This window comes from Ornithodoros turicata, chromosome 2, assembly GCF_037126465.1.
Source record: "Ornithodoros turicata isolate Travis chromosome 2, ASM3712646v1, whole genome shotgun sequence".
Taxonomy (NCBI): Eukaryota; Metazoa; Arthropoda; class Arachnida; order Ixodida; family Argasidae; genus Ornithodoros; species Ornithodoros turicata.
The window spans coordinates 138,945,241-139,089,419 of NC_088202.1; the positions used below are offsets into that span (position 1 = coordinate 138,945,241).

The 144,179-nt window shown below is 45.3% G+C and overlaps 3 protein-coding genes, 1 long non-coding RNA gene and 1 other non-coding gene across 5 annotated transcripts; 4 read left to right on the forward strand and 1 right to left on the reverse strand.

Annotated features, from left to right (window-relative positions):
* Positions 1-1,176: 1,176 nt before the first annotated feature.
* On the forward strand, positions 1,177-85,163 carry LOC135385077 (uncharacterized). Its single transcript, XM_064614253.1, has 41 exons — positions 1,177-1,364; positions 1,712-1,822; positions 5,576-5,603; positions 6,940-7,078; positions 12,916-13,006; positions 13,674-13,813; positions 14,964-15,034; positions 18,310-18,383; positions 19,813-19,910; positions 20,056-20,173; positions 20,265-20,415; positions 24,764-24,797; positions 27,572-27,614; positions 28,614-28,721; positions 28,799-28,900; positions 30,479-30,556; positions 30,634-30,743; positions 32,117-32,246; positions 36,534-36,746; positions 36,889-36,981; positions 42,813-42,865; positions 44,278-44,582; positions 45,521-45,555; positions 46,092-46,186; positions 46,565-46,742; positions 47,783-47,964; positions 49,771-50,602; positions 53,521-53,676; positions 55,113-55,234; positions 58,758-58,817; positions 61,609-61,693; positions 61,793-61,896; positions 63,040-63,139; positions 63,209-63,304; positions 68,223-68,328; positions 70,506-70,682; positions 71,745-72,031; positions 74,835-74,926; positions 82,183-82,330; positions 82,968-83,189; positions 84,897-85,163. The coding sequence occupies exons 2-41, from the start codon at positions 1,739-1,741 to the stop codon at positions 84,987-84,989; spliced, it is 5,433 nt and encodes a 1,810-aa protein (XP_064470323.1). The 5' UTR covers positions 1,177-1,364; positions 1,712-1,738; the 3' UTR covers positions 84,990-85,163.
* A 1,685-nt stretch (positions 85,164-86,848) lies between these two features.
* Positions 86,849-86,919, forward strand: Trnas-gga (transfer RNA serine (anticodon GGA)). Its single transcript has one exon. It is a non-coding gene; the product is annotated as a tRNA-Ser (tRNA).
* Positions 86,920-105,276: 18,357 nt separating this feature from the next.
* Positions 105,277-109,794, forward strand: LOC135386222 (uncharacterized). Its single transcript, XR_010420636.1, has 2 exons — positions 105,277-105,362; positions 105,444-109,794. It is a non-coding gene; the product is annotated as an uncharacterized LOC135386222 (long non-coding RNA).
* A 636-nt stretch (positions 109,795-110,430) lies between these two features.
* On the forward strand, positions 110,431-142,755 carry LOC135386221 (E3 ubiquitin-protein ligase RNF12-A-like). The gene is made up of 4 exons (XM_064616036.1): positions 110,431-110,615; positions 129,572-129,775; positions 138,467-138,685; positions 142,309-142,755. The coding sequence occupies exons 1-4, from the start codon at positions 110,508-110,510 to the stop codon at positions 142,387-142,389; spliced, it is 612 nt and encodes a 203-aa protein (XP_064472106.1). The 5' UTR covers positions 110,431-110,507; the 3' UTR covers positions 142,390-142,755.
* Positions 122,929-124,112, reverse strand: LOC135386455 (uncharacterized). Its single transcript, XM_064616360.1, has 3 exons — positions 123,850-124,112; positions 123,668-123,786; positions 122,929-123,239 (listed from the first exon to the last, which is right to left on the reverse strand). Exons 1-3 carry the CDS (start codon positions 123,999-124,001, stop codon positions 122,929-122,931), a joined length of 582 nt encoding a protein of 193 aa, XP_064472430.1. The 5' UTR covers positions 124,002-124,112.
* Positions 142,756-144,179: the final 1,424 nt, after the last annotated feature.

Genomic DNA, 144,179 nt, shown 5'->3' on the forward strand with positions numbered 1-144,179 from the left:
ATTGTCACAAAAAAGGCGTACGCCTCCCGTTTTCAACAAATCAGGGCAGATAACGATATCATTCGAGATGGTGGTTGGCTAGGAGCGTGCAGTTCATTTTTAAGAGTGCAAGATGAAATTTTCCAGAAGATTTGCCGGGAGACAACTCGCACGCGTCGATGATGGGTCGTAGACCGGAATCTCGCTTTTGTTCGTCCCTTAAACACATTTGTTCCGCTGTTGGCACAAATATGTCCTTAGAAGTCGGCCCAGGACACACGTTCTTCCAGGTCATCAGTCGTGCCGTTGACCACCTGTCACCTGTGTGATGCCGGCAGCGGCGAGCACTTTCACCAGCATCACCGTCTCAGTACTGTGTGTACTCTTTTGTCTCGTTCACTTTAACCTTTTGTAGTTTGCGACTGCAGCAGTGCAGTACGACCCAGCTGCCCAAGATCATTGCTCTTCTGAGAATATTTATGTCGATGCCAGTGTGCATCATGAGTCACCCTGAGAGTACACCTTGAACATGCGTTATCCATAACCACACAATGCACTTCAAGGTCAGATTAACGAGTGTCATATATCTCAGCAATATTCCCTCCATACAACCCGATAAACCTAAACGTGACATCACCGACGCACGCCGAAAGAGAATCAGGTGTCTCCTTCTTTCTCAGTACTCGGCGCAACAAACGCCGACACCTCTATCCTTTATCTCCACCACGACGTGATACCACACAGTCACACACACACACACAAAAAAAAAAAAATTATCTCCCTCTCTCTCTCTTTGCGTGCACAGCGCTCTCTCCTACGGCAGCGTCACTGATAAGCTGGCTGGTACGTTATCTACACGGTCTACATGGCTCGGTTGTATTGGTGCTCGAATCTCTCGTAGCTTTTTGTGTCTTATTGCAACTGCCATACAGATCGCCTGACCACCCGGAGAAAACACCGTACATGATTTACATATGCAATTCCGACAACAACGAAGTGAAACATCAACCAAGAGGTGAGAGCAAACACTATTTGAACAGCTTTTAGCGACTGCTGAAGTGGCTGAAGCACGTGAACACAACATGACATTAGAAATGTGTCCTTTTTGCACACTTGCACAGCAAGCAAGTTCAAATTTTTGTGCCTCTGCGCTTGGGGCATCGTTAGGGTATCGTCATCGCCATCAAGCTCATTGCTCGTGCGTGTGTGATCAGTCACAAACGGACCGTGCATTATAAGTTGATTGCGTTTCGAACTATTGGTACGAAAATAAGCGTTGTTGTTCGTGTTGCTTTACACTTTTTGCGAGTGGTCCGCATCATATTTCACACTCGTCAAGGAACAAAGGAGGTTGTCACACTAAAAGTAATCGCCTGGATGTCAGGGTTTGTACTCATTGTCAACATGTGTCCGTGCCGTTCAATTTGGTGCTTTGTTACATGTGGATGTTTCATGACCATTGGTTCGAAAAATTCATTCTTGAGATGTACGAGGTTATAGAAACCAAGTTAGCAAAAGCATGCCATCGTTTTAGTCTGGAGTGAACAAGTACGTGGAAGTGAGCATGGCGCATAGTTTCTGTTTGCGCTGTGGGGCAGTTTGATAGTGTCACGACATATCACTTTAGCTAAAGGATGTAATCCATCTTTTATTATGTGTGTTCGCATGACAATCTGCCCGTTCCGTATATTTCACTAAAGAATTTGAACGTATTCTCGACATACAATTACAGCTATTACAGCCCTCGGACGTGAGCAGTATGTGGTGCGGAGACTGGCGTAACCTTCCTCAGGAGACGCTTTGCCTCCTAAGAAAATCAGAAGAATGCAGGACATACCTGGAGGTACTGCTGTTTTTTTATTAAATACCATTATTGTTGAACAGTAACATTGAAGAACCCGCGATCCCCAACACAAAGACTCCAACCTCTTGGTCCTACATTTTCTGTACGACATTCAGTTCTGCTGCGGTCTCGGGAAGTAACTCAACTAAAAGTAATTGCAAAGTTACAGTGAGAGCAATAGTAACTATTTACTCTCCTCAGGGAGTAACACTACCAAGATATGTGTTTTTTGTATCCATAAACTATTTATTTGTTAGCTCAGCTCAATTGGTAGAGCCCTGGACCCGGTAATCCAGAAGATGTGGGTTCGAGCCCTACAGCTGGCTAACCTTTTCAGTGACTTTCATCGTTAATTATTATCGCGTGTATACTATGATTTCTGAAACCATTTCCTTTTTGTGTGCCACCTATTGCCCGAAGAGAAAAGTAAACTCTGAAAGAACATAGGTTCGACAGTGGATGCTGCTGTCAGCGGCTATCAACATGACGCTGGTGACTGTGTTGTTTTCGAAGCCCTTGATGTAACAGCAGAACACCACACGGCTATGGTAGTTACTGTTAGGTCTGATTTTCACCAGGTCCTAATAATTTTCGCCTGTTTCACAATCTTGGTTTTCCTGCAAGTTTAAAGTCCTGCTAAATATTCTTAGCGACAACAAAGAAGTGTAGTAAAATTCTGATTTGTAGCGAATAAGTTTTACTGAGTTGAACTAACCAACTGAGTGCATTTTATTGAAGCATTGTTTTTTGTTGTCACACCTTTGCTACATTTAATCTGCTGGACGTCGATTCCTCACTCATTCCAGGGCTGGGCAGGAATACTCAAAATTTGTATTATAATACAAATACATAATACTTGCAAAAAATGCTATTATAATACTAATACATTTTATTTTCAAGTATTATAATGCATAATACTATTACTTCTCTGTATTACTCAAGTGATACTAGTAATACTTTTGTGCCGTGGCAGGCAGTTATTAGAAAAGGAATCCCAGACATGTTTCTGAAGCCACCGGTCCGGTCACTGAAGTGACTAACTGACAGCTCTCAGGGCATTATATCGTGGGACGCAGGTGTGTGTGTCTATAATCCCCTTTTTTCTGCCTTACTTTCTGACGCACCGATGGGTATTATAATACGTAATGCAAATACTCTAAAGTATTACAGTAACGGTATTATAATACAATGTATTTGTAATACTGCCCAGCCCGGGACTCATTCGAACATCATTTTGTCATTCCACCCTTGTTCTCATCTTGCGAATGGCTGCACAATGCTCAACATTGAGTCAACCGAGGAAGGGTTTGATTCTGTGTGGGTACCGCAAAAGCACTGACAATTCCCAATATCCTGTCGAAGCCTCCAGTGTTCTGACCCAATTAAGCTCCATGGTACAACTGCATAGAATGTGCATTGCAAAACTAAAGTCCCACAAAATATTCCAAAAATGTCACGCACAGTGACGACAATGCAAGTATAGATTGATAGAATTATATTTTTCATCTACTCGGAAGTGCGGAAGAGCTCTAGAATAGAGGGTGTGTTTTCCGACAACTTCACGAGTACTGTTTTAGCACAGTGCTCCTTATAGCAGAGGTTCTCGAACGAAGTTCCGCTATGTCTCACTAGGGGCTCCGCGGCCGGTCGTCGAGCGTTACGGACAGCGCACGTTAACCATGTGGCTCGTGTTCGTACATACGCCATCGCGAGCACAGCTACAGGCGGGAAAGTTCCGCACTGAAGCCCTGCACTGGTCGACTTTTCCGGGCCCGACCCAGCCCCGGCGCATCGAAAAAAGGCCCGCCTGGGCCCAGGCCTTCCTCTTTTTATGCAGCCCAGCCCCGGGACTCTGCGAGCAAAGCCAGGCCTAATATTTCCAGCCGTAACTTACGGATTTCTAGAGCTTAACAGACACGTTTCTAAATGAATTTATGAGAGGACAAGGCCACAGACATACGACAGTTGGCGATTTCGCACAGTTATAGAACGAGACCAAATTAAATCCAGGACACACGGGGGCAAGCGCATTATTGTTACCAGAGTTCGGGGTCACTCGTTACTGTAACTAAGTTGAGAAACTAAGTTGTAGCTAAGTTGAGAAACTAAGTTGTAACTAAGTTGAGAAACTAAGTACCGAGTTAAGTTACCAAAAAAAAAGGAACTAAGTTCCTTTTTTTTTGGTAACTTCGCTCGGTACTTTTGCACCGTGTTAACTTTCAGGGGAACTCGTTTCTTTTTCATGTAACTTTGCCAAAGTTCCTAAGTTTGCTATGTTCCGAGTTACTTTTAGTTCGCTTTTCAATCGTGTCCATATTTTCTTGATTTCTCTCTGGTTCTTTCATGGCATTTTATCCCATAAAACGTGGTAATTAATCAGTGACAGTACTCTATTCAGGAAGTAAGAACTGCTGCCATCAAAATGGAGCTCAACCACTGTGCGCCCACAGGGAGTGAGACGCAAAGTGTTCAAATTGTTGGACATAAATGAAAACGACATAAGCGTGTTGCGCTCCTCCGCAGGCAACTCAAGGTCAAACTCAACTGCTCACGCGAGCAGCATCTGCGTAATGCTCTTTTGTGTCAGAAGCAACTTGGCTCATGCCAGGGAAAAATGTTGGGCTCGCTGTACACATTTCCTATACGAGTGTGTACGTTGTATTGCGGTGGCAGGAAGTCTCCCAAGTTTGTGCAAAGATGGCGGGGTAGTGTGAGTAACAGCGTAATAATGCGTCATTAAAACATTTTGTTGTAAATTTGCTGGGTACAAGCCTTTTGCATGGCATTAGACTTGCTCAGGACTAGATGATGTTTTCGTGGTTCACAGTGGTCATCGACGCCATCGAACACCTTGGAATTCGTAAATTCTGTTTGGATGGTTTTAGAAAACCCTGGAACTTTCCGGTCCTGGAACGGTCCTTAAAAACCATTGATTTTGCATCCTCTCGTTATTCACGTGGAGCTGCAGTGCAAATTCTGCTTATCCGGAGGTAGAACTGCCGTATTCCCCCACATCTGCTGGTATGTCGCATACAATCGGGGGGGGGAGACCAGTGTGCCGCAGAACCCATATTTTGTGGCATGCCGTAAAATCTGAGGTGAATTTCCTTTGGTGGTAACTGATAAAGTAGCGAGCACCACAGAATGTTGCTTCCAAAGGGGATTATCCCCAAGAATGGTTATGTGTGACTCATACCAACACGTTTGTACATCACTGGTTAAGGTAAATAGCCGCAGTGTCATTTCCATCTTTCAAGTTCAGTGCTAGCACAAGAAGCAATGGAGGTGGACTGCAGCGACAGCTCTCGTGATTTGGAAACTCAAAGCTGGACTCCGTCCTCTTTTGCGGCTTGCCGGCTGAAGCGGGGGAATACGATATAGTTTTGAAACCACAGGCAATTAGCGCTCATTCCAGTAGAAGGCAGTAGTGGGTACCAGAAGTACGAGAAGTGAATGGTGCACTCTGTTGTATTCATTAGCCTTCCTTTCAATACTGTGACTGGTAACATTTAGGAGTTCCCAATCACATTTGTAAACAGTCACAAAAAACAAGTTCTCCTTGTGTTCTGACGTGTGACAGCTGCAGACTGTAAATATTATAGTGGAATATTTGGTCATAACTCTGTTTTACAGCCCAGGTAACATGATCCTGGAACTTTTGTACCATGGTTTTGGTCTTGTTATGTCTGATGTTTGATGATGTTGCAGGGATGAGTGACAATGAATGTCTTTCTTTCTTTTCTTTTTTTGCAGGAGGCTCAGCATTATTTATATACACTTGGTAAACAATTTTTGCTCTTTTCTTTAATGGAGCTAGTTGGCATTTCGGCTATTAATGTTGCAAGAAGGGAAATGTTTTGTTGCTGAACCCAGTTTAGAAGCATGATCTGATGCAATTTCATTAAAATCTCATTAAAACCTCAATGTCATTGGATCAGGCCAATATGGCTTGGGTACCGTGGTGCCTCGCATGCTCATGCAAGTGTTATCAAATAAAGTTTTTATTGTACGTGGCTCTAAAAGCTGCAGCAGAACTCTGCAGCGACTACACTTAAAATGTGACATGTCTTAACTGTGTCTGTAATAACTAAATATTCAGAACTGCAAGCACACCTTGTGCATCACTGTCTTCAAACAGTTTATTTTCACCGCTGTTTGGGGCCTAGGTTGCTTGTGCTCCAAGAAAACTCCAATCATCATCATCATCATCTAAAAGCATATTTGAACAAAATGCAATATTTTTATTTCTATTGAATTGGTAACATCTTGGGGAAGTGTGCGGTGCGGTGCGGTGTATGCAGCTTTACTCACCACCCGTTGAAGGATGAAATTTAGAGGATTAAAGGTTACGAAGTTCAGCAGAGTAGATAACGATGTACTAGTTCTACAGGGTTAATCTAGCAAACGTTACACATTTCGATCGCATTGTAAAAATACAAGACTAGGTTTGGTCCACCCCAAACTTTGCAGAGTGATAGCCATTTACCTGAAGTTTCATTCGAATTTTTCTTAAGCGCTATGGTGATGCGGAAAGGAAATCAGAAATAAAGCAAAATCTCGCCCCATGCATTTTCAATGGCCTATCCCACAAGAAACACCGCCATTTTTTCTCGCGTCTGCTTCACATCACTTCACACAGGTAGCGTTGCCTACAATGATGTGACTTGCCGATTCTGATGTTATGCACCAATCCCCTTGTTCCAGTCTTGTTCCGCATGCTGGTGCCACCTGTGTGTGGTGAAATTAAAATGAAGCGCACGCAGCAGAAAATGGCGACTTTTGAGTGAGATAGGCCATAGAAAATGCGTAGAGTGAAATTTTGCTGGATTTTTAATTTATCTTCTACAGGACCATAATGCTCACAAAAAAAATTCCAACAAAACTTCAGACAAATGGCTACCGGTCTGCAAAGTTTGGTGTTGGATAAAACCCGTCTTCTATTTTTACGATGCGATCAAAATGTGTGACGTTTGCTGGACTAACCCTGTAGAGATTCATGACGCCTCCTTTTTCGTACCTGCCTGTAAGATTTAATGTGCTCCTTTCCTTTCCTTTGAACCTTTCTTCTTTATCCAAAAATGTGACACAAGCTGTGTAACACGTCCCTCCTGTATTAGGAAACGAGGAAGATGAAAACGACATGTCACGCATTGTCAGGGTGGCATGTCTCGAACCCTACCTTTTCGGCCACAGCTTTTTTAACAAGGAAACTGAGACCTGGGCACGATGCAGTGGGATTTACCATGCCACGATCAAGTACGTTGATTTTGATACTTTCTTATCATTAGAAGCGGGGTGTCGGAGCGAAACGAAAACAAAACGAAAACCGAAAAGAAAAACACGCTATTTTGGTGCGAACCGGAACAGAATCGAAACCGTATGCGTTTTTTTTTCACTCTGGACTGAAACCGAAAAAAATAATTTAACGGTTTTCGGTCCAAGAAAAAAAACTTTGCCGTTTTGGACTACGAATACAGTCAAACTCCTTTATAGCGAACACCTTTTTAACGAAAATACCACTCCAGCAAATTTTTTTTGTGGTCCCGCTGGAGCCCTATAGGTTCAATAATGGACATCCTTGTTAACGAAAATACCACTACAGCAAATTTTTTTTGCGGTCCCGCCGGAGCCCTATAGGTCCAATAATGGACATCCTTTTTAACGAAAATATCTTTACTGCGAATTTTTTTTTTGCTGTCCCCTGAGTTTCGTTGTAAAGGAGTTTGACTGTAGGCGAATGAGACTGACGTCGCGTGTCTGAAGTCATGTCACGGATACTTTACTTTACTTTACTTTACTTTACGAGAGCTAGGTTACGGTGGAATGTACGTCGATATACGAATGGACGTCATCCTTCCAATGGACATTCCACGTCGAGAAAGCCTATTTGAACAAACAGCCTTTCTTTGTTTCAGCATTGTTTCTCTTTCAAAGTTCTTAACTGGACCCAGGAGCTGCCAAACTTCTCAGCTGCCTATTAATATTAAATACAATGTATGCAGAATAAACGGTTTTACATTTTGCAACATTGATTTTCTTTGCTGGGATGCACATGCCCACTAGGGGTGGAACCGGTTAAAACCGGTATGAACCGTTATTTTTTTTGCTCCGGAGCAGAACCGGTGCAGAACCGCTTATGATAGAACCGGAACGAAAAACGTTTCGGTTCGACACCCTGATTAGAAGAGTCTTTCAGCAGTTAAGATATTACAGAATGCAGAACAGGAATCCCTCTTCAGTGAATGTTTTCCACCCCCATTTGGGTGCCTCATTGAGCAGTGGGAAGCGTCACCGGCGCTTTCGTTGATAGGGTGGTACCCTCTTTAGCTCAGGCCAGTCTCAGTGGGCAAATTGATAGCCGGTACTGAGGTTGCAGTTCCACGCCCTGGCGAGTCCATGATGCAAGTCCTCTGCAAGGGGGCATTAAGTAGAGGATGTCACGTGCATGTTACAGTGAAACCTCCCATAACGGATGCCTCTCCTACATCAGTGGTTCTCAAACTGGGTTCCGCGGAACACAGGGGTTCTGCGAGCTGCCTTCCCGGGTTCCGCGAGAAGGCTGCCGCCTCGGCCCCTATCCATTCACAGAACTTGAATTCCCCCGCCCAAGCTCGCTGGGCAGGCCAGAAGCGCGTGCACCGCGGCTGCGGAGTTCGTTCGCGGCCCCTTTCCGTTATTTATGGGCGCTTTGACCCGTTGACAGACCCCTTACTAGCCAAAGGAGTAGGCCTGGAACGTGCCAGCGAGAAGCTCTGTGACCTCTTCGTGGAGGCCTGATGTACGTGATATCTGATGTACTGCTCATGTTTAGGAACAGGGGTTCCCTCGTCCTTCTGGCTAGGTCCAAAGGGTTCCCCGGGCCAAAAAAGTTTGAGAACCACTGTCCTACATGAACACCCCCATACCCCAGACATTTGGCTCGCTTGTGCACGCTTTGCTGATCAAGCTGCTCTGGTGAGAGCATGGTCTTGGTATAATGATCCGTACTACTGGTGAAGTTCGGGGAGTTTGGACTGAGATTTTCTCCTCATGCTTGCAAATACACACACTGTGGAGTATACATAGGGTTCTTCGTTTTCGGGTTAAACCCGATTTTTTCAGTCCCCCCCCCCCCGAACAAGTTTTCAAGAATTCAGGTAAAACCCGATATCTACCCGAAATCCTTGCGGTCCTTCAACTTGTCGTTAGGTAAACCGTCGGGGGGAAAAGTGAATCATAATACAGTTGAACCTCTCAATAACGAACGTCCATTTAACGAAATCCTCCGTTTAACGAAAAATTTCCGTTGCACGAGCGCGTCCCCATAGACGCCAATGTATTTTTGAGCTCGATTTAACGAAATACGTTCGTTTGGTCACCTCTATTTAACGAAGTCCCCGGGCTCTCCTGCGCGTGTCTTTACCCCTTAACCACAAAGAAAAGGAGGAGAAACTTTCCTTCTCCGTCGGTTTTACGCGAGTTTTCGTTGGTTACTTCGGTTGTCACGTGCTGGGGGCGCGAACGTGCCGACGTGTGCTTCGTCTCTGCCAGTATCCGGTAATCGGTGCGTCGATGCTGTGCGCCACGACGGTGCGTCGCGCCAGCGCGAGGCTCTCTTCGCACCCGTTTTCGGACAAGAAAACACGCATTGCTGACATTTTTTGCTCACGCCTCGCGAAGTCTTATCTGCTTGTGTTGATGACGACGACAGTACGTTGTGGTTTTGTGCCTTTTCATTACTTTTTTTGTGTGTTCGCGCCGCTAATGCTGACGGTGGTAAAATGGGCATGATGCCGCTGCCGTTCAAGGTTCCATCGGTGCAGGCGTCTAAGCGACATGTACCCATTTCTCGTTCTTTTCGGCGGCGTACTATTGTTCTTTACGGACGTCATGAGTGAAAGTGAACCAAAGAAACTTCGATACGCGAGCGCGTAGGAAAAAGCAGTCGAGGTTCATCTGGAGTTACGAAGGTAATGAACGCTCAGAGCGACACTGTGCACAAATTACGTGTTACCTAGCATTATGTAATGAATAAAGCTTGATATTTTGTGCCCTTCTTACCTTAGTACCTGTTTCATGACAAATGACGTTTTGCGGAACGCGCGGCGCTGGTAGTGCGGCGGCCATCTTTGTTTAACTTGGCGTGTTCCATTTAACGAATATCTCGATTTAACGAAACAAAGAGTCAGCATTTACAAATTCGTTATATAGAGGTTCAACTGTATCAGCAAGGAGAGGATACAGCCTATCCTATTTGTCCTCCTTTTATAATCCCAACCCTGCAGGAGTCAAAGACTAGCTTTTTTGGAGCTGGGAAAAGTGTTTGAATACCACCGCAGTCATTCACTGCCAGAGTTCCGAACGGAAATATAAATATTCTTGTTTCTCGTCCCAGTGTCACAGCAGTGGCTTGTTTCATTAGCCTTTTGTTTCACCCGAAAATTCCCCGATGACACATCAAACAGAGATCGTAGCGCCCGATTTCAACCCCGAATTCTCGTGTGTAAGTAGCACCCGATTTTTCCCTCCCGAATTTGAAAAATCATAAAACCCGAAAACGGAGAACCCTAAGTATACATAGGGAGTGACTTTTTCGAGTTAAATACTTTTCTCAGATTCGGTGGGGGGGAGGATCGGGCAATACTTGAGAGGTCGACACGTTATACACGAGATGGCGCTAACACAATGTCCAATGCAGAGCCGTTTACGGGGAGAGTTTGGCCATTAGGAGGAGCCTAACTTAAAGCGCGTCATACGACGTCACGGCTGAACGACCTCCCTCGTCGTGCTCTATTGTTGTCCCGTCGTCAGCTGGTCGCCGACGGCATATTGATGCTCATCGTTGTTTACAATCCACGGAGAGAATCCACGTTGTTTACAATACACGTGCGAGCTTCTTGCTTCGAAAGCCTTTCGTCCTTGAACTCTTTCAGTTCGGCAACAAAGCCCCCCTTATCACTAGGGCGAGTGGGTCATAAGCCGGTTATTCCTGTAGATTACATTCAGCGCGACCACGAAGCTGTGGACCAGCTGGAGGACAGCATCAATATGGCGCGGACTAGACTGCTGATAAGCGGATTCCGCTCGGATTCAGGCTTTTTGGGCGGCGCAACGATGAATCTGACGTCAAAATAGGCTCCACCCATGAGGCGGCAAAAGATCAAAGAATGGCCAAACTCTCACTATAAATGGCTCTGGTCCAATGGCCGTTGGTTTAAATGACCGTTTAGGCTCCCCGTGTGACCCGGGTATAAGAAAGCATCTCTTGTGGGACATCCACCACTTGCACAAGAAATACCAGGCTAAGCTGAAGTACAAAGCAAAGGCCCGCGTTATTTGAAGTACAAAGTATTGCAGAAATTGACGTAGTAATAACCAGGCCGATGGGTGGCGCCACCGCTAGCTTCCAAATGTGACGCTGGGAAGGCGTGCCTATGACGTGGCCATTATAATTAGGGAGTGACTTTTTCGGGTTAAATGCCTTTCTCGGATTCAGGGGGTAAAAATGTGGCGCTATTTTTAAATCTGTGATTCGGGGATAAATCAGGCGGTAATTGTGCCTTCGGGCGTTTTTTCCTACTTTTTTTTTCTCTTTTCTTTTTTTGTGACCTACCAGCACTAATCACCAAAGGCGTAGACAGTTCCGACACACATGCGTATATTGCTGGGAACGTAAGCGACCCATTCTTACATGTGTTACACGTGGCGACCTTTGTTCGTCTTCAGTGGAAACGTCACTTGAGGATTTCGTAGCGAGTGGAATTCGGGGGAGAAATCGGGTTTAAACCGAATTCGTCGGAGGTCAGTTTTGTAGGGAATAACCGGGCGGAATGGGATTTAATCCGAAAACGTCACTCCGCAAGTGTACATCCTGGCCAAGGTATTTGATGTGCACGCTAGGTACTGCATCAAAATGCAAAAATAAATAAATAAAGGAATCAAACATAAATTGAACACAAATAAAATGGCAGCAAGATGAAAATAGTGTGATTTGTTGACCGAGCGCCGCCAGTAAGAAGTGATCACAGACTGATCTTTGCTGCATCGAGTACATACAGATAAAGATATTAAATGTGGAAATGATGAAATCTGCTACTGTGCCATGCCGGTTTCACTCTTGATACGTCTCTACGAATAAACTCTCCAGATGAGATACCATCTTTGATCTCAAAAAAAGTAAACCATCATCCTTTAGGGGGGAAAAAATGCTGTGTTTCGTTTCCATAGAAATTTGAGATACTCGATAATTTTGCTTGTCCTCGGCACTGTCAAATTGCTACTGTGCTGCGTTGACTATTTATTTATTTATTCGCAATGCTAACTACCATCGTGCAGTCAAAGCACGAGTAGTGGACATTACAAAACAACATAACGCTCTAAACAACACTGCAACTCTTGCAGTGAACGCACTGGCACAGCGCAACAGTGTCATGGAGCTGCTCCACGAGACGTAGGACGTTTTCAGAGCGAACAATCTCGTTTGGAACGCTGTTCCATTCTATAGCGGTCTCTGGAATGAAAGAAAACTTGTGTGCGTCAATAACTGGAGGTGGAACAAGCATGTGACGTCTGTGGCGGATGGCGGACTACAACTAAACCTCAAGCTTTCTGCAGTGGAAAAACTTACGTTTCTATTAAGTGGGATTTACAAATCTGCAGGATTCCACGGGTAATAGGAAACAAGCAAAAAAAAGAAGAAAAAAACAGCACATCATTGCACACGGTCTCAGCTCTCAGTTTTTCTCCGGGCGTTGCTGTCATTACATTTCCCTTTTCGTCTCGGCACATTCAGCCGCGTAAGTGCCACCAGCATTATCAGTGGTGTCCGGCAGGTCAGGCCGATTGGGTTGAACCAGCGAAAATGTTGCGGATCGATATAAATCCTCGCGTAATTCTGTGAGATATCAAATATTCAGCGGAAAAAAATCGGGATTCTGAGGGGAGCAGCAAATTCCGCAAGACATGGCCAGTTCCGTGAAATTTTGGGCATTCGCAGAAAGCTCTAGGGACTCTTAACTATGACTTTTAGATATGTTAAAAGCTTTGTGCTGCATAAGGTGCTGCGTTCCATGGTGGATGTTCACTTCATGGGTTTGTTTTACGGCACATTCCAGAGTTACGGAGAGCGAATTCAGCAGAGAAGTGAGAGAAATCGTCATAGTTTTGGACACGCTGGCTTATCACATCTCCCTATTGATCCAACTGGTAAGCGATGTGTGATAATAAAGTTAGCAGTTCCTCCTAGGGTTGCCACCAGGCCGGTATTGCACCGGCACGGCCGGTTATTTGCTGGCGCTGCCGGTTGTGCCAGTAGGAAGGTGATACCGGCAGCCTAGTGATACCGGTTGAACCAGCAGATACTGGTTGCCGGTATTTGTGGCTCAAGATCTTTCATGGGGCCTTTGGTAGGGTTTTCCCTTCAACATTTTACTACAACTTCAAGAAACCTGGAGCACAGACCCAACTCTGCAGCCACCACTCGTTTTCTTAGTTATTCATTATTATTATTATTCATTGTTTATTATCAGCGTTCTTGCCTGTTTATAGCAATTTCTAACATCGACGATCCAGCCACACACACAAACGTGTTTCCTCGTATTATCTCGAGCGAGCACGCGCGCGCTCTTTCTCTCTCTCTCTCTCTCTCTCTCCCCCTCTCTCCCTGTGCTCGTCCATACCTCACCCACTCTACTGCGAGTCTTTCCTCCTTTCCCTCTATTCCACCTCCTCTCCCTCGGCCGGTATTTTTCACTACGAAAAGGTGGCAACCCCAGTTCCTCCTTGTCTTCTATGACTTGTCCCACGCTCTCTCGAAATCTTCACTGACATCCCGTACGCGTTGTGTGAAACTGTTCTGGTTTACTTCATTCAGACCACTGCAACCAACATGACACAGCCCATATCCCATTTGAGTGAAGAACAGCAGGACCTGTTGACACTCTTTGATGAGCAGACATCTTATGCAAAAGCAGCATCCCTAGTCAAGCCATCCGACATCTATAGCATATTCAGGTATGGCCATTATTCATTTGCAGTTACTGTGGTGTGCACTTGCACAGGCAGCATGGGGTTGCGAGTCACGACCCCCATGTGAATGTGGCACGCTTGAACATAATAATAAGATAACTTGACTTGCATGTTATGCGACCGGTAGAAAGCAGTCCCGTATGAAAAATGTCATTTTGTTGTAGTTTCATTTCATTTCATTTCATTCATTAATCAATCCCAAAGGCCCAGAGGGCATTACATGGGAGAGTGGCAAAGGTGGCAACGGAAATAGCATATCAATACAATAGCAAATAGGCAATAAAAAGTACATAGTCTGAACAAGCAAGCAAACATATCAGAACAAACATCAGAACAACATATCGGAACAAACGAACAAAAAATGTGTGAATTAATGCAGTAACCGATATGCGACGTCAAGAATGAACATTATTACGAAACAAATGTGGACAGTGAACTGCGGAAGCGATCAGGGGGAAGGTGAGAGATGACATCGATGGGGAGGTTATTCCAGTCAACGCATGTCTTGGGAAAGAATGAGTTAGAAAACGCCGTCGTTCTGCAGCGGAAACGTGATTAGCAGTGACAATGGCGGTTTTACTTTTGCAACAATCTCCCCGTGCGTCCCGTTTCAAGCAGACTATGACTCCTTGCCGCGAAAAATCGCGGAGTCTTGAATTTGCTGCAGCAGAAAACCAGGGGCCTTACCTGTATTTAGAGCCTGAAGTTTTGGGGTTTGACCAGATTCTTCTCCGAACGTGCACCCGGAATTGAAGGTTCACCCTTTAGGGTGAAACCGGATTTTTACCCGGCAAATTCCCCTCACTGGGATGTCTGTAGGAATGCACAGTAACTTTCTTTTTTGGCAGCAAATGCAGTTACATCACCGTTTGTACCAAACCACTAAAGTTAGTTCGAGTAAATGAGCCCGATTTCTCCCCGAATTTAGCGTACCGGGAGTTTTTTTTACCCGAATTCGCACGAATTTAGTGCACACGTTTATTTACCCAATTTTTACCCCCCAAATTTAGAAGAAAAAAAATTTCCCGAAAACTTCAGGCTCTACCTATATTGCATTGTGTTGGGGGTTCTTTCGTCGCGATTTATTTGTTTACACGTCGTCAGTCACACGTGCACTGCTCCGCCTTTTAACTAGGAAGAAGCTGAGAGTCGCATCGCTGAGAGAAGAACAAGTTCTGGGCTGCTTCCTCATAGCTCTGAAAGCTGGTGAGTGACTGGATGTGGTTCCAGGGGGCGCAGGCCTTGTCGACGTAAGCCTGAATAGCCGGAATAATATTCACACGGTGTCTACCTGGAAAACGGAATTATCGGGCAATTTTGATGCGACTGGAAAAAGTTGGGATTGTCGGGGGAATTTGCCAAAAAGGCAGCTGAAGTCGAGGAAAATCGCGGACAAGTGCCGTCACGATGCACGGTGAACCGCGAGCGTTGATGGGTGGTTCAACGGCCACGTGGCAGCAACGTTGCTGCGAGTAGCAGCTCATCGATGCGACGAGCTCATCAGAGTCAGAAAAGTGGGGTCAGTCTTACTAGTTCCTCAGTAAATTATCTGTTTCATGAGGGATCCGTAACAAAATGTAGCAGTAGGCACCGAGTTCCTTTTTGTTTTTGGTCAGGGAATTCGCTTGAAATGGTCGGTCAAAAACCTAGGAATGTCGGGGAAGTTGAAGGCTACAGTTTAGTAGACACCCTGATTCAAATGGTTGGGACACCTAGTGTTAACAACAAGCTTTAGATGAGGATCTACCCGAGAGCTCGTCATTAGAGAGTTTAAGTAGACCGTTACGCAGCGAATGGAAGCAACGCTATTCTCCACGTGAGCAAGAGCGCGTGCGCGGGAACGGAAAAACAAAACAACGTGGCTGCCAGCAACACCTCGTCGACTGTGTCCAAAGTGAAGGCTACGAGACTGCACTTCAGTACGAGGGACTACATCTTCTAATAAGAAGCTGTATACCTTGTACCATTTGAAAACACAAACTTCTGGTCTCTGGATGCTGCCAACCAAGTCCGAGTGAGCATCAGCGTCCACCATAACGGCGGGCGATAGCGATGAACTGTGACCGGCAGTGAGTGTCCGTTGTCCTTTCGTTTGTTGGTGGAACAACAAATTGTGTTTCAAACGCAAAGAAAACAAGAACAGAACACAAAAACGTAGTTATATTAGGCAATTAGTTCAGAAACAGATGCCCAGACAACTTGGGAACGTTAGTTCATGTTATCGCCGTTGGATGGCAACACAGTTCTTACCGTACCGTTCGTAGTGTTGCCCGACGATCCGCTAAGACTCTCTTGCTATCCATTTGACGGTAGCAAACTGTGTACTCTGCGTTAACGTTCTGTGCGTTACGGAACGGTCTACTAAAACTCTCTATTGACGGGACTGTCGCATCCGGGAACGTGCGTACGGTACTGATATGGTAATGCTTGGCACCGCTTCGCAGTCTACCGGGCCAAATTTCTCTTCTGGAAACAGCCGATATGTTAAATAACGGAGTTTTAAAGATTTACACTGCCTCTGCAGCGTAAGGAAGCCCCAGCGATAGTAACATCATGGTTACGTCTACCGAGCGCACGAATAGGAGCGCAGCGCAAGCGATTATCTCGGAGTTGTTCTGCTTCGCATTGGTATCGCAGCATAATACCGTATTTACTCGACTCTCGTATAGGCCTTGCACTTTAAAAAAACAAAAAAAAAAGTGTTTTATTTAGGGGGTGCATCCAACATGTGGGTAAAACATTGAGACGCCACACTTGCTTTACTTAAGTCCCACCTGTATTCGAAGAAGGGCACTTTCAATGTCCGGAAGCTTACCAGGCTTCGGTCCCTGGAATGCCATGCTGCCCTTCTTTGCAGACACAATGCTCTCATTCTGTTTTACTAGCGTGTTCTATGAGAGGGTTAAGCGCCAACGGCATGAGACGCTTCGCGAGCGGCCGGGCATCGCGCTTTTCTCGGCAACAAAAGACGCTGGCAAAAAAACGCTTGGAGGAGCTCACCACGTGCAGCGTTTCTACAACGGTGGATGAATGCCGTCTCATGCGAACGTTTCCGTAATCTCTCAGGGAACTTGATAACAGTGATGGCCACTAACTACTTTTAGAGTAGTTTAACTATAACTACTAACTACTTTGCAATGGAGTAGTTTAACTAGTAGTTCAACTACTTTTCAGGGGAGGTACTTAAAACTACTGCTTTAACTACTGCAGTGTGTCTAAACTACATCTCTCACTACTTAACGTTGTCCATCAGCACCAATCCCATTCGATAGTGTTCTTAGACACCTAAATATGAATCACAAGCAGCGATAAAAGTGAAGCTTTGGTACACATGCACAGCACAATTGCTCTGCACCCCCGTTCTCATCATACAAGTAGCTCTCAAGGTAAAAGTCGGAAGCACAATCGTGCCGTGAAGCTTGCGGCAAAATCTGAAGTAGTTGGCGCCTGCAGTAACCTAACTACCGTAGTTAACTACTCGAAATAGTAGTTTAACTAGTAGTTGCACACTACATTTCTGCAAGTAGTTGATAACTACTTTTTAACTACAATCAGGTAGTTTAACTAGTAGTTTAACTACATGTAGTTAACTACTGGCCATCACTGCTTAAGCGTGGTACTATGTAAAGAGTCCTTGGTAAAAACGCAAACTTTCGCTTTCGAGTGTGGGTACGGACATCATCGGGTGGGACAGGGTATTATGATTAGGGCCTGACTTTTTCGGGTTTTATTTTTGGCCAGATTCGGGGGGTAAATATCGGGTGATATCTTTCATTTGAAAATTCGGGTGTATTCGGGTTAAATCCTGTTACAGCATATTCTGTCGTCAGGAATTCGGGTGTATTCGGGTGATTTTTTTTTGTTTAATAAAAATTTGTCTTAACATGGAACTAATGTTTAGCAATGTTATCTAACTTTATTTGAATGCACGCTTATGAGTGTGCCATGCGACCCAGATGTTTTCGGGTAGATTCGGGTTAAACCCGAATTTTACAGATTTCGTTCGGGGGGTAAATATCGGGCGGATACGGGTTTAACCCTAAAAAGTCAGGCCCTAATTATGATCGAATGGCAACATCTGAAGTTGAGGAGCAACTGGCCCAGGGACGGGGGACAAAACAGGAGAAATTTGCACAGACACACTCAACGACAGACTTGAGTCTGTATGCATGCATTTCTCCCGTTTTGTCCTCCATACCTTGTTGCGTTGTAAGTTGCACCCCAATTTTATTCCGACTGCCTCCTTTGAACGTTGTCTTCCGAGTGCTAGGCAATTTGAAGTTCCTCATTAATTAGAAGTCAAATGTGAGGCAAAGTAATTTTTTTTATTTCACTTCTAGGTATATAGAATTAATAGGAGTTGATTACCACTGTCACTACATTTCTGAGGCAGGACGACTTCAGCTAATGAAGTTTTGCCGATACTATTTACCTGTGCTGCAGTGCTGCTGATTTCCTTGCATATCTGTCTTTTCTTATAGCCCTTGCTCAGAGTAGTGGATCTCTAGGTGGTATGCTGTCCAACATACTGGAGGAACAGCGGAGAAATGATAAGGTACACTTCCCCCTGGAATTTTTGTGCCTCATTACAAACTGGTTCTGTGAGCTTTTCTCTGACAAGTGCTGAGCTATAAGTGGATGAATAGGGCCTGAAGTTTTAGGGTTAAACCTGTTTCTTCCCTGATTTTGCCTCTAACTGAAGGTTGCCTCTTTAGGGTGAAACTCAATTTTTTACCCGGCAAATTGCCCTCACTGAAATGTCTGCAGGAATGCACACTAGCTTGTACTGAATTACATCATCATTTTTACCAAACCAGTACAGTTCGCCAGTTTCTCGCCAAATTGAGCATACTGGGAACCTTTCCACCAGAATTCACATGGAGTTAGAGAGCATGTTGATTTCCTTGATTCTTACCCCCTGCATTAGGAAAAAAAATTCCCAAAAACTTGAAGCTCAGAGATCAGGCCATTAATATTTTCCTCAAAAACAGCTGTGCGCATAATATTTTATTCTGTACACTGCCATTCTTCTATCTAATTTTCCGAGCTTTCAGAGCTCTCAATTTGAAAAATTCCGAGACTGTTCATCAGAGTTTTCAGCTCTTCCGAAATTCTGATTTTCTCAGGGAAATAAAAAAGTCTGAAAAAGGAATGGCGCCGAAATGGCGCCTCCCCCCCAAAAAATTGTGTGTGCAGCTTCAAAAAAAGTTCTGTTAAAAAAAAACTGTAACAAAACCTTGTAAAGTATTTTTACCAGGAAATTTGTAAATGGGTTTTACTTGGCCACGTGGCATTGTTCCACAAGCACACTATGAGAAAGCGCGCACTCCGCTTCGTCACTGTCCCTATTCTGGTTGCGTTTCGTTCTGTGGCACCATGTTTTGACGCTGCAAGGATGGTGAAAAAACAATCAAGCTGGTGGCAGTGTGTTAACAAGTTCCCAAACACAGCTGCCAAAGCTGTGTTTATGTGTGAACTTATTTGAGAAGCAACATAGCCAAAATACCAAAGATTTCTTAGCTAACACAGCAGTAGATGAATAGAGCCTGAAGTTTTAGGGTTTTACCCGATTCTTCCCCGAATTGAAGGTTGCCTCTTTAGGGTGAAACCCGGTTTTTACCAGGCAAATTGCCCTCTCTGGGATGTCTGTAGGAATGCACCAACTTACTTGTTTGGCAGAAAAATGCAGTTCCATCACTGTTTGTACCCAACCGCTACAGTTAGTTTGAATAACTGAGCCAGATTTCTCCCCAATTTTAGCGTAATGGAAGTAATTTAGTGCACATGTTTATTCACCCGATTTTTACCCACCGAATTTAGAAAAAAATATTTCCCGAAAACTTCAGGCTCTATAGATGAAGCAAATAAATGCGAGGAGCCTTTTCATCCGCTGACATTCTTCTTTGAGAAACCAAGGATTGCTGTAATTCTAAGCAGGGTCCTACTGTAGGTACTTGTTCTTAGACATTTCTCTTTCCTTGTAGAGCGGGGAGGACAAACTAAAAAACTCTGGAAACCAGAAGTTCAAGGACAAAAAATACAAGGAGGCATACGACCTGTACACTGACGCCATTAGAAAAACGTAAGCGTCATTTTTTCTCGGTTCCTTTTAAAAGGGTCTTCTGACCATCCGAAGCAATAAATCTTTTTAAAATACGGTTGTCTGTGGCTGTACTATGTTTACGCGAAAAGTGGCAAACAATGCTCCATAACTTACCGTTTTGCAGAAGGTACAGCCACCTGCTGTACAGTAATAGGGCACAATGCTCCCTTCGGTTACAACGGTACCAGGAGGCTGAAATGGATGCACGTAGAACGATAATTTTATGTCCAAATTTTGAAAAGGTGAGGCTATGTTACATTTTCGGTAGTAACAAGTGGAACCTGCCGGAAACGTAAGTAGTTGTGCTTATATATTTGGTGTTGCCTCATGTAGGGTTATTACAAGATGGTACAAGTTTTTGATGGCCAGCTACAGCACACTCAAGCATTACAAGTGTTAGACTTTTACGGAAGGCGGTGCAACATTCTGAACCAAAACTTTAGCCATGAAATGCAAGACCTACAGAAGAGAATTACTGAAAATAGTAAGATTTGTTCCTTCAGTTTTCAACACTTTATGAGACACGGAAAAGTAGCAACAACACATAGGTAGGGCCTGACTTTTTCGGGTTTTATTTTTGGCCAAATTCGGGGGGTAAATATCGGGTGATATTTTTCATTTGAAAATTCGGGTGTATTCGGGTTAAATCCCGTTACGGCATATTCTGTCGTCAGGAATTCGGGTGTATTAGGGCGATTTTTTTTTGTTTAATAAAAATTTGTCTTAACATGGAACTAATGTTTAGCAATGTTATCAAACTTTATTTTAATGCACGCTTATGAGTGTGCCACGCGACCCGGATGTTTTCGGGTAGATTCGGGTTAAACCTGAATTTGACAGATTTTGTTCGGGGGGTAAATATCGGGCGGATACAGGTTTAACCCTAAAAAGTCAGGCCCTATACATAGGTTTCTTTGTTTTGAGGGCACAAACCCCTTGGAACTTTAGTCCTGTCAACGTAACGTTCGCTTGCAAAGGGATTGCTGACGTTGTTAGTCACCGTAAATTTACGTGACTTCTCAAGTTCAAATACTAGAAAGTTATTTGGGCCTAACTGAAGCAGGGTAGTGAGGATGCTCCAAATACAGTCAAACTCCTTTATAGCGAACACCTTTTTAACGAAAATACCACTGCAGCAAATTTTTTTGCGGTCCCGCTGGAGCCCTATAGGTCCAATAATGGACATCCTTTTTAACGAAAATACCTTTACTGCGAATTTTTTTTGCTGTCCCCCGAGTTTCGTTTGTAAAGGAGTTTGACTGTATTAACAACCCTGCGTGTAAAAATATTAGGGGTGTGTGTATCCGAATATTTGAAGTCTAATCGAATATCGAATCGAATGGGAGGGAAAAAAATTCTGAATACCAAATGGAATATAGAATATCCGTGCAAAATTTGTAATATGTGACTGTGACTCGCACTGAAAGTTTCTATTTTGGAGCCCATTGCTTTAGTGTAATTTTTCTGGCATTAACTGTCACAAGAGAGACATGCAATTTTTCTGCTAGAAGCCCGTACTCTTCAATTTTACGTGAGGGTGCTTGCTGCTTTTCGGGTGAGCCTACACTTACTGGAGTGGTTATCTTCGTTTCAACACTTTTTTCTCGGTCAGTGGCATCTTGGGGGCCATTTGTGAAACAAACTAATTGGCATCCTGCCTCAGCTTTGCCATGAACAGCCCTTAGTTTCTTTGCTCTTGCCCGAGCACATTGCACTGCTGAAATTTTAAACATAAGGGACATCTTTAAACCCTTTGTTGCCCATGGGAAGTGGGACGACACTTTCGACGCGTTGCATATATTTTTCTAGGCATCAGGCCCACAGAAACAAGGAACGAAAAAAAAGTTTGGTGTAAAATTGCCAGAAATGTGTTTTTTATTGGTGCCACATATGTTGCAACCAGGAACGGAGCGGCCCGCTTACAGTGCGATAAAACTATGCGCGATGAAATTTTTCGAAGCAGTTCAGTTCGCCTTCATCCATGCACAAATAAACGGCACATTTTTTGCAGAGGTTTGCAGAGGTGCAAATGCAAAACCTACTATTTTAGCGAATGATTTCACGTCGTGAAAACATAAAACAGGCTGTCAAGCGCGGCGACCTTGGCCCCCGCTGTGAAGGCGGCGAACGTGCAATACCTGGGTGCCACAAACGTGTATGCGGAACACAACTCGTGCAATACCCCACAAGATTTGGTCGCACAAAGGTGATATTTTACACTAGGTATCTTGGATCATTCTAAAAAAAGGGCATTGCATTCAGAAGTTACAGATTACAGCCAAACGCAAGTAATAATGCAAAATATGAAACGCTTACCGGTTTTGGCGCGCAGCCGTGGAAGCCATGTTTAAAACTCCCGGCCGGCTTGGCGCGCGGGCAAGTAGCGACATCCCACGCGGGAGGAAGAAAGCTTAGACATCCACGGTTGTGGCTGCTAGGATTTTGGGGTTCCTGTGCTGATTGTCTCTCCGAAAAACGAATTTAGAAAACATCCACAATAAGTAGCCTTGGGCAACAAAGGGTTAAGACACCTTTCTTGCTCGTGGGTTGCAGTCATTATCCAAAAGTTTTAGCTTGTGAAGGGCAACCTCACAGACATCAAATCAGACCCCCGTCGGCACCGCTAAACTGCATGTGGAAGGGGTGCCGCCCTTTCCAAAGACGATGTCTACAAAAAATAACTTGGGATAACGTTACCTTAAACTAAGCACCGTCCTGCCTGTGCTAATCCTGCAGCAAGGGCAATTTTGTAAAGCAGGCTTCACCTCATGCGTGAAGGCATCAGGTGAAGCCCACTTTCGGGATGCGACGTTCATATTCTCAGGGTTTCTCCCATTTGTACCTGATCCTAGTTTCCAATGGAAATGAAATAAAAGGCATACGTACAAAATATTCATGGAGTAGTCGAATATTCGAAACATCGAATATTGGATATTCGATTCGCGAATTGAATAGTTCGAACGTTCGATATTCGATTCGAAGAACTCTAATATTCGCTCACCCCTAAAAAAAATTCTCACAAATACTAGAAATAAATAAACAAGATACATGTGGGCTTTTGAAACCACTTGATCTGTGGCTGTCCATTCTGTGATGACGTCGGTTTGTAGTAGTAGTACTCTGTTTTATGTCTCGAAACCAGTTGGATGTTCTTTATTGTTAATCCTCTCCATTGCTAAAAAGAACCTTAAGCTTGTGTCGCTCCCCTGTTATGAGCTTGGAAAAAAAATAATAAAGCCCCATTTTGACTCTCCCATTTTTTAGGAATATAGGACCAAAAAAATGAAACCTACTGGTAATTAGGGGGCCGTGTCTTCAGTTTATTTTTTTGCTATGTTCACAGGCTGTTTTCCCGGGTTCATTATTTCCAAGAATTAGGATTTTGTCATTTACTTTTACGACAGAGTTCATCTCCAAAATTCGGAGGGGAAAGGGACAGATGTGAAACTACATACACTTGAAAACGGCATGAGAAGCTACCTTGAACAAAAAAAACAAAAAAGAAACTGATTTTTATGTGACAGAACTTGCATACATCACCGTCACAGTCGTCACTAGATGATGCAAAATTGGAACATTCCTTAACAGAATTAGCTTTCGATTGCATCCCACGTTAGTGTCCGTGCTGGAACAACTAGCTGTCCTTTCAACACTACAATCTGCATGTCATCTGTGTGTTCCTCTGTCCACTCTGAGGGGTAGGGGAAGCATGATTCGCTGAAAAAGGGAGAGGAAGACCCTAGGCGCTGGACATTTTTAAGTAGACTTGGGAAAGGGCTGGAATAGCCCCAAAATGCATTCTTGTCAAATTGCATCGCTAAATAGAGTACACTATTTAATGATTTGACCAGTAGTGTAATGGGTGTGGGGGGGGGGGGGGGGGGGCTCAGAGCCCCCCACCCCAGAGGCTATGCCACTGGATCTAATTACTTGCTGTGGAGGTGCGGCTGGGCATGAATGGAGTGACGTGGATTACACGGTTGCTTGTGCATTGTTATGTGAAAAAACTGCTAAACAATTGATTTAGTTTGGGAGAACCGCCCTTGTCAAAAGTAGAGATGCAAAATTTCCGGAAATTTTGAATCGCTAGAAAAGAAAACTGTTTCTTTCGGGGGGGTTTCCGAAAAATTTGAAATAATGGAAACAAATGTGGTTACTGCTGAGTCGAAAGATTGCCGGCCAAACCACGACGTACAGTGTGCTAGAAGCTTTAGTAGTGTTCATCCTCTAGGCATAAATGCAGAGCAGAGCATCCCATGAGACTGCTGTCTACTCAGCGATAGGTAATTAGAACAACCCGTCCACTCCGACCAGAACTCCGACATTATGTGAACGCGATGGCGATCGCCTGGAGCGGTCAGACGGAGCACTAAGTTGGTGGTTGTTGGCGGATTAGAGGGACCTAAGGCACTGTTGGCGGGTTGGAACGCATCAAAGGCACGAAAATTTACATTTTTGTATTTTATCGCCTGTAAATTTTGGGCTATTTTTCCGGAGACAAGGAAAAAACAAAATTTCCAGGTCTTTTTCCGGGGCTTTGCATCTCTGGTCAAAAGGGCTGGTAACCTACAACCTGCAATCTTGAAACAGACTATGGCTGTTCTTGCTGAGCTCCCTGTTACTGGAACACCCAAAAGTGCCCCCCTCTCTCTTTTTTTTTCTTTCTTTCTTTCTTTTGATAAATCTGAATGGTTTTATTTGTTTTTGAATTTTTCCGTATTAATTGGAACTCCCAGAACCATTCTCTCCCAGTAAATGTTGTAGTGTTTCATCGGAATTGATTTGTGTTCAAAGGGAAATGCTGTTTACATTTTGTTTGTATTGTGCTTCAGATGGAAAGTCCAAAAACGGCAAGATAGAAAACAGGTTAGTCTAATCTTGCACTTACCAATTTTGGAATATGTGGTGTTTTGAATTTCCTGGCCCTGAAATCTACGTCCTAAGAAGCCATAAAAGCAGCAGGAACTTGGAGGTAGTGGTCTTGAGAGAGGAGGCAAGGAGTATTCAAGCAAGTGCTTCCCGAAGGTCCCAGTTAAGAGGTGCCGGTCGGACCGCCAGTTAGACTGTTACGTTGGTCCGAATAAATTCCTGCTGCATAGAGTAAATCGGACCAGAAGCACAGTCGCATACCTGCCAACTCTTCCGGATTATCCAGAATTTCATTCAGTCCCCCGATTGTACGGACGTGCCCTCCAAACCTCCCTGAAAATTGGGGCCTTGGGCTTTTCTTCTCCCATTTTCTTTTAGGAGATCCGCAAACGTATTCCCGACGAATCAGACGGCCCGTAAGACGTGTTTAGCAACAATGCCATCCATGGCTCCAGGTCGCTGCAGATCGCGTGTTTCATTGGGCGTTTATGTTTAATCGCCCGGAGGCGCTTGGAGCGGATATGTCGTCACGGATCTGGCTCGAGAGCGTATGAGAATTGGCTCAGATCCGCCCGCTTTGTGTTTGGATATTCGCTCAGAGTCACCTCCGAGGCAGCTCGCTTCGCTCGGAGCTTGGAGGGCGAGCTCGCAGATCCTTCCCACAATTCCTGAGCTAGAAGATGGCGGCTATTTTGAAATTTTGAGATGGCTTTCATCCAGACAATCTAGACCGCCGTACCACACGAACCAGTTGTGGAATTAGTGCTTGAAAATGCAAAACTCTCTGACAGATGTCGAGAAACTTTATGTAACACAGGCTTTGATGCAGAGTTTGCAGCCAGCGTCGTGATGGACGAACGCGCGAGTGGCCCCGCGTGAACGGCAAGCAAATCGGTCGTCGTCGTCTTCCACACACTACGTGCAACATGGAATGAAACATGAAATGATGTACAAAAAGAAAAAAGAAGGAACACAAAATCAGAAAAACTGACAGAATCGAAACCTTCAAGCCACTAAGGCATAAACGGTGCCCTACGACGAACACCAACGGAAGCAGACGACACAGCAATAGATACTGCGCAAACGCAAAGCCGTTGTCGCTCGGTCGCGTATGGAATTTAATTTTCTCCTCGCTTTACACCCGACCGATCGATTTCCGGTTCGGTGACGCACTTCCGCTCAGCTCGGGCTCTGCTCCGAGCGAATAAACATTGTGTCCCTGTTTCTTGATAAGACGTTCTTATTGTCTTCCAGTCTTGTACGGTAGTTTCGTCTCCTCCGATGGTGCTCTCCAAACAGAAGAAATACATGCACGTATTCCTCATGCGTGCCAAGACGGGTTGCGGAATGGGATCACCCATTCCATTCCAATTCCATTCCGAGGAATGGAGATTTGTGATACAATTCCATTCCTTTCAATTCCTCGGAATGGAAAGGTATGACCAATTCCCACTCCTGGAATGGGCTTGGCAGTCCCATTCCATTCCGTTAATTCCATAGTGGACCGGTAACCGTACTGGCTAGCCCTCAGCCACCGGGGCGCGCAGACCATTCCAATTCCAATTCCATTCCTGCAAAAAACTGCCTACTTCCATTCCCATTCCATTCCTAGGACAGTTTCTGCCATTCCATTCCAATTCCATTCCGGGCTCTGATACATCTGGAATCATTCCGGAATCATTCCAACTCCGCAACCCTGGTGCCAAGCTCTTTTGCAGGAGATTTCTGGTTGAGCACAACCAGTGGCGGACCATAAGTAGGGCCTGACTTTTTCGGGTTTTATTTTTGGCCAAATTCGGGGGGTAAATATCGGGTGATATTTTTCATTTGAAAATTCGGGTGTACGTATTCGGGTTAAATCCCGTTACGGCATATTCTGTCGTCAGGAATTCGGGTGATTTTTTTTTGTTTAATAAAAAATTGTCTTAACATGGAACTAATGTTTAGCAATGTTATCAAACTTTATTTTAATGCACGCTTATGAGTGTGCCACGCGACCCGGATGTTTTCGGGTAGATTCGGGTTAATCCCGAATTTTACAGATTTCGTTCGGGGGGTAAATATCGGGCGGATACGGGTTTAACCCTAAAAAGTCAGGCCCTAACCATAAGCGACAGCGGATTTCACATAATCCCCTCCACACACGGACCCTTTCTCCCCACCCCCCACGGCTGTTGACCCACAATTCACGTGAACCTTTAACACGTCATACCTACCTAACCCGTCAAATTCCATGCTAATGATGAGGACGGTGCCCAGAACGAGAGCGGCATGTTCGAAACATCGACGGCGCTCGTCCCGAGGCAGTTCCCTTCATACTTCCTCACCCGTCCGAGGATTTCTTCCTGTCTGCGTGCATTTTAGATGGTTGCACGTGGTTTCTCAACCCCTTTAAATGGGGTGTACATGTGTGTGTCTCAGATTTTGGCGCACGGTAAAGAACCCTAAGGTGGGCAAAATTAATCCACATTTCCGACTGCGCTGGCATGGCTCGTGATCAACGTCGTCTCGCGGCGTAAAGCCCCAGTTATCATTACAGAGGCGCTTTTTGGTAGATAGGATGGTGTAGATGCAAGCTAGCTGCTTGATAAACTCAACGATAGGCTTGCCTGTAAGCCTATCAAGGTGCTTTTTGGGAATATCGGAATATCAGCAAGTTTTCAGCACCAGGTTGATAATAATATTTTTGTGCAGTCTGTGCTTATATTGAAGCTTAATTATGTTTTTATTTGTTTTTTATTTTTAATGCACTCAATTCCCTTTTTTTCCAGTAGTCACAGCACTCCCACAAAGAACAAACCTAAAGCTGTTCCGGTATGTGAACTGAGTATAAAATCTGTTTTTGGAGGCAACGCATCTTGTTTCCAGTAGACGATTTCAGAAAATCCCAGAGAGCTTAGCCCTGGTTTGAACTATGGGAATTTGCTTATCAAGGAGAAAGGTCTCCAAGCTGTTTCGATTTCGCCTCTCTCGGGCCATTGTCCATGAGGTGTTGAGGTCAGCGAAAACCAAGCGGGAAGGTAGGAAAGTTCTCCCTTCCCCCGATGACAGTAAGCGCAAGGAGCACTGGGATTTCCAAAAATCATCTATTGCACATCTACAGGGTCCAAATCTCAGATAACTTTCTAAATTTTGTTTAGTTAACTAAAATGAAAAATCAACAATGCATTTTACAGTATGTCTTCTGATATGCATCACACATCTTGCAAAATTTTGCACGACTAAACACACAGAATCATCATGTTTGCAAAAGTTGTACCAAGAAAATTATTGAAGGTTGATCAGGTGATATTTAATCTGGCTTGACAAATTCAAATAACTCAGGGGGGGGAGAGGTGCTGATGCCAAAAATACCGAATGAAAGCCCATTGAAACGTGAAAAAAAAAAAAAACCCAAAAAAACAAGACGTTTCCTCCTCGCCAGATCCGCGGACCGCTGCCAAACGGATTGAGTCTTAGTGCGTGGTATGCTACTGCCTTTGCGTACGTCAGGGATAGTGCGATGATTCTGCACTATGTGCGAAGCTTATGTTTTGCACGTGCGCAAAGACGATAGTGCACGATGCACAAAAACTTGCGGTTATCGGTGCGGATCGGTACTGTTCAGTCTCCACCTGCCAATCTGTTACCTGAACTTTAGGGCGAGCTTCTCTGTCGTTATGTGCAGTGCAACACAGGCGACGCAGGTGCCTGGAGCGTGCAACATAGCTCTCATTTGTAGCTACGGAAGCATTTAGGTTCCAGACCGCAGAACGAATGCTTATGCCAATTGTCATGATTATCTTTCAAGATCATTCTATTTCTTTTTAACAGTCCATTCCTGTGCCAGACCTTTTATCTGAATCTGACTCCGATCCCGAGGAAAAAGACATAGTTGTTATCCCAGAACCTATTACGAAGGTGGAAGATAGCGTTATGGAGGTGAGTGTTGTGCAGCTAGCCACACCTCTGACCTTCCTTGATGTGAACGTGCTCATTAAATATCCTCCTCTGTAAAGGCTGCTCAGTGTCGGGAAATTATACAGAAAGCTTCGGAAGACTTGGTCGACGGATTGTATAAGTCTGCACTTCAAGGTTATAAGCGTGTTTTGTCATCAAAGGTAAAATACTAACATATTGTTATTCTACAGTTTTATTCTACAGTAATGTGAGTGTGGTTTTGGTAGGGTTTGGTAAGCCTCGTTTGGGCCCCTGCTATGTGATGTCGCTGACTGATATACTGCCAAGCCTCGTTACAACGAAACGCGATATAACGGAATTCGCGATACAACAAAATCATTCGCATTTCCCAGGATAGGGCCACAGAGACCAATGCATTTTAACCCTCACTATAACGAAATACTTCTTCACCGCAGCCTCTTACGCAGCGACAGAACTAGATGGAGGTTTAGGACCACAAGGCCGACTTCAGGGTCACAAAAACAAAGGGCGCAAACAGCATCCTGTTCCCGTGGCTAAGGAAGGCACTCGCGGTTAGGATCAGGAGGAACCTGTGCCAACAAAAGGAAGCCAGAGTTATTGGAAATTTTGGAACTTTTCTTCTGAGGTTTTCCCTCTTCGTATTTCACGCTGGTTTTGAACTCTCCGGTGTTGCAGTCAAGTACGGGACGAAGGCAACAGCGAAGAGAACGAGAGGCAAAGCGCCGTTGCGAGCCCGCGGGAAACGATTCGTTCTCGTGGCGGCACACATGGCAAAATCGGCCTAAATGATTTTCTTGACGACGTGGACAAAGTTGTTGTAGCAACGGAGGGTGTCATGGAAAAGGAGATCATCGCGGTCGGTTACGGGCAGAGATATTGATAGATACGATATTGACAAACAGCTGAATGACAAAGACATTGAGCCCTGTGTGTTGACGGCTCATCAGTGGGTCGGTGCCACAGACGTCCTTTGTCGTTAGGGAAACGTCGAAACTCCGCTGTAGATGGATCACAGCGGAGCTCGGAGGTTGCAGATTGGAAATCCGTAGGAATACAATTGTGTGCGGTACACTACATGTGCGCATTACCCAATGTCACATTTTTTCCTGTCCACCCTTAATTGCTTTGACAATGTACAAATTTTCTCTCCTGGCATGCTGCACGACATCACGTTATGCAAGTCAGTGGTCAAAAATGTGGATTTACGAGTTGCCGTTTGCAATGGGGTTAGTGACGTTGACCTTTTAATTCTTTCCGCGGTGACACGAGGCACAATACAGTGGGGTGCCCCGTCGGGGAGAAAAAGGGCGGGAGGAAGGGGCGCGGCGTATCGTTCGCTGTTCCTCGGCTGAAATTTGTGGAACAGATCCGAAAATCGCTTTGCTATTGCGGTACATTCGTCGTAGAGGAGTTTGTTGTAAATGTTTTAAAGTTACGTCGAAAAAGGGGGGGAAAAAAAAAAAGAGAAACACTGTCAAGGAGCCCGCGAAGAGGGAATAAAGTTTTAAAGTTACATCAATCCTATGGGGGTCTAAACAGACAAAAGAAAGTTTGTTCTAGGGGGTTTCTTCGTTAAACAAGTGTTTGTCTTAAAGGAGTTTTATAATTTTTAATTCTAATTTTCTTTTTTGAATTTTTTTCACCCTCAAACGTACGAATAAAACTGTCCAATAACCTTTGACCTCAAGAAAAGATATGGCTCGTCTATTAAATGTGTATATGCAAGAAGTATCACTGTTATATTATTTCTTCTTCAGACTGACCTTCCAGAATTCGATTTGGTATTCCTAAAGTACGCAGCAGGATATACTTGTCTTCAAATGGGCTCTTTAGAGGTATGCCTTTGATCAAGCTTACGATCACAGCTTATGTTGTGTTCACTCCTGAAATTTGTATACCTCTACATTTGCAGGACCTTAAAGAAGCCATCAGAGTGTTTTCAGATGCAACCGATAACCATAAAAAAGTTGTCTTTCCTCTTGCGTACCATGGTTTAGCTGAAGCTCACATCAAAATGAACAGGTTGGCTCTTTCAGACTCTTTATTTGTGTTACATTATGTTGATACAAACTCTGTTTGAGAGTTTTTAGCTTTTTGTGTGTACAGTGAAACCCGTGTATAACGATATTGACGGTAATCGCGAATTCCATCGTTTTACGGGGTACATCGTTAAACGAGGGCTGATGTAAATAGTGCATCCTCGAAAAGTCGCGCGCCACCCCGCGTGTAGCCAAAGAATATGAAACAGATGCTAAAAAAACGGGAAAAAAATAACGCGAAGCTGTGTGACGTCGCAGTGGCTTGGGAAAACAGCTAACAGAACTCGTGGAGGGAACCAGACAACATAGCAGGACAACTTCTAACAACACCATCACGTCACCATTCCGCAAGTCGGCTTCACCTAACGCCTGCGTGCTTTAGGAGAAGCTCGCTTTAGAATACTGTCGCGCGGCTTGCGTATGGAAAGCACGTGCTAGGCCTTTTGAATCATCTCGCGAATTTGAGCAGCATTGGCGGAGACATAAAAGTGTTACCACCTACCTCTTTCACTGACAGTATTGGAAAACGGACCGTCGCTGTCTATTTTCTTCCCTCAATTTTTATTTTGGTTTAATTCTGTTGATGTGAATTTCGGATGATACGAACTTTTTCCGCTACCCCGTGAGATTCGTAGCATCAAGACTCTACTGTATCTTATCGCGGCGAAAATCGCCGCGTGGTTACGCGCACGGGACAGCGTCCAACATCGTTATACGAATACTCGGAACCGCGGTCTCCATCGCTATACGCGTGTCGTTTCCCCATAGAACCAATGTGTATTTTGACGGTAAAATCATGAACCATCGTTTTACGAGGGATATCGTTATACGCGATATCGCTATCCGCGGGTTTTACTGTATTTCAAGTTTTACTCCCCTCCTCTCTAGTAACCCAGTCCCTCCCGAACCCCTCGGGAGTTCTCCCTCCCCAGTAATAAGTAGGGCCTGACTTTTTCGGGTTTTATTTTTGGCCAAATTCGGGGGGTAAATATCGGGTGATATTTTTCATTTGAAAATTCGGGTGTATTCGGGTTAAAACCTGTTACGGCATATTCTGTCGTCAGGAATTCGGGTGTATTCGGCTGATTTTTTTTTGTTTAATCAAAATTTGTCTTAACATGGAACTAATGTTTAGCAATGTTATCAAACTTTATTTTAATGGACGCTTATGAGTGTGCCACGCGACCCGGATGTTTTCGGGTAGATTCGGGTTAAACCCGAATTTTACAGATTTCGTTCGGGGGGTAAATATCGGGCGGATACGGGTTTAACCCTAAAAAGTCAGGCCCTAGTAATAAGTTGCGAACTGGTTGGTAGTTATTGAAATGCTACGTGAACATATTCGCACAATTACAGGTACGCTGAAGCACTGCCATATATCACCAAAGGCCTCGATATTATAGATAAGGGCATTTTCTTCAATGAGGCCATAACATGGCCAGGAACCAAACAGAAGGTTGCCATGAGAGATAAAGCCAGCCTAAAAGTAAGTGAATTTTTTTTTTTTTTTTCAACATTCACTACTGTTGCAACAAGTGCGATATGCTTAGAGCCTGAAGTTTTCGGGAAATATTTTTTTGTCTAAATTCAGGGGGTAAAAATCGGGTAAATAAACGTGTGCACTAAATTCGTGCGAATTCGGGTGAAAAAAAACTTCCGTTACGCTAAAATCGGCGAGAAATCTGGCTCAGTTATTCAAACTAACTGTAGCGGTTTGGTACAAACGGTGATGTAACTGCATTTTTCTGCCAAACAAGTAAGTCGGTGCATTCGTGCAGACATCCCAGAGAGGGCAATTTGCCTGGTAAAAATCGGGTTTCACCCTAAAGAGGCAACCTTCAATTCGGGACGCAAATTCGGGGAAGAATCGGGTAAAACCCTAAAACTTCAGGCTCTAGATATGCTGTTGCAATACAGTAGAATGTCGTTAATTCGAAGTCATTTCGACGTCGAAAGGATTTCAAATTAAGAGGGTGTTTGAACTAAGCGAACTTGGGCTCATGGTGAAGGAAAATATTTGCCGAAGAACTCCCTTATCTTCGTCTGCCAATTTCCGAAAATGACCTCGACACTGTTCGTTCAAGATAGGCTATGAAGCCCATCGTTAAGGCCCTTTGTTTTCTGCGATTCCGTGACTCCGCGAAATTTCGCAGAATTCGGAATTAATCGCGGAATCCTTCGTTTGGCACAGAGTTTCACGGAATCCTTTACTTTTAAGGGTGTGTGGATATTAGAGTTCTCAAATTCGAATCGAATATCAATTACTCGAAGTGTCCGATTGCGTTCGTGAATTGAAATACCCAATATTCACGTTTCTGGATAATTTGACTATTTGCCGAATACGAACGACACGTCCCGAATGTGGGCTTCACCTAAAGCTTCCCTGCATGAGGTGAAGCCGCCCCTACGAAATTGAAGCCTGCTTTACGAAATGGTTTATGCTGCAGGACAAAACAGACAGATTGTAGTTTAGCTTAGGATTACATTAGCCCAATTAGATTACATTAGGATTTATTGTGTATACTTCACCTGAGGAAGGGACGGCGTCCTTCCCGTATGCAGTTTAGCAGTAGCAGTGGCGGATTTTGATTCGATATCTGGGAGGTTGCCTTCAAGAAGATAAGACTTTTAAATAATGGCTACAGTCCAAGAACGAAAAGGGGTGTACTAAAAATGTAACTTCCCCAGGGCATGTATTGTAAACTCCTTCCTATGAAGTTCCTATGAACTCTCTAGATGCTGAAAGATCTTTCAGCAGGTATAAAACGATTTCAGGCAACAGACCGCATCAGATGGGAACACAAGATATATCATGTATGCAATGCTGAGCCACAACAGTGCTTTGAATCTGTAATTTTATAACATTTTTTGTTCCCACATGATCCAAGAAAATAAAGTGCCTTCCATTTCATGCAGCTGGTTGACTGCTCGCCGCGGAAAATCGTGGAATTTAAGAGTCAGTGCCGCGGAATTTTGACTTTGCCGCAGCGGAAAACGGAGGGCCTTATCCATCGTATTGCTCTGCGCGTGCATATCAATTTTGCGCTACATGGCTAATGGGCGATACGTCGGAGATGCTTACAAAAAAGAAAGTTTCCCAGTAGGTGGTGCTGTTCTTAAATTGTTCGTCGGGGGGATTTCTCTGAGACGGCCCCGTATATGAACTTTATCGATATCGTTATATCGATAACTTAATGATATCACTGGTCGGGATCACATCAACCTAATAGAACGGTACAGATAGAACGCCACTGATAATGCTCATATGTTGAACTCAAGAAAATATTGAACCAGCTTTGTGTCGCATTCCATGAAAGCTCATCCAACACCATATAACTAGGGCCTGACTTTTTAGGGTTAAACCCGTATCCGCCCGATATTTACCCCCCGAACGAAATCTGTAAAATTTGGGTTTAACCCGAATCTACCCGAAAACATCCGGGTCGCGTGGCACACTCGTAAGCATGCATTAAAATGAAGTTTGATAACATTGCTAAACATTAGTTCCATGTTAAGACAAATTTTTATTAAACAAAAAAAATCGCCCGAATTCCTGACGACAGAATATGCGGTAACGGGATTTAACCCGAATACACCCGAATTTTCAAATGAAAAATATCACCCGATATTTACCCCCCGAATTTGGCCAAGAATAAAACCCGAAAAAGTCAGGCCCTACATATAACTAGAGCCCCTTCATGATGATCGTTGCATCGAAGTCATCCTCGCATGTTCATCAATGAACAAGCTGATGGGAACCTGCAATTTTATCGTCATATCTGAGGTACACTTAAACGTGTTGAAGCTCGTAGTAAATGGGCTCTGCTGTATATCGAGCGGATTCTTCTAACTACAGTAAAACCCGCGGATAGCGATATCGCGTATAACGATTGTTCATGATTTTACCCTCAAAATATACATTGTTTCTATGGGGAAACGACCCGCGTACAGCGATAGACCGCGGTTCCGAGTACTCGTATAACGATGTTGGGCGCTGTCCCGTGCGCGTAACCTCGCTGCAATAAGATACAGTAGAATCTCGATTATACGAATATCACGGGGTAGCGGAAAAAATTCGTATAATCCGAAATTCGCATCAAAAGAATTAAACCAAAATAAAAATTGAGGCAAGAAAATAGACAGCGACTGTTCATTTTCCAATACTGTCAGTGAAAGAGGTAGGTGGTAACGCTTTTGTGTCTCCGTATTTGGCCAATGTGGCTCAAATTCGCGAGATGATTCAAAAGGCCTAGCACATGCTTACCACCCGCGAGTTGCGCGACAGTGTTCTAAAGCGAGCTTCACCTAAAGCACGCATGCGTTAGGTGAAGCCAACTTGCGGAATGGTGACGTGTAGTGTTGCCAGAAGTTGTCTGTCCAAGAAGATATGTTTCCTGATTCTCTCCACGAGTTCTAGTCGCTGCTTTTCCAAGCCAGTGCGATGTCACACAGCTTCGCGATTTTTTTTTTTTAGCATCTGTTTCTTTTTCTTTTGCTGCACGCGGAGTGACGCGCTATTTACGTCATCCCTCGTTTAACGATGTATCCCGTATAACGATGAAATTCGCGATTACCGTCAGTATCGTTATACGCGGGTTTCACTGTAGTATTCTTACTTAGTCCTGAACTGCATAGATCTCTTGACGTTATTTTTTAAACTCTCACCTCGCGTTTCCGCAAGCTTATGAAAATTACGACTCACCAGCTCCCGCGGCACAGTGGTTAGGACGGTCGCTTTCCGCGCAGAGACTGGGTGGTGGTGACACGGGTTCGAATCCTGTCACCGGCTGTGTTGTCTGAGGATTTCCCCTTGGTTTTCCGAAGGATTTCCAGACGAATGTCGGCAGAGTTCCCCCTGAAGTCTGCCCAGGACGCATACTAACACCCCTGTTCCCCCACTCCTTCCTGCTGTCCTTTCTCCATCTGTCCACGTCTGTACGCCGCTTATAACCACAGTTGCTTTTCGGCGCTAACACTCAATAAAAAAAAAAAGAATGCTGATGCGTAATGTTGCCAGAAGTTTTCCTGGTATGTTCCCCCCACGCGTTCTGGTCGTTTTTCTAAGCCAGTGCGATGTCACACAGCTTCGTGGATTTATCGTGGTTTATTGGTGCGAGGGGGATAAAAATGTAAAATCATCGATGAGGTTCCGTGCCATGCAATCCCTTTGATCGTATCTCCTCCACCATTTGGAGAGTCATTGCTTGCATTGTACAACATGATGTAGGAAATTTGTGGTGAGGATATCCCTCACTTTTTGAGAGAAGGAGTGGCATGTGGCAACGTTGATACGAACGTGCCGAGGATGCGACCGAGCTCGTTCGTATCATCCGCAAAGGCAAGAAAACGCGTTCGTACCACCCCTCATTTTATGGGAAGAACAGGCATTCCGTCCGGGACCGGTAAAAGAATTCGTATCATCGATACTCTACTGTATTACGCTGGTGCAGTGTGTGATGCTGGTAACACACGTTGTATGGGAAGGTGCTTAGATGCCTTTGTGCAGCTTTGTGCTTTCTCTGAAGCAAGAGATGATATTTGATTTCAGAAATCGGTGCACTGTTATACAGTCAAACTCCTTTATAGCAAACACCTTTTTAACGAAAATACCACTACAGCAAATTTTTTTTGCGGTCCCGCTGGAGCATATAGGTCCAATAATAGACATCGTTTTTAACGAAAATACCTTTACTGCGAATTTTTTTTGCTGTCCCCTGAGTTTCGTTGTAAAGGAGTTTGACTGTACAGCTAGTACTTCTTTTGTCTCTCGTAGAAGTCCTTAGAAGAACTGAAAGGAGTGTGCAGAGCACCTCCAAAACCGGATGCCATATGCCGTGGTGAGGACTGCCCCATGCACCGAAACATCTACTACAGTGACCCTGATTTCAAGGGATTCCAGCAGCTACATTGCCATTCAAAGTGTGTTATCCAATACCATCCATCTTGTTGGAAAGATCACAGAGATGACATGAACCTCACAGAGAAGGTGAGAGGCGCACTCCCTCCTTTCGCATAGGGTAGAGGATTCTGGTAGAGATCAGTGTCGTGCAGTGAAAATGTGATACTGGTTGTGATGTCTTGCGTGATTAGGGATTTCTCAGATTGGTTGTGATGTCCTGTGTGAATAGGGATTTCTTGGAACCGTATGCCCGACACCGGACTGTAAGGACATCATCATCGAAGTAGAGACCATCGAAAAAGACGGTACAATTGGTAGACATGTAAGTGTAAAAACTTTACCATTGGTATTGCTTGTCGGAAATTCTTGGCCAACTGGAAATTACCTGAACAAGAGAGAACTGATGTTCTGAGGCTGGAACAACATAGAAGGGACAATCACATACAAGGCCCCAAGTTGCCTAAGAAATTAACGATTTTCTTTAATTTTTTATTTATTTATTTTTATATTATATTTTTATTTATTTATTTTTATATTATATTTTTATTTATTTATTTTTATATTATATTTTTATTTATTTATTTTTATATTATATTTTTATTTATTTATTTTTATATAAGATTTTTGTTTTTATTTATTATATTTTTATTTATTTTCGTTAATTTCTTAGGCAACTTGAGGCCTTCTATGTGATTGTCCCTTCTATGTTGTTCCAGCCTCAGAACATCAGTTCTCTCTTGTTCAACAATTTGCCGCTTGCGTCGATCCCTGTCGTATGAATGTGTGTATGAGTGTGCAAAAATGTAAGAGTGAAAGGAGGATGAGTGAGAGAGGGTGACTGGTTTGTCCCTTCAGATGACGCACCCTGGAAGTCGCTGAGAAGGCGTGTTAGCTTAGCTCAATTGGTAGAGCCCTGGATCGGTAATCCAGAAGATGTGGGTTCGAGTCCTACAGCTGGCTAACCTTTTCAGTGACTTCCATCTTTCATCGTGGAAATTACCTGTACCGTAAACTTCCATCAATTCGACCCTGACGGGAACGCGAGATTTGATCGAATTATCCGAAGGTCGACTGAGTTTTAGAGCATTGTATGCTATCACCTTTGCGTGCGTAAGCGATAGCGTGTGATGCACTAAAACTCGAGGTTATCCGTACGGATCGGGTCTGTTTATAGTTGCCGCCTGCCATGTGAGCTTTTGGGGCAAACTTTACTGTTGCTGTCTGTGGTGCAACAAGGGTGCCTTGTTCGTGGACACATCGGTCTAATTATACGATGTGGACTTCTTTCACGTTCGAAATAACTAACTTTTTTATCAATAAAAACTAGGGGTGTGCGAATCCGAATATTTTTAAGTCGAATCGAATGGGGGGAAAAATTCCGAATACCGAATCGAATATCGAATATTTGTGCAAAATTTACAATATGTGAATTTCGCATTAAAAGTTTCCATTTCGTAGCCCATGCCTATAGTGTAAATTTTGTAGCATTATCTGGCACGAGAGGGACATGCAATTCTTCTGTTCAGAGCCTCTACACTTTAATGTTACATGAGAGTGCTTCCTGCTTTTCGGGTGAGCCTACACTTACTGGAGTGGTTACCTTCATTTCAAAATTTTATGCCAGGCAGTAGCATATTATACGGATGAGGCTGTAATTGTTTCAGACAGCCACAAGCCATTTGTGAAACAAACGAATTGCCATCCTGCCTCAGCTTTGCCATGAACACCTTTTAGTTTCTTTGCACTCGCCCTAGGATGTTGCACCACTGAAATTTTAGATGCAAAGGATATCTTTAAGACACCCTTCTTGTTCGTGGGCTGTAGTCATTATTCGAGGGTCCTAACTTTTTAAAGGCAATCTCACAGACATCAAATCAAAGTCCCTCGTCGGTACAGCTAAACTGCATGTGGGAGAGGCGCCGCCCCTTCCACAGACGATGTCTACAAAACTAACTTTGGATAACGTTATCTTAAACTAAACACCGTCCTGCCTGTGTTGGTCCTGCAGCAAGGGCAATTTTGTAAAGCAGGCTTCACCTCATGCACGGAAGCATCAGGTGAAGCCCACTTTCGGGTTGTGTCGTTCATATTCGCGGAATAGTCGAATATTCGAAAAATCGAATGCTGGATATTCGAATTCGAGAATTCGAATATTCGCACACCCCTAATAGAAACAAATGTGGCATTTGACGGGACCTTCAAGTTTGTTCGAATTTAGTGAAAAAAACGAATTATTGGAAGTCGTATTAATGGAAGTCTACTGTAATAACTATGCTTTGGGACAAGTCAGCTCCTACATGGCAACTCCACTCCTCACAAATTTAAAGATGTCTGCGATTTGCCTAGGCATGTGCAAGACATCTCGTGCCGTATAGAGAAGCGTATTGTGCCCTCGTGCATCATTCTGTTGCATCTACACTGATCTTTATTGTGAAGACATTTTCTGCCAGAGTCTATGTACCTAGAGCACATTTGCATGCTTCCAAAGCAAACTCATCAAACATTAAGGTCAGCAAAACACATGTTTGATACATGACGAACATTGAAATGGCTTCCTTGTCTGTCTGGTGTTCACCATCTTTTATGCCCTCACTCACAACGTGCAGGTTGCATTATCCGCTGGCGGAGATATACCTGCATGCCCATAGCTCTTACGTCGCGTCAGAGTCAGCCAGAGTCAAACGATTTTTCAGGCTTTTGGAGCTCTAGGACATGTCCGAACTATCGAGCGCTCTGCATTTTTAATCAATGAGAAAAGTTCACTTCGTTTCTAAAGCCTTTACTCATAAGTCTTAAAGTGCAGCTCCGCTGCTGTTCCGAAAGTATGAAGACGTTGTGATATTCAGAACCGTGGACCCAACTTCATTCATAAACGCACATTGCTTTCCAAATTTCCATACTCCTTCGTGAGAAATTTGAGAAAAACTACCGGGCGGCGGTTCCACTTGTGACGTCATACTTGGAACTGCGCGGATTGGATAGCCACACCTAGCCAGCTCTGCCTGGCAACCAGTTTGTGTTTACACTCCGTCATGGCCGCTGTATCGTGCTGAAATAGCTGTCACGAGCTATCGGGGACCACCGCACCGTTTTATCATGTTTCTTATAAGGAATACTTCGTCTTCGAGCACGTTCTCGTTCTCAATAGCTTTGGTGGTGCTTTCTGCACGCGCAGCAAGTCCGCGCATAGTGTGCTGCCAAAGCTATTGAGAATGCGTAAGTGTACGTCACACGTTAGGTGTTAGGTCTTGTTGGTAGCATGAAGCACAGTGCGGGCACAGAATGTCCGCTCACGACGGCCGTCGTTGCACAACGAGGCCATCCTGTAAGGCTTGCTAAAGAAGACCGGCAAAACTATCTTTGAGGCTATTAACGACAGCAACTTTCACGGGACACACCCAAAACATTCACCTTCGCCCATAGATCTCCGCCATCGCATCGACGATTTGGCGTTAGCCAAGCCACGAGCACGGCTAAGCCAGGACAAAGCCGGGACTGGTCAGGGTTTGCCGACCACAGGACCGCCGTGCCAGGGAAAGTTAAAAAAATTGTTTTCTTAAAAACTACAAACAAATGGGTGAAAATTTTTCACATGTATGCTCCCTGTGCGGAAACGAACGCACAGCCCAAGCATGGCTCCATTCTGTCGCAGTCGAAAATCGGCGGAGCTGAGCTTTAAGTCTATGTGTGTTTGTTTCACTGCACAAGCATGAGACAACGCATTGCGGTGAATTCCTGCCAGTGTTGGCACTCTCTGCCGGTACATGTTTACAAAGCATGTGGATGGCTGCCAAGACTGTTGCTGTTGACGCGGAGCATTAAAACTGTTGCTGCTGTCGTCGCTTGAACCTTCCGGCCTTCTGAAGTGGAACAGTTCAGCACACGCGTACAGTGGCGTATCTAGGGTGTGGCAGGTGTGGACAGGTGCCATGGGCGCCAGGTGAGTAGGGGCGCCATTATGTGGTCGGGTGTGAATGTGCCAGGTCGGGCACTCAACCTGGCACATTCATAAATGATCTAAAGCACCCGCCATTAGAGAGGTTATAGTGTGAAACCTAGTGCGGACCGCACGAAAACGCATCCCCAAGGACATCATGTTAATCATGTTGCCATGGGCGCAGGTAGATCTAGATACGCCACTGCACGCGTATGAACTCTGCCTTTTGGACGCTGCTCGTGTGCTGTGTCTGTAAAGCAGTCCGAAATTATTGGGCTCTTTAGTACACTGTTCTGCAGCACATCTTCCGCACTGTTCTGGCTTGCAGGAGACGGTAGGTCCTAAAAAGGGCCAACCGAATCCACAAATCCGCCGAAAGCAGCTGGAGTCCGCCGAAAGCCCCATTGGCTGACAAGTGTTTTCTTGTTTGTTTGTTTACATTGCTCTGGACTGGAAGAGTTCAGGCAGGAACTATTACATTACAAGTTTAAAAGTAACCTCGTTTTGCTTTTTGACCGTTGCTTATAGTTTTATGGAAATAATTCATACTATAGAATTTACGCATTTATTGTAGTCTGTGAACAACGGGTTAAATTATACTACATTTAAGAACTATATATGGGTATATTTTCTCCTGAAACTTCAGCATTACTTAATTTGTTTTTCATTAAACAAAGGTATCACATTGTGCTTCAAAACACTTTTCACTACAAGTGTATTTTTCCCGGCTTTTTAAGCTGTTTTTAAAGAAAGGATTCAAAAGATAAAAGATTTGTAGGATTCGTGGAGTTGTAGAACCGTCCTTGGATTCGGATTTGGGTTCGGATTCGAAAAATTTTGAGTTCGTCCCATCTCTACTAAAAACAAAGTGTCTATCCACACGGTCCTATAAACTAAGGCTGTGCGAATAGTGATTTTGGGGGTTCAAATCGAATACGAATCGAATAGTAGTGAATCGAATAATGTCGAATACCACACAAAAATGTGTGCTTATTACTGAATAGTAAGCAAAAGCTTGCACTGAAAACTGGTGCTCAGTTGTAGTTAGTGAGACTGACTGCGAACTATATACACATATTTCATTGATGAATACGTTTGTGCGAGAATTGTCCTGAAAGTTGTAATTCCAGACATAACGTAGCTGGCTGTGTGATTAAATCCCTCTTTCTATGGCGTCATAGCTGGTCCAGCCAAAGCTCAAAATAATTAAACTAACGTAAACATCCCTGCCAACATTTGCTAAAATATTTCTCAAAAGTGGCAATTTTCAGTGATCCCTCAAATCGCACTTTTAAACCATGCCTGCAACCTGTGTAACTGGCAACCTGTCTAACTGGCAACCTGCCACTGGCAAAAGTGTAAACTAGGCTTCGCCTGATGCTCGGAGGCATGAGGCGAAGCCAACTTGCAGGATATCGTCACGTCCGCTCGCGCAAAACTGCAAAGTGAGCTTCACGTAACACTCAGAAGCATGAGGTGAAGCCACCTTGCAGGATATATTTGAAGCGCAGAATTGTAAAGTAGGCTTCGCCAAACGCTCAGAGGCATCAGTTGAAGCCAGCTTGCGGAATTTCGAATATGTTCGAGTATTCGATGAAATGTTATTCGGTTCGAATACGAATAGCGCGGTACCGTTATTCGGTACAAATGTCGAATATTTCGAATATTCGCACACCCCTACACTAAGGATCTGTCCACACAGTGAAAATTTAGTGGCGCACAACTGAGCTGCACTGCTCGATTGTGGCACGTGAACAGTGAAGCGAAGCGAAGTATCATGAAGCAACTCGAGCAACTCGGTCTGAATCTTCTGACATAGATCCTCCATCCCACTTCACTGGGGTAACAAAAAATGTTAGCTATATTTACTGCTACTATAAAAAATGTTCCTCACAAAGACATAACACATTTTGCAAACGCAAAGGAAGTTCAGAAGTGACCATGGTGAACACCTCACAGCAGTTTGGAGCATTGCAGTCCCTGAATGGATATTCTCCATTTAATGCAAAGTTTCTGTTACTTTGCCACACCCAAGATTATGTTGTTGATTTTGTGTGAGTTTATTACAACACGCCCACTTAGTTGCGGTACACAAAGAATTTGGCAAATTGCTCTAGGGAATGCATGTCTCGGGACAATATTCTTGCATTTAGGATTACATTATTGCAGTTTGTTTTTCATGCTTTCTTTCTGATTTGTCTACCTTCCTCCTCCAGTTTGTCCATTCTGAATACGACAAAGAAAATATTCCAAGGCAGAAAAAGACAAAGTAAGTGGCATCCAGACTGCTTCTCCTGTGCTAGAACGTATCTGCTGGGCGCGTTAAGTAGGCACCCCTCTTTTGGCGCACTCAAATTGGGAGTGTGAGACACCCGGAGCATTGTGGGGTGTCACTAACAGTGTATTCACAAGAGTGACATTCCCCAGAAACTGAAGACTCGAAAACCGTCGTAGCTTTCTGCTGTCTCGTGAGCGCGAGCTTTCAACGTCGTGTCTTCACGTACACTGCTAACTGTGGGAAATATCCTGCTACGCAGCCACAAGATATTCCGTAGCAGACGACAGGAAATCACGCTATCAGTGTCGTCTGCTAAAAACATGGGCCAAGACTGTTTCCCAGTAACTCCATGCTCGCCAGTTACTCAATGCGAGCGGAACATTGTGTTGTCGACATGTAAAGCTCATAAGCACATTCAATCAGCGTAAGTTTTGAAGTGATCAAGCTCCACAGCGCAAAGTTACAGCGCGAAATGTGCTATTCCCATAGTTAAAACAACCAAGATGGCGGTGTGGCAAAGGACAGTTGAGGCGCTGCTCCCTAGATGGTGACGTGCTGTTTTGTTTCGCAGTTTTTGGGTAAGCGGATGACACCATCCGTTTTGTTTGTCGTCTGCTAGTTACGTCTGTAATTTCATTTCTCGTGTTGCTCGTTTCGTGAGCAAAATGCGGCAGTTACACGAAAGCAAAATGAAAACCACAACTTATGAGCAACCATATTTCCATCCAGCTGACAGTATGTATCTTTCGTGTTAGTATAAGTTTGTGCTGCAGTGCAGAATGTCCTTCGGCGCTTTATATGTAGACAACAGAATGTTCCACCTGCATTGCGCCATTGGCAAGCACCACATGGCTGTGCAGTTAGTTTTATGGGGTGATACCCTGTATTACGCATGTATAAGAGCTGCACCAGTGATTTTGACTTTTGAACTGTTGTTGGTTGCTCATGCAAGAATTTCACACCATTTTCAATTTGTGCTTATACGAGATGATATGAGTGATGATGGCTGCACATCTCTGTGAAGACAGTAAATGTTCTTTTCTGGCAACAACCGACCTGCCAAGTGTACCGGTTTACCCAAAAAATCTCGGATTTAGCAAACCTCCCGGAACACGCAGTTTCCCCCTGTCCCTCTCAAACACATACTTTTGGTCTGCTGCCCCCCCCCCTGTTTTGAAACCTCCCTAGTTAGGTTTTGGCAGGTATGCCACAGAAACCTACAGAGACTATGGCACTGTTTCTCACAATAGGTAGCATACTTCATCTGAAGCTATGACAGTTTTACTGAATGTACAACTGGATACGTAAAACTACGGGCACTTGAAGAAATGGTGCCATCTCTGTAACTTGCTGGGGGGTAAGAAAAAAGAGACGAGTCACAACTTCATCCGCTCCACTTGCAGGAAAGAAAAGAAGCAAGAGCTGCGTGAATTAAAAAAGAAACAACGTCGTGACACCAATACGGGCCACCCAGCAGAGCAGAAAGACGACGACCTCACCTCTGTGGTGAGCGCTGGCTGCGACTCTGTTGGGAGTAACCACGACGACGTTGGTGCAAGCCCTACGGACTTGGGGAAACACGAGGTAGTGCTCAAAAGCGAAAGCAAGGCTACGCTGAGGAAGGAAAGCCTTACCGAGGAGACGAAACCCGGAGCAGAAGACGTGAAAGAAGGCAAGAACGAATCTCCCCCGGTGCCTCCCGCAACCGGTGAGCAGTTTCAGTTTGTGTGCGGTACAGTTTCAATGTGTCAGTAACTACGGTGAAACCTCGCTATTTGGACACCCGCGGTGCAGGCGAAGTGTGTCCTACTTAGGGAGGTGTCAGAGTTACGAAATACAGTCAAACTCCTTTACAACGAAACTCAGGGGACAGCAAAAAAAATTTGCAGTAAAGGTATTTTCGTTGAAAAGGATGTCCATTATTGGACCCATAGGGCTCCAGCGGGACCGCAAAAAAATTTGCTGTAGTGGTATTTTCGTTAAAAAGGTGTTCGCTATTAAGGAGTTTGACTGTACTAGGAAAACAAAAAATGGAAAAGGTCGCAGCTATTTTGCCGGAAATGTCTCCCGTCTTCAATTTGTGGTCATTAGTGGTACCTCTCTACCCACTTTTCACTGATAATTGTTGCCAGCACGTGCTGTCCACCCACGAGTTTAGAGATAGCACTGTAAAGTGAACTTCATCTAAAGCACGCATGCGTTAGTTGAAGCCGACTTGATGACGGCGGTGCCTGTGTCAGTGTACACATCACTGCACAGTGACGAAATGTCGCTTCGGGGAATAGAAGCTGATGTTATCAGGCAGAGCTAGAAGCGCGTTAGGAAAGCATTGACAAATTTTTCCAGCATACTAGTGCTTAGCAGGGTTTATTTTGAGAGCGAAATTCGTTTTTTCCGACTGCTCGATTATTCGTACTTTTGCGCGATCCCTGCCAAGTCCGAAAGATCGGACGGCGATGACCTATGTCAGGATTGTTTTGGGCTGTGCATTTTATTTTGACGATCATTTAAAGTTTTTACTTTGGTTGCTGAGCCTGATCGTGAGATCGTGCCTGGTATCCAATGGTCTTGCAAAGGAATGGTCAAAGAACTGCTGAAGCTTTGTGTTGTGCTAGGTTTTGCCTCTAATACGATGTCCATTTTTAGATGCACCCTACGTACTGAAAAGAGATGAGGAGGAGGTAAGAAGCATGATTTGTACATTTTTCGTAACTTATGATTAGGGCCTGACTTTTTCGGGTTTTATTTTTGGCCAAATTCGGGGGGTAAATATCGGGTGATACTTTCCATTTGAAAATTCGGGTGTATTCGGGTTAAAACCCGTTACGGCATATGCTGTCGTCAGAAATTCGGGTGTATTCGGGTGATTTTTTTTTGTTTAATAAAAATTTGTCTTATCGTGGAACTAATGTTTAGCAATGTTATCAAACTTTATTTTAATGCACGCTTACGAGTGTGCCACGCGACCTGGATGTTTTCGGGTAGATTCGGGTTAAACCCGAATTTTACAGATTTCGTTCGTGGGGTAAATATCGGGCGGATACGGGTTTAACCCTAAAAAGTCAGGCCCTACTTATGATGTGCAAAAATATATTCCTTTGTTTAAGCATTTGCATGTGCATTTGCTTAAAGGATGTTACCATATTAGCTGACAGAGAGCTCTTACAAATAAGGAGTAGCAAACCAAACCCAGCAAAATGCCTTTTTTTTTTTGCAGGATCTTCCCGACGTCAAGAGTAAAAAATGCAAAGACAAGAAAAAGCGAAATAGAGGCATACACACTCTCGACATTGGCCCTGAAGTGAACCTCTAGTAAGTATTTTTGATACATCTTGCAGCCTCTTGCAAACACTGCGTAGTACAGCTGTACTGGGTAAGTGCTGATAGCAAGCATGCTGAACAGCAAGCATCTCAGGCGGTTTTTGGAAGGTGCTATATTGCACATTAAGATGTGGTGTCAGGAAGCCTGGAGAGAAAGCAGCTTCGAGTTCATTGAATCTGTTGAAATACATAAACAATTTTAGCGTTGAACTAGTTTTTCCCTCTTTTACACCTTTTAACATAAGATGAACCATATATACTTACCTGTACACCAATCCCCAAAGAGGCGTTGAAACCCTTGTGTAATAACGTGGAGTGAGACGCACGTTCCTTTCATGTCTGTATAACTTTGCTTTTGTTTGGTTACAGCTCAGAGTATGAAGAAAGGATTGCCAGGCTGGCATTCCAGAAAAATGTTGTGGAAGAAGGACCTCAATGGGGCACGTTCTGTGAGACACAGAAAGAAAGGCAAGTGTGCTTTGTCTACGCAAGGACATTGCCCCTTTTGAGCAGAAGTGCTTTCTGCTCCTGGTATTGTGCTTCATGTGTGTTAAGCTTGTTGTGCCAACTTTTGTATTGCGGTAAAATACCCTAGCCTCTTGCCAGACCCGAAGGAAATCTTATTTTACACCGTGCATTTGAAGCGTTAACCTGTGGCGACATCAGGTTGGAAAGCAGATTTTGAGGTTGAAAATAAAAAGGGGGTTTCTCGCAACATGAGATTCCACACAGCTGTGCTGAGTGCACAGTGCTTAGCGTTCTCCAGTGCTCGTATTGGTGGCTGAATTTGTGCTTTTGCAAGTTCGTCTTCAGTGTTTCATCTCTGTTAACCATAAAACACGAGGCTCTTTATACGTGTTTGTAAGAAATACTAGCAGGGCTCTGACATGCAGACTAAAGGAGTGTTTACTATCAGAGTAGAGAACATGGAACGAAAACGAATGCTATGCGCATGTATGTGCTCATACAAAGGTAGATAATTAGACCCTGAAGTTTTCGGGTTTTATTTTTTTCCAAATTCGGGGGGTGAAAATCAGGTCAGTAACTTAATGTAAAAAATTTATGCAAATTCGGGTGTAAAAATTACCATCAGACTGAATTCGAGGAGAAATAAGGCTTTATTGCAGCTTAAACGTTCGTTCTAGCGCTCATCCAGAGTACCAGAAGTATCAGAAGTAGAGGTCAACCATGTATTTTGTGAAAAATTAGTATGTCTTTACCTTCAGTTGCATAGCTTAGGTGCAGTTTTGCGGGTAGAAATCGGGTTTAACCCGAAACAGGTGGACCTTGATTCGGGGGTGCAAATTCGGGGGGAAAATCGGGTTTAACCCTAAAACTTCAGTGTCTATAGATAATGCGTGCCTGCTTCACCCTTTATTACTTTTCCCAGCAGTATATGTTCCACTTGGTCTTGCGTTTTTCCTGCACACAAGATAACCATTGTCTTTGTTTATTTTTTTTCTCTCATCTGTGCAAATTTGTGAGCCTCGGGAGGTCTTTTTCGCTTTGAGCATCACGAGGTGCTACACCCCTGAAAATGCGTTATCGAAACAAGGATGAGGAGCTGTTGGGTGCAAAGAATCCTAGAGACACCCCTTTTTGCCCTTCACTATATCATTTTGTAGGTTCCCCAGCCTGGATCCCTCTCGACCTTTCTTCATCCCAGAGCAGCTCCGGGACAATGAAATTGCTCTGGAGGCCGTGCTGCAGCATCGGGGCAATTACCAGAATAAGGAAGAGACACGAGAGATCCGTGAGAACATCTACGAGTACGTACGCCCTTAACTTAATTTCTTTCCTTTCGATTTGCCTCTTTCTTGGCTGCTGGTGGCAAAGACACCTTGGAGGCCGCACATGCGTGTGCTCTGATAAGTTATCAGTGGGGTTCCGGGGTTTCGGATTAATCCGAAAAAAAAACAAAAATCGAAAGAAATGTACGGCGGTAAAGGATTTTGTACTTGGGATTCATTCGAAAAACTCCGCTTTCGTGGGGTTATGTTAATATCTGAGTTATCAGAAAGAAAGTTGTGCACTGAAGACTTGTTCAGAGTATTCCGTGCGTTTCGTGTTCTGTCGCATGAAAACCGAAAGACTCGGATTCGTCAGAAAATCGTTAACTCCCCAAAACACCTTCCGGCAATGACTAAAAATAAACTCCAAAAACCCGGAACCCTAGTTAACAGCCTGCCCCAGACAGAGGGTGGCAACATGCAAGAAAACGACAGCCACAGAGGAGCAGGAACAGAGCTTCACAAGAGCACCCCACTATATGCAGCAACTCCCAGTAAAGAGATGATGCATGCACAGTACCAAAGAAAACACTGCCTTAATTCGTAGAATTAACGCGTCTATTTAGCCCCTAAAAGTGGGGAGGTGTTAATTCTGTGAGGAGAATTTTTGAACCCTACACTAGAGCACTGCAAGTGTATTGTGGCAGTTTCTTGCTTTGCATTCTGGGTCTGTCTAATATGTTTTTGTGACTAGAATATTCCTGGCTTTCTTAGGTTGAGTAAAGTGAGAGAGCAGCACAGAGCTACTAAGTGCTAGCATATCCAGCTCGATTGGTTTAGGCTAGGGTTGCGTGCATCATGACATGCAGTACCGATCACTAGGTTAACCACACAGGGGCCGATGTAGGATTTTTCCGGGGGGGGGTCCGCTATGGACAAGTGCCAGGTGCGTGCTGGGATTGGTCCATTGAACCCTATGTTCAAGTCTGGAATTGAGGGGGGCTCAGGACATCCGGACCCCCCACTCCCCCTAAATCCACCCCTGAAACCACATCCGACAAAAACAGTTCTACAGTGAAGGTGAAACCGTGTTCCCGAAAGAACCACTCCAGTCCTTGGGTCGACTCCCGACAGAAGAAAACTTTATGTAATACCTTTACAAAGCAAGCAAAGCAAAGAAAAGGAAAAACGTCATTGTTGTCTGTCTTATTAATATATCATCGTTGTTCTCATCACTGAGGGCTGTAGTCACTTTCTTTTTGTTTCTTTTTTTTTTTTTTTTCAACGTGACAGCTGATAGTTTTCTGTGTTGCTTCTATGATCAGGCCATTTAGCAATATGCAGTTACATAGGACTGACTACTTGCATGAACAGAAACATATTAAATTGAAGCACTAATCATTTGGCGACATATAAACGTACTTTGTCCCTCAAAGCCTTCTAGTGCAGGGTTTTGTGCAGGATTCTCATCTAAGGGCCGTTGGAATTCCTTCGCGAGATGCAGTGGTTTATCCAGGATCGCAAGCACGAGGAAGTGTTTGCAAAACACCGTGTGCCAGGTGGTTATTACAGTTCCGTTGTACTAACAACTGCCGACATGTGCCTAAAGGAAGGGAGGGGGTGTACTACACCCCCTCCCTACACCCGGTCTACACCCGGTGTCTGGATAAATTGCTGGGGGAGGGGGGAGTGTTTTTTTTTTTAGGTGGGGATTGGGGTAGTAAGATCTACGGGGCTTGTGTGGAAGGGCGCAGGCAAAATCCCCTTTCTAAAATGTAATTTAATGTAACGTAATGTAATGTAAAGGGTGGAAACTGCTCTCAGTGAACGGTCCAACCCCTCTAGGTACCTTCAGGATTTCCTCGGCAGCACTGGGCCCCTCTCCATCAACGACCCCTCCTTGCTGAACGAACTGGAGAACTTCCCGCCCGAGGCCAGGGCCCTCATGGAGAGCGTCGGGGGCCTCTTCAACTTCCTCCTGCAGTCGATGCGGTTTTACACGGACGGTGAGATGGTGCACGCGTACCCTCGCAGGTCGAGTTACGTCTCCGCGGAGACCTCCCCCGTCGACGCAGTCTCCGCGTTTAGTTACGACCCTCCGCTACGGTCTGTGCACACGAGCGGAGGCCTCCGCGACCTACCTCCCCTCCTCGACTCGACCGACGACGAGTACGATTCGGACAGCACCGACGACGACGATGATGATACGGACTATAATGAAGACACAATTCAGGATGAAGAATCGCAGCAAGTTTTTGAGACACCGGCGTCTTCCAACTTCAATCCGCGTGCGGAAGGCTTCAACCTTGTCCCGGCGCGTACGGAAAGTTCCCCTTCGCCACCGCAGCCAGCTCCAAAGATGCAGACGACACCACCACCAGCAGCTACGCCGTCTGCTCTGCCCGCGAATGTCGGCAGACCGCCGGCAACGTTCGGCGGCAACGCTGCGCCGAAGGAAGAGAGCAAGCCGAAGTCCAAGAATGCTGCCGTTGTGGTGCAGAACCTGCTTCCGACTTTGTCGCGGAGGCACCTGTCCGACTGTGTGGCGGCGGCGTTGAACTGTCTCGAAAAGGACGTTTCAGCTGCGACGTTGAAGGAGATCAACGAGCAGCTGCAGTCGTGCCAGCTAGTCAGTAACTGTGTGGGGAAAATGGATTCTGCAGTGCAGGCCACCTTGGTAAGTCTGCATTTTTATCTCTTGTTGCATTCATCTACACGCCCAAGGGCCCTCAAAAATGGAGAGGGAACGTGCTCGGAGAATACAACGTACCATATTTACTCGCATAATTTGCGCGCTTTTTTTTTTCTCCGGACAGAAGTCGGAATAGCTCTCGGTAGAATCACTGTTGACGTCTTTTGCGCAAGCGCAAAAGAAGTACCCAAATATATCGCGCAACCACCGACGAAATGCCGTCCCACAACCGCTCATGTGCCGGTACGTCGAGAGTCTGCTGGAAGTGGATGCTAGTCGCACTTGACAACCGAAAGCACGCTGTGTTTGCCAGCTTTTGCCATGTTGTGCTGTAAGGTTTGTCATGGAGTGTTTGTACAGCATTTGTTTTCGCGTTTTGTAGTTCGAGTGACAGAATTGTCCATCGCGATAGTGGACCATCACCCGAAAGTGTAACAAAACTATCAAACAAAACATATAACCAACAACCAAAAGCAATGCAACAACTTTGGTGGCACTGATGGTGTTGGTAAAAGCAATCGGCATGGTCGCTGAGGCGCACGTGCCAGATCTCCGCGCGCGGAAATGCGGGTGTGCAAAATATGCGAGTAAAAATACGGTAATATATTTACCGTACAGTCCGAACTTCGAAAATTCGAACATTTAGACCAAATTTGGACTTTGGACCAAATTAGACCAATTATTAGGACCAAAGTGGTAGCACCGTCAATCGCCCCACAGAACCAATGTACTTTCGCATCCAATAATTACGACTGCTTACCGCCCCTCAATTGCCAGATTTACTTGAATGCGCTATGTTTCCGCACCGTATAATTTAGACTTTCCTGCGACTGTCACATGTCAAAACGACACGTGTGCTCTACTTTGGAGGACACACTTCTGGCTGTTCTACCGTTGCATTGTCTTTGTACAAGAACATCTCTGAAAGAAAGAGGGGAATGTCGCGCTCTGTGTCCAGTGAGGATAACAATTCTACGGCTGAGGACTTTGGTGGAAGATGTACCGCTGACCTCTCAGTCCGGTACGACACCTGTAGAAGAGACTTCGTCAAATGGGCACGTAAATTTCACACGAGGTCACGCCTGATGTGTACACTAACGTTGACAACTGCGCAGAGTTTTTTTTTCTGAACTAACGGAGGAAGAAATTTTCACTCAGGTACTGTATTTTGCCACCAGGGGGGTCTGACAGCGACTACAAAACAAAGTTGTTGATGCGTCGCCAACAACGGTGGCGCTCCTTGCCCCAGCGACTACTGTCATGAACACAAAAGGGGGCAGCTACACGTCACCGGAAATTCGTAGCGATGCGCTGTCGCGTGTTCATACCGTGGCACAGATGCACATACACTTATTTCAAGCTAGTACTCTGAGTGTAGTTGACAAGTCCTGTTGGAATAAAGTGGATTCATTTCATCGAGTAAAATTTCGGACCAATTCGGGGCTTTTTTATGTCCAAAAAATCGGTCGACCACTGGCTAGTTCCATCTCAAACCGAACAGTGTGGTACACTTGATGTCTCGAACGAACGGGGAAAAAATATATATTGAAGCAATCGGTGAGTTGGGAGAAATAGGAGATGAGGAAAAAAAACTGCCTCTCGGAAGATGAAGTAGTCGCACGCAGGTTTGAGCGCTCCCTACAAAGCTGTTTCTTGTCGCACTGTAGTAATTTCTTGATCTGGCTTTAGATCACTTAGGGCACAATGGGCTCCTGCATTGGCAGTGTGCTGTGTCGGTTATTGTTTGTCTGCAAAAAAAATATCAGTCGGCTCAAAGCGCCGAAAAGCACCATATTCGCTGCAACTTTGCGGACGATGTAAAAAACTGATAACACTGAGCTTTATGCCGTTTAATTTGTCATTCATGGGGCTATCGAATGATGCACAATTTGTTGCTCTACTCTGTCAGGAACGTAAGCGATGCCTCTTTAAGTGGCACCGTGCTGCCGAAAAATGACGAATTTTGGAAGCCTTTATCTGAAAAACTCCCACCAAAACGCTTGCCTAAAAAATTTTATGTGTTGTAGGTACTTCCTTAGACTATGCACAGAAGAAAAATTCAAATTCGGACTGGATCGATAGGCGCACTGTGAATTTTTTTGCCAGTCCTACACCCGGAGGGCATTCAAGCGGGGGTACCATGTCCCGCGTGTTGCAAAATCGAATTTTCCAAAGGGGCTTTCAACTGCGGTCTTCGCATGAAAAGTAATCGCCATCATTTGTAACTGTTCTGAGCATTTGCGTTCATAACAGTGTTGTGATCTCCGAATGTAGACTGTGGAGCAACCTGATGTGCTCACATTTTGTACGGGATGACACACATGCATTGCAAGTGCTTTGAATTTGAATTTTTATTTAATTAATGAGCACCTCCCACTCATTCACACGGTGCACAGCTTGTAGGTGGTGTCTGACAGATATGTGCTTGTAAAAAAGAAAGCTCGTCGATTGGTGCACCCGTTCGCGAGTTATTTAGCCCAGGGATTTAACTGAAGCACCCGGTATAAGCTATTCGAAGGCTGCAAGAGGTTTGCAAACAATAGTAATTGCCCCATACATTGTCATTCCAGCAAAGATGTGAAAAAAGTGGTGCATGAATGGTCCTGCTCTTCTCTGCTGGAGGAGGCTAGCTCTTCCTAAACGATGATGCACCTTCATTGAAAAGTAGAGGGATTACATAGAAAGACGATGCATTTAAATTTTTTATCAGTAAGTTTTAGTATTTAATGTTACTTACTGAACCACCCTCAGCTAAGCTTAGGTTTTAAAAGTTTAAAGCTTTGTTTTTACTTTCGTGCTTAGTATTTCCCACAATTTTTGCTGTTTACTCTTGTTGAGCCGCATCTCAGCCTTAGAGCCCATTTTACCACTGCCCCCAACTTGTGGATGGACTGTCATTGCAGGAGGCCACAGATTATCTCCGCCTACAAGAAGAAAGTGTGATGCTAAAAGAGCAGCTAGACAATGCCCTCGACGCAAACTGTAAGCTGCAGCGGAAATTCACTCTTGACATGGGCCAGACCAAAGAGAAGCTGGATGAGGTTACTGCAGAACTGCAGGTAACTTTGAAGCTTTTTTCTCTGAGAGCAATATCATTAGAGCCTGAAGTTTTCGGGCTTAACCTGATTAGTCCGCGAACTGAGGCTCGCTAGTTTCGGGTTAAACCCAATTAATACCCGTGAAATTGCCCTTTTGGGCGAAGGGAGAAAAAAAATCGATGAACACGAAGGCATGGAGACGGAAAGTAGCAAGTAGGCATTACTTCGACGCCCGTTGCAAAGAACAAAGGAAATTAAACGCCGAAACAAGTCTGACGAGGACTGGGCTGTGGATGTCTGCACTTTGAAGTACCGGAATTTCCTGCGTATTAGCCGCGGCTTATCTGCATCTGATCTGCACACCGCAGAAAACGCTAAATTTTGGTCAGAATCCGCAAGTATCTTGCGGATATCCGCGGATGGTGCAGGGCTCTACAGCGCAGTGCGTGAAGCTCTCTCTCTCTCTGTGTTTTGTGCGTGCGCAGAACCTCCAACGCCATCGCTTACGTACACAGAGGGAATGCGTCCAATGCACTAAAACTTGCGGTTATCGGTACAGAACGATACTGTTCAGTCGTCGTCTGCCACCTCAGCTTTAGGGCGAACCTTTCCGTTGCTATGTGCAGTGCGACGCGGGTGCCTGGTTCGCGGGCGCATCAGTCGAATTATACAATGTGGACTGCTTTCACATTCGAAATATGAACTTTTTGATCATTTGAAACATACAGGTACAGGCTGAACACCACGTCCCACCGAAACATTGTAATTATGTTATATTCTGACCAAAATTCTCACACCTGACCATGTGGAAATACAGCAAAATATGTATTATGTGTGCATTTTCATATGGAATATGCAATCATGTGCAAAACATGCACTTACATGCACCATAGAACCCTCCTTATCACCCCCAACCCATTACCAAAAGTGCTTTTTTCATCGTCCAGACACGAAACCACGTTGAAAAAAAAATGCATTTGAATGAAAACATGTGCTCTAGTTATTAAAGAAAGGAGTTGCCTCGTGTATGCAACAAGGCATCATCACAAAACGAACAAAGAATTGCTATGTGTACAAAATGATGTACAGGTCTGTATAAAAGGTTGGAACATCATTTTTCCACTGCGCAACATCCTTGCGGCAGATGGAAATGACTTATTGAGGAGGTTGAGTGAGTGTGCTGCTGGCAACTCTGTGAGATAATTCTGGTTTTGCACGGGTCTGCTTGCGAAGGAGTTACGACAATACGACATGCGGCTGGAAAATTGGTAGGACCAAGAGATCCATGTTACCATGGCGATAACAAGGACGAGGCAAAGTATCAGATATCAACAGATATCAGATGTCACAGAGGACTTACTATTCAACAGAAGTCATATGCAGTGCAGACTTTTGGCAGCGCGGAATTGTCTCTCGATTGTCATTGAAAAGTCACCAGTCAAACGTGAATCTTTTAGGAGTCCAAAGAGTCTTGGAAGAAGACCAGACTTGAGATGGAAACTGAGATCAAAAGACTACAACAAGAAAAGCTGAAGATGAAAGAGCTCAAGGATGAACTTAAGTCTGCCAGAAGTGCGAGGTTTGTATTACTTACGATTTTAGTTATTATTATTTATGTTATGAGTTTGGTGTTTGAACACATTCCCTATTTCTCTCACTTCTCGTCCTCCTCCTTCGAATGGTCTGCCAATGTCTAGCGGGATAGCAACTAGAAATGGACCTTTTCATTAGTGTGTCATATCCTAGCAGCTGTCCAGAAAACCACTCTCGCAATAATAAAAATAAAAATAAAAATGTGGGTAGTATAGGGCATCAAAATCGGTCTTGGAGTGGTGTTGATGAGTCCTTTCAGCGGCTCCACTCTCACCGACCTATATTTTGTGAATCTGCCCCACTGGCTCCACCAATTGAATACAAAGGCAACCCTGTTCGGCTCCCCCATTGTCATGGGCCATGTGCGTGAACAGTTGTGAAAAAGGTCCATTGGGCTAGCTTTTCTTCCTTCATCAAAGGGGTTGCACTTGACATAAGGTTATGTTACATATACAGTAAAACCTCCAAAGTCGGACACCTCCCCATGTCCGACAAGATTTCATTGCACCGGCGGGCTCCCATTGAAAATACATGGGGATGAAATTCTCTATGTCGGACACCTCCCTATCCTGGAAGTAGGACAGGGTTTTCCCTGTTAAGTTGGACAAGGGCCTGGTCAAATTATCTCAATCTCAGCCCATCTTTGCACCGAAAAGACCCAAAATGAGCCTATGCCATGCCCTTGATTTTCACTTTTTTTTTCTTCTATACTTGTCTCGGCATTTTGCTGTTTCAGTTTTTGGGAGTCCAAAAAGGGATACTGTCAGTCTATATTGCAACTATTCTTTAGTGTGAGCGTTTGACTTTGGTTTGTCTAGAGCCTTTGTACGTGCACTGCACCAAGGCTATGAAAAGTGGGCAGACGCTTCAGAGACAAGTCCTTGAGGTTAATTCCAAGTGAGTTTAAGCTCTCAGGCAAGCAGCACACTGCTCAAAAAGACGCAAAGGTAATGCCATTGAGTGGAATCTGCACAGAATTGAATCTACCAAAATCTGCAATAATTATCAGTGAAGAGTGAGTAGAGAGGTGCCAGGTACCACTAATGACCATGAATTGAAGAAGGGGACATTTCTGGCAACAAAGCTGTGTTCTTTTCCATTTTTTCTTTCCCTCGTATTCTGTAACTTGGACACCCCCCCAAGTAGGGCACACATCGGCAGCACCACGGATGTCCGAGATAGGGAGGTCTCACTGTACAGTGGACTCCCATAAATCCAAACTCGAGGGGACCAGAGATCTTTGTTTGAATTATCAGGATCTCATCTAAATACATGTCAAACGACAAAATACGGTTTAATATAGCATCGGTTATACAGTGAACTCTCGTTAATGTGACCCCCGTGAACCTGACGTACTCGCTTTATGACAGTTTTTCTCGGGAACCGTTCCACTGGCACGTAAATCCCCCTCGTTAACGTGACAATCTGTTTATCGGACAGTGGCCCAAGATTTTTTGTCAGAAGTACGGTCAAACACGGGCATTATCTTCCCGCTATTACGGACGCGTCACATGACCCTCAGGGTAGCCCCTGGGAGTAGGGCGTCAAGGTTTGGGATATCCCCTAAAATCGCTGACCTTGGGATTATACTCATATCGCTTTTCGAACCACCAAAGTCGCGGGCACCAGGCCACATTGTGTTGCTGTTTTCACTTACGGCCGGCCGAAACGAAGCGGAAGAGGGATTTGGTAGTCTGAACGAAGAGTCGGCATTACTCGAAGGAGGCAAGCAAAGCCTGGCTGACCTCTCCCATCTTCTTTCTTAATAAACATATTCCCCGCCTCCCACCCAACAGGTCGCCTCGTTATTTTTGAGCAGATAAACGTCGATAACGTGTCCGCAATTGATGCTGCTATTGTCAATTTAGAAAAATTAATGACTGAAAATTGTTTGATGTAGTCATTGTAATAAATCATAATTACAGTGAACCCTCGTTATTATGACCAGGGTCGTTCCCGAAAATTTTGGTCATAATGCGGAATTGTCATTATTAACGGGGGGATTTGCAGAGGTTTCACTGCATCGTTCCCCAGGAGTATGGTCGTAAAGCGTGTATGTCAGATTATCGGGGGTCATATTAACGAGGGTTCACTGTACATCGGGTTTTGTTGTGCGTAGCAGTGTGTCCGGTCCGCGAAGGGTACGTTTCTCGTTGATGTGACAATTTGTTTTCTGACCAAAATCCGCGGGAACGGCAGCGGTCACATTAACGAGGGTCTACTGTATGTACAAAGTTATTTTCTGTGCATTTCTTATTTCATTTCCATTTCATCAGCGTCATACATCTCACCAAGCGCGTACTCACGCAGCAGTCACACCTGTTGCCAGTCGTTGATGACTGTGTTAGACCACACAGTCATCCGCGACTGGCACTCTCTCACTCTGCTGCTTCGCCGCTCACAGTTTTAAACGCCAAACTGTGCCGCCCCTTGAACCTTCCTGTCCAGCCGTCTGAACACTTAGTCTTAGAAACTTGGTTGCGTGGGTTGGAAGCCAATGGTAGACGATGAAATTCGGTAGGAAACTTACGAATTAAGCGAGATACAGGACAGTTTTCTTCAAAATTATGCGGTCAGACTGCAAATTCGTATCTCTTAGAATTAAAAAGTTAATTAACGATTTTTAGGTAATTAGTCATTTGACGGTTGAGCAAACATTTGGCCAAGGACGTCCGCCGGCCCAGAGACGATAGAAGTGAAAACAGCATGTCTATAGCTCTTATAGTTTTTTAACGAAAAATCTGTATCACGTAAAAAAAGACACCCTGTATACACTTGACTGTAGTGTATGCCCGCAGGAAGAATGTGAAGGGAGTTCCTCTACCTCCTCAAGTTCCCCAATGTGCGGTGCATTATTTACGCATTAGTAAGGCCCTTCTTTTTCTGCGATTCCGCGATTCTGCAAAAATTTGCGGAATTGTAGGTCTGCCGCGGAATATGAGGTTCTGTGCAGAATTTTGCAGAAACCGCACGCTTAACTCAGTTTATGCGCGAGATGAACGAACTTTGCCGAGAACTACCAAGTCGGCTTGCCTAACAGTGTAGATGTGCCAACCCCATCTGTGTACTGCAACAACCCTCTGACTCCTCTCTCTAACCTTCAACCCTCTGGGATTCTGGAAGGGAAATAAAAGTGCTGACCCCTACTTTGGTGTCCATAGTTGTCAAGTACCTCTTTGTGACAGTAAACTCTGTGCATGCAGACAGGTCACTTATTGGTGACAAACGTCACACCCTCTCAGAAGAAAGCACAGTGCGTCTTGTTACGCCAAGTCACAAAAGTTTTTGGAGTTATAACCCTGTTCTTCCACACTAAGAGTTAACAGAGAGAGTAGTTTCTATCTGAACTATGGCAGTTTGCCCTTTACCGCGGAAAAATGCAGAATTCATAGTTCCCCGTTGCGGAATTCAGGATTTGCCGCAGCAGAAAAAGAAGGGCCTTACGCATTAGCATTTGACTTACTGTTTTTACCGTTTTCTGATCTTCTGTGGCTTCCCCCTCCCCCCAGTGGTGACCCAAACGCTGCGGACAACTTAGACAAGGTGGTTGCTGAATTGACCAAAGAAAGGTAGCTGGTTTGACATTCCAGCATTATGTCCGCATGCTCGGTGAATGGTGTAATTGAACTTATTTTCTTTTATGTTAAGTAGGTATAAGTTGCAAAAGGCATGCAAGTGTTGTGACACTAAACTGTTTTGAATAGTCTTTGTTAACATTGCGATATAAGTGAAATATTGTTTTATAGGTGCCACATACAGGGTGTCCACGCTAAGTGTGAACAGATTTTTTAAAAATATATATAACACTTTTTCCAAGATGAAATCAGTTGCAATATAGCTAGGGCCCTCGGTTTTCGGGTAAAACCCAATAAAGCCCGTTTTTACCCCCCGATTTACATCAAAATAGTTCGGGTTTAACCCGATAAAACCCGTAAACCGGGCTTCCGAAAGTGCAAACCAAGGACTTGATCCGCACACGCTCGAACTACGGCAATCGCGCGACGGCTCCCGATTTGCTCCCGACCGCGCCGCGTCTTGCTGGTAAAGTAAACAAAACAGGTCGTGTTTGTAGACGCTTGCATGCAGGTCCGATTTCTAGCGTGAAATATGTTCCTTTGGTAAGCGTCACTATTTGAAAGTTGGCTTCACCTAACACTTCCGTGTATTGCGGTCAAGCCCACTTCATCGAATGCTTAGTGTTGCTTTAAGTGTACGTTTGTAGATTTAGCGGAACTTTTCGATTCATTTATTTGTGTTACGGGAAAGCCAACTTTAACCCATGACATCATACACTTTGTTTAGTGATATATTAGATTAGATTAGTGCGGCTGTGGCAGCTTGCCTCGCACTCCCAACTTCATTATTGAAGCAGCCATGGTCCTATTAATCTAACCTAACTTCTCTAAACTAACCTAAGACATCATCAACTTGGTTAGTTTAGTGATAAGTTAGATTAATGGGGCCATCACAGCGTCCCTTGCCCCTCAAAATCCGTTTCAATAATGAGGTGAAGCCGCCTTGCAGAATGGCAACGCCAACCAAAGTAATACCCTGGTTTCGTACCAAAAATGCCCTATGTTTTTCACACCCGAAGAAATGTAGTCTGCTACATGAAAGCTTGTGTCAATAAGTAAGTTGAAAACTTCAGTGTTGGATTCTGTACTGTTAGTGCTTCCCGTGGACGTCAGCGAGACCCTTTCTTGTGCTGTTACCATAAACAAAATACAGAAACCGACACTGAAGATCTTCGGTGCCGGTTTCTGTATTTTGTTTATGTGATCTACAGGACTTGACTCCCCTCTTCGTATACGATTGTGCTGTTACCAAAAATAGTAAAGGAATCAGGAATCACGCTAAACAGAGAAGAAACAGAGTTAAGCAACGCTCGGCGTTCCTTGAAGTGGGTTTGCCCGCAATACACGGAAGTATTAGGTGAAGCCAACTTTCAAATCTTGTAGGGAGTATCTTGTATCAGCAAAGTACGCGGAGTAGTAAAGAGGATGCAGCAACAGCCAGCGATATACGAGGCATACCAACGCGAGCGCGAGCATGCTCTCAATGCTCATCAATGGATACAGTGATGGATGCAGTGGTTATACAGTGAATTATCTACCAGTCTCTTAATAAATATTCTTTCACTTAATTTCAACACTCCACAGACCGACCGCTGTGGCATTGCTCATGATCTCAGTTGTCTCGCGACGTATACCCCAATTATTAATTAATTAATTTCAACACATAAAAGTTTTTTTTTTCACCGGAAAATACATCACTTCTCAGTATATCACCCGATTTTACCCTGTTTGGCAGGTCCTGATTTTCAACCCGATATTTACCCCCCGATTTTCACAAAAAATAAAACCCGAAAACTGAGGGCCCTAAATATAGCATATGCTAAAGGGCACTCCCTAGCAGGGCATTAGCAAAGTCCAAAGGCAATGTCTTAATTAACTTTTTAATTATAAAAGCTACAAAGTTGTCCCAATGAGAACATCTGTTCCTTTCGGTCACCTGATATCGTAGCCGTTTTCAGAACAAAAGTCCGTTCGATAGATCGCCCGCAAAAAATTCGTGAAGGAACGCCACTTTTTTCTTTATTTTGTTCATTGCGCTTCTTAGAAGACGCGTCTTTCTTTCACCCCCGATGTGAGAGGGAGAAAGAGCACACTATCGCCTCTCGAGTCCTGGAAAAAGATTAAAAGGAAACAGAAAATGCAACCCAAGATAAGGCCAGTTCCGATAGAGTCACCCGATACATTTGTTTTTGTTTTGTTTCCACAAGTTAAAGCTCATCTTCGACGCATGAGGTGGCACTGTGCTCCTTCCCCTCTCCCGTTGGGGATGAAGGAAATACGCGTCTTCTAAGAAGCGCAATAAACAAAATAAAGAAAAAAAATGGCGTTCCTTCACGAATTTTTGGCGGGCGATCTATCGAACGGATTTTTGTTCTGAAAACGGCTACGATATCAGGTGACCGAAAGGAACAGATGTTCTCATTGGGACAACTTTGTAGCTTTTATAATTAAAAAGTTAATTAATGAATGTTAATTAAGACATTGCCCTTGCACTTTGCTAATGCCCTCCTAGCGAGTGCCCTTTAGCATATGCTATATTGCAATTGATTTCATCTTGGAAAAAGTGTTATATATATTTTTAAAAAATCTGTTCACACTTAGCGTGGACACCCTGTATAGTTAGTTCAATGATTATGCAAACACCTTTGAAACTGCCTTTCCTGTCTTTTCTTTTCTTCTTCGTTTTATTTTTTATTTTTTTGTCTCACTCTGTGTGCATGCACAAGTTCTTTGCGGAATGTGCACGCATAAAAGTGCTGTTGAACTACGTCTTTGTTATCTGCAGATTTGAGCATCAAGAATTGCAAGAAAATTTCAAGGTATTTCAGGAAGCCGCAGATACAGCTGTAGAAAGGGCAAAAGTCGCAGAGGTAAAAGCTGTGCAGTGTTCAACAAAAGTTCCCCTGTAGAAAAGTTCACCTACTGCATGTCGGAGGATAGCTTTTAATTTCCTTTCCTCTTTTAACCAGATAACTGTGCTAAGGACTGCTCTAAAGTGGGCCAAGGAGAGACACGAGAATGCAGTCACGAAGGCGAGGAAAACATTGCAGGACCTGGAACGTATCCCAATACTGTGAGCCCTGGCATGCATTACCTCAGAACGCATTTTGCATTGTCGCGCAGGGTTAAACGGACTATCGTTTCCGGAAATGTGTGTTTGAGAGGCCAGGGTAAAAGCCGGAAGCACGTTCGTGCCGTAAAGCTTGCGGCAAAATCGGAAGTACGTAGCTGGCGCCTGCAGTAACCTGACCACTGTAGTTTAACTGCTCGAAGTAGTAGTTTAACTTCTAGTTCCAGTACATTTCTGCAAGTAGTTGGGAACTACTTTTTAACTACAATCAGGTAGTTTAACTAGTAGTTTACCTACTGGCCGTCACTGGATTTTAGTTCCCCTTTAAACAATGTTTCGTTCGGTGGCGTAACAAAAACTGCAAGCAAGAGGAATCTGATTACAACATTTGATAGACAAGAAACAATTTTATTTGCTTTTGTGGTTCTAACACCCAGCAACAGTTTTTTTTTTTTTTTTTTTTTTTTTTTTTTTTTTTTTTTTTACGGATTGAGGACACAAAGACGAAAGACCTGTTTGAGATATTTATTGGCACATTCCTGCTTTTGTTTTTGTGAACTTTTGGCAGTTGAAATGCACTCTTGGTTATTAAATGTACGGTCTGAAATGCACACGACAAGTCGAGCTGTTCCCTGAAGAAATGGTCAGACATAATTGGATTGGAAAATTACGCGGATGCTGCGGAGTGGCAGTGGTGGAAAAACCAAGAAGCACAAATTTTTGGAATCTGTTGGAAAATCTGTGGTCATACATTATTTTTAGAGCCTGAAGTTTGCGGAAAATATTTTTTTCTTAGTCTGGGGGGTAAAAACCGGGTAAATAAACATGCGCACTAAATTCATGCAAATTCGGGTGAAAAAACTTCCAGTACGCTAAATTCGGGGTGAAATCGGGCTCAGTTACTCAACTAACTGTAGTGGTTTGGTACAAATGGGGATGTAACTGAATTTTTCTGCCAAACAAGTAAATTAATGCGTTCCTACAGACATCCCAGTGAGGGCAGATTACTACGTAAAGCTCGGGTTTCACCCTAAAGAGGCAACCGTCAATTCGGGGTGCAAATTCGGGGAAGAATCGGGTAAAACCCCGAAACTTCCGCCCATGAATCAAACGAAAGAGGGACTTCTAGCAAAAGTATGGTTGCAGGCCCGGTTCTGACTTCCGCTTCACCAGTGAGGTTGCGAGAGGGAAGGAGCTTGCAGACTCGTTCATCAGAGAGTGGGCCACCCTGTACAGCAAGTTTGAGGTACTACTACTTTGCCTTGCCACGTGAGGAAACGTCCTTCTCAATCCTGTTGTTTTGCGTGCCTTTCAGAGAGACATCAACGTTCACATCGGCAAGCTGGAAGACGGAGCAGCCTTGGCTGATCTTCCCATCCTGGACTTGCCAAACAAACCAGAGTTCAACTATGTAAGCTTCACTCATACACAAACTATCTTGTAGGTGGGGGGAAAAAATGTGGTGGTTTACAGTGAACCGTCGTTATTATGACCATGGTCGTTGCCGAAAATTTTGGTCATAACGCGGAATTGTCATATTAACAGGGCGGATTTGCAGAGGTTTCACTGCATTGTTCCCCAGAGGTATGGTCGTAAAGCACGTATGTCAGATTATCAGGGGTCATATTAACAAGGGTTCACTGTAGTAACCAAAAAGGCGATTCGCATAACGTGTGGCACCACCTGCTGTGCCTCACCACCTAATATTAAACGTGTCCTCCTCATTGGTTGTCAACAGTGGCGTTGCTTCTCCTCTATGCCTTCTCGTTCTCTACTTCATTCCTGTCACTCGGGTGCTCGCTACGTTGCCTCATGTTGTGCAGTACAAGCTGGCCGTGCCACTCAAGTCTGGAAGCGTTTCGTATGCGGGGTGGGAAAAAAAAAATGCTAAGATTTGGGCACTCAAGTTTGGGTCTACCCGTCAACTTAGGTCTCTTTCATTGCCGTGTTGGTTATTAAGGCCCTTCTTTTTTCCGCGATTCCGCAAAAATTTGCGGAATTGTGGGTCTGCCGCGGAATATGAGGTTTTGTGCAGAATCTCGCAGAAACCGCGTGCTTAACTCAGTTTATGCGCGAGATGAACGGACTTTGTTCGCACCGGGTCGACGTGCGTTACAGCGTAGATGTGCCAACCAGGCCACGAGGCAGTGATATTACCCCATCTGTGTGCTGGAACAACCCTCTAACTCCTCCCTCTAACCCTCAACTCTCTGTAGTAACTGGCTGTCAAGTACCTCTTTGTGACAGTAAACTCTGTATATGCAGAGAGGTCACTTGTGATATCCAGTGTCAATTACGTCAGCGCCGCCGCAAGGCTTTGGTAGCTTATCCAATATCACTGCGCCGCCATTCCCTTGATATACTACCCAGTGTTTAAGTTCTCGACTGCGCGGCATACCTTTGTGTTGATCGCGTTTCACTCTCCCTAGTAACACAAAATGTTGCCGGAACATTGTTGCAATGTTGCCCCCAAACGTTGTCAAAACGTGGCTAATGTCCTTTTGAAGCCACATCCTAGTAACGTTACATGCGAACATTTCTCCGACATTGCCACAATGTTTAAATTAGCTTTGCAACGTTGCTGCAATGATACTGCCACGTAAGGACAACATGTTTTTAACGTTGTTCCAACATTGCCGCAATGTTCCTGGCAGCAATATTCGGTAAACGTTTTAGTGTGACGTTGTGACGACATGATGACATGTGACGAAAAATGTTGACCAACATCTAGCAACGTTGCCACAATATTGTTGAATATTGTAAAACATTGCTTTACTATTTACAGCATTCGCAACGTTGCAGCAACGTTGTGGCAACAATATGTGTTACTAGGGCTTCCTTTACGAAATAAAGTTCACGCACAGAGAGCACGACGTTGCAGTTGCTACGCCGTGACTCGAAGGCATACAACTCGCCATGATGTCTGTGTGTTTCTATACTTACGCCATCCCGCGACTATGATATCACTTGGCAAGTACAGTATGATAAACGGTGACAAGCGTCACTTCCTCTCAGAAGAAAGTACAGTAAAACCCGCGGATAGCGATGGAGACCGCGATTCCGAGTATTCGTATAACGATGTTGGACGGTGTCCCGTGCGCGTAACCACGCGGCGATTTTCGCCGCGATAAGATACAGTAGAGTCTCGAGGATACGAATCTCACGGGGTAGCGGAAAAAAATCGTATCATCCGAAATTCACATCAAAAGAATTAAACCAAAATAAAAATTGAGGCAAGAAAATATACAGCGACTGTTCATTTTCCAATACTGTCAGTGGTAACGCTTTTATGTCTCCGTATTTGGCCAGTGCTGCTCAAATTCGCGAAATGATTCAAAAGGCCTAGCACGTGCTTTCCACCCGCCAGTCGCGCGACAGTGTTCTAAAGCGAGCTTCTCCTAGAGCACGCAGGCGTTAGGTGAAGCCGACTTGCGGAATGGTGACGTGTAGTGTTGCCAGAAGTTGTCCTGCTATGTTGTCTGGTTCCCTCCACGAGTTCTGATAGCTGTTTTCCCAAGCCACTACGATGTCACACAGCTTCGCGTTTTTTTTTTTGTTCTTTATTTTTTTTAGCAGCTGTTTCTTTTTCTTTTGCTACACGCGGGGTGGCGCGCGACTTTGACGCGCTATTTAGGTCAGCCCCTCGTTTAACGATGTACCCCGTATAACGATGGAATTCGCGATTACCGTCAATATCGTTATACGTGGGCACGGAGTAAGAAGACTAGGAGATGACACTGCCCATAGAAGCAAGCGCCGGCGCGCGACCAGAGAGTGTCACGTTGGGGAAGAGAAAAAAAGGCAGTTGCTGACTTTACGCGACAGATGGCACGGTGGCACTGTCTTCCATTTTGCGCTTATACATGGAAGGCTATGGGGAAACGATGCTTTTCGCGAGTCATACGGCAGCCTCTACGAACGAAGACAAACTGATGAACGTGAACGATGTTTGTCTTGGCAATAAAGGTCGCACTTGTCAACTACATAGCGCTTCCTGTTTAGCGAAAACAACGGAAAACAATTTCATTCTCTTGCCTCTCGGTTCTGTTGAGCAGACGACAGGAGCACGATGGTCGAGTAAGCGTTTCATCTTCTTCTTCTTTTCTAGCGTTTAATTCACGTGCTTTCACGTGTTTTAGTCACGCCGCCAGACAAGGGACAGTATCACGTGACCGCATGTTTCGAAAATTATGCGTCCTCGTGCAACAGATGGCACTGCGGGCCGGGCCGCGGAGCGCGCGCTTCTCGTACATTCTCTGGTCGCGGGAGAGAGTGAAGTTTCATCTCCTAGTCTTCTTACTCCGTGTACGTGGGTTTCACTGTACAATGTACCTTGTTATGCGAAGTCACAACAGTTTTTGGAGTTGTAACCGTGTTCTTCCACACTAAGAGCTAACAGAGAGTATTTTTCTATCTGAACTAGGGCAGTTTACCTTTTACCCCAGAAAAATGCAGAATTCATACTTCCCTGCTGCGGAATTCAGGATTTGCCGCAGCAGAAAAAGAAGGGCCTTAGGTATGCTGATGCGGGATGCATTATTTGCTGGGGCGAATTTACCGAAAACGGTGTTGTTTTTGTGCGAGCAAACGTGGAACTGAATTGTTGCTGTGTGTGGGGGGTGTTGATGGTCAGATGCAGCTGTGACAAAATTCGATCGGAACTCGAATTTCCTTTGAACATCAGTGACCTTCGTAAGGAACCTCACCTTCCGCACAGAGAATAACTAGGGAGTGGCCTTTTCGGGTTAAATGCCTTTCTCAGATTCGGGGGAGTAAAAATTGGGCGCTATTTGTAAATCTGTAATTCGGGGAGAAATCGGGCGATAGTTGTGCCTTCGGGTGTTTTTTGTTCTCCTCTTGTCTGTTAAGTCCTTTCCTAATCTCTCTTTTCTGTTTTTTTTTCTTTTCTTTTCTTTTTTTTGCGGGATCGTGACCTTCCAGCGGTAATCCCCGAAGGCATAGACAGTGTTGACACACATGGGTGTATTGCTGGGAACGCAAGTGACCCATTCTTACGTGTGTTACACGTGGCGACCTCTATTCGTCTTCAGTGGAAACGTCACTTGAGGATCTCATAGTGACTGGAATTCGGGGAGAAATCGGGTTTAACCCGAAATGGTCGGAGGTCAGTTCGGGAGCCGGGGAATAACCGGGCGGAATCGGGTTTAACCCGAAAAAGTCACTCCCTAAGAATAACATGCAGGGGCTCGCCGAAAGATGCGCGCAGACAGCAAAGCTTTGGAGACCCTGACTCCCACAGTACGCACTGGATCTTTTTTTTGAGGGACATACTCACGCAGATTCCTTTGACTCGAAGGACTTGACTGAATCCTTTTTTTTTGCTGTCCGGCAAATTGGAGCATAAAAATATCTTGGGTGGCCATCTGTACCCCTTTACAAGATCCTTCAAAGGCCCTCGAATTTTTGTTCCAACATTAAGTGGGAGCCGTGAACCATTGTCCTCCAAGGCAGCTGCGGAAGCAGCGCTAATCTTGTTACAGTCGGCGTCCGATTTTTCGGACTCTGCGGGGATCGCTCAAAAGTCCGAATAATCGAGCAGTCCGAAAAAACGGATTACGCTTCAAAAGAAACTTTACTAAGCACTAGTAGACTGGAAAAGTTTGTCGATGCTTTCCTAACGCGCTTCCAGCTCTGCCTGATAACATGAGCTTCTATTTCCCGAAGCGACCTTTTCGTCACTGTACACTGACAGAGGCACCGCCGTCATCAAGTCCGCAAGTCGGCTTCACCTAGCGCATGCGTGCTTTAGGTGAAGCTCGCTTTACAGCGGTGTCGCGCGACTCGAGGGCGGACAGCATGGGCTGGGCCTTTTGAATCAAGCCGTTGGAAAAAAACGAAGATGCAAAAGCGTTACAACAGACCTCTTCTACTCAGAGGAATGGAAAAGGAACAATCATTGCCTAATTTTAGCCTCATTATTTTAGTTGGTTGATTTCGTTCGATACGGATTTCGGATGATACCAATATTTTCCGTCCCCCCAAGAGAGAAATTTGCTTGTTGGGCATTCAGAGTCCGAAATATCGAGCGACGGGGCTGCACGGCGTCCGAAATTCTGGACGTTCTTATACATCAACTCTATGGGACCCACGGCAGTTCCGCGAACGAGTCTGAATAATCGAGCACGTCCGAAAAATCGGGGTCCGAAAAATCGGTCGGCGACCGTATTTAATACCTAAGCACTCGTCACACAAAAACTTTAGTCAAGTAGGTCGTCGGCCGATTACAAACGTAGTGTGGTGTCAGTTTCGTAGATGGGTTTCTGGATGTGACCACCCCCTTTAAGTGGGCTGAACCATTTTTGTCCAAGGTACCTCCCATGTTGCCTCCTCCTCCGCTTCTGGGCAATGCACCTCGTTTCCCAGGACCACTGATGCCCCGACCGTCTGATCCCATAATGTCTCGTCCGTTTGCAGGTGAGTGGATTGAATACTGTGCATTGTGAAAACATCGGGAGCGTAGGTTTCTTCGAACCTACGAATTAGCAGAACGGGCAAGTGCAAGGAAGGGCACCACACTTTTATCCCAGTTGCAACGTTCCGGCTCCTGTTTTCCTATTCAGAGACCCGAGGCAGATTTTGATGCACATCCATCCCATCTTCCAAAAAAAAGGTGTTTAGCTGCCACGACGGTGTTACCATAAGTGCAAACTTGGCTTGTCCCGAGGCCAGTAATCCTTCAGAAAGGGGACGACTCGGTACTTTTATGAGCAAGGAAGTTTAGTTAGCTCGATACGTATTACTGAATTGGCTCGATACTAGTGTGCCCCGAAACTTAATGCACAGGATGTACAGCTCCGGTCAACCTTAATAGTAACACCCGAAAAAATTCGGTCTCATTTCCCACCGCAATGGCAGCCACCCTTTGGGTATCGGGGGAATATTAAGTGAATAAAATCCTTGCCTTACACTAATAGAATAATTTTATTCAATTAAGATTTCCTCATGGCCCCAAGGGTTGCTGCAATCCCGCTCGAGAACGAGACCACATTTGTTTCCAGTGTTGTTATTAAGGTTGACTGGAGCTGTACATAACACATGAAACTCCAAAGTAGTAGCAATACGATAGTCAGTAGCAGAAACCACAAGTGTGAGAGACGAACGGCATTCATTGTGCTGTTTTTCCGTCAGCCACTCTTTCTATTCTGTGAACTTTAACATTGAGGAGTCCTCAATGAACGCAGTTTGTGCAGTCCTCATACTGTCATGTGATACGTGTACCATATTTTTGGCCATAAGCCACGTTTTACATCTGTGGTAAAAATCTTGGTCGAGCCTTAAAAGGGTCCTTGAAAGACCCTCGAATTTTTATTCCAAAATTAAGTGGGGACCACGTGGACTGCAGCTCGCATGTTGTTTGTACGCTGTTTGCGGTCGCTATGACAGCATGTACTGTAGTAGTCACGCTTCTGCTCCCTAATACAGATTAGGACGAGACAGCAACTGCAGTCATTGTGCTTGGCAAACTGAGCCGATACATATTATGAAAGCACCAGACCACACTGTTCCAACCGAATACAAGCACATTTTTCGTTTTCACCTTGGTTAAGCGGGTTAACCTCAGCAACGTTTGAATGTCCGCTGTTTGATCTGAAGACAATAAAATTGCAGCAAAAAGCTACGTGCAAGAGAAAACTGCACTAACTGCCGGGGTCACACGAACACGCTGAACAGGAAATAAACAATTTAATTTAATTTAATTGAAGGTCGACAGCACACATACTTGTAAGAGCCCTTGGTCATCCTCGGCGACGGCTTCCCCATTTTTATCAAGACATCAAATATGCATGCATTTTCCACCACCACGCTGCCGTGTGTATCGTCTGCTTGTTCTTCCCTGCACCTACCCTACCGACGGTGCAGAGGATTTAGGGTTTGGTGCAGAAACAGAGCAGTTGGCACCGTGAAATGAATGTGAAAGTGCAGTGGAGCAAGTTGCACCCTTCAAAAAGAATGTAAAGGTACTGCCCTCTTACACCAGTTGCAGTGAGCGCAGGTCAAAAGAATGCACCTAGCATGAGCGAACCAAAGAGTGAACAAAGCGTAAGCTCTGCATTCGAGCGCGTGCAGACAACACGCAGACAATACAGACAGAATACAGACAACACGCACTTCCCTTCGTAGTGCGTGTTGTCCAAAATATTGAGTCCCGAAACATACTGTGGTGTCTCTGTTTTGGCCCTTGGGAAGACGAAAAGTCCGAAAAAATAGGCGTGCTCGGAGCAAGAATGAGTCCAAAAACCTGGGCAGTCCGCCCAAAACACTCCCCGAAATATTCGGAGCGGAAATACGTTGGCTAAATATGGGACTGTACCAAGAGATTTGTCCGAATTTTTTGAGTCTGAAATCTCTGTCGGTGACTGTAGTCCTGCATGCCTTCAAAGGCACAGGGCTGAGCGCTATGGCAACGCGTCTGCTACGTTGTGCTGCGTTATATCTCTTGTGGTTCTGCGTGTACTACGTCGTGAATTAGTGCTAGGTCAAGAGTAGAACTGCTGTCCAATGTACCAGCCACATTTCGGCGAGTCAGAGCTGAAATTCTTTTCTTCTTCTTCTTTTTTTTTTTTTAATGACATCCACTCCATTAATTCTAGGTAATGGTTTGCTGCCACCTCCTTACCTCATGCCACATCTGCCAATACCCAGCCTCGTGGCACAGCCGGCTTCACGTTGCCTTCCACAAACCCCTGCCAGTGCCTTTCGTCCACCGCCGCTGCCAAACCAGCTCAACCAGCCCAAAACAGCTACTTCTGGGCCACCCCCTGGTCTATGTGAGTCGATTCTAGCCCATAGCTGTCCTCGGTAACCAGTGTGTGGAGTACATATTGTTTACCAATAACTAATTTATGTTTTATATATCGCAGTAGATGTATACATTGTTCTGTTTGGGTGTTCAAAAAAAAAACCCGCTACTGTCGCACGCACGTGCAAGTTATGAGGCAAGTTATTCAGTTGATGGAAATTTAACTTCTTAAATTGAACTCCAAAATTTTCCAAGTCAGCCTAGCATTTTCTTAGCAGAAATGGATTCCTTGTGGTCATTTTGGTCAGTATAGCACCCCTAATACAACGACAATTGCTGAAATAAATTGGCTGAAAATTCACGGAAATGAGTCCTTGGCTCTGCCTCTTTTTGTCAGCTCTACTTTGAGCGCCAAAGTGCGACGAAAGGCAGTTACATTGACACGCCATACAGAGGGGCGTGTGAAATAATAAATACAATTTATTTCAGGAATTGTTGTTGCGTTACTGGTGTGTTATAGACACTAACTCTGCATGTATTGACATGAGCGCATATGTACTTGTATGTACTGATATTCGCAACAAATTTTGGTCTTCAAACTTGTATAACTGAATCAGATGGCAAATGCTAGTGGCTCTGATAGGAAATGTACTTTCGAAGTTTTTTGGACATTATGGTTGTTCATCAAAACATTCAACATGTTGCTCATTGTTGAGACCTCAACAGGGACTACTACTCTGCTTGTGAACCATCTAACAGACATTAGGGGCGACTTCGTTTCTGCTTAATAACTGCCTGCAATTGCTTTTCTTTTAAGAGCGCTTCGAAACATAGAATCGCATCAAAGACTGTTGAAGAAAGTCATGCATTCTGGTAGCAAATATCAAACTTGATAATGTGATGAAAGATTAATGTCACTGAACCCGAAGTCATGTGGACCTAGTAGTGATGAAGATTAAACGTAGAGTTCCTTGAACTTTTGTGGTTGATGCATGTCAGGAGCTCGACATTTATGAACATGTGCCCACACACTGTCTTGAATGCACAAATTGTGAATGCGTGTCCAACTTTGTGTGCCCGTCGTTTCTAGCAGACAGGCCAGCCAGTTCAGTGCGCGGAAGAAGCCCGGCGTCGTCGATGGACTCCATGGATGACATCACAGTGGACACTGCAGCCTCGAGGCCATCCAAGCAGCCCGCGGGAGCTTCTAATGTGCCATCCCAGACGACCGTGCCCGAGCCTGGCCTGGCAAGGGCAAGCAAGGTCGCGGGCAGTGTGAACGGTGCCAGGGCCGCTGAAAGCGCGGTGAACGGCCGATCGAGCGTGGCCGGTCAATCGGGATTTGGGGCGTCACCAGCCCGTACACCACTGAACGTGGTAGGTGGTGGGAGTTTTTACGTCTGTATCCGAATTTTTTACGAAGCGCTCGTTGTACCCCGAGGAGACGTAGTTGTAGTCGCAGGGGTGTATCTCGGCCAACAGATAATGTAGTCCGTATATCGGTGGGTCGGGTCTACAAGAAGGACGGGTGCGTGCAGGGAGCTGGTGCACGGCTGTCGTGTGGGAAGATATAGGCGTTTTTACGGTCTGGTGAACCGGTTGCGACATCATATTTTTTTCGGTTCATTTCCGGTTCGTTCAGGGGGGAGAGAAAAAATGTTTACGGTTCGGTTCATACGGTTCGGCAAAACATAACGTTTTTTTTTTTTTTTTTTGCGGGTTTCGGTTACGGTTCAGTTCCGGTTTCGACCCCCGGGGAAACAACGAAAACGTGCTCGCGTGCCGTTTTCTGTAACTTGGTGCTGCCGTCAGATCCAGCGAAGGAACCCTACGATCTCGCAAGGAAACATCTCGCATCGGCAACAAGACGTGATCGTCTAAAGAAAAAAGCGAAACGTGCGCAGACAATGTTTTTGAAGTTTGCTATCGTCAGCGTGGAAGAGAAAAGAAGGCCGAAGGTGTCGTTCGTAAGTTCGTGAGTGCAACAGGACAAGAGTGGAATAAGGCTCGAGCGAGCCGGAGGTCTCCTTGGAGAATTTGTACGCAAACAATGCCCGGTGTGCGCCAGCTTCATCGTAAGCAACTCATCGAAGTTTTCGACAAGCCCACGGAGGGGATCCGCGATGACGTGAAAGACTCGAAACTGAGCTTCATTGTCGACGAGTCTCCCAACATCCTGCGGTATCCTACCGTAAATACCTGCGATTTACAGTCGCCATCCGATTTTTCGGACTCGGCGGGGATCGTGCAAGAGTCCGAATAATCAAGCAGTCCGAAACAACGAATTTTTAGCTTCAAAATAAACTTTACTAAGCCCTAGTAGGCTGGAAAAATTTGTCGATGCTTTCCTGACGCGCTTCCAGCTCTTCCTGATAACATCAGCTTCTATTTCCCGACGTGACATTTCGTCACTGTAAGTACGTTTTCGGTGGCACCGCCGTCATCAAGTCCGCAAGTCGGCTTCACCTAACGCATGCGTGCTCTAGGTGAAGCTCGCTTTACAGCGCTGCCGCGCGACTCGCCTGCGGACAAAAACGAAGACGCAAAAGCGCTACGACAGACCCCTTCTACTCAGAGGAATGGAAAATGAACAATCATCACTGCCTATTTTTTTTTTTTTTTCCTCAATATTTTAGTTGGTTGATTTCTTTTGATACGAATGAGAGAAATTCGCGGGTTGGGCAAACAGAGTCCGAAATATCGAGCGACGGAGCTGCACGGCGCCCGAAATTTTGGACGTTCTTATACATCACCTCTATCGGACCCGCGGCCGTTCCGCGAACGAGTCCGAATAATCGAACATGTCCGAAAAATCGGTCAGCAACTGTATTCTACATTCTTTATCTGCGGTGTTGGAGATTTTCTCTTAGGATGGGAAAATTTCTAAGCCAGAGGTAAAAATCTTAAACCATTATTCCCTAGAAATTGGTGCACACTTTCATTCAAAAACAAAGCTGATGCAAATCAAACAATTCTTCGCGGCAAGGAAACATGTTGAAAAATGTATGGGGAAATGTATGAGGCCTCCAGGGGTGAAGCCCTTGTCTTTAAAGGTCTAGCCTCGTAAATTTTTGCAGAGTTGCTGTGTCATCCTGAGCAAGAACGACGAGCTCTATTTCACCCGAAAAATATGCAAATAAAGAAATTTCGCCCAATTCTGCCGTGTTTTCCTGCTCACCAGATAACAGCTTGCTCCAAATTCTCTTTTGTTTTGGTCAGGGAATTTGCTTGAAATATAGTCGGTGAAAACCTGGAAAAGTCAGGGAATTTGTAGACACCCTCGTTGAAGAACATAATTAACATCGATAACAACTGTGCGATGTTGCCAGCACAAGCATCATGAAACTTGTGCATACAGCCGCCGATCGATTTTTCGGACATTTTCGATTATTCGGAATCGTTCGCGGAACAGCCGTGGGTCCCATAGAGTTCACGTCCAAAATTTCGGATGCTGTGCAGCCCCGTCGCTCTGATTGCCCAACCAGCGAATTTCTCTCTTGGAGTGATGGAAAATATTGGTATGATACAAAATTTGTATCAAAAGAAATCAACGAACTAAAATATTGAGGAAAAAAATAGGCAATGACCGTTCATTTTCCCTTCATCTGAGTAGAAGAGATGTGTCGTAACGCTTTTGCGCCTTCGATTTTGGCCAACGGCTTGATTCAAAAGGCCCAGCCCGCGAGTCGCGCGACAGCGCTGTAAAGCGAGCTTCACCTAAAGCACGGGTGCGTTAGGTGAAGCAGACTTGCAGACTTTATGCCGGCGGTGCCTCTGTCAGTGTACAGTGACGAAATGTCGTTTCGGGAAATAGAAGCTGCTGTTATTAGGCAGAACTGGAAGCGCATTAGGAAAGCATCGACAAATTTTTCCAGCCTACTAGAGCTTAGTAAAGTTTATTTTGAAGTGAAATTCGTTTTTCTTTTTCTTTTTTTGGAGGGTGGGTGGGGGAAATGCTCGATTATTCGGACTTTTGCGCGATCCCCGCCAAGTCCGAAAAATCGGGCGGCGACTGTAGGTCCTTTTAGCAGTGCCATAACCGAGGCCTTATTTACACGTCAGTTTTGTGCATTTTTCCTGTGCTGCCTAAGCCGGAGCCACCCACTATTCGCACTGTACTTGAAAGATATACGGGAGTTATGTATGCGGACCTTAAGGTCATGATGGCTTGCAATTTCAGGACACTACCATTGATGCCAAAGCCCAGGCAAAGGGGGAAAGGTCGGAAAGACTGCTGATGCGGCTCCAGGCTAGATTCCCGAACATTCCGCAGTAAGAACATTGTCGTTTGTTTTGCATTGACTATTGTGAGTATCATCCATGTAAAAGTAAAGACTCTGCAAACCAGAGACAGTGGAAAAAGTACAAGTGCTCGATACATGTACACTTTGGCTGCTGGACAGGTCCATTGAATCAATTTCGCGCATCTTGCCGAGGTGCATTCATTTTGTAGCACTAAGTGCAGTAGTGTGCAGCCTTCTGCTCGTTTTCAGAGGCATCTGCTGTTGTGTTGTGGAGCGAGTCAAATTTTTGGAAATGCCTTCTTGCAGCAAATTTTGTGGAGAGCTGCTACAGGCAGTGGTGGAAATGCTGTGCCATCGCGGGGTGTTGCGCCATCCTGTGCCATGGGGTTGCGCCAAGCACGGAGTAGGCGATTAACTCGCAGTCCGTGGAGATCCCGCGCGTCATACGAAAACGAAACCCGAAGTGAACGAGGTGCAAAACAAAACAAATTTAAACATGAGAGGAAGCTGTCACAGTGACACACTAGCTTGTTAATCGGTCGAAGCCGATGCCAGCAAAATTGCTCCATGCGGGTCGGGCTTTAGGCTATATGCGTCTTGCTGTCATCTCTAACAAGAATTAATGGAGTTTCAAACGGCTTTGCAGCGCTATTGTCGTCGTCGTTAGCACTTTTAACATATAGGGTTGCACAGCGCCGGAGTTGGTGAAACTATGTCGCAATATTGTCGCATCTAACTGCCCGATTATCGCTGTCATCGCACGCGACTACAGTAAAACCCGCGGATAGCGATATCGCGTATAACGATATCCCTCGTAAGACTATTGTTCATGATTTTACCGTCAAAATATACATTGTTTCTATGGGGAAACGACCCGCGTATAGCGATGGAGACCGCGGTTCCGAGTACTCGTATAACGATGTTGGGCGCTGTCCCATGCGTGTAATAAGATAAGATACAGTAGAATCTCGATGATACGAATCTCACAGGGTAGCGGAAAAAATTCATATAATGCGAAATTCACATCAAAAGAATTAAACCAAAATAAAAATTGAGGCAAGAAAATAGACGGCGACTGTTCATTTTCCAGTACTGTCAGTGAAAGAGGTACGTGGTAAAGCTTTTTTTGTCTCCGTATTTGGCCAGTGCTGCTCAAATTCGCGAGATGATTTCGAAAGGCCTATCACATGTTTTCCACCCGTGAGTTGCGTGACAGTGTTCTAAAGAGAGCTTCTCCTAAGGCACACAGGGGTTAAGTGAAGCCGACTTGTGGAGTAGTGACGTGTAGTGTTGCCAGAAGTTGTCCTGCTATGTTCCCTGGTTCCCTCCATGAGTTCTGATCGCTGCTTTCCCAAGCCAGTGCGATGTCACACAGCTTCGCGTTTTTTTTAGCATCTGTTTCTGTTTCTTTTGCTACACGCGGGGTGACGTGTGACTTTTCGGGGACGCGCTATTTACGTCATCCCTCGTTTAACGATGTACCCCATATAACGATGGATTTCGCGATTACCATCAATATCGTTATACGCGGGTTTCACTGTATGTTCCTGTTATATAGCGTCGATTACCACATATCGAAACCGAAATAACACATTTGAGAAGCGGGTTTTGGCTGTACATGTAATGGCACTGTGAGCAGCGGTGTTCAGCTCAACGCCAACAACATTTCAATATGTAACCGGAATTTCACCGAACTGTAGACCAAACACAAATGTTCAGAGTTCGTTGGCAAACCACTAAAGCTGTGCTGACGATTCATGCGTACCGCGGTTTCGCGTTTGGGCGAACTTTAAAATGGCGGCTGCACGCAACCGTATATTGGTTTCGGGTACATAAAGGTCTGGTAACGGCGGCGTATATGTAGATGAGTGTACCTCAAAAGCGCCGCACGTAGCTTTACAGCTGTCATGTTTGTGGCTGGGAACTTGCCGACTACTGATGATCAGTCAGCCATCGGCGGTCGGTCGGCAAACAACTTCATCAGCAAAGAATGATTGAAACAAGCATGGGCCAATGTCACTAACAGAGTATGTTGGTCAACGGACGCTGGCCCCACAGCGCACCCTGACACTTTGTTGACGTGTCATTAAAGCCTTGGCATGCATTGTCTGGCCAACATTGAGTGGCCATCGCGAAGGGATTTACCGAAAACAACGCACATCCGCTCTTTTTTTTGTTTTATTTATAGATTAAATAGATCAGATAAGATTTAAACCGTGTCTATTTCTCAGTCCCAAGTGGAAAGTGCTGACTGCCGACTATCGGCCAGTAGTCGGTTTTTGGTCGGCATGCGACAGTCACTACACCTTGGACCAAAGTCTGTATGATGTCGTTCACAGTTGCTGGCAAACGACATTGTGTGGCAATTCGTGGACGGGCTACTGAGAGTTTTGCATAATATAGGCTGGCCAATGTCGGCCCTGCACTGCAAACAAACCCGAAAACAATGCAGCTGCTACTCTAAAAAAAAAAAAGACGCTTTGACGGTTGGCAAAAAGTCTGATGACAGTTGGCCAACGACTCTTTCGGCAAGCCAACATTGGCGTAATATTGCATAGTGATAGGCAAAGGAGGTTTTGCAAGCCAGGGGGCAGATCTATACCAAGAACGAGCTTGTTGGCCAAGCAGTTGCCAGACACGGATAGGTTGGCCAGCCAAAAACTCTTGCCAAGCTTTGTGCAATGTCGGTATGTTTCCTGGGGGGAAGGAAACGTGGAATGGTGGAGCACTGTATAAATTCAACTTTCAATTGTCTCGAACCTAAAGCTGTAAGAAACAGAGACGTTATCTTCATTGTGGGCTAATACGACTAGCAATTCCTCATTTCAGTGTTTGTGTGCGCGTCGAATTAAACTTGGACACATCACCCTTCATTTTGACTCTCACACTAACAGGACTCCCGAATTTGTGAGAGCTCGCGAGACAACCTATATATAGTATCTGTTCTTCCTCAGGAAAGAAATGCTTACGCTTGTCCCATCCTAGAGTTGGCAATACGAGAAATGCAGTTGCTTTTCTTTGTGAGCTGTTTGATTCTAGTGGTCTGGGACATATTGCGAGCTTTTATGATTCTCCCTCTCTCTATTGCTTTGCACTCTGAAACGCTGAGCCCATTTTGGGAAATTTGTGCTTTAAAAGGCGTAGTCACTGTCTCTGGTGGGAAATACAAGCAACAAATAAAAAATGATAAATCGTTACCCTACACTGCGAAACAATTGAGTGTGAGTAACGTTCATCAAACGTCGGGTCTACTGCCCTAGGACTCTGGGGCCCATGGTCGGCCCATTGATAAAAAGAGACTGGTGGCCAGTGTGAAGCCAAGGAGACCCCGAGCTGCAACCAATCTGTTTTATCTTGGCACTACCTTGGCCCTATGTCGTTTAGGTCAGCCATTTACGTTGGACCAACCCCCAGCATATTAAGTCGGGCCGCGCTAGGCCAATGTCAATCCCTAAACTTGGCCCGTTCGCTTTTACGTAGGTCGGGCCGACAACTTTTAGTCTGACACTGTTCATTGTACCGACTTTGTGCCGACATTGTTTTTCCCTTTGTGGCAACGTACAATTCTAGCATGCCCGCAACAGCATTGCAATGATATTCGACAAAGGCCAAAGATTCTAACTTTTACGAATATGCTGAAACTTCGAATACGGAGTTTCCAAGTACGAATCGAATATCGCAAATATTCGATTCATATTCGAAATTTCGAATATTCGCACACCTCTACTTTCGATGTAAGCAGTGATAAATGCATCATGAATAAGGCCCTTCGTTTTCCGCGATTCCGTGATTCCACGAAATTTCGCGGAATTCGGAATTAATCGCGGAATCCTTCATTTGGCACAGAGTTTCACAGAATCCTTTATTTTTAAGGGTGTGTGGATATTAGAGTTCTCAAATTCGAATCGAATATCAATCACTCGAAGTATCCGATCTGCAAATCGAAATACCCAATATTCGGGTTTCCGGATAATTTGACTATTCGCCGAATACGAACGACACCCCCCGAAAGTGGGCTTCCCCTGACGCTTCCCTGCATGAGGTGAAGCCTGCTTTGCGAAATTGTTTATGCTGCGGGGCAAAACAGAATAACATTAGACCAAGTTTATTGTGTATACTTCACCTGAGGAAGGGGCGACGTCCCTCCCGTATGCGGTTTAGCGGTAGCAGTGGGGGATTTTGATGTGATATCTGGGAGGTTGCCTTCAAGAAGTTAAGACTTTTAAATAATGGCTACAGCCCAAGAACAAAAAGGGGTGCACTAAAAATATAACTTCCCCAGGGCATGTATTGTAAACTCCTTCCTATAAAGTTCCAATGAACTCTGTAGATGCTGAAACATCTTTCAGCAGGTATAAAATGATTTCGGGCGGCAGACCGCATCAGATGAGAACACAAATACCATGTATGTAATGCTGAGCCACAACAGTGCTTTGAATCTGTAATTTTATAACATATTTTTTGTTCGCACATTATCCAAGAAAATAAAGTGTCTCCCATTTCATGCAGCTGTTGCTCGCCGCGGAAAATCGCGGAATTTACAAGTCTGTGCTGCGGAATTTTGAATTTGCCGCAGCAGAAAACAGAGGGCCTTAATCATGAATATGGGAGATAATTCTGCAATGCAAGAAACCTTCAACTTCACCTATTTTTCGAGATATCAAAGTTTAGGCTAACTAGGCTCTACTGTACCTGTAACAAACGTGTAACGTAACAAATACACGAATACTGCTGTCCATACGGGCATGCTTGCGGTCTCAATACAGTAGCCAACCCAGTGTCCCAAAAATGTACCCAAAATCCAATGATCACTAACTTAAACCTTATTTCACCTCAACTACACTAAAGAACTCTGTATACAAGGTGTGTATTTTTATCCTTTGCAGAATTTTTATTAAAAAGATACGAGAACAGCACAGATGTCGCTTTCGCAATTAAGTTATACACTCAGGCAGACATGATTTCATAGAGAGTATGGAACTGCAAGATGACTAATTACCTAAACATTAAGTAATTCTCTAATTAGGGGATTTTGGGCAAAATCGAGATTGCAGAATGAGCGACTATCCTCGTTGAAAGCTGTTCCATGACTAACAGATCCTGAAAAGAGGCATGTGCGATAGCCTATCCATCCCCGAATTTCGATATGCAAATGAACCAAGATCGCGGCAACCGGGAACACGGCGCTCATTTCAAGTAAGAGGGTCACACGATTTGGAGCGATAGAGATGATTAGAGTAGGTGCTTACCTGCTGGCTAGATAAACTGCTTTCCAGCCCAGATAAACCTCTATAGGCATAGATGATGCTCTCTTGAAACACTCTTTCGATTTCTGCTCATGTGCACACTAAAATTCAGCAATGGATAAACACATTTGCGCAAGCATTGCACGTTCGTCTTGCCGACAAAGCGTCGAAAGCTGGGGAGCAGTGGCAGCATGCCCAAACAGACTTGACAACCGTCCCGTACCCCAAAAGTGCTGCAGCGGGCTCTTGCCATCGCTGTGGCGTCATATAGTTGTACAGTTCAGCAGTCTCACCTAGGATTCCAGTTAAGAATTCAATCTAAGCGCGCAATCCAAAATGACACTCTCGAAGTTGCCACCGCCTAGCTGCCTAACTCTAAGTGTGAAACTCAAAAATACAGTCGAAACTCGCGGGGATCACATTTCTTTTGTTGCATCGAACATCTCATTTTACTGAGTCGAAGGTCACGAACGCGTGCGCTGTACATAAGCACCTATAAGTCGTGCTACGATCCGGAAATTTTCTTTTGTGAAAAACGACAGTGACGACTGTCATAGCCGTAAACTGTCGTGTGGGTACTCCGTCTCAGTTTCGTCGCAAAGGCCGTACGGCTGACCATCTGGCAAGAAGTTAGTGACCGTATGCACCTAAGGCCGTAACCATTAAGGAGTAAGCGTACAGTGCTAGACAAAAGTTTACGGAACATGCTAACGTGCATTCATTCCTCAGAGTGCCATGCTAGCAGGCAGTAGGATGGTACCTGTCTGTAAGTCCGTATGGTACCATTCGCTGCTAGCATTGCCACTCTGTGGAAGGAACGCGTTACAGCGTGCTCTACTTTTGATCACCACTGTACCTGTCTAATAGGGGCATAAGCAGTGGTGGCCAGTAGTTAAACTACCTGATTGTAGTTAGAAAGTAGTTATCAACTACTTGCAGAAATGTAGTGTGCAAGTACTGGTTAGGTTAGTGGAGGCGCCAAGTACTTCCGATTTTTCCGCAAGCTTTACTTTTGCTTGTGTACTTTTTTTTTTTTTTTTTGTGCTTCCGACTTTTACCTTGAGTTACTTGTGTTCGATGAGAACAGAAGTGCAGAGCAATCGTGCCGTGCATGTGTACTGTATCTTCATTTTTATCACTCCTTGTGGTTCATATTTAGGTATCCAAGAACACTATATAGAATGGGATTGGTGTTGATGGACGAAGTTAAGTAGTTGAGATGTAGTTAAAATTCATTGCAGTAGTTAAAAAAGTAGTTTCAACTACATCCCCTGAAAAGTAGTTGAACTACTCCATTGTAAAGTAGTTATAGTTAAACTACTGTAGAAGTAGTTAGTGACCATCACTGGGTATAAGTGCCCTATGCACTGCACCTTTCTTGTGTCAGGAGAGAGAAATCTCAACTGGAGCAAGTTAGTCTGATTGATGAGCTACATAATGAGATACCACAGCATGAAGGAAATGACAGACAGAGAAGGCTGCATCAGTGCTTTTGTGTCTGCCTCACTGACAGGTCATTTCGTTTTTGCTGCGACGCATCAATATGCGGAAACCTTAAGTGGGATTAATTATAGCACTGATCACCATGGAGAGTGTAAGCAGACCCGTTAAATTTAGAGCCTGAAGTTTTAGGGTTTTACCCGATTCTTCCCCGAATTCGCACCCCGAATCGAAGGTTGCCTCTTTAGGGTGAAACCCGATTTTTACCCGGCAAATTCCCCTCACTGGGATGCCTGTAGGAATGCATTAATTTACTTGTTTGGCAGAAAAATTCAGTTACATCACCATTTGTACCAAACCATTACAGTTAGTTGAGTAACTGAGACCGATTTCACCCCGAATTTAACGTACTGGAAGTTTTTTCACCCGAATTCGCGTGAATTTAGTGCACACGTTTATTTACCCGATTTTTACCCCCCGAATTTAGAAAAAAATATTTCCCGAAAACTTCAGGCTCTAGTTATATTTCACGTAATGCTCGCACCGATTTCATTGTTTGATACACACTCACGCTGTGCTTGTTCTTCTGTTACTATAGAGATGCCATCTTGAACTACTTGAAAGAAGTCAGAACGATGAAAAATGGACTGTCGGGGATGACCATAACGGAAATCATTGACCGTGTCACAGAAATCATCGAAAAAGACCAGCCTAGGGCTCCACGTACCATGTCTAGATTGAACAGAGTAAGTATAACTAGAGCCTGAAGTTTTAGGGTTTTACACGATTCTTCCCCGAATTTGCACCCCGAATTGAAGGTTGCCTCTTTAGGGCGAGACCCGATTTTTACCCGGCAAATTGCCGTCACTGGGATGTCTGTAGGAATGCACTAACTTACTTGTTTGGCAGAAAAATGCAGTTACATCACCATTTGTACCAAACCGCTACAGTTAGTTTGAATAACAATTTCTCCCCGAATTTAATGTACTAGAAGTTTTTTCACCCGAATTCGCATGAATTTAGTGCACATGTTTATTTACCCGATTTTTACCCCCCGAATGAAGGAAAAAATATTTCCCGAAAACGTCAGGCTCTAAGTATAACTCAGCTATGTTTGTGCTTTTATTTGTTTATTTCTTTCTTTATTTTTTTTTTCCATGCAAGTGTTGCAGATTTTGAGGATTGTACTCGGGATTGTCCCTCTATTCATCCATTCTGTCTCTCTTTAATGCTCTTGGGGATGCGAAAATAGGATTTACTGGGTTTAACCCTAGAATACAAGACCCTGCTCACACACACACCAACTTGAGTGGGGCTTTCTTGCGGGAGTACCTACTCTCGGTTATTTGCGAGCGATTTACCGAACGACGTCAAACGATGCAGGAGGCCGTGCGTGGTACCCTGAGACCCATGCGACCTCATACCGAGCCTGCGGCAGCCAGCGATGCACCGGGACCGTCCCGTCGCATGTGGGCCACAGCGGGAAAGAATGACACGCTTCGAAACTGGGACGGCAAGAATAGTCAGTGCAGCATTTGCCTGGAGGAGCTTGATGGCACCCACAAGCAGGTGACCAACTCCTGTGGTCACACATTTCACGAGCATGTAAGTACAGTCCAAAGAATGATACAACACATCCACATAATTGTTTGTATGGTTGCACTCACTTTTCAGGTTATGTGTAGGGCCTGACTTTTTAGGGTTAAACCCGTATCCGCCTGATATTTACCCCCCGAACGAAATCTGTAAAATTCGGGTTTAACCCGAATCTACCCGAAAACATCCGGGTCGCGTGGCACACTCATAAGCGTGCATTAAAATAAAGTTTGATAACATTGCTAAACATTAGTTCCATGTTAAGACACATTTTTATTAAACAAAAAAAATCACCCGAATACACCCGAATTCCTGACGACAGAATATGCCGTAACGGGATTTAACCCGAATACACCCGAATTTTCAAATGAAAAATATCACCCGATATTTACCCCCCGAATTTGGCCAAAAATAAAACCCGAAAAAGTCAGGCCCTAGTTATGTGTTATTTGAACATTGGAGGACACAAATCTGACTTTGCTGTAGAGAAAAATTGGGTCCTAATAGGTGGAAATTAGTGTTTTAAAAAAAATTGCTTCTGAACACGAGGTGCTAACTTGCTGTGCCGAAGGTGTGGTGCCGAGCATTCTCCAGTGCCAGTATTGCTGGCTGAATTTGACCAGCAAGTTCATTTTCGAGTGTTTGGGAATTCTGGGGGAAATATGTATCCGTTTAGAATTCATGCAAATCAGGGTGGAAACTTTTTTCATTCGCACTAGATTCAAGAGAAATCCAGCTTCATTTCTCAGGAACGTGGACTACTGTAACTTTTGATAAACTAATCTGATGGTTACGCTGAAAGAACTGACTCTCGTGTTGAACTGCACGTGTCTCACAAAAATTTTGAGTAACTCTCACGAAAATCAAGGGCAAACTGTAGTGTACATGCCCACAACACGGGCCACACACTTAGGCCCAGTATTTCAAGGTTTGCTGGCCCAAAGCCCACTGCCAGACTGCTGCAAAGTGTTCATGCAGTGTGGAAGACACATTATGTATAGGGCCTGACTTTTTAGGGTTAAACCCGTATCCGCCCGATATTTACCCCCCGAACGAAATCTGTAAAATTCGGGTTTAACCCGAATCTACCCGGAAACATCCGGGTCGCGTGGCACACTCATAAGCGTGCGTTAAAATAAATCCATGACGAAAACCCGAGACTGGGAAAAAGACGAAAAACAGACGACACAACACAAAGTTTGAGATTGAGACATTGAGATTTTGTGTTGTGTCGTCTGTTTTTCGTCTTTTTCCCAGTCTCGGGTTTTCGTCATGGATCTTAGCCACCAGCTCGCTTGCTTTTTAACCATTTTATCTGTTAAAATAAAGTTTGATAACATTGCTAAACATTAGTTCCATGTTAAGACAAATTTTTATTAAACAAAAAAAAAAATCACCCGAATACACCCGAATTCCTGACGACAGAATATGCCGTAACGGGATTTAACCCGAATGCACCCGAATTTTCGAATGAAAAATATCACCCGATATTTACCCCCCGAATTTGGCCAAAGATAAAACCCGAAAAAGTCAGGCCCTAACTGTAGTGTACATGCCCACAACACGGGACACACACTTAGGCCCAGTATTTCAAGGTTCTCCGGCCCAAAGCCCACTACCAGACTGCTGCAAAGTGTTCATGCAGTGTGGAAGACACATTATATTTATGTATTGTACAAGCACTGTGTATATTTACTGTGTTGTGAATAATTTCAGTGCATACAAGGCTGGTACAAGAACGACCACACCTGTCCCAACTGCCGAGCTCACAGCCTGCCAGAAACAGATTTCCCTTCACTGGGGAAGTGATAAGGGCTGTGATTTTTTTTTTTTTTTTTTATAAACTGCTTTCCAACTTCCAGTTCTGATGGTTTTTAATTGCCCATACAAATTGTAATGTGCCCCCAACATTATTTTTTCTCCTCATCTGCTTTTCCTTGATTACCTTTCTGCATATGCTCAGAATAAATATTTTTATAGTGAGAGATGTCTTCTTCTCTCAAGCAGGACAGCACATGCAGGCTTGCACATGTGCCCAGAGTGATGGCTAAATTTGTATTTGGAGGATATCGTGGGCTTCACCCTGAATTATGGTTTTTCAAATATGGGGGCCCTGTCAGTGAGGTGCAGAGGGTTCTCGTCAGGATGGTGCATTAATTGGTCAGGTGCAGCTCATCCTGCTTTTACAACTCTGTGGCGTTACCGCGCGCAATAAGTTGGCTTTCCAAGAAGCCGTCACCGCAGCGGAAGATTGTGACCGCATTCCTCTCCCACAGTACCAGCCCTTCAGAACGAGACTTTCAGTGTGTCTCGTTCCCTGCAGCGAAATCAGCTCCGAAATCATCTCCCCTCCCTTTTGCTGGGGGCTGAGGCTCTTTTACCATTTGGACGAGTTTTTAACTGCTTTCATGACATTGGTATTTTAAATGCATCGTAGTTTGTGATTTGCTTTTTATGTCCTTCGGTACTCTAACTGTGCCGTTTTATCTTAAATGAATCTCTATATACAGTCAACCCTCGTTTTATGAACAGGAGCACGAGGAACCAAACTTTTTACATGCATTTTCCCCTCGTTTTATGAACCTCGCTATCCGAATAATGAATGGAATTTCTGGGAACCAACTAGGAGTTGCCCAGCGTTTTTGACCTCAATTTATGAACGGGTGGTCCCGAGGTCAACAGAAATGTTCAAAGGGATTATTCCGTGGTCTTATGAATGATGCCGGAACGGACGAATCTTTTTCCAGGTATTGCACCCAGGGGTTTTTAACCCCTCGAAATCCGAACAACAGACGGGTTTTCCGGGGACGCATTAGGGACGACCAAGTGTATAGCAGAAGGCCTGGTCGAAAGCAAAATTACACAATATATTGCATTATAAACACAATCTCAACTCGCAAATACTGTTTCGTCACCCGATAGTACTGACTTAAAGGAATTTTCGATTTATAAATCCCTCGATTTATGAACGATTTTTCTGGGAACCGAGGGTGTTCATAAATCGAGGGTTGACTGTACTTCTAACTAGTACTTTCCTTACCATTGTCTCGACGCATTATGGCATTCGTCGCTTATGCGCCAGGAAAAACCTGAATCGTCGTCATCTAAATCGGCTGGACTCTCGCCCCTCAGTATGTCAGGATTGCTTAGTCCAAATCCAGCACATTGTCGCTCTGCCCGCTCCTGTCCTTGATAACTGTCCTGTCCTTGTTGAGGACTGCTAAAAGATATAAACAATGAGATTTGGCCGAGGCAGACCACAATTAGGGACGACACAAACAAGTAAGCCTCATGCGCCCAGAAATCAACGAATTCAACAACTCGGGGGGGGGGGGGGGGGGGGGGAAGAGGCGCCGACGCCAGGAATCCAACCTGGATCACAGAATCAGAAGACCCATGCAGGTTCAATTCCTGGTGTCAGCGCCTCTTTTCTCTGAGTTGTTGTATTCGTTGATTTCTGGGCACATGAGGCTTACTTGTTTGCGTCGGCCCTAATTGTGGTCTGCCTCGGCCAAGTCTTATTGTTTACGTCGTTTACAAATCGCCCTGGCCGTGTGTGAATGAGAGAGTGAGTGAGAAAGATGTAAGAGAGAAGGGGAATAGCGTATTTGGTTGTCCGTCCCCCCCCCCCGCACTTGAGGCACTCAATGGCTCAAGGGAAACGGCGTGCTGGTGTGGTGTAGTGGTAGCATATCTGACTGGAAATCAGAAGACCCAGGTTCCATTCCTGGCGTCAGCGCCTCTTTTCCCTGAGTTGTTGCATTATTTGCTAAAAGATATTCTCAATGTTTTGAACACTGTAGCACTTCGGTCCTCACCGCGAGGAAACTGTTTATTTCACCGCATCACCACCGGCAATGGGGTGAAGCATTGCCTCTGGCAAAGAAACTCCCCAAACATCATCATTAAAACAAAGTTGTTGCTGTAAGGCAGAGAGCATGGCATGAAGAGAAAAAGGGGGTTGGCCAGTAACACCTAACGCGAGTCTGATACAGTGTGACATATTCTAAAACGTTCCATTGAAATGGAGTAACTGTTTGCAGCCCTCTGTTCCCAATGAGACCACAGGACAGAGCAGTGCTGGATTTCCACATCATTGCATTCACGTTGAATCAGGAGTATACAATGGGCTGAAGTTGGTGAAGCTGTTATGTGTGTTTTCTGTCGTTTCTTTCTTCTTTTTTTTGTGTGTGTGTGTTTGTTTTTGTTCGTTCGTTCGTTCTCCCTCGATGTGGTGGGAGCAGGAGGAACTTGAGAACTAAGCTGAGGTAACTAGGGAACAGATAGAGTGCTCATGAAACAAAAAAAATCAGTGGCACACATGACATGGCTAAGGTCCCGGGTTCTCCGGTATTCCGCGAAATTTCACGGAATCTGGAATCGGTCTCGGAATTCCTTCGTTTGGTACGGAATTTTGCGGAATTCCGTAGAAATCCGATTAGGTCAAAGGACGCGACAGGCGCGATGTCGACAGTTACTACGACGTCGATCCAGGGAAGTATTGCACGCTCATGCGAAGTAACGTCAGATAAGAGCGCGTGCTGCGCATGTTCCCAACTGCTCCATGTTACACGGACCTTTCGACGTAATTTCTCACGTATTTTGCACCATCCGATAATCTGCGCATCGCATATTTTTTTAGTTTCGCACTAAAAATGACACAAAAAGCAAAAAAAAATCCGTATTATGCGCACCCCCGTTTTCGTGCACGGATATCTGGAAAGCGCGTCTCAGCGACCGTGGCTTTTACCTATCGCAACGCCGACAGTACTATACCGAAGTCATATTGCGGTGATTTTGTTTGATATGCGCGCACTTTCGAGTGACGGTCCGCTGACGCGATGGACGATACTGTCACTCGAACCACCAGGGTGTCTACCAACCTGGAAAACAGGGAATTGTCAGGGAATTTTGATGTGTCTGGAAAAGTCAGTGGATTGTCAGGGAATTTGGCCAAAAAGCAGCTGAAGTCAGGGAAAATTGCGGACAAGTGCCGTGATGACTCGCGTCGCGATCGACCGGTGGTTGAGCGGCGTGCCGCGAGTAGCAGTTCGCCGGTACGACAAGCTCTGAGGCAGAAAAGTAGGGTAGCCTCACTAGTACTTAATAACTGGTCTGTTTTATGACGGGGGGGATATACGTCTATTTCGGAAAAGTCATGTTTATGAGGGATCTGGTGTCAAAACATAGGAGCAGGCACCAAGTTCCCTTTAGTTTTCGTCAGGGAATTCGCTTGAAATAGTCGGTGAAAACCTGGAAAAGTCAGGGAATTTGAAGGCTGCAATTTGGTAGACACCCTGAACCACGAAACGCGGAAAGAAACAATGGACCCAGCTTTTCTTTCCGCACAGCACCTTACAGCACAACATGACATACAGTATGCGAACATAGCGTGCTTTCGGTTCCCAAGTGCGGACTAGTGGAGTCTTCCTGCAGCGTCTCGACGTATTTCACCGCCATAGGAGCGGTAGTGGGCCGCCGTTTTGCATCTTGACCGTCGGCGGTATTTGGGTGCTTTTTTTGCGCTCGCGCAATGCAGTTGTCGCGTCTAAATTGGATCTCGTTGGAGTTTGTTCTTTCTGGAAAGGCTGCCCTGATAGCTGTGCTCCACACAACACAGGCGGGAAAACTTAACGATGAAAGAGTATCTGTCCCTTCTATGTCGTTCCAGCCTCAGAAAATCAGTTTATCTCTTGGGAAAACTTAGTTTTCCACAGCCGGAAGGGGAGCTTGTCCCTTGTCCACGTCTCCCACAGCCGAGGGAAGAACAAAGTCCTCACACAAGGCGGGAAGAGGGACGATGGAACGGAGTAAGCAACAGCCAAGACAGTTTCCAGAAGGCGAACTGCCTACAGTGGACCAGGCTGCCGCTTAAATAGGCCCAGAGCATGGACCCGAGCGCTGGTACCACTGTGGCTGAAAATTTAATTTAACACAAATACATACAAAACAACGAGGGGCGAGGGTGTCGCCCTCGCAGATGTGCTACAGTTACACGAAGCCATTAACGAAGGGAAGAAAGAGGAGCGCAAGAAAACAGAACAAAGAGAGCGTGAAGGATTACATTATAACATATATGCTTACTGTTGATAAATTAGTTAATACTATACGAATATTTAGGCTCTAGAAGACGAAAACTGTTGAAAAAGACCAAACAAGCATATATAAACGTACAAAATATCGCGACACAGTGATAACGTCAGGCCGTACCGAGAGCCCATATGACTTGCATACTAAAATTTTAAAATTTTGCGTCGTTTGAATATCGTAATGAACGTTCCTGCGCTAGTTGTACTTTTCTAGGGAGAAGAAGTGCGTAAATTATGCAAGTAAATACGGTAATTGAGGTTTTGAATGGAATTAGGGGGTTTGCTCCAAATTTAGCGTCTATTTCGATCAGGTATTTGCCAATTCCTATTTTTGCAGATGCTGAAATATATTTTAGAAGGTATAAACTGATTGTAGCTGACAATCACTGACATGACATTCGCTGTCGGAGATCACTAGGTATCATGTAATGCTGAAGCTAATAAAATAAAATAGTGTTTCCCGCTCCAAAGCAGCCATTGGCTCCTTGCCGCGGAAAATCGCGGAATCTGAGCGACTGATAAAGCTTGTCTTACAGTGTCAGGCCCGACTACAAGGACATCATCCACATAACGTCTGATTAAGACAGTGTCATTTAGAGTGTCAGCCCATTTAGTGAAGGCTTCATCGAGGGTGGAGAGGTAAATTTCGGATAGCTTGGGTGCTATGGACGGGCCTGTACAAACGCCTTGAGATTGTGTATAGAGTTGAGAGTTGAAACTTACTACGGTAGAGGAAAGGTACAGGGAAACTAGTTCGAGGAATGAAGATGCGGGAATGCCAGCATTAGTCTGGAAACCTAATCAGATCCATTTCAATGGCGGCTTTTAATCAGACGAGGAGTATAGGGACGAATCAAGCGAGAAGTAGAGATCCTTGATATCCAGAGAAATTAGGGAAACTGGATGGAGGAACATGCACAGCAAACTTGGGCACAGCAAACCTTATTTTCATCAGATAGGACAGCCCCAAGAACCTATGGTCTTCTGAAACTTCAATGGAGACCCATAAGTCCGCATTTACCAGCATACGTAATCCATTGCTTTAGTGACGTCGGGTTTAAAGGAGCAGTCTAGAGAACCACAACTTTGTTTCTGTTTTTGGTCAGTATGGAATGTTAGGCGGCCGAAAACAGTTTTCCCACAATTAGTGCAACCGTAGCTAAATTGGGACGCCTGCAATAGCTCCCCGAACCTTCCGCGCGCGAAACACCCTCCTTCGCCTTCACAATAGGCACGTGATGAGCGCCACCACACACGTCACTACGTGACGCAAGTGGTGAGGACTCTCCTCATTGGACTTGGGATCACATGATCGAGGTGAGCAACATCGCCCAGGCCGGGGCGTCTGCTACTGCTTCGCAGACGCCATGCGTTCTCCGGCTTCGTGATGTCCGAAACGGAGGGTTTGAAGGCTGTCCACGACACAACCACGATTTTTTGGGACCGCAGGCACCACGGGAAGAACGAGTGGTGCAGCCCGAAATTAACTGCGTTTGTACAGCAAAAACCCCGTGCTTCTCGACAATGTGCAGCCTGTCCGACAGTTTTCACCGCGCAGTTGGTTCAGTGGCTAACAGGTGGCGCCACAATACCGCAGCCATCGCTAGCTTTCCGGCTGCTGTGAATTCTGAGATTGCACAGAAGCCACGGACATATTACTCTTGTGATCGTAGTCTTATTTTCTCAGGATGCGTATATGCTTCTTTTTTTAAAGAAAACGTGATATAAATCACATGATCACAATGTTCGTAGCAGACGGTTTTTCCTACGAACGAATGAGGGGCTCTCTACCACGAACGTCACACTAGAGTGGGTGTGGCCTGCAGTTGGAGTGTTCAGGCCTGTCACCGCGGCAGCGATTTTAAAAATTAATTGCACTGTGGTGATGCAGCTTTGGACAGAAATATTTTGTGGGAATGCATTTCACATACTGCTTTACAAGATGACAGCAGTTTTGGGCCATGTTAGATACCACTTTAATGCTCCTTTAAATCGATCACGTGAAACTTTCGTTCGTCAATCTGGAGCACCACCCCATGGTCTACCACCTGTCTCGTCCGTTTGTCTTCGGCGCTTGCTGTAAAACAACGATCAGGCTGCCCCAAAGCAGACAATCAAAAAGCGATGGTGTATGACAAAGCAAGTTTATTTGTCTTCGGGAACTGCTTCGAAAAAGCTACAGTACATATCTTTTTACGTCTTACAACGGGCTTCACTGGAGCTTTAGGTGCTTCGACATCGAAGGGCAGTTCAGAAGCCAATGGTGAGCTTTGTGCGTCGTTGTTGCCCATGGCTGCGGGAGGACTAAAAAAAAAAAAAAGAAAAATCTATTATCCGTAACTCTGCACGAAAATTACTGCTATGATAAGCAATCGATCTTGATTTCGTATTTGAAAAGCGCACTTGTCGCAAATTAAAGATGAAAGTCACTGAAAAGGTTTGGTCAGCTGTGTAGGACTCGAACCCACATCTTCTGGATTGCCGGTCCAGGGCTAACAAGCTAACACGCCTATTCAGCGACTTCCACCAGGGTGCGTCCCCATCTGAAGGGAAAAACCAGCCTCTCTCTCTCACTCATCCTCCTTTCACTCTTACATTTTTGTTCACTCATAGACACATTCTTACGACGGGATCGACGCAGGCGGCAACTGTTGAACATGAAAGAACTGATGTTCTGAGGCTGGAACAACATAGAAGAGACAAACACATACAAAGCCTGTATGTGTTTGTCCCTTCTATGTTGTTCCAGCCTCAGAACATCAGTTCTTTCATGTTCATTGTCACAAATGTTCGTAGATCACAGTGAATGAACGGCTGTGAAGTGCATGAGGGGCAACTAGCATAACCACACACAATTTGATTAGCGGCATATCAGAAACGTACAAGTTACGGCCATGCACTGCACAATGAAACGCCGCTAACGTACCGAGTGACTCGTAAATGTTGTACACTTAACGTGATAAACTTGCATTACTTCCTTCGGTCACAAAGTTTCAGTCCGAAAGAACACTCGTGGCCGGACAGACTGAATGCATAGCCTCGGGCGAAATTGCAAAATTCCCATATCGGACCCCCCTCCTGGGAACAAGGCTAACCGGAAGTCGCGCGTACGATAGTAATAAATTGCGCTGTAATTTGCAAATTCCTTAGTGAGGTTAGGTTAGGTCAGTACCGAATCTAAAAATATAAGAATTGTAAAATTATGTGGTCTAGAACCTTTTTATATTTTTTATAACACCAACTGGAGCACAGAAAAACGCAGCAACGCTAAGCCTACGGGTTCGGAGGGGTGATTTTGCAAAAGGTATGGTCAGGTGAGCGCATTTTAGTTAGGTGAGGTTAGGTGACACAGATTGGGGTTGCAACCACACGCCAAATGTGGCTACGCGGTGTTGATGCAATCATCCCAAGCAGCAAGATGTACTGAAAGTCGAATGCAATAGGTGGTGGTGGTGGTAGTGACGTAATTGGGAAAAGAAAACGAGATTTGCCTGCTCATGCTCAAACGATGTTTGCCTGACGAGTAGGCGGAAAGCAGGGTGTCGAACCGAAACGTTTTTCGTTCCGGTTACATCATAAACGATCCGGTACCGGTTCTGCTCCGGAGCAAAAAAATAACGGTTCATACCGGTTTTTAACCGGTTCCGCTTCTGCTGGGAATACTCATCCCCACAAAAAAAAAATCAATGTTGCAAAATGTAAACCCGTTTATTCAGCATACATGGTATTTAATATTAATAGACAGCTGTGAAATTGGTAGCTCCTGGTTCCTGTAGGTTACTGTCTGTTCAAATGGGCTTTCTCATTTCTTGAAGCGCATGCTACAAACTGACTTGTTTGTCGTGATGTCATACGTAAAGTACTTTCTTGCTGGGTTGGAGCGATTGCGTCCCATCCGAATGTCTGTTGCTACTGTCTAGCCAGCAAGCACCACTGCACGAGTACGACGCAAATCGAGGAACACCTTCACTCACAAACGCCTCGACGGCTCCGTTTTATTTTCTTGGTGTCCTGTCCACAAAAGAGTTGCCACTTTGCACGGGCTTGCCCTCGCGTATACGTAAATGTATTCAACTTAGCTGCTCTTAAACAAGGGACGCGTTGCGCGACATTATTACCGATAAAGCTGTTATGCAGCCCCCTTGTTGTTTAGTTGAGGAGAGTTTTGGGGGGATCAAATTAAAACGAACACTACGGCACATTGCTAGAGAGTCACATGTACCTCGAAGTCTGTGTGCGTGCGCGAACGATAAACCATTACAAAGGGAGCCTAAGGGTCATACTATACCGACATACATTCCATCGTAACCGTAACCCTCGTATAGTATCCATGACATGACTTCAGAGCACATGACGTCTCATTCGCCTATCCGTAGTCCAAACCGGCGAAGTTTTTTCTTGGACCGAAAACCGTTAAATTATTTTTCGGTTTCCCTCCTGAGCGAAAAAAATGTATACGGTTTCGATTCCGTTCCGGTTCGCACCAAAATAGCGGTTTTTTTCGGTTTTCGGTTCGCTCCGACACCCTGGCGGAAAGCCTTGAACAGACGAGTAGGCGGAGAGCCAGGGGAATGAACGTGGCCAAGGGCCCGAAACTCGCCAGTTCGTTTGCGGGATAAAGTGAGGCGCTTCATGCGTTTCACGTCATCAGACGTCAGAAAACGTCATAAATTGAACGTCATGGACACATCCGGTGGCTAGTGATTACTGATTGGTTTCCATGAGTATGAATTCGTTTTCTGAGCTATGATTGGCCGTTTTCAAATTTGTTCGCGAGCGCTCAAACAGGCGACAGCGCGGCGGCTGTGCCGGACTGCCGGTTGGAACCGGCGTCCACGGAGTCGTCGGCGTTCGTTTCAGACGGCTCGTATTGTGTAGCGGTTGGGATTGGACTACGAGTTCTGATTTTTCTTGTTTAAAAGCGCAAGCTGTATCATGTGAGTGTCCTCGAACAGTCACAGCTGCCAAAGAAAATGCCTGCGCAACATTTCTGCTCTGCTTCTTGGTGTAGAAACTATTCGAGCTTCCGAACGCCTCGTACCTGATGCCCGGTCAACGACTGCCAACAGGTAAGTGATTTGTCACTGCTTGTTGCCTTACAACACCGCGTTCACTTCGTGTATTGTGAATAAGTTGCTTAACAGTTACCGTAAATCGGGACCGGGATAGGCTGTTACCAGTGGCGTAGCCAGACCTGCAAGCTAGGGGGGGCTCGATACGAAAACTCGTCCCCCCCCCCCCCCGCTGATCCTAGGTGCGACAACACACACATACTCGTGCACGCCGCAAAGTGCGGTTCACAAAAACAGAACGAAAATAATTGATTTGGACGTGCACAATACGATTACGTGTATAGGCTGTCATGTCCAATGAGGTGGTGTCACGAGATTGGAAGGATTTTGAAAAGCTCATACTTTGAAAACCATTCAAGAGTGCTGCTTAGACGCCATGAACTGTAAGAACTTTCGCGATCGTCACACTGTCACCTCCCATATATTATTTTCTCCTCGGATTTGCACGATTTCCGTGGGTCGGTCCGTGGCAGGTAGGGGGGGCTCGAGCCCCCCCCCCCCCCCCCCCTAGCCCCTAGCCCCCGCGTGGCTACGCTACTGGCTGTGACCGAGACAGTCAGTGTAGCTTTGAAGATACGATGGTAGAATATAATTTCGTGAAAAAATATCATCAAAATGTTATGATTAAATATCCGCTGTCGTGCTGTAGAAAGGTATGATGCTACTTGGTGATTTCGCTCGACAAGTTTCGTTCGACGTTGACTGTTGTGTACGTAGCGCTAAAGCCAAGTTTGTCTGAATATATGATTGTAAAGTAGAGCAATAAAGGTATTTTTTATACTAGTCGCTCATCATACCTCATGCCTGCGAGCTTCTCACAACCCTTCCACCGTTCTTTTTCGCGTTCAATAGCACCTTTATTATTTCTATTTACATTGCAACTTTCACATGCATAGCTGTATATCTGATACTAATTTTCATCTTGCAGCCACTGAGCTCCAGTCCCCAGTAGCAGTTCTTGCCAGAGGCAGTCCGACATTATCACGCTTCTTCAAGCAAATTCCGGAGCAATATTAATGTCATGTTGTTTTCGTTACCGCAGTCATGCTGTGTACGTCTTGCTTGCATAACCGTATGTCGCACAATAAAATACTTCATGTGAAAAAAAACAACCAAGGCTTCGTCGTATTTCTGTAACTCACACTGCATTCCGACAAACGCGAACCAGAAAAAACAGTGAATTGAAGAAAGAAAAAAAAAAAGGAACAAAAGAAAATGGGAAGCAGAGCAGAGAGGAGAAAAGTAGAGGGAGAAACGGATGGCACGTCATTTACGTCATTGGCGACATAATAAAAAAATATAAAAGAAATAGGGTGGCTAGTTCTGGTCTTTCTTGCTCAGGTATCAACTAGGTACTGCTCAACTCATATCTGCTTCAGAAAAGCATCTGCATGGATGCAGTAGAATGGATAAGCCACTTTGAGTGGTTAGAACATCATCTTTCGGCTTAGCAGCTGCACAGGTTCTTTTGTGACGGGTCAGCCTTGACATGTGACACTACACAAGCAGCAAAGGGATATGGGCATGTTACCTGTCATGCTGGATTTGTGAATGTGTGTGCCTGTGCAGTGAATTTACTGATCTACTGCGAAATCTTCCACGTGAGACATCAGCTAACAGTGAATGCGAAGCTGCTTCGGCATATTACTTGAACTATTCAGAAACAATGTTCGTGTTTGGCGCAGATACAGAAGACTGCTAATGTGTGATTTGGAAATACCAATCCCGAAAAATAAAGCACCTTGTGCAACAGAAAGAGCCAACGCTTCCGCGTTTTATTTATTTCCATAGAATTTATTTCACTGGATGCGAACGAAAATCCAGAACCGTCAAAGCGGGGGGGAGAACAGAGGGGAAAGGGAAAAAGAACGCCTCGGCAGCGTCGTTTTACGTCACCCGTCACCCAGGGAGACGAAATAAAACAAAACAAAAAACTACTCTACCGAGGCCCGACGTCAGAGGTCACGTGGTTTTTTTTTTTTTTCTTTCCCCTATCATAGAAATATAGCCGGCCTACGCGCGCCACGAAAAGGTTATAATTTCAAACCGACCAATGAGCGCTCGTATACCGGGGGAGCGGCCGCAGGAGCCAATGGGATGCTCTCTGTAGAGAACTCGCGCTTCGACGTAAAAATTTTGACGTTTCATGACGCGAAAGGCTCGCAGCGCCTCACTTCAGTCCGCAAGTGAACTCGCGAGTTTCATCCCCTTGTCGAGGCTATATGGGACCCCGCCGCGTATTTACAAATCCTGACCAAGCGCACTGTTGAAAAGTTTGACGCGATCTCGGGAGAGATGATTTTGTGCTGCTGTGTGGAGCGTTTTCGCACGTTCAGGTGCATAATACTGACATTGTTGGTGCCCTATGGAATGTCGAGGAGAAACGCGTCAACTGCGCCAAGAATAACAGCCATGGGTCGCACTCGCCGTGGTGGTTGAGCTACTTGAACAGACAGCCGAAGAGGCCACTTCGGTGGTTTCATTCAGTGCCGGTCCTGAGCGTTTGATGTGAACAACGTCAGTTTTCTGTTGTGAGCCTGGCCATAAATGTGTGCATCTGAGGTATACTTTTTTCAGGCTGATGGATGACATGGAGTAATCGAATCTGCTCCTTAGGCAAAACAATGCCGGCAACAGACTTGAACGTTAGATCACGTGCATGAGATACGTGCACCTCAACAGATGATCACCGTTCTGTTGGAAAATCACAACGTGTATTACATGTGACCGTTAATGTGCACACAGCCCGTCCACAGCTAGCAAAAGGCCCATTCCGATCTAAGCACTGCAAGAAAGATCTTGTGTGTGTGTGTGTGTTTGTGACACCATGAAGACATCACTAGAATAGTGCGAGAATAGAATAGAACAGGTGATCGTGATGAAAAACTGCATATCTACTTTTCTGACTACTTTTTATTTCAAGGAAGCTGCAGCACCTCAATTGCAGTGTGATATATCATTTCTAGGTGCTGAGCGTCTCTAGCACAGATAAGCACAAGCTTGCTAGTTGGCTAACTGGATAGCTGTAATACATGTTTGGACGGTATTGCCCTAGCAGCCAGGGAATGTCTGTGCACAAGTGTGTGAAGTAGAGCCTAGTGTGAAGCACTCTTACCTACGTGAGGATTACTGGACGCATTGTGTGTGTGTGTAGTGAGTGAATTGCACACAGAATGCATGTGCATGGTTGTTGCACATTGCAGTGCAGTGCTAGAGATTCGCTTTCTGGGCTTAAAGGAATGAGTATAGGGCGAGGGCGGATTTAAGGCTCTGGTATGGCACAGTATCATCCAGGAGATTGGGTTTTTACGTAACGAACACAGCCACTTGGGCCCCCCACCCCACCCCTTAAATCCGCCCCACGGGGAGCTGTATCACTGCAGTTGGCAGTAAGTAGTAATAACGGAGTCTATACTCGTGTGTAAATCGGCAGTACCCTCCACACAGAAGTACGACACTATGTGCTCAACTAAAATGGCACATAGAAGCTTGATGCACACTTGGCAGGCCGATATTGTCCCAAGTGTGCAACTTCTAGCTGGTCCACTATGAGCTAAGGATATTTAAATATGACACTTAGTCAATCATTTGCAGTAATGAGCTATGAACTGTTTTGAGGCAATGTTAATATTTCATGCAATGTAAGTGCAGCTACATGATGGAATTCTCTTCCTTGGATGAGTGCCACCTACCCCAAGATACCTGATGCTCTGTATTCAGAGCAAAAAACATACAGCATGTTTCACTTAAGAGAGATCCAAATTTTTTTCTTTCAATTTTTTTCAAGCTGAATTAGGATAGTTGGGCTAATTAACGGGAAATGCTGATGTTCAGTGCCAGCTGCTGTTTATCACTGTACCTCCTTAATTGGCCTAATTACCTCAATTGAATTGAAAAAAAATTTGAAAGAAAAAATTTGGGTCACTCTTAAGTGAAACAACCCTTATATATAACTGCAAACCTGCTAAGTGCTGGCAATCCCGTAGACTCTTTTCCGTTTTTTTTTTTTTTTTTCAATAAACCTGCACCTCCCTGCTTCCTGAATCCTATGTGTGAAAATCCTGACCTTTGACCTCATGTATTGGCATTGGGGTGGAAGACCAGCCACAGACCTGACCTTTGACCTGACCTGATCTATGTAAAGTTAAGAGAGAATCTGCTACTGAAAGTCAGGCTGGCTCATAAAATAAAGCTGCAAAAGAGAACAGCAATGTTGACAGTACCTTAGTGCTGCCACGCCAGACTTCAGAGAGTGTATTGGCATCAAATGGAAGGCCGGCCACAGGGGCAGGCTTCCTGCAGCATCTCAAATAGACTCGAACAACATTCTGAATACCAACTCTCGCCCAGCGACTAAGGCTGTTCAGAGATTGCTATACGTGTCCGTTTCGCCATGCAACAGTCCATGACACTGGAAAGCTGCAAGTGGGAGAACAACACGAGGATGTGGACATCTCATAGATTAACATGGAACTTGCCATTGTCCACCCTGAAGAGGATGTCAGAGGTCATCCAGCGACGGTGAAACTCAACTGCTCCAAGCACCGCACGCTCCCTGCAAAGAACTTTGCGAATACCGACGTTAACTAGCCGAATCACCTCCTGCACACTGCGGCTCTCCTGCGCGTGCACTCGTCGACAGCGTGAAATCCACACTTGGTAGTTGATTTCGACCACCAAGAGCACAAAATGCCGCCTATCCCGCAGCGAGACAGGGAGGGGGTACAGACCACGAACTGTGCTCCACTCAACATCCGTCAGGCTATAGAGGCCTGCTACACGATGCCACAGGGCACCCGGCAACAAACATAAACTGAAAGCATGTTCTGCTGACTCCCTGTACTCGCAGAAGGGACAGCCGGGTGACGTTACACCAAAACGGGAAAAACGCTCACGCAGCGGCAAGACGTCATGCGCTAAGCGCCACTGAAGACTGGCCCGCCGGGCGTCCAGCCAGCCAGCAGTGGTCGTACGCCACGCTATGTGGCGCTGAATAGGCGCCGAGTTCGGGGGTGGCCGATTAAGCGCAAGAAGTGCCATGTAAAGGCGCCGCACGGGCCATGATGTTACGTCATCATCAGGGAAAGAAGCTCGCAGGCTGCGCATTGCCACAACGTATGCCTTCAGGTGGGGAGCCACGTACTCTGAGCGCGGGCGAGTGTGTGTCAGCTCAGAAAAAAAACGAATGTCGGGTCCTAACAGAAAAGTTAGTAGACCCTGAGCAGGATGCCGCTGCTCTAGGAGACCGTGAAAGATCGCGCGCAGACCTAAGGCAAGGCACTTCAATTTGAAATCGGGCACCAAAAGGCCGCCATCTACGCGAGGCCGATACATACGACCTCTTGATACCCATTCTACTGAACCGCCCCAGATAAACTGAAACGCCGCACGTGTAGCGGCCTGAAGAGTAGTCCGCGGAGGGATGGAGATATTGGCTAAATACCAATATTTACTCAGAAACCAAGACGCAGCAAGGCGCGCTCTGCAGGTAATGGGGAGTACAAGCTCTTTCAAGTCCCGGAGCACAGGAATACTACGCATATGGACACGTGCCCAGGTGCTGGGAGATATTCCTGAAGGCAGGAAATCAGACCCAAGAACGCGCACGGCATTCTTCACAGGAATACCAAAGGGTGCGGAGCACGACGGGATGTTGACGAAAAGTAGTGCGCTTTTATCTCTATTGATCTGTGCATTAGAAACCCTACCGTAGCCCAGACTACCCAGACTTCAATGTTGTGTTTCTTATGGGCAAATGGGAGGTGTTCCATCACCTGCCGTTACTACATCATTCCATTTACAACTGGTTCCTCATTTTTGACGGTGTGTCTGGGGGTGATGAGCAGATCCAAGAAACAGACCACACCACCTTACGTAGTGAGCTAGTAACCTTTATTTGCACAGTAACATACGTACACTGAGTGGCAATACAGAGCGCATGACCAATCTCCATTCTTCACTGTGATACCTCTTCATAGACATATACTCAAGTCTGAGAATCACGAAACATTCCAATCAGGAGGACAGCAGCGTCCCTGATGCAAGACCATAGAGCCACAGTGTAGCAGGCATCCTCAAAACACTGGTTCAAAGACTGGTACTTTCAGCGACCACTTGCCAAACATAGTAGTTTGCATGTCCATGGTGATAAGAAGCCTGAGCTTGGGCAAAAACAGAAAACCAACAGACACACAACGAGCTCGATCTGCCTGTATATTCGCTGGTACATGGAGGGAAGGGTAACGGTAATGGTAACGGAAACAGAAACGGTGCATTATTGAAATTGGAGATGGTAACGATAACGGAAACGCATAGCACGGTCCTCCATTACTGGAAACGGAAACAAATTTATCGTCCGGTATTGAATTTTTGTAATGGCCATTCCTGTTGTGCGATGGAAGTTGAGTGACTTTTCATTTTTTGTTTTTGTTTTTGTATTTTGATGACTCCATTCCCTGTAATGCTCTACATAGTACACGAGAGCATGGAAAGAAGGCGCAATAATGGATCTCGAGGGTGCATCCGTCACTTACCTCGTCCCAGTCCTCGTAACTCCATGACATCAACACATGACTATACTCCACCATAGCACGAGGTTGACAGCCTACGATTTTTAGTTATTGATTTTGTACTTTTTCTTTTTTTGTTTCACCGTGGCCATGGCAGTATTATTTGCTACTGAGAGCATCCGCTTATAAATGCGACATTGGATGAAGGTTATGCCCATCTGGAGTTGCTGGACTCAGAGTGACTGAAGGCTGAAGACATGTTCCTACATTATTTATTTTAGGCTTGCAAGATGTGCGCATCACAACGACGTGAAATTATTTGTGTAGAGTGGATGCGTGACATCGAAGCAGCACTTGGGCAAACCAGGGTGCTGAGAGAGCCGGAAGGGCCGTCCTCCCGCAACTCTGTAGCAACCGTTCCATTACCGGAAACAGTAACAGAAACGAAATTGAAAGGCCGGTATCAGAAACGGATAACGAAAAACGAAAATATAGCAGTAACGAGAATGGAAACGGTAACCAAAATATGTCCGTTATCCTTCCCTGCATGGTAGCATACAACGAATCTGAAAGCTCGCTTTTATCACGTATGGTGCCAAAGTTTCTTGGTAACCTAATCACTTGAATTGTCAAATACGCATAGTTTGATTTTGTCCTCACATAGTAGCCACAAAGATCCCTAAAACAACCACAGTATATCATTCTGAATAGAATTTTACTCTAATGTGTTTCCTGAACTGTTTTGTTTGTGTGTTTCTTGTTGCGAGTCCAAAAATGTGCCTTCCTCTCCTAGGTCTTACTATTGCAGTATAGTTTCTTTGAAGTTACTTATATAATTTTTTCCATATTTCATTTTCCTTTGTATTTGTTGCAGCTAGCACATGTCAGCGGAGTCTACTTCAAACTTGTCGGGTACATTGTTGGATGGCCACATCTGAGAGCTCTCTTCCTCAGTCATAATAGATGACAGGCAGGCAGGGCAATGCAGTGTACATCTGATTTTCCTTGGCTTGTGCAGACACTAAGCAAGCATCCCAAAGTACACTGCATGGTAAGGCTTTCGACTTACTGAATCACGGTGTTCTCTTCTTAAAGCTTGAGCACTACGGTATCCGCGGTGTTCCATTAAATTTAATACGCACTTATCTTCAGCATCGCAAACAGTTTGTTGATATTCAGGGGCAGTGTTCGGGAATACACCACATCACAACCGGTGTACCACAAGGGAGCATCCTTGGGCCACTGCTTTTCATTATCTATGTGAATGACATGTTTGCCTTGTCAAACCACATTAAGATAGTAGCTTATGCTGATGACACCGCCCTATTCCTGCAAGGAAAGTGTCCCACAGATTTAACAACAAAGATGAACAACTTCTTATCAACCTTCTACACCTGGTCTACTAAAAATTATTTGATAATTAACCCCCTTAAAACCAAGGCTGTTGTTTTCCACCCACCGCATAAGGCTATTTCCTGTTCCGAATCTATTGTTGTCGGTACAAGCACGATATCTTTTGTCAAGGAGGTGAAGTCACTGGGCGCCTGGTTCACTGATACGATGTCGTGGGATAAGCACGTCGGTTACATCACTAACAAAATATCGCGCGTGATCGGCATTCTAGGTCGACACAGAAACGTCCTTCCAACTAAGGCAAAAGTTATGACCTATAACGCACTTGTTTACCCTCACCTCACATACTGTCACCTAGTTTGGGGAACCACAACGCAAACAAATCTTGAAAGGTTAGTTTTGTGTCAGAAGAAGGTACTTCGTCACATAGCAAACGTTCCCTTTTTACATCCAACAGGATCCCTCTTCGCGAAATTTAGCATAATCAGAATTATGGATCTCTATAAGTACCGTATGTCCATTACATATGCAAGTTCAGTAAAGCAAAATAATCACATCTTTCTAGCCCTAGCCAATTTAACCATGAGATTGACCTCTTATTCACTACGCTACAATGAGCCCTACTTCACACCGTGTGCACGAACTAACTATGGCTCACAGTTGGTTTCATATAATCTTCCACGACATATTAATTCCCATATCCAAAACAACATTAACATCAGCTGTCTTTCAATTCGCTCAATAAAGGCCATGTATGTTCACTAGGATAGTCATATTATTTCGTGTGTTCTCATAGCTTTTTTGTTTGATGCATCTTAATGCATTGTGTTCATTACCATTGTCTAACTCCGTGATTCATCTGGTTTGCTATTTGTCATTGCTGTTCGCTTTGCATTGTCTGGTTTGCTGTTTTGTCATCTTTATGTCTGCTTTATCTGTCGAGTGTACAAAGGGGGGTCAGACCTCGTCAAGCTGCAGTTTTTGCAGCTTTTTGTCTGTATCCCCCCACCTAGTGTCATTGGTGAAAATAAATTATTATTATTATTATTATTATGGTGCTACCACCCAGGAGATATTCGAATCATCAAATGCTTACATATTGTCTGTCACCTATCGTGTGGCATCACAACATCAATTGAGCTAAACACAAATAGAGAGGCAAACACAAACAAAGCAAAATCATGGAACAGTGGCTACGCTTTGTAAACAGACTGCTACTAATGCACAAATAGGCATTGTAATGTTAATTTTGTGGAAAGGTGTTTGTTTTTCCCTCACAAATCATACAGTGACATGTGCTTGAATACATCGTGCCACCATATTTCCATTTGTTCAATTAGGCAGACTGAGTTTGTTCAAGCAAGTACAGCCATCTATCAGACTGCAAAAATATACAGCAAATGCACACATCTGTGACCACCACAAGTGGAAAATGTTATTCTGCACATTCCTTCCAAGTAATCCCTTTGCCCTTCTGTTATACCGCGACCACGTGACATTCCCACAGCACAAACAATGCCAGCATTATGCTTTGCAAAAGGTGAAAATACTCCACACAGTTTCACAAAAACATTTTTCACACTCACTCGCGTAAAACATGACAAACGTTGCGATGGCTGGCAAGCCGCCCTTCACCATCTTGCCTTCCATACAACGTTGTTCCTAGGCGGGTGGCGGTGCCCAATTTTCTTAGGACCGCCCTGCCCACTGAACAGTGAACACCATACCAGAGTCTTAAATCCGCCCTTGCCCTATACTGATTCCGTTAGGTCCAGAAGGCAAATTTCTAGCGCTGCACTGCCACGTGTTAGCGATGGACACTTCTGCAACAACCACACGCTTTTTTTTTCTTTTTTTTGCAATTCGATCACCACATACACACATAATCATACAATCCACAGAACAGCCACTGTGGCGTCGCTTATGACTGTAGTTGTCTCCTGACGTAAACCCTGAATTATATATGTAAAAAATAGATAGAATCGTACACAGAATACGTCCAGCAATCCTCACGTAGGTACGAGGGTTTCACATTAGACTCTACTTCACACACTTGCGCACAGACATTCACTGGCTGCTCGAGCAACACCGTCCAAACATGTATTACGCAGATCCAGTTAGCCAACTAGCACGCTTGTGCTTATCTGTGCTCGAGACGCTCAGCACTTAGAAATAGATATATCACACTGCAATTCAGATGCTGCAGCTTCCTTGAAATAAAAAGTAGACAGAAAAGTAGATATGCAGTTTTTCATCACGATCACCTGTTCTATTCTGTTCTCGCACTATTCTAGTGATGTCTTCATGGTGTCACAAACACACACGCAAGATCTTTCTTGCAGTGCTTAGATCAGAATGGGCCTTTTGCTAGTGCAGTGTTGAGACCCAGAACTGTTTTTTTTAAATTTAGGGTACGGGTAGACGTGGGGCCAATTAATTTATCGGAAATGCATGCAGATTCATGTGGAAAAATTAACATATTGCGTAAATAACGACAAAAGAAAAGGAGGCCGTCAGCTGGCGTACGCCAACTTCAGTATCAGGACGGGCTGTGTACACATTAACGGTCACATGTAATACACGTTGATTTTCCAACAGAACGGTGATCATCTGTTAAGGTGCACGTATCTCATGCACGTGATCTAATGTTCAAGTCTGTTGCCTTCCATTTCTCTGGCTAAGGAGCAGATTCGATTACTTCATGTCATGCATCAGCCGGTCAAAAGTATACCTCAGATGCACACATTTATGGCCAGGCTCACAACAGAAAACTGACGTTGTTCACATCAAACGCTCAGCACCCCGGCACTGAATGAAACCACCGAAGTGGCCTCTTCGGCTGTCTGTTCAACTAGCTCAACCACCACGGCGAGTGCAACCAATCAGGCTGTTATTCTCCCCGCATTCGCGGCAGTAGAAAAAGAAAACACGTCATAGTCACGTGGTATTACCTCGTCAGGCATCATGACGCATGCCCATTGGCCGAAGGAGGTTGCGCGCTCCGGGATTGGTTGACAAAGTTTCGAAATATCTGACAGCTCACTTTTCGCGGGCAGTCGGCCAGGAGGGCGGCTCCAAGCAAGGTCGCTGTATATCCGCGGCTCGCCGATGTCGGTTGACCACAACGACCAAAGAGAAAGTGTATTCGCGGGTTTGTTCGTGAGTTATAGTGACTCTGGCCGCTGCAGTCTCTTGGAGCGAAGTAGAGTGTTGTCTCTAATGGTGTATCATTTTGTATAGATTCTTCAGCTGCTGCTGTTCCCGTACCCGTTCCTGTTCAATCTGGATCGCTTATCTTCAAAGCACCGAGAACTTGGCCAACGCAAAACCGCCCCAGTCAAGGTCGAAAAACAATGATGTGCCAACGCCGCCTTACGGGAGACCCGTCCTTATAAGCAGCATGCAACACGCCCTGGCTCTGCAGTCTCTTGGAGCGAAGTAGAGTGTTGTCTCTAATGGTGTATCATTTTGTATAGGTGAGCGAAAGATCCATACTTCCTTTTTTGTACACTGTACATAAGGTAGTGCGCTCCTCGAGACTGCAATGAGTGCTATGGACGAAGAAATGTGTTTCGTCTGTATGACTACTGTAGCTGAGAATGAGCTACGAGTGTATTGTTCTGAGTGCAAATGCGCATATCACGTTGGCACCTGTAGCGCTTTGACAAAGTCTGCATTTAAGTCCTTCACGACCGAGCAGAAACAGGGATGGATATGTACCACGTGCACAGTCAGTAATCGTAGGTCTGCTCAGTCAAAACCAGATGTTACGCTTCGGGAACTCCTGGATGCAATTCAGCAGAACGGAGTTAAAGTAGACGCCGTCTTGCAGAGGGTTACTAGCATTGAAACTAGGCTAGATCAGTTGGAGGAGAAATGTAACACAATCGTGAGCCGTACGGACACCTTGGAAAGACGAATAGTAGACTTGGAAAAGTCAGTGAATAACAACGAGCAATATAACCGTCGCTACAACTTGGAGATCCATGGTGTTCTTTTCAATAAAGATGAAGATTTGCTCAAAATAATCAATGGCATTGCGAGTGCTATTGAGCTCCCAATTGCTGATGGCAGTAACCTTGAAGCCTGTCACAGATTGCCTGTTAAAGACGCAAGCAAGATTCCTGTGATACTGGTAAAGTTCAAGCAAAAAGATCTCGTACAGGCTTGGCTACAATCAAAGGATAAGATTAAGAAACTCCCCCCAAATCCTAGCTATCGGGACCTGTTCGTGTGCGAGAACTTAACACGTGCAAATAAAAATCTGCTGTGGCAGGTTAGATCCCGAGCGAAGGAAAAAGGTTATATGTTTGTATGGGTACGCAACGGCCGTATTTACGCTAGAAAAGACACCATGGCTAAAAAAGTGTGCATTGAACATGAAAACGGACTGAGAGTACTGTAGAGCATTATGGCGACCTTTTGCTTGCAGTAAACCGCACCTTACTTCTTTTATTCTATTTTTTTCTTTTCTTTTTGGGACTAATATGTCAATACTATCGTTGTGTCAATATCAAGAACTTGCGCAGAGTTCTAAGTTCAGCTTAGTACACGTAAATGTGCAGAGTCTAAATAAAAACTTTGACTTATTAAATACAAATGTACTATCATTTTGCTCAACACCTAGTGTGATAGCATGCTCTGAGACTTGGCTTACATCGGAACGAGAGCCTTTTTTTGAGATTAATGGATACCACAATCTATATGCAAACCGTGATGTCTGCAGTCATGGAGGTGTTGCCTTCTATATTCAGGAGTGTCTACCGTATAAGGTGTGTGAGTCCTTGTCATTAGATGTTCCCATGTGTGAAAGCCTGTTTGTTGAGCTACCTGTCACAAACGGCATATCGTCCTTACCCTTTAAAGACGCCCCGTTGGTTATTGGGGTGATTTATAAATCACCAGCTGCGAACAACACCTTATTCTTGGATGCTTTGCATACTGTCATGCACGTATTGTCCTCGCGAAAAGTGAACGTGATCCTAGTTGGCGACATAAATATCGATGTATTACGAAACAACGCTACCGCAAACCTCTATTTGGAATGCATTTCCTGTTACGGCTTTGAACAATTGATTAAAATACCCACGAGGTATAATGAGCGCGGAACAGCAACGTTGCTGGATCACATTGTAACCAACATTGTAGCTGACAATGTATTTTCGGGTGTTGTTGCGGCCAACATTGCAGATCACGAGATGGTTTTCATGTGTACTAAGGCAAACTCAGTAGTACTTCCGAGTTCTACGTCGAAGCAAGTGACCGATTACTTAGTTCTGGAGCAATCTCTACAGAATCTAAAGTGGGACTTTATATATGAAAACGTTCCAGTAAATGAGAAGTTTGAACAATTTATCAACATAATTAACAACGAAATTACGTGTGCCACTACTTCACACACGATAAGTAGAAGAGGCCAAATAAGAAAGCCCTGGGTTACCAAAGCCCTTCTAAGGAGTATCAAACGTAAGAACAATCTTTATAAAAAAGTGCGCATGAATCCACATAATTCTTTATTACGGGAACGATTTGCAAGGTACAGCAATACATTACGATCGTTATTACGTGCAGCGAAAATATCCTATTATCACGATCGCATATACAAGGCACGTGGGGATGTGCGCAAGACATGGAAAACGATTAACCACGCGTTAGGCAGGAGGAGGGCAAAATATAATGTCATCGTCATGAAAGATGACGCAGGTAATCTTATCGCGTCGAAAGAAAAAATTGCGCAAGAGTTTAACAAATATTTTCTATCTGTAGGTGTCGATAACACACCTTCGCAGCCTACTGACACTTTAGACCTACAGCGAAATCCTGAATCTTTCTTTCTGACTCCTGTCACACCTGGCGAAGTAGAATCAGTAATTCTGAACTTAAAAAATACTTATACTGTGGGTCACGACGGTATACCGGTTCAAATCTTGAAAAGATTCCACCGCCTATTTTCAGCCCCGTTGGCACACCTGACTAACCTGATTTTCTCTGAGGGTAGCTTTCCAGAAAGACTCAAATTAGCCAAAGTCGTACCAATATATAAAAAAGGCGACCAACTTTCTTTTAAAAATTATCGTCCAATCTCAATATTATCCGTATTTAGTAAAGTGATTGAAAAATTACTTTGTACAAGATTACAAAAATTTTTTGAGGAGAAGAAATTGCTATCTTCCCATCAATACGGATTTCAAAAGAGAAAATCGACGGAACTTGCCTTAGTAGATATCGTGGAAAAAATAAAAAGAAACATAGATAACAAGCTTCTAACCCTGGGCTTGTTCGTAGATTTGTCAAAAGCATTTGACATTGTTGACCACGAGACCCTGTTGACGAAATTGGAAAGCTATGGCATACGCGGCTGTACTCTACAACTTTTTAGGAGCTACCTGTCCGAAAGAAAACAGTACGTAACACTAGGATCACATCAGTCCTCTCAATGTCCCATGTCCTGCGGAATACCACAAGGGTCAATTCTAGGCCCTTTCCTGTTTCTTATATATGTCAATGAGCTACCGTCTTTCTTATCAGTAACCACCGCTCTTTATGCCGATGATATTAATGTTTTCGTGGAAAGTACAAGCCTGGATGCTCTATATAGCAAAGCGAATGAAGTGGCACAGCGATTGAGTCTATGGCTTTGTATAAACAAATTAAGACCTAACCTTGATAAGTCTTGCTACATTATTTTCCACCCTAAACAAAGAGTGCTAGACACAAGTAACTTAGAATTACGTTTCAGGGATATCGAACTTAAAAATGCTGAAAATGTAAAGTTTCTCGGGCTACACATCGACTCTCACTTGTCATGGCGATTTCATATTGAGCATGTCAGAAAGAAAGTCACAAGTGGATTATACGCGTTATCACGACTAAAATTTATCCTGCCAATACACAGCCTACTAATAATTTATTATTCCTTATTTCATAGCCACATCTCGTATGCATTAGAAGTTTACGGGTTGACATATGAATCCCGACTCAGTGATCTCTATGTCCTGCAGAAAAGAGCGCTACGTATAATGCTACAAATACCACTCCATGACACTGTTACATTTGCATTTTCCTTATTGCATATTTGGCCGTTTTTCGTGCTTATCAAGTATAAGTGCTTGATACTCTTGTATAAAATAATCAATAATCTTGTGAATTCCTGTTTAACAACTCCTCATTTTAGCACAAGTGTTTACGACCGTCGAGCTGATGATTTTATGTTGAGTTTGCCATATCCTCGTACTGACTTTGGGATGTTTTCGTTTTGCTATTCTTCCGGTAAGTACTGGAATAGTCTTCCTGTTGTTATACGCAATGCTCCCTCGCTTTATGCCTTTAAAAAGAGGCTCTCGTCTTTTTTTCAGTGATCACTGTGCTTAAGCTGAAGTATCTTGTTACGATACTCTCCCCCTACTCTAAATTAATCCGTTACTTTGTTTTTTATACACATTGACTGCATGTATATGACATTGCATATTCTTTTTCTCTAAGTATTCATGTATACAGAACCACATCACAGGCTTGCCTAGTGGTACTGTTAATTACATAGTTTTTTGTATAAATGATGACAGAAAGAAAAAATAAAAAAGTCTGAAGTCTGGCCCTGTACTGATCTCCGATAAAGTATCAACCTACGAACATTCTAGCCAAGTCGGAACTGGAACGCTTGGTGAGCTGACGCCTGAGGAACGCTTTCGAGCGCTGTCGCATTTTCAAATACAGTGACTAAGAAGAGAGGGTTCGTACCGACACAAGTATTTCCTCTGACTGTGCGACCTTCGGTGCATCGCCAGTATGAGAAGAAGATGCTCATCTGTGAAACGCACGTACTCGTGGACTTCGCTCGTCTCCACAAGTAGACTGTGTGTGTGCTTTGCAAGTTCGAACTTGGTTTGGTTGCAGTCTATTCAACGAACGAAACGTCCTGCACGCACGGTGAATATATGAGTCAAACATTTGAGTCTATACGTTGCATCAATAAATATGTATTTAGCCTATCAAAAATGTCTTAGTTATTTTGGAATAATGGGCGCGAGGTATGAAAACCAGTAGAGGTCAATGGTAGCCAGGGCCGGCCAAACGGAGAGGTTGCTGATTGGCTGGCTGCTAGGCATCACGACGCATTTTCATTGGTCGTATGTCCAGTTTTGCCTGAATTATCTCAAACTACGGGCTCTACGGGCTCTATGACCCCGCCTTACACCAGTCACGTGGTACACCCAGCCGGTTCTGTGGTTCTGTTGCCAAGCGCTTGTTGATATCCAGACTTTATACATAGTGATCAGTGTGATTGTGGTTTTGCGTACGAGAAAAATGTTCCCTGGGGTCGCGTTGACCATACTTGGCAGTGTAGCATTATTTGCGATTATCTGGAACCTAGTTAAGCTGGAGCTGCAGGACGATTCTCGAAGGAGACGCAGGGTAAGAAAAGTTTGCTGGCTGTACTATAGACCCTTTTCACTGACCTCATTCCGTCCGCCATACTTTTTTGTTCGCCCGTGCTCGCACCACAGTTAATGCTGGTATGGCGGGCTAATGCTGGTAGCGTGCACGCGCCATGCACAAAAGAATGACTGCCGCAAGCAGGGGACAAGGCTATGCCGTCTGCGACAGTGACGTCAGATGAAAACAGTCTAATAACAATTGGGTGTTTACGTCGCGAGACAACTGAGATCTGAAAACAGTCTATAGCAGTGGGACTGGTGGCTTTTAAAAGTTCGTGAGTGTGTTTAAAAGTGAAATAATGCATGGAAGTGAGAGAATGCCATATACCGAATCTAAAAAAATATAAGAATTGTAAAATTATGTGGTCTGGAACCTCTTTATATGCATTTTAATAACACCAGCTAGAGCACAGAAAAACGCAGCAACGCTAAGCCTATCGGGTTCGGATGGGTGACTTTGCGAAACGTATGAGCCCTGGGTTATGTCAGGGGCCCTATCCTCGTCAAAACTAATCGACCTCGATTACTTTACGTCACAAGCTGTAGGGCGGGGCTGCCGCGAAATACTCCGCCCTTTTCAATTGAAATATACCTAGTTTTCTTTCGCAGTCTCTCGGCCCTAGTCTCGGGCCGTGAAACCTACGTCATTTTGACGTAACAATGACGTAAGAGATTAGTTTCAAGTAATGTCGCGAAAGAGGGTCGATTACTTTGAGCGGCGATGGGTTTCGTGATGGGTCCGCATGTGCATTTCCGTTTATTGTGTTGTATAAAGTCTGTATGTGCTTGTCACCAACAAAAAATTCATATCTTTCTTCGTTTTTTTTTTAATAATGATAGAAAAGCACCGCGTAGCACCGTTTCTCTCGTATGCATGAAAGTGGCGGGCTTTTCGAAGCGTCGTCAGAGCCGTATGTCGTACAATCAATGTTATTGCACACAATCATCATGCACACAATCATGTTATGCACACAAAAAACTCGTCGATAAAAGTTCACTGTTTGTTGAGTAAAACTGTCAACGCTCATTTGCGGTATCATTACCACCCCCACAGCCCACGAGCAAAAGAAGCATATTGAAATACGAATTATCATTTCGCATATCGAGCACACGAACACACAGAAAAATATAAAGAAAACCGCATAAATAAAGCTCAAGATTTAAAGCACGAACCGGTTTCTCATAAATGCGTTTACAGCTCGCGCCACACTGTCCGTTCGACCCTTTGCAATGATCCTTCGCGCTTTTATCGTTTTGTTGCCTGGCATCAGTGCCATCTCACGGGCACATACCGAATTATAAATGCCAAGTACTGTTTGCGACATACTTGTTTGATATCTCCAGCACCCCTAAAAGCGAGTTACCGAACCAAGTTGCTGTGCTACCGTCGCCTTCGCCTCACTTCCGTTCCCCTGGTGGCGTCAGGGCTGCGCAGCGCCACCAGACGGGAGAGATGGCGATCCGATAACAGCGCGTCGTGTCCTAACTTCAAATGCGTCGACGGGGAAGGGCTTTCCTCGGAATGCGGCGTGGAATGGGAATTGTAACCTGTTTCTTTTTGTTCCTGTTTACTGTTTTTGAAACATAAGCACACCTAGATTAGGCCATATTTGAGCAGTTCCTGCGGTCGTCACGACTTTTTGTGAAAGGTGTCACAGTAATGCAAAAGACCACGGCTGCTCCGTGAAACTGGCACAAGCGAGGGATTACCTCATTTTATTCAGATAAAATGGTTAAAAAGCAAGCGAGCTGGTGGCTAACATCCATGACGAAAACCCGAGACTGGGAAAAAGACGAAAAACAGACGACACAACACAAAGTCTCAAACACAGCTAAAGTTTAATGGACAACCGCACACTTTTAACACATCAGGTGGGGGAGGAGGGACAGTGCAAAAGGCTCGCCAAAGCAGCACATTTGACTGGCATTGTACATAGCTATTTTTATGCGATTTACAAACTTTGTCACGCTTCTGGAAAGGACAGAGAGCATCAAGTCTAAAGCAGTTTTTAAATACAACCCGGACACCAAACTTTTTTGCTACAGCAAGGATGTTATGTGAGACATTGTGAAAATATGGGATCGCAACACGAATCTCATTATCAGTGACAAGTGGGGCACAGGGGGAAATTAATCTACTAAAAACAGACTTAAGAGCGCTAAAAAGCATTGCATTAGAATAGCCTGCGAGCTGCAGACGATCACACTGAAAGTTTAAAGAAATACGCAACTGATGTACACATGACTTCCTCAAAGTGCTAGACAGGAGGCCCGTTACAACACCACGTTTTACATTCTTTGAATGACAACTGCTAGCGGGTAAAAGTGGCTTAGGAGCCAATTTTCCATACGACCAACACAAAGAAGGTGTTAGCAAAAGCCTCACATCAAGGAACTGTAGCACAGCATTGGTCGGGTGTTCAACAGTGAAAGACAACTCAGGGGATGTCGCTCTTATCAAACGCTCACAGGCGAAAATATCATCTTCAAAAGTAGAAAGCAGCAGCAAATCGTCAACAAAGCGCTTAACAAGCAGTTGAGCACGGGGAACTGTCGCCAGATATGATGTAACAGCATTATCAACAGTAGACAAGTAAATCTCTGATAACACAGGTGCGATGGCCGAACCAATGCAAACCCCCGTTTTTTGAATGAACAGACCCTTATCAATGCGAACAGCAGTCGATCTCAGATAAAGTTCTAAAACACGTAAGAAATCTGACACAGCAATGCCTGCTTTTGACTGGAAACGGACCAACTTGGATTCAAGAAGATCTCTTACTCTAGACAACAGAATGCCTTCATCTAGGGAGTAGTAAAGATCCTTAATATCCAGGGAGGCAGCAAAACATTTCTTCCCGTGAAATGACTTGAGACTTTCAATGAGACATTCAGAATTCTTTAACACAATGCTGCTCCGCTCATGAACTAGAGACAAACAGTCCTGAATGAAACGAGACACTACCTTCTGCCATGTACCATTTTCATTCACCACCAAACGTAGCGGCATGTCAATCTTATGATCCTTCAGCAAAAATTTCAGAGATAGACTTCCAAGTTGAACAGCGCGAAGACTTTTAGCAAGGGCGGTCATTTCATTCTCTCGGAAAATCTTACAAATAGAGTTCTTATTTTTCTCTAAGTCACCTGCAAACGGTTTCAGCAACTTATCAACCACTTGTAATTTCTTGGATTGAAATGACGCAGACGGTAGAACAGCAAATCTAGAAGACTTGTCGGTTTGAAGCAAACACAAATTCTTACTTTCCAACTCCCGGACGACTCCACTCACAGGCATGGTACTACGTTTTAAAACAGAAGAAGAAGGAGTGAGAACGTGAGAGAGTCGTTTAACAGCCTGGTCAGTGAAAGAGGAAACTCTTTGGGGGTCCCTAAGGACCGTAGACACCTTTATGATGGACGCGGCAACGTCAAAGCGCGAAGGTTTCAAGTTTAAACAGAACTTGGGACCTTTCGACAAAACGCCAACTGCCGTAGAAGACAATACACTATCACTAAGATTTACAAATGAATCCGCAGCTGGACGGCTTGGTCTCGAACGGCAATTATTGGCAACCAAGGTGTTCCGTAAAGAGGCAAACTTCCGTGAAAAGACAGAGTCTTTTAAGGTCACCCAACCAGACTTGTACAAAATACTGCGCAAAAGTATTTAAAATAAGATACTAAGTACTCCACCTAAAAGTATTTAAAATAGAGTACAAAATACTCAAAACTGAAAGTAATTTGAGTAGAGTATTAAATACTGTACGAAGTATTTAAGATACTCTTTAAAGTGCTTTAGTATTTAGCAGTAAGTGAAACGTGTATTCTTAACGTGGCCCTACAAATGAAAGGAATAAACTTCATCTGTCATGCTTAAGCATATCTTTCATTTGCAACGTCTAGGGGTCAAGTAATGTTTGACGAACTTTGGTGAACCCAAGTAAAGTTTGTTGATACTTTCTGACCCAAAACTTCGTAATCCCTCTTGCATGTCAGCTCGGGTCTTTCAACCTCTGGCGCGTGTTTATTGATTTGATGACCAAGGAAATAAATGCCGGGATTCTCTTGTACCTAATCTTCTGGGGATTCACCTGGCAGTATGAATAGGAAGCGTTGTCTGACAATGTTGACTATTGACAACAAGGCCAAGCGTGGGACCAGCCTATGGTACAGGACGATAAATGACAGATTCCTGAATTCCCGAAAAAAGGAAGAGAAAATAGTGTTAAGTTCCAGTGGCCTGAAAATCTGGACACAGCTAGAACTGTGCTTAACGAAGAAGGAAAGTATTTTGAGTACTGAGTAGCAAATACGGGAAAAAGTACTTTAAATACTTTAAAAATACTTGTCACAAAAAGTATTGAGTAGAGTACCAAAATACCGGAAAAAGTATTTAAAATACTGTACTTTGAGTACGTACTCAAGATACGTACAAGTCTGCACCCAACACATATACAAAGGATTAAGACGATAGTTCATACCTAGCAGTAAGGTCCACAAACTATCCGCTGAATCCCGCAGAAACTTCTCTTGCTCACTCAGAACGGTGCGATGCGAGGTAAGCAGCTTGCGTTTTCTATTCCAAGGCAGATCCTGAGGCGGGAGAGTACCAGAAATATCGGACACCAAACGTCTCTTGCGGAGCTGGATGCTCAGGAAACAGTATTCCGCCTGCGCTGAAGCGATGCAATGGCCGAGCTTGCACAGGGTGAAAAGAGCTTGAAGCCGAAGAGACTCGTCGTTCAAGCCGAAATGCGAACCAGATAACACAGAAGGGACAAACGGAACAAAGCTTGCATCGGGGAAATATAACAGATAAAATGGTTAAAAAGCAAGCGAGCTGGTGGCTAAGATCCATGACGAAAACCCGAGACTGGGAAAAAGACGAAAAACAGACGACACAACACAAAGTCTCAAACACAGCTAAAGTTTAATGGACAACCGCACACTTTTAACACATCAGGTGGGGGAGGAGGGACAGTGCAAAAGGCTCGCCAAAGCAGGGCCGAAGGTCACAGACGCTTTGCTGACACAGTTCCCAGCCCCCAAAATTGACAACGTTTCTCTCAAAAGCCTCCGACTGAGGTCGGTCTCCCTGGCCTTGACAAAGCTCTCTTCCCATATGGGAGAACAATTAAAGCAAACTTTGAGATGCTTTGCCAATTCCGACGACTGGTCCTCATTTTTCACCTTCGAAACGTGCTCCCGGAGCCTGTCTATTTACTGGTGTTATGTGAAACAAGCAAGCCTCGCTTGCTGGCTAGGATAAAAAAAGAAATAATAAATTTATACAAAATGAGGAAAAGAAACGCTGTAGAACACGGGACCTCAGTAACGCGTTGGTGCCCCTCCACTCTCAATCACTGCGCTCATTCGCCTGGTCAGGGAAGCATAGAGGGCTGAACAACACCTTAGGAACAATCGAGAAAGTGTTGATAAGCTTATCAACACTTTCGCGATTGTTCCCCATGTGTTATTCCTGAGGCGTTCTGACCATTCATTGGTCCATGCATTCGCAGTCCGCATTCCGAGGAAAGCGCTTCCCCGTCGACGCATTTGGAGCTAGCAGACGACGCGCGGTTATCGGATCGCAATTTCTCCCGTCTGGTGGCGCTGCGCAGCCCCGCCGCCACCAGGGGAACGGAAGTGAGGCACCCGCACCGACCCTATCGCCCCCGATACTAACAGAAACCCTGCACAACCAACCGCACTACAGTGACCAGCACCCGACCCCTTGGAATCCAACCGACAAATCAACCGAGGAACATCGAGCAACTCCACGTTACCAACAAGCAGCTGATAGCCCACCACAACACTCCATACAACCTGTACAACGGAGACATTCCCGAAGAAGAAACCAACGAAGGCAAAGATACGACAACGGCGAAGACCTAATTGTCGCCAGTTTAAATCTACAGGGAGGCACGAAAATGAAATGGGAGGAGCTCCAAAGAAACGGGATAGAGGAGAACATCCATGTATATGCGCTCACAGAAACTTACCTTCAGAACCAAGAACAGCCACTCCTGAATACAGGCTGGCAATGGATTGGTGCAAATCGGAAAACCGGAATAAAAAAAGGAGGCGGTGTTGGATTCGTGTATCAATCCCAGTATGTAAATGCAAAATTGGTAAAAGAATGCGAAGAGCATATGTGGTCAGTATTCGAAACACAAAAAGGAACGGAAGTGGCGGTATGTGTTGCGTACATGGCAACAGGCACCAGCAGCGACACTAGACACTGGAACAACACGATCTACGACTGCATACAGCAGGATCTAAACGAACTCAACAACCAGAAACTCCGCATAATCATAACCGGCGACTTCAACTGCCACTGCATGGAATTAGATGGGCGCGAGACAGCAGACAAACTACGCACTCTTGCAGAAAACAACAGGCTAAGAATATTAAATCTGGAACCGACTTGCGAGGGGAAAACTACATGGACCAGAGGAACGCAAAAATCAGCTATCGACTATTTCCTGGTAAACGAGACCTTCAGCAAGACCAATGATAACTTGAAGCTCGTTATAGACGAAGAAGGAAGGCTTAACTGCGACAGCGACCACAATCTCCTCAAATTATCAGTCACGGTAACTCACCCGGCCGCTCGAAGACAAACCAGATCACGCCAGCGGCATCGCGACAAAAAGAATAGACAGCGTTGGAAAACACAGGACGTGAACAAACTGCAAGACTTTGCCGAGACCCTCGAGAACAAGCTGTCTAACACACCATCTGTTGACTATGATCAGCTCATCCGACAAATAGAAAATGCAGCGATGAAGTCGGTCGGGAAAACATCAAAGAAAAGGTCGACTAGAAGAAGGAATCAGCCTTGGTTCGACGATGAGCTGAGAGCCGCAGTAGACCACCGAAAGCAGCTAAATAGAGCAAACAGGAAAGCCATAAAGTTAAAGGAGGATTACTCAGAACAAGATCGACTGTACCAAGAACAGAAAGCAATAGTAAGTCTTATGGTAACCGACAAAATTCGGGCCTTCCACGAAAAAATCACTAGTGACATCAAGGAAAAAGGCAAGAGAGGCGGGGCAGCTCTCTGGAGATACATCAGGAACCTTCAGCAACACGAAAACAGCTCACCAGTGTACGCCTTCTATAACGAGAACCAACAACTGCTTTCTTCAGCCACAGATATAGAACGATTCTTAACTACGTACTTCACTAACCAGCAAGGAGAACTTCAAAGAAGAAGTGTCATCCCAAAGCCAACCGAAAGCGCACCAAACTCTAACAGAGCAGACACCATGGAATACTTTACTGTAGCAGAAGTGGAAAGGGGAATCCGTGGGCTCACATCGGGAAAGGCAGCGGGCCCGGACGACCTGCCCAACGAATTTATCAAAGCAATGAAACCGCAGGCACTCCAGGCATTAACACATTGCTTCAATGAGATACTATATACTAAAGTAATACCCGATGACTGGAAACGGGCAGACATTCAACTGTCGCACAAGGGCAAAGGCAAACCAAAGGAAGAGATCAGCTCGTACCGCCCAATAGCCCTGCAAAGTAATATATATATAAGCTTTTCGCCGCACTACTAGCAAAGAGATTACAATTTGAATGCGACACAAAGCTATCTGATCTGCAAAATGGTTTCCGTAAGAATAGAAGATCTAGCGACAACATCTTCATCATCACCCAGCTCATAGAACTGTCAGAAGCCGAAAACAAAGACCTCTACTTGGGCTTTTTAGACCTGGAGAAAGCCTACGACGCCGTCCCACACCACGCCCTAATAACAAAAATGCACTGCATGGAAATCTCGACGAACACAACAGAAATGACCCAGGCAATCTATACAGGATGTACCAGCAAATACTATATCGGAGACTTCAAGTCGGGAGAAGTTAGACTAGAGGTCGGCCTACGACAAGGCTGCCCCCTGTCCCCAACATTACTTAATATTTTCATTAACGACCTCCTCTTCGAGTTGGACTCTACCAAGAAAGGGATGTACCTACACTCCCAAAAAACAGACGGAAGCAGAGAGAGCACGTGCGTAACGACCCTAGCCTTCGCGGACGACATCATCCTGATTACGAACACCGCAGAAGATATGCAGGACCTTCTAAGCCTGTGGTCGAATATGGGAAACGCCGAAGGCATTCGCTTTAGCCAAGAGAAATCAAAAATAATGAAATTCGCTGCTTCACCTACCGTGCCAACATTTCACCTCCAAAATTTCGAGCTGGAGTCCACCGATTCGTACACCTACCTAGGTGTAACGATAGAAAACAGAAGTGACTACTTACACCAACACGAGCTAAACATCATCCGCAAAATCAACCAAAAGAAAGGCCAAATTTGGCATCTATCGCGTCACTCCTACCAACCATACGAGGTCGGCAAACTACTATGGAAGACCATTGCCGTGCCGGCGGCCACGTATGCCAACGATGTCGTCTGCTTCACCTACGATACAATGAAACAACTGGAACGACAACAACGAGAGATTGGGAGGTGGATTCTCCATGGCTCCTTTGCTACACCAAATCCGGCCATCCAGGGAGAGTTAGGCTGGCCAACGTATATGTTCCGGGAAGCACGATCGAAGAGCCGATACCTAGGTAGGCTAGTCCACAGGCCCAATGACACACTTATAACACGAATATTTCGCTACCTCCGGTACACGAACGTCCGCACTAATTGGATAAAAAGAATCAATCACATTGACCGCATCTACAGCAAAGACACCAACAGGCATCTGACCAAAAACGAATACGAATGGAACAAGAAAATAAAAAGGGAAATGAACCTCATAGAAGAAGACATATGGCACTCAACTGTAACAAAAAAGAAGAGTATGAGCAAGTACGCGGCAAACAAGCTGGCACCAGCCCCAGAGAAATTCTACAAAGGAGACAGAGCCAGTGGACTACTATTTCAGGCCCGAACGGGTTCACTACTAACGAGGAAGAGGCTTTCCGAACTTTTTGGAAAGGATCCCCCGATATGCATCCTATGCGATACAGGAGAAGAAGAGGATATCGAACATATCTTGCTAAGATGCCCGGCACTCCATACGACCACCTCTTCGAAACCGACCGCGCCCCTCCTCGGCTTCCACCCAACCAGCGAGGAGATGATCCTGAAAACGAAACGCCTTCTACTGACTTGGGAGAAAGCCACACAACAGAAAACGAGAAACAGTAACCCTACATCAACAAACTCGAGGAACGTTACCGCATCAACTAGTACAGCGCCCACATCAGCTCCAGATTCCGAAACCGAAACCATGACGAAAGCGAAAGCATGAAGACCTGAAGCTCATGCCTTCGCCGGCAGCCAAGTCAAGCACATCAGAATCAACCAACGAACAAAGGAAACCCGAAAACCAGCGACATCTCCCGAACGACCCGTCGTTCAACCCCCCCTTCTAGACATATTTTTGTCTAGTCTCTCGCTTGTGGTGCCCTATATATTAGGATACCTGCCCTGCTACAAAAGGGATGAAGCGAGCCTGAACCTGAACCTGAACCTGAGGCGAAGGCGACGGTAGCACAGCAACTTGGTTCGGTAACCCGCTTTTACGGGGGCTGGAGATATCAAACAAGTATGTCGCAAGCAGTACAATCACGGTGTCACACACACATTGCCATCTTGCACACCTGTACGTCAAGAAAAATGACGAACACCAAAAAAGGAAATTACGAGCGTGCTTTTCTGCGCATTTTCCACGAAATTCAGTTTTACGCCGGTAGATTTTTCTGTTTCCAACACCAAAGAACCGAAGCAACGAGGTAGGGCGGTCAGATCACAGGTGTGGCCTTCGGATTCTCAGTAGGAAATACCGATAAGGCGTGTCGCTTTCCAATATAACACATGGGACGATTGGTTCATAGGAGGTGTCAACCACTTTTAATATTTACGCCTTTTTTGATTGTGCACCAATGACAGAAGAAATTTGAAGTAATCGAGCTCGATTACTTTGACCAGGATAGGGCTCCTGGTGAGCGCATTTTAGTTAGGTGAGGTTAGGTTATACAGACTGGGGTTGCAACCAGACGCAAAATGTGGCTACGCGGTGGTGATGAGAGCATCCCAAGCAGCAAAATGTACTGAAAGTCGAATGCAATAGGGATGGACGGGTAGGCGGAAGGCCTTGAACAGACTCGTGATACTAAAGAACATTGATAAGACACATACCGTCCTCCCCTATTGCACCCGACTTTCAGTTCATTGTGCTGCTTGGGTTTACACGGCTACAGCAAGGGTAAGCGAAGATAAAAGCAATGAGTGCTTCACAAAACCGGAAGGACTGCAAAGCCTTTCCCTTATCAATGAAAGGCAACACAAAACGTTCTTGCCATCCCTATTTCGGGAATGGCACCCGAAGGCACAGCAACTAATTTTTGCATAAAACACTGGCAGGGAGATTCAGAAACAAGCGCAGTCGCATAGTTTGCAATTCGTCCTCCCTACGCCTTTCTGCTTTTTGGAGCAGGAATGGCAGCCCCGAAAGAGGCTCCGTGCCACGGGATAGCGAAAGGCCAATGAAACAGGCGAGACGCAGTGAGGGAGGAGGAAAGCGGCGATCCTCAAAAGTATCTATGCTGCACTTTTACGAAGTACCACGCTTTACCACCAGCTCCGGTGGCGCAGCGGTAACGCATGCGCTTGGAGACTGGGAGGTCCGCGGTTCGAATTCGGGTTTTTCCTGGGTTTCCCTCAGATGTGTAATAGGCGTATGCCGGCACAGTTCCCCTGAAGTCGGCCCATGGACGCAGCTATCCTCCCCCCCCCTCACCCTTTCCTCTTCACTTCACTTTTCCTCTCCACCCACTTCACCCTTCCCTCTCCTCCACTACACCACCTTTCCCTTCCCGAGAAACATGCCGCCTAATCAGGCAGGCAGACCTCTCGGTTCCTCCCAACGACACTCCTCCTCCACCTCCACCACGCTTTACCCCACGGGGGTGGCACTCAATGCATTGCTCCGTTGACGAAAGCGTGCTGGGTGAACGCAATGGCATCCTGGACAGCTGCTGGTCGCCGTAACGTTTTGGATGTCTTTCGGTCACGGTAATTATTTTTATCCGATAATTTCGCAGTTAAACGCGCAGTTTTGCACCGTATACTGTTGACGACTTCCAGAGATATGACGATTGGCCGATGCGATGTACTTAAAACTAACGTGAAATGAGCTACCACGTTGCGGAAGAAGCGCCACATAGTTTACGCTGGCAAAATATGTTAATCTCTTGGCTTTGTGATGACGGAGGTAGAGCACTGCCCGGGCCCCCGACCCGGCCCGGGCCCCCGACCCGGCCCGGGCCCGACCCGGCCCGCGGGCCGGGCTGGGCTTGTTATTGGCTGTGTGCTCCGGGCCGGGCCGAGCCCGGGCCGACAAAATACGCCAGCACCACGGGCCGGGCCGGGCCGTTAAAATACGCCACCACCGCGGGCCGGGCTGGGCCCGGGCCGACAAATATGTTCCCGAGAGTCAGGCCCGGCCGTGCCACGCAGCTAATTCCACACATTGGAGATGCATTAGTTCATATCATCATGCGCTTGCGTCATTCTTGTGCATATTTTGCAAAGACAAGCAAAGGGTACTGCATTATGCATATGATTCGACCCTCTAGAACATTCTCCAAGCCACTTTACATTGCTCCTCACTCCTCACATATTTCACAATCACTTTAAAGCTTGGTGAGAGGGACTGGGAGAAGCAGTTTGTCGACAGCATGCTCTATCTCCGCAAAATCTTGACAGTGCACGATAACGCCCCGTGCGATCTGGATTTAATTTGGCCTCGTGCGGTTACGGTGTTAAACCGCCATCACTTGTATGTTTGTCTTCTCTCCTTATAAATTTACTTATAAATTTGTTTGATAATCGCCAGAAACGCGTACGTCGCGGCTGGAAATACTAGGCCGGGACCTACTCGCCGGGTCACCGGGCCGGGCCGGGCCGGGCTATATTTGCTTAGACGCCGGGCCGGGCCGGGCTCTAGTCACTGGGTCATCGGGCCGGGCCGGGCCGCATAAAAATATGAGGGTCCGGGTCGGGCCGGGCCATTTTTCGATGCGCCCGGGCCGGGTCGGGCCCGGAAAAGTCGGCCCGTGCAGTGCTCTAGACGGAGGTACGTCGCTAAGCGGCAAAACGACATGTAAACAAAGTCACATGACCTCAAAATGACGTTTTCTATGACGTGCGACCAGGACAAGATGGCAGTTTTGAGAAAGGCACCCGCTTGAGGGCAGTTACAACAATGGCGGGTTTGTGTCACCCCTGTCACACAATAAAATGAAACATTAGTCATCCTGCATGTATTTGTCAATAACTTCCAGCATGTCCTTTTTCATCTCACGCAGCAATCGCTGCGGACACCTCCGCATGTCGTCACACAGCGACAACACAAAGTACTCTAAGTTGTCTGGAACACGACTCAATCTCGATCTGAGGGCCTCCAGCTCCATGGGATCACTGGTCGGACCATTCCTCTTCCCTTTCTTTTGCCTTTTCATAGTGCTTTGGCCAGAAGACGGGGTACTTGAAGAATCTGTCATTTCTCGGAGATTCTCAACAGAAGGCAGCGTATCTGCCACATGATCATCTGGGCCATCTGTGCACAAGTATTGCGCAAATGAACTAAGTTTCTGAAACGCATCACTGTGATTCAATGTTTAGCATCTGACAATGGTGTACTTGATATAAATCAGGTAAACTCAGCATAAACAAATGCAGGCAACGTCAAACCCTGAGCCTGTACCCTGACGCCCATGCCTCACCATGTGTGTACGTTGTGTTCAGAACACGAATAAATATTTGCACTTGACAATGATGGTATAAAGGAACAGTTATCCATATGATAAGCAGGAATATAAGCAGTGTCTCGAAAAAGTGTAGGCTATAACTGTGTGACATATATGAATGCAGAAATATACATGAAATATATGAATTAGAACGTGCTTAAGTGCAGTGAGCCTGTCAAGTGATTGTTCCTGTCATTTATCATACATTCAGTTCAACTGCTGGGGTCTGTAATATTACCCTCCTGTCCATTGTATCCATTAATCATAGACATGAGCACCGCCTGAGGTGTCTCCACAGTGCTATCCTCTGTAAGTTGCACTTCTTCGTTCCGGGGGCCATCCAAGTTGCATCTAGTGCTGCATGAGAAATATGTTCACTGCAGCGAACTTGACTCACGCCACGCTCATAGATAGATTTACCTTTTGGACAAGCTGACCGCCCTGAGGAACATCATCTGTTGCAGATGTGGCCAGTTGCACTTAACAACATCAGCAGCACCTGCACCACTTCTCTTCCTCCTTAATTTTGCGGAAGAACGTGTCCAGCAGCGTCCGCCACCTCGTTGTAGCATACTCAACTGGAACAAACAACAGCATCATGCAATGCCACAGTCATGCACTCTAAAACCCGACGTTTGGCGTTCACTATGCAAACCCTAGAGGGGGACAAGTGCTATTTCAGCTTTACATGTCACACATGGTGGAGGTATTATGACGAAACTGTAATAACGACCTCTCTAACTATTTCTTTTTTTCTTCTTCTTCTTTTTGCAACACCCCCTCTGTTTGCGATATTCCGTAGACCAAGTACAAAAAGTATATAGTAGTAGTAGCAGTAGCATATAGTAAAAAGTATAAAAGAAAACTCATGCAAATGCGGTTCGCACGAAGAAAAGCTAAAAGAATTATAATAACACTGACGCGCCTGAGTCTTATGCCTTATTGACCGCTCAGGACAGAAAGTAGTCATTCGGAGTTTAAAGCGATAGAAATCCTCAAAGTTACACAACCGATTCGCACATTTTCCACTTTCATGACGCCCGCCACATTCGCTTTTGACTGGTTTCGATGTCGGACGGCTCACACGAAAAGTTCGCTTTCCCACCGCTACGTGGCTGCGGAAAGCGTCACCTAACAAACCCTAAAAGCTAGGTGCAAAACCTAACAGGAGTTGCACTACCGGTTTAGAGATTCCTTGTGGCAACCGTGATCCAGAGTGTGGTAAATGAAATTTAGGATATGAAAAATTTGCGTGACATGATGTCGAGCTAGTTAGTTCAAGGGAGGGAATTCAGAGTAACATGTTAGGCGAACACCGGAGAGACGTAGACTGCACGAGCTAGCGCCTGTCCCCACCCCACTTGTGCTCGTCTTACCTCTTGTGGTATTTCGGTTTACTTTCTTGGTTGATTTCTGCAGCATTCCTCGTGAATACAAAGAAGATTGTCCCAGTTAGTACTGACTCATAAACAGAGGGGAAAAAAATACGTCTGGCAAACGCACGTGCAGTTTCTCGACTTTTCGACGCGACGCTTAAATGCTTGTACGCTCCAGGCTGGAGCATTCATTCTTTGGGCTAAGTTGTGTTCAGAGAGCTATCACTCTTGTGCTTTTGCTACCAAGTAGTTTAATAAACCGTTTGTTGTTTATTCGACGACTCGCCTGCCCATTTCGCTTCGTGACATTTCTAGTGGAGGTGCGGAGCATCTCTTGTTCAATGGCCTGGAAGACCAACTGCGACAAAGCAGAAGACAGCTTGGCCTACCTGCAGAATTCGGTCCATTAGAACCCCCTAAACGCAAGAAGATGACTGCGGAGGCCAGTACCCAAGTGGCGCAACCTGGTGCCACGCCCATAGCCCCAACACGGTCGCCGAAGACATTCAGCGGGGAGTATTACGACGACGTGGACGATTGGGTCGACCACTACGAACGGATCGCCAAGTTCAACACCTGGAGTGACGACCAGAAGCTCGTCAACGTCTATTTCTCCCTGGAAGGCACCGCGAAGACTTGGTTCGAGGACCGGGAGACTTCTCCCACGTCCTGGGACGTCTTCAAAAGCAAACTCCGCGAGGCGTTCGCTTTTGAAGAACGAGCTGAACGCGCTGAACATGTGCTCCAGAGACGGATCCAGCTGCCAAACGAAAGCGTTACCGGCTTCGTCGAAGATGTGTTGCGGCTGTTCCGGCGAGCTGACCTCAAAGCATCCGAGGAGAAGAAGGTTCAGCGACTCATGAGGGGCGTAAAAGAAGAAATTTTTCGCGCCCTATCCCGGGATACACCCGCCACGACTGACGCTTTTCTGGACGAAGCCGTCCGCATTGAGAGGACCCTGCTCTCTCGCGCTACCGTCGACCAACGACACCAGGGCTACGAGGCTTTTCCCACGACCGCTGGCCTCGACGTAGGATCGCTCAGACAGCTGATTCGAGAGGTGGTATGCGAAGAAGTACGAGCTCTCCTCTGTCCTGAGAAGGCCCAAGACCCTTTGTCTTCGATAGGTGCGATCATCAAGGACGAGGTTCAACAGGCAATCCAGACATCGTCAACCGTTCCCCCTTTTTTCCTTTTTTTCGGAATAGCAAGCCGGCTCTTTGCCTGGCTAACCTTTCCTTTTTTCTTAAACATATTCCCCCCTCGGGAAAACAGTCTAGGAGCCATCCCTGGTGCAGTACGAGTACTGTGTCTGGTCGTAGGGGAACCCGGTCCGCTCAGGAACCTGGACCCCTGGGCCCTGCCCTTAGTCCTGCGCGTATTTTTTCCTGCGACCGGCGGGCGGCGCTCGGGTTCAGGCTCTTACTGGTGGGCGGAGCGTGGCCAGAGGGCTGCGCTTACCCGCTCACATTTTTTTCAGACTGGGTCGACTTCTTTCGTCATTTTTCAATCTGCCGGCTTCAATCGCAATTTTTTTCCAGCTACAACAGGTGTGCAGTAGGCGGTTTACATGCAAAGGATAGCCATACACAAAAGTACTAGTGAATTATTAAAGTCATTAGTGTCAGGAGTTATGTTATGACTCTGTGTGAAGGAGAAAAACCCAGCCAAAAACCTGAAGCAGAAGAGAAACAATACAATACACGTAACAAAGACTATACTTATTACAGGTATTATGCAATAGCATTGAAGCGGTACCACACATCATAGGCAATCTTTTTTATTAGTTGGAATCACTCGTTTTCAATTAAGCAGAACTAAAATGGCATAGCACATTTAATCAAAATACATTTTAATCAATATGATTACAATCAAAATTACAAGTTTTATTATAAAAGCTCTCACATTATTATACCTGTGCACCATAGTGGTGTTTTAATTACAAAGTTCTGACGTATGTATGTAACTTCAAGAACAATAGCTGGGCTGACTTCTCTTGCGATTTTTTATTTTTTTCCAGCACTCGGTGGGTGGCGCGCAGGTGAGGGGCTGTCCGGGTGCTTACCAGCGGGCCGACGGGCTCGGTGCGCCCTTACCGTTGTGCATTTTTTATCCTGGGCCGACTTCTTTGGCGATTTTTCCGTCTGGGCCGACTTCTCTAGCGATTTTTTAATTTTTTCCAGCGCACGGTGGGTGGCGCGCAGGTGAGGGCCTGTTCGTGTGCTTACCACTGGGCCGAAGAGCTGAGCGTACACTTATGGTTGTGCATTTTTCGCCCTGGGCCTACTTCTTTGGCTATTTTTCAGCCTCGACCGACTTCGTTCGCATTTTCTAATTCAATTTTTTCAGGTGGCACGTGAGCACTTTACATGCAAGTAGGGGCATGCACACTGATAACACCGGGCCGAGTTCTTTGGCGATTTCTCACCCTGGGCCGACTTTGTTCGCAATTTTTTTCAAGTGGTGCGTGAGTGGTTTACATGCAACTAGGCGGGTGAGGGGGTGTCCGAGTGCCTACCAGCGAGCCGGAGAGCTGCGCGTGCCCTTATCGGTCTGTATTTTTTCACCTGTGCCGACTTCTTTGGCGATTTTTCCGCCTGGGCCGTCTTCGTTCGCAATTTTTTCAGGCGGCGCGTGAGTAGTTTACATGTACGTAGAGACATGCACACTGTCATCCCAGCCAGGCGATGATACTGTCACACCTGGGCCGATTTCATTCGCAATTTTCGCCCTGGGCTGACTTCTTTCATAATTTTTTCCCGCTACAACAGCTGTGCGGTGGATGGTTTACATGCAAGTATAGTAAAGCCAAATAGTGGCAGGAATTATGTTGTAACTCTGCGTGAAGGCGATAAACCCAGCCAAAAAACACGAAACGGAAGAAACACCACATAATAAAGAATATGGGAAGCTAAGTTGAGAGAAAAAATCATCCAAAAAAGAAAGCAGAAGGAACGCAATACACATAATAAAGAATTTTGTGAAGCTAAGTTGAATATTCCAACAGGACACAATTAATCAATTTCTTATGATGTAATTTCGTTCAGAAAGGTTCAGAATTGAACTTCTTGGTATCTCTTCGCACAAACCAGCACCGTCCCAAGGCGAGCTTCAGCTTGGGAAACCGCAAAAAAAGTTATTTTTCGCCAAGCCGAACCCGAACCGAACCGTAAACATTCTTTGTCTCCCCTTGAACGAATCGGAACTGAACCGAAAAAATATGATGCGGTAACCGGTTCGCGAGATGGTACAAACGCCAATACTTTCCGTCGACTGCCGCGCACCAGCTCCCTGCATCACTCGGAATTTTCCCGATTTTATAGAGCGCACAAATTGATAAGTCAAGAAGTGGCGAGTCCATGCACTTCCTACAACCTCACCTCCGAAAGGTTCACGACATCCCTGTGCATTTTTGCGATTCCCGACATTTTACGATTCGAGGTGCAAAAACAAAAGTGCTACACGACAGCTACAGTTTGCATTGTTGCCTCGGCTGCTTCCTTTCATTCAGCGTCGTATTGTGAAGGCGACGTGAATTTTAATAGTCCACAGTGATATCCACAGGCAACGCAGATCTCTAGGGACCACGGGAAAGAGGTTGGCGTGTGGTCCAGAGCCTGGAGGAAGGAAACACAGGAGCGGCCTCTATCCCTTTTTTCAACAGGGAGCAGCGTGCCGGCTTGCGCATGGGACTCTGGGGTACCCCTATCTACCACGGGACCGCTTTCTTCTCCGTTTTTCTTTGGAAATTTGTGATAGCCTTTTGCACTTTCGGTTCAGTAAAGGATGATCTGCTGTCATGAACTGCATCGTAGTTATTCGTACCTATGAAGTGTAGAGGTGGAGGAAGAGGATGGAAGGAGGAGCAAGCCATCGCTGGAACCTGATATTACCACTCACATGTCGTAGACAGATTAGCACAGCACACGTAAACCGGTTCGAACCGATTAATATCGGTTCAAACCGTTATTTTGGTTGCTCTGAACCCAAACCCGAACCGAACCGACGACCTAACCACAAAAAATAACGGTTCCGAGCCCTGCTTGAAACCACTTCTGAATCGTCGGTACTATGATTGCCTAGTGGTTTCTTCAGTGTCCATGGTAGCTTCATGAACATTCTACATATGAAGGCCATAACCAGAGGTCCCAGGAAAGTGGAGAAGCCCCGAGCTGGAGAGCCACGGGAACACATGACCAATGAATATGTAACGTTATGCATTCCATAAGATCAGTCAGGGCCTTTCTGTATGGCTTGCGTTTTTGCCATTCCTGACTACCTTCTACTCTTACTGGTCTTCACGTCCTACCGCCGCTGTTTGGTGTTCACCTAAACCAACTTTGGACGAAAAAAGACATTTATGTGACACATATAGCGTCTTATACATGTGTGCACTGTGCATACCAAGCACTCTGCGTTGTGCTTGCTGGCACAGTGCACACAATTTTGAACTGGTAGCAAAACGAACACGAACGAAAACGAACGTTGTGCTTGCTGGCACAGTGCAGCCAAGTTCAGACTGGAAACGAAACATACGCACTGTTCAATTCCAAATAACCAGTGAGTCTCATGAGTGTTTACCATTCATTATGAGTATCTCTTTCACTGCTTGCAATGCATCATCCATCAGAGCAAAGTGGAAAGCGTTTGTGCCGCATGTAATCATGCCCCTTTGTTGTCAGTTTTTGAAATGCGACGTTGTACGTCATATCATCATGAGATCATGGTGTCATGAGAAAGGTACTGAATGTCTTGAAACGACGCAGGTGGCCCCGCGTTTTGTCGTGAGACCCACAAGTTCTCATGCCACATCGGCAGCAACTGATGGAGACCTAGAACCATCATGTCGCATGTCGACCCCAACTCGAAGAAGGAACAGGAGGAACAGATCGCACGCCATTTGCATGGAGGAGTCGGACGGCTCCGACGCCCCTGTGACCTACACCAGTGATGACAAAGATGACCTGAACGTAAGTACAGCCAAGGCTTGATATAACAGACCCTCATAATCGAGCAGGAAAAGTCTCACGTCCAGGGTGCGCCATCTCTAAAATAAGGAGTAAAGAAGCGCATTCCCTTTGTTCGCTGCTAGCAAGTTCACAGTCTACTCATGGCGGTCTGCCTTGCTGTTTCCTGGAGCACCAATCTTTAATTTCCCACTGAAAAAAAAAAAAAAAAAGAAAAACAACCTTTTGCCTGCGACTTCATTGGCAGCTTATTCCAGTTGTGCCAGAATTTCTTGCCGTTATGGTGAGCTCCAATTACATGGTGAATTAGTTCACGGTATCTTAGTCATAAAAACAAAAAGTGTCCAGTGTGAAACTGAACTGTCTTGACTCACACAAGCTATCAATCCAGGACGTTGCCTGCACAGTTATTTCCAAGTGAAGTGGAACTTCTGCATTTTCACTGGTCCAATAAAACAGAATTTACTTTAACCCTTTGTCATTACAGAACCTGAAAGAAAGCAGTTCATGATGTTGCTGTGCTTTTTTTTCTTCTTGAGTCCCTCCATGTCAGTTCCTTCTGTGGCTTAATACCCATCAGTGATTTTCCCAGCAACCCTCCACACACACCCAAAATTTGTCGAACAGGAACTGCTCATGAGACACCCCCCAGGGGAGTGTCCTGACTGCCCTGTCGAGTATTCAAGTCACAGCTTGATATTTACGATGCCTACAGGTTTTGAATGCTGCGAGTACAGCATAAAAAAAGTAACAGCGGTTTAACGTGGTTACATCGGATCATCGTGCGAGAGTACGGTGCACTCGCTCGGTGGATAACGTTGCTAAATGTGTGGTAACTGTACATGTGAACGAGGTATACAGGAACGAGAACGAGTATTGTGCTGTTGCACTCAAATAGTGATTTCATGAATGGTTCTGTGAATCGAATACTCTGCCCAGAACATTCACAATTGCTTCCTCCGCATGTTCAATCGCAGTGCCTTCGTCTGTGCTGCATGGGCATGCACTGAACCCACGTCGGTGTGCTTCGTCGACCATGTGTCAGCCACCGTCAACCGACGGACGTAGGTCCGTGGCAGTGAGAACATGTCAACGCATTACGCTGCGTTGAGCACTGAGGATGCGTGCCAACGGAACGGATGCCTGTGCGTCAAAACGCACCAGTGAGGATCAACCTTAATGCGTGGTTCACACTACAACTTCTCTCCGTTGCGGTTACGGTGCGGATCCAGTGCGGAGGCGGCTGTCGTACGACACGCTGTTCAGACATATGCGTTCTTGATACGTCAAACGCTTGTGGTTGACCAATCACGTCTCCACTCCACCACGTCTCCATTCCACAGGCAGCCATGAACGGGCAACGTGATGTGGTCGGCGAAACTTTGAGGTGTATTGAAGTGTATCTGCATCATACAGAGCGCGTAAACTGGCCACTTGTTGTTCAAATGGCAGCAGCAGTGCTTCTGCTGAAAAGAAGGAAAAAACGACGACGACAGTGGGTTCGCCAAATACTACAGGAACGTGCCGTGCACGGGGAGCTTGCGCGGAGCGCGTTCGCTCATTGGTCAGCTGCATCTCCGCAGGTAGCTCGTACCGCATGGAGTTCGGTCGAGCTCAACTCTTGCGGTGCGTGTGCTTTTCGGAGTGTCGTGCTTCGTTGTCATGACAACCGTGTCGCGCCGCATCCGTAACGCATGAAAATGCAAGAGTGTGAATCAAGCATAACCCAAGACATCATCAACTTGGTTAGTACCAAAAATGGAGAAAAAATCAGCAAAATCACGGTAAACAACGAGGAAACAAAGAGTTCAACAACGCTCAGCGTTCCTTGAAGTGAGCTTGCCCGCTGTACACCCATGTGTTAGGGGAAGCCCACTTTCAAATGGTGACGCCTACCAAAGGAATGCCACTGCAAACTACTGACCTGAGCCACAGCGCAGAGCATGAGGATTTTGAAAGAGGGGAAGTGGAAGCCACCAAGCGCCGCCTGGTGACATGGAGGAGGAGAGGCAAATGAAGAAGCAACGAACATTTTAAACAAGACTTTTCCCTCTGTTATCTCATGTGTACTTTATTTAGGCCCAGAGGCTATGGCGAGCCTTCTACCAGAAGGGATAGGACATGGCTACTACTTAAATACGTAAATAAACGGGGGCCACGGCTGCATTCGTTACGTGGTGCCTCAACTGAGGACACGTTGTTTCTGCTGTTCACATGGTGGGCGTAGCTCGAGCCCCCTTGACGTTCTACCGCCTCCACCACGATGCTGCCAATGCCGATGCGGCCATGACAAGTGGCGACTAGCGGAAGTCAACCCCATTGAAGTTACAAGTTATTCGTTCTGCGAAGTGAGCAAGTGGTCGGTTGTCGTCTGAAGCCATGCGATTCAGCAGCCTGGGGAAGTTCTCCGTTAAGTCTTCAAGGAATTGTCGAACACTGCCTGTGCATGCTGTTGATGACTGCGAGGATATTCACGTGTCATCGCCTGAAGTATTTGACATGTAGCAAGCTCATGACACACTCTCATCGCCACCACCACCGTTCATGATTACTGTTACAGTGGGTGACAAACCTCTCCTCATGGAGGTGAACACAGGGGCAAGTGTTAGTGTCGTTACTAAGGGTCTCCTTCTGGAACTGTTACCCGGGCATCTTGTTAATCCGTCATCAGTGTCCCTACGAAGCTACACCTGGGAATTGACACAAGTTCAGGGTCAAACAGATGTTGCGGTACAATTTCGCAACAAGACAGCATTTTTACCATTGTACCTCACTGGTGCAGGATCTCCTTCAGTTCTTGGCTGGAATTGGATGCAGCAGTTGGGTATTGACCTTGTTGGCCGTCCAGTGAATAAGTGCTCCACGCTGGATGAGAACACTGTTGTTCGAGAATTTTCTGATGTCTTCAGCGATGGTTTGGGACTGTTCAAGGGGCCAGAAGCATCCATTCGTGTTCCTCGTGAATCACTGCCCAAGTTCTTCAAGCCACGACAGCTTCCCTTCGCGTTAAAGGAGGGAGTGACTCGGGAGTTGCAACGATTGCAAAGGGAAGGTGGTCTCGTACCTGTAAGGACTTCTGAGTGGCAGGGCGGATTGTTCCAGGGCCCAAGAAGGACGGGCGGGTACGGGTGTGTGGGGACTTCAAAGTTACTGTGAACCCTGTTGCCACGATCGAGAAGTACCCTATTCCCCGCATAGAGGACATGTCGGCCACGCTTTCAGGTGCCGAAAAATTCACCAAACTAGACTTAAAGGATGTGTACCAACAAGTCGTTCTCGACCAAGAAGGTATGTGACCATCTCAACACATTAGGACCATTTCAGTACACCCGTTTACCTTTCGGTGTGTCGTCAGCACCTGCTACATTCCAACGTGAAATGGAGAACTTGTTTCGTGCTCTTTCGCACGCTGCTGTATACTGTAAACGTATTTATTTTCGCGGTGTATTAATTTTCGCGAAATTCGCGATTGCCGAAAATTCGCGAAAAATTGTACTCGCGAATAAAGTCGCAAAATCCCGATTTGTAACTATATATAATTTTCTCAGCCAAGGCTCTAAATAAGAACGATTCAACTCAGTAACAACACATCTATTTATTTCAAAGCCAACTCACGTTCTTCCAGCAAGTCCCGCTTGTACAAAGCTTGACCGAATGGCCACCTCACGCTTAGCAATCTCCTCATAAGTCTCAATCAACCACGCAGCGTGAATGGGTTTGACGACTGAAGCTCGAAGATCTATCTTGATTGAAGATGGAGAAGAGCCCTTGTCCAGCATGGCTTTAACACAAGCTGCATACCATTTCGTGAACTTCTCACGGATGGCACCTTTCAACAAGGAGTTCACGGCGAGGTCGTTTGGCTGTAGCTCGCCGGTACAACTTGCAGGAACAAACACGTACTCGATATTATTCGACGTCAGTTTCTGAAGAAAGCTTTTGGTGCGATGGGCTGCAAATACGTCGAAGATGCATAATGCGCGCTGTTCCCGGTTTCCAGAGCGATTTCGATGTTCTGACACATACGGGATGATGATTTGGTCAACGTAACGCAGCATGGTCTGCTCATTGCTCCAGTGATTCTCACTGTGGTGGACATCCCAGTCGCTCGGAAAGCTCACCTTCGGGTGGCACTTGTCTGTTTTCCCCGCATAAATCAGTTGGGGGGGCAGGAGTCTCCCTGAAAGGCTGGTTGTCACGAGAACCGTCATCTTCCTCTTGTCGTCCATGCCTACGATGTCCACCTGCTTCGCTCCTTGGCTTGCCATCGTCCACTGGCTCACAGGAACCAGCTTAACACCCGTTTGGTCGAAGTTCAGCAAGAGATCGTCTGGGATGTTGTGTTCCGCGCGCTTCGACGCAACTTCTTCGACGAAAGCTGCTCTGATGCTTTCAAAGTTGTCCGGGATCTTCCGAGCCGCCCTTGTGCCCTTCCTTTTCGTGAAGCCAGTTCTGCGAAGGAATGACTGTGCCCAGGGTTTGTCCAATATTAATGAGCCTCCGAACTCGAGTAGAAGGGATGGCTTGAGCGACTCCAAAATGCCTGTAGCAGCGGCGATCAAAATTCGGCTGTTGACGATGCCCCCGGCGTTCCGTAGTCCTTCGATGTACACTTCAATGTCCTTGTCAATGTCACCAAGAAGCGTTTTCGCGCCACGCAACTTGTGAGGTAAACACTGCACTTCTTTACTAGCAGCAGCCCCGGCCCGACATTCTGCGTAGTAAGCGGCCTTCATGGACCGCACGGTGCTTTCGCTGATTGCTTTTTCTCGGCCGACAGAAAACTTCCGAACGGCTGCCAGATTGCCGTTTTCTGCAGCATACTTGCCGATGTTGTACCGAAGTTCACCGTCGTAAAAGCTGTAGGAGCCCCGCTTCCGTTTTCGTCTGCAGTCCGCCATGTCAACCTCGTGGACGTTGTCATTTGCAGTCGAGAACGCACGCTTCTCACATGATGTCCGAGATGCTCGTGGAGACGGCAGCCATGGCGTATGATGCGTGTCGATTGCCCGTGGTTCCGTAGGTTTGAAATAACGTAGTAACGACATCCTTGCAGTCCGATACTGAAGCGATCCGTGCAGCAATCCTGGTGACTGACACGCGTTCCTCGCTCGTGATCAAATGAAGCAGGGTCAGTTTCGCGTCACCAAACAAAGTTTTTCTGACCCGTTCTCCTCACCCTTCCTCGTGAATGTTCTAGAAAATTTGGCGATAGCCATGCTTCTAGCTCATCGGACCTCCCTAATCCCTCGAAGAATGTTTCTTGGCTTAAGTGACCATTATCCTTTCTGAGAGGTCCGGGAGACTTCCCTTTGAGGAATGATAGAGATAGACCACACATGCCCAGAAAAGGAGGCCTGGTAGAAGTCATTTGAGGTCACCGGGGAAAACCGCTCGAAGCACGTGCAACGCGGGCGCTGACCTCGGAGCCAGTTGAGGGAAAGGAATACTGCTCTGAAATCGCGAAATTAAGTACACGCGAATAATTTTGGAATTGACCGATAAGGCGATTCGCGAAAATTAATACAGGAGGAGGAGGAGGAGGAGTGTCGTTGGGAGGAACCCGAGAGGTCTGCCTGCCTGATTAGGCGGCATGTTTCTCGGGAAGGGAAAGGTGGTGGAGAGGAGGAGAGGAAAGGGTGAAGTGGAAGACCGAGCGGAATCCGCTCGGGGGGAGGATAGCTGCGTCCATGGGCCGACTTCAGGGGAACTGTGCCGGCATACGCCTATTACACATCTGAGGGAAACCCAGGAAAAACCCCAGACGGCACAGCCGGCCCGCGGATTCGAACCGCGGACCTCCCAGTCTCCAAGCGCACGCGTTACCGCTGCGCCACCGGAGCTGGTAAAATTAATACACCGCGAAAATAAATACGTTTACAGTATTTTGATGACATATTGGTTACCGGACGTGATGATGCTGATCACATGCGCAACTTGCATACTACTCTGGAGCGCCTTCAGGGTGTCGGGCTCAAATTGAAGCGCGACAAGTGCCAGTTCTTTGTGTCGCATGTCAACTATTTGGGACACATCAGTAAGGAAGGAGGCTCTCTCCTCGGACAAGGACAAACTGGCTGCCATCACTCAAGAATCAGCTCTTCATGACGTAAAGGAACTCCAGAGTTACCTTGCACTCATCAACTTCTATAGTAGGTTCTTGCCTAATTTATCATCCGTTCTTCGTCCATTGTATCTGCTACTCACCGACGGGAGGAAATGGGAATGGGGGCAAGCACAAAAAGAGGCTTTCAAAAGAATAAGCATTTGATGTCTGATGCACCAGTGCTCGCCCATTTCGACCCAAGCAGACCTGTGTGTTTGAGTTGTGATGCATCATTATATGGAGTCGGTGCCATGCTGGCTCACCGTGAAGCTGAAGGTCATGAATGCCCCATTGTGTTTGCTTCCCGACGTTTGACTTCTGCCGAGCAGAATTACAGCCAACTTGACAAGGAGGCCTTAGTGTTCAGAGCTGAATATTTCCATCAGTATTTGTGGGGCATTCCTTACCAAGCACATATAGATCATAAACTACTCCTTGGACTCCTAAGTGCAGAGAAACCCATTCCGATTCATGCTTCTCCTCGGTTGCTCAGGTGGGCCCTCAAGTTGTCCACGTATCGGTACGATCTGTTGTACACGCCCGGAAAGAATCTTCAGCACGCTGATGCCTTGAGCAGTCTACCGCTTCCTGCATGTCGAGTGGAATCCTGGAGTCCTGCAGAACTGCTTATGCTGGATGAGGCTTACCCAGATCTTCTACCACCTGCCGTTGTGGCTCGGGAAACAAGGAGGGACCCTTTACTGAGTCACTTTGTTCATGCTGTGTTGCGTGATGGTCAGTTTTCTTTGGGACCCGAAAGTTGTCCCTTCAGTTCAAGAAGTACAGATTTGAACCTCCAGGAGGGGTGTCTGCTCTGGGTGGCAAGAGTGGTGATCCACAGGAGCTTGCAAGCCGACGTGGTGAAGGTACTTCACGCGGGGCATCCAGGCATAGAGAAGACCAAAAGAACTGCGAGAAGCCATGTTTGGTGGTCAGGCATTGACCACGATATTGCCCGCAGTGTGAAGACTTGTCTGACTTGCCAAACTTATCAAAAACTCCAAGGCCAGTGCAACAAACGCCGTGGCCCTTCCCTGACAGGCCATGGTCCAGGCTTCGTATTGACTGGTGGGCCATTTATAGTCACACTTTTCTTGTCATCGTCGATGCATTTTCTAAGTTTTCTCTAAGCATTTTCTAAGGGCTGAAGTGTTCCCAGTGAAATCTACATTGGCTGAAACCACATTCAACGTGCTGCGCATGGTCTTTGCACAACATGGGCTGCACGACTTATTGGTGTCCGATAATGGATCTGCCTTTACTAGTGCCCAGTAATTAGACTTAACACGGAATGACGTACGTCGTATGCTTGTGCCACCATACCAGCCTGCTTCAAATGGTGCAGCCGAACGCGTTGTGCAAACCGTGAAAAACAAACTTGAGAAGAGTGGATCTGGATGTTTCCAGACACAGTTAGCAAGGGTCCTGTTTCACTACAGAACGACCCCTCATGAGGTGACACGATGGGCGCCTTGTGAGCCTTTGGCAGGCAGGAATCGGATTTGGTTAAGTTGGATGTTCTCCGGCCCAACCTCCAATCATCGGTGAGTCTCAAGCAGCTCAAACAGAAGTTGCATGCTGACAAGGGGTGCCGTTCATGGGCCGCCAGTAGAATCCGAGGACACTGTCTTTGCCAGAGACTTTCGTCAGAGTTCAACATGGGTTCCAGCTACTGTCACTGGTACTCCCAGCGGCTCTTCTGCAGATGTGTGCGTGGAGTATGGTACTGTTTGGCACCGTCACAATGATCATTTGCTCCCTAGACAGATAGCGACAGCACCACTCGTTCAAGAGGAACCAGCATCACAACAGTTTGTGCCTGGGCCTCCAGTACAGGGTCCAGAGCCGCAGCCTAGTACAACAGAGGGATCATCAGTCTGTTGTCCATCCTTGGTTCCTTCCAGTCAAAAAAGCCCAGTACAACAAGCGGGTCATGAAGCACAACAGGAAATTGCCATGGCTACTGAGAACAAAATTTCACTCCGTCGAAGTAAGAGGACTGCGAAACTTGTGCAGAGATACTCACCATGATTTTCTTAATGGTTTTCGTTAATGTAAAGCGTTCAGTCATTTGTTGTTGTTTTTGATTTGAGGGGGAAGATTGTTACAATTGTGCTAGCTGGTAGCGCCACCCCGTCACCTGGCGGAGAATCTCGTCGGACGATCTGCACCGTAGCCTGAACCTGAACTCACAGCTAGCGTCGCTACACCCCTGAACTCTGTTTTTTTTTTTCTCTCTTTTCTTTTAATGTCGCCTGTGAAGCTACTTCCGCCCTGATTCTAAAGGGACTAGGCGAGCCCGATCCTGATGCTTTAAATACACAAATAAACGGGCGCCACGGCTTAATTCGTTACGTGGTGCCTCAACTAAGAGCACGTTGTTTCTGCTGTTCACAAGATTGGTGTAGCTCGAGCCCCCTCGACGTTCTACTGCCTTCACCACGATGCGGCCACGACAGTTACAGCAAAATGGAAAGTGCTTGTGCTGCATGTAGTCCTGCCTCTTTGTTGTCAGTCTTCAAAATACGACGTTGTGCGTCACTTACCGATATCATGAGAAAGTTACTGAATGTCATCAAATGATGCAGGTGGCCCGCTTGGTTACCCAGAGACCCCCAAGTTCTCATGCCGGGTCTGCAGCAACTGACAGAGACCTAGAACCATCACTTCGCACGTCGACCACAACTAGAAGCGATAGCCCACATCGAAACAGGGACGGCGAGGACATGTGCATCATTTGCAGGGAGAATTTCAACGGTACCGGCATCCATGTGACCTACGACTGTGGTCACACGTTCCATCTAGATGTAAGTACAACCAAAGCTTGATATAACAGGCCCTAATAATCAAGCAGAAAAGGTCTCACATCCAGAGTACGCTATCTGTAAAATAAGGAATAAAGTAGCGCGTTCCCTTTGTTCGCTACTAGCGAGTTCACAGTCTACTCATGGCATTCTGCCTTGCTGTTTGCTGTAGCACCAATCTGTAATTTCTGGCTGAGAAAAAAAAAAACTGCTATTGCCTGCTACTTCATGGCAGCTTATTCCAGTTGTGCCAGCATTTCTTGCAGGTAATGGTGAACTAGATCTACATAGTTAGTTCGTTATTTCATAGTCATGAAAACAAAAAGTGGCCAGTGTGAAACTGAACTGTCTTGACCCAAACTAGCTATCAACCAGGACATTGCCTGCACAATTATTTCCAAGTGAGGTGGAACTTCTGCATTTTCACTGATCCAATAAAACAGAATTTACTTTAACCCTTCGTTATTACGGAACCCGAAAGAAAACAATTTGATGATGTTGCTGTGCTTTTTTTCTCGAGTCCGTCCATGTCAGTTCCTTCTGTTTCTTAATCCCCATTCTCGGTATCTCTTCCCACAAACCAGAGGTGTCCCAAGGCGAGCTTCAGCTTGGGGCTGAATAGACATGAAGCCCTCCACCACCTCCCCCCTCCAAAAGAAAGGAAAAACAAAACACATACACACAAGCTGCCGACCAGAACACTGCGAATAAATAAGTAAGAAAAGGAAAAGGCTCACTGATCTGCACCTCAGAGCTTCTGAACATCTATCCAGTCTTGACAGTCGTCCCATTATCTAAACCTGGCTCCTGGGATACCCTAAACAAATTGAAAGTGTGGCTGATTCTTCAACACGGTGGAACCACACATTGGAAGTGGTTGTCTAGGACCTGTGCCTACAGCATGGGATATAGGACCTGGGTCTGAAATTTGTTTTTGTTTTTTTTTGTCCGTCGTCTCTGTCCTTCCCAAAATTGCAGCCGTTTCATGTCGACCGCCTTGTTCAAAGCTGACCTAAGATCCTGGTTGGTTATTGCAAAGGAAGTCACGTCAAGAGAGGCTCCCACGGTGCGGTATGATGCAGAGGCACATATCAGACTGTTTGAATGCCCCCCCCCCCCCCCAAACTGGTATCTAGGATACTTACGGGTGTCAAGAGCTGTGCCGGTATCCGAAGTCCGGCACCACCTTTGGGGAGTGCTGCTGGTGTTTCTTTTAAAGGGGCACTAAAATGCAAAAACAAGTTCCCGTGAAATTATGTTACATGCTGTGCTAACTTCGTACTTGTTATCATCATTCAAAATTTAGATTCCGTTATGAAGCAGTACAATCAAAATTATACCGGACTCTTTCTTGCTTTGGCGGTAAGTCGTGAACGACGCTTCAGCTCGTGCATTGGCATTTTTAGTTCATACCAGGGGTCGAAACCGGTACTGAACCGTAGCCGAAAACCTCAAAAACCGTTATTTTTTGCTGAAACGAACCCTAACCGAACCGTAAGCACTTTTTCTCTCCCCTTGAACGAAGCGGAACTGAACCGAAAAATTATGATGCGGTAACCGGTTCGCCAGACTGTAAAAACGCCACTCGACTGCCGCGCACCAGCTCCCTGCACCTTTCCTTTTAATAAATGTGTATCTCCCCCCTCCCCCCCCAACTCCCTGCAGCGCTCGGAATCTTGCCGATTTCATAGAGCGGATGATAAACCATGAAGTGGTGAGTCCATCCACCTCCTAGACCAAAATGTTCTCGACATCCCTGTACACTTTTGTGACTCGAGATGTAAGAAAAAAGATGTGCTACAGGACAGCTACACTTTGCATTGCTGCCTCGGCTGCTTTCTTTCATTGAGCGTCGCAGTGTGAAGGCGACGTAAATTTTAATAGTTCACAGTGCCATTCACAAGCAACACGGGCACTAGCAACCAAGGGAAACAGGTGGGTGTGTGGTCCAGTGCATGGAGGAAGCTCTGGTGTACGCCACTTCACAGAACTTTGCGGTGCAGTAAAGGATGATCTGCTGTGACCTGCATTGTCCTTTGTTCCTATGAAGCGCAGAGGCGAGGGTTTAAGAGGAAGGAAGCCATCGCCGGAACCTGATGTAACCTCTCACATGTGGTACACTGATTAGCACAGCACACGTAAACCGGTTCGAACCGATTAATATCGGTTCAAACCGTTATATTGGTTGCGCTGAACCCAAACCCGAACCGAACCGATAACACTGAACCGGAACTTGAACCGAACCCCAAAAAATAACGGTTCCGAGCTCTGGTTCATACTAGACATGGAGCAGTCTCGGTCAAAAACATAGTTGCGAAGCGGCCTGCATGGTGTTGCTGTCCAAAGGGAAGATAAATGTTGTCAGTGAAGCACTCGGGGAGCTGTTGTGGGCTACAGTTTAGTGAATCTGTATTGAAAAATACAGCAATGCAATACAGCAACACATGCCACGCATATACGGAACACTACGATTGGACCCTTTCCAAATCCACATGCCCACGATAGGCATGCACGCGCGTCTCCTGCTGTCTCATTGGATGCCGCCAATCTTTGTCTCCTGGAAATCCCATTCGTTGCAGCCAAAGTTGGCTCTGTTTGTCATTGTGTTTTCCTTCTTCACGGTAGCATTGTGTGAACTCATTTTGTTTGAATTGCACTCATCGAAACACTGACTTTCATTTGAGTGCAAGCTGTTTTTGCATTTTAGTGCCCCCTTGAGTTTCAACCTCTTTTGGAAGTAAAAAGTTTAACGTGACTTTGATTGTGGATTAGTTGCGAGCATTTTGTCTGAAACAAGAACTGTAAGCCCTATTTCTTTCTGATCTTTCTTGGCTTTGTTATAAGACAATGACAAAGTCAGTAGTGGAAGCCATGCAGTTTGACTTATTAATGTGTGGAAGTAATACTATGCAGGGTGTATCTTGCTAGCTGTGACAAATTTTCATAAAAAGGGAAGTTTATTCCTTAGGATGCTTCACTTTTGTCAGTATATTGCTCGATGGGGCTGCTGCTAGGAAACCGTCTTTTTTTTTTTTTCTCTCATTTAGTGGTCTAATTAAAAGATGTCTTAGTCAACTTTTTAATGGCTTGGCTTTTTGGAGCATATTGCAACTACTATCTTGCACAATGAACTAGCATGTAACGTACCGTGTTAAGGATTTGCCCGAATCCCGTATGATGTCTTTCTGTGATGTTAAGTGAGGGCAGAGATATTTACGTCACTGTCGCTATTTTGCCGATCACTTACGGTTTGCAGCGGACGGCGGAGGTGAAATAGGTCTGTAGCGTACTGCGATTACTTTTGTGTTTCAGTAGCTCGAGTGGATTATGTGGACATGAGGTTTTAATATTGCGATAGCAATACGCTCCCTAATGTTAATAATTAAAATGTTAATTAATAATTAATTAATTAATAATAATTAGTAGCTGTGTCAGTTAGTTCTCTAATTGAGAGAGAATGAAAAAACTATTTCCTAGTAGCAGCCCCATTGAGTAATCTAATGACAAAAGTAGAAGCATCCCAAGGTAACTCCCCTTTTTCTGAAAATTTGTTGCAGCTTAGAAGAAGCACCCTGTATATTGCCCAAGCATTGTGTACATTTATGACGTGTTGTTAAAAATTTCAGTGCATGGAAACCTGGTGCGAAGACAACGACACCTGTCCCACCTGCGGAGCTCGTATCGTGCCACCAGCAGTTTTCTCTTGAATGGGCAGATGATAAGGGCTGATACATTTTCCTCCGTGTGTCCATTGCCCATGGTGTGTTTAGATAGTGTGTTTAGCGCCCTAGCCTGTGTTTAGAAAAGTACCGTAGATATTCTGCTGGACATCACCTGTGACCTATTCAGCAGTTGAACGATCATTATCTAGCGAAGTGACGTCATCAATAGTCAGCTATACAGGGTGTCCAGGCTAAGTGTGAACATATTTATTAAGTATTATATATCACTTTTTTCTAGATGAAATCGGTTGCAATATAGCATATGCTGAAGGACACTCCTTAGGAGGGCACTAGCAAACTCCTAAGACAATATCTTAATTAGCTTCCAATAATTAACTTTTTAATTATAAAAGCTACAAAGCTGTCACAATGAGAACATCTGTTCCTTTCTGTTCACATGATATCGTAGCCATTTTCAGAGCAAAAATCCATTCTGTAGATCGTCCGCAATAAATTAGTGAAGGAACACCTTTTATTTTTTCTTTATTTTGTTCATTGCGCATTTTCGGAGACACGTATTTCCAATGTTAGAGGGGGAAAGAGCACACTATCGCCTCTTGTGTCCTGAAAAAAAGATTAAATAAAACTGAAAATGCAACACAAGATAAGGGCAGCACCGATAGAGTCACCCAATACATTTGATTCCGCAAGTTAAAGCTAATCGTCGACGCATGAGGCGGCACTGTGCTCCTTCGCCCTCTCACAATGGGGATGAAGGAAATATGCGTCTCCAAAGACGCGAAATGAACGAAATAAAAAATCTGTGTTCCGTCACAAATTTTTTGTGGACGATCTACCGAGCGGATTTTTGTTCTGAAAACGGCAACGATATCAGGTGACCGAAAGAAACAGATGTTCTGATTCGGACAACTTCGTAGCTTTCCTAATTGAAAAGTTAATTAATACATCATCTTAGGAGTTTGCTAAACATGCGTCTAGCCGCAGATTTATTCCGCTCTCCAACTGGATGCCAATGCGCAGGCGCACGATGCGTCATCGAGCAGACCATTCTCTTCTCTCCCGGTCTACACAATGGTCCACACCTCTTTTCCTCCCTTCTACGTTGAAGAGGCCCATGCCTCCACGGGTGTTTCTGGTGTAGTTTACCTGACGGTGCCCTAAAGACAATTCCTGATGAGAGTTACTCATAACGCTATCGACTGATAACCGGTGAAATGATATAGCCGAAAGGTATCGGGGTTAACCATGTGATAGAGTGTGATCTGTTGATTTTGTTTGCTGATAAGAAGCCATGAGGATTGATAATGAGCGATAAAGGAAATCGTTTTACCCTGTAACGGCTGACAAGATCATTGGTGCAAAAGATGTGCCGATCGTGACTGTCAACCTGTGTGCGCAAAGTGAGGGAGGACAATATATCTGCTCTACGTACCGCACAACCATTCTTATTTTTGGGCACACAGCCTAAATGTGAATGCCGAAGAGTAGTATAAGTATGATAGCGAGACGCTCTTCCTTTCGTTATCAGGTTGGAAAGGAAAATAATTATAAGCCGCCAAATGCAAAAATTAGAGTATATAATTATAGCATAGTACTATAGTTGTGAATGCATGCATGGGCAGGTAATTGGTCTATGCATGCTCAGGGAAGCTGTGCTCACAGCCGTGTAAGAAACGGAATAAATATTAATAGGAAGTAGAGCACTGCACGGGCTAACCCGAAAACCCGAGGCCGGCTCACTCTTCCTTTTTGCGGGGCTGGGCTCGGGTATGGCCATTATGGGCCCGGTTCGGGAACGGGCCTGAACCTTGTCG

Coding starts and splice junctions, on each gene's coding strand:
- LOC135386455 (XM_064616360.1), bottom strand. CDS start 124,001: ATGCTACAACGAGGTGGCGGACGCTGCTGGACACGTTCTTCCGCAAAA. Junction 123,787..123,849: donor GCGGTCAGCTTGTCCAAAAG/GTAAATCTATCT, acceptor TTTCTCATGCAG/CACTAGATGCAACTTGGATG. Junction 123,240..123,667: donor TGGATACAATGGACAGGAGG/GTAATATTACAG, acceptor ACTTGTGCACAG/ATGGCCCAGATGATCATGTG.
- LOC135385077 (XM_064614253.1), top strand. CDS start 1,739: ATGTGGTGCGGAGACTGGCGTAACCTTCCTCAGGAGACGCTTTGCCTC. Junction 18,384..19,812: donor AACAGCGGAGAAATGATAAG/GTACACTTCCCC, acceptor CTTTCCTTGTAG/AGCGGGGAGGACAAACTAAA. Junction 19,911..20,055: donor ACTGACGCCATTAGAAAAAC/GTAAGCGTCATT, acceptor ACCGTTTTGCAG/AAGGTACAGCCACCTGCTGT.
- LOC135386221 (XM_064616036.1), top strand. CDS start 110,508: ATGTTCCCTGGGGTCGCGTTGACCATACTTGGCAGTGTAGCATTATTT. Junction 110,616..129,571: donor ATTCTCGAAGGAGACGCAGG/GTAAGAAAAGTT, acceptor GAAACGACGCAG/GTGGCCCCGCGTTTTGTCGT. Junction 138,686..142,308: donor GTCACACGTTCCATCTAGAT/GTAAGTACAACC, acceptor TAAAAATTTCAG/TGCATGGAAACCTGGTGCGA.